We start from the raw sequence: 126,514 nt of genomic DNA, 5'->3' as shown, positions 1-126,514 counted from the left end.
ACACACACACACACATCATCTTCCATCCCTCCTTGACCCGTTCCTCCACCCTAGTCGTTTTACCAGTTACACAGTTCTCCACATTGTTTCTCTTCATATCTCATCTTCCCTGGTCAACAATGGACCAACCAGGCATTGCCCTGCCTATCAAAGATCCTATAGCGGAGCTCTGCTAAAGGATCTTTGCTGCCTATAGCCATTTGCGGCTGGCCCTTTGATTTGTCCTGGTCTTTTCTCATCTCCAGCTCTTTCCCCCCACCCGCTACTTTCAGTCTGAAGAAGGGTCTCGACCTGAAACGTCGCCTGTCCATTCCCTCTATAGATGCTGCCTGTCCTGCTGCATTACTCCAGCACTTTGCGTTTGCCCAACAAATAGGTTGTGTTCTGCTGAAGATCATACAAAGTACTGCCTTAATTGAAGAAATAAGCAACTGCAGATGCTTGTTTACACAAAAGAACACAAAGTGCTGGAGTAATTCAGTGGGTCAGGCAGTATTCTTGCCATAGGAGTACAGAGAAGGTTCACCAGACTGATTCCTGGGATGGCAGGACTTTCATATGAAGAAAGACTGGATAGACTTGGCTTGTACTCGCTAGAATTTAGAAGATTGAGGGGGGATCTTATAGAAACGTACAAAATTCTTAAGGGATTGGACAGGCTAGATGCAGGAAGATTGTTCCCGATGTTGGGGAAGTCCAGGACAAGGGGTCACAGTTTAAGGATAAGAGGGAAATCTTTTAGGACCAAGATGAGAAAAACATTTTTCACACAGAGAGTGGTGAATCTATGGGATTCTCTGCCACAGAAGGTAGTTGAGGCCAGTTCATTGGCTATATTTAAGGGGGAGTTAGATGTGGCCCTTGTGGCTAAAGGGATCAGGGGGTATGGAGAGAAGGCAGGTACAGGATACTGAGTTGGATGATCAGCAGGCTCAAAGGGCAGAATGCACCTATTTTCTATGTTTCTATGTATCTCTGGATAATATGAATAGGTGAATTTTGGGTTGGAACCCTTCTTCAGAGTTGCCCCTGGCCCATATTGCACATGTAATACTGTGTGAACAAATGTGGCAGCTGGGAAGACTGAAGTGGGAATTCTGCCTATCCCATGGAATTTTAGACCACACCAAAAAAAATCCAATGAATTTCAATAAATGTGCATTCATACATGGAAATACTATGGTTTCCTTCCAGGGCACCTGTCTAGGAAGTGACATGTTGGAATGAAATTAACCCCAAGATTCACTCCCTAGTGTCAGTAGAGGCTTTGCAAGGGCGCTAGTTATAAGTTAAAATGGAAAAATGAATAATTTACAGGTAATGAGAATCTGAAATAAAAACAAGCTACTGGAAGTATTCAGCAGATCAAGCAGCATTGGTAAAGAGAAAAGTAAGGTTCATTTTTCAGATAATTGGAATCCTCTTTTGTACATCTCAATAAGCGTCAGAAACAAGGAGCCTACAGATTCTGTCTGGGAACATAACTGCTTGATGAAGCGGAAAGGTGGAATCGAGTGTGGAGTTACTAGAGGCACGGCGGCGCAGCGGTAAAGTTGCTGCCTAAAGGGTCTGTCCCACTATACGAGGTAATTCAAGAGTTCTCCCGAGTTTCTCCTGATTCGAACTCGGAGAATTACGGTAATAACCGCTCGTAGGTACTCGGGGCTCTCGTGGACATTTTTCAACAAGTTCCATTTCAACATGTTGAAAAATCTTCACAAGTCTTCACGAGGTTACTGCGTTTCCCGAGTACCTGCTGTTAGCGTTACGAGCCGCTAAGAGACGTTCCGAGTGCCGACATACCCGCTATGTACATTTTACGAACTTACCACGAGTTCGATTTTTTTTTAAACTCGAGAGAGCTCTTGAATTACCTCGTACAGTGGGACAGGCTCTGTACAGGCTCGATCCCGACTACGGGTGCTGTCTGTACGGAGTTTGTATGTTCTCCACCGGGTCCTGCCTGGGTTTTCTCCCTCCAAAGATGTAAGTTATTTGGCTTGATATAAATGTTAAAATTGTCCCCAATGTAGGATAGTGTTAATGTGCGGTGATCGCTGGGCAGCGCGGACTCGATGGGCCGAAGGGCCTGGTTCCGCGCTGTATCTCTAAACTAAACTAGAGGGTAGGGTTTCCAGCTGGAGCAGTGTAGATGGCAGGGAGTGGACTTGGCAGACTGTGTCAGTTAGCATGAGAAGTATGAGCAGCCTCAGCCTTGTTTCCTGGATGTGAACCGTGTGGAAATGTTCCTGAAAGTAAACAATATTGTCAAGGACTCAGGGGAGGACATAAAATAAAGCAACAAGGCCAACATACAAAACAGAGGAGGGCAATATTACTGCTGCTCTTTGTTAGACCAGAGACAAATGAGACACAGTTTGAATGCTGTAATCTACACTCAAAGCTTTTAACCAGGATATTGTAAAAGTATCAATGGAACATTTTAATCCAGTGTCTTCAGAGATATTAACAATTTACAAGTTTAGCACGTTTAACCAAGGACCAAAGGGAGCAATTAATGAATAAATGCACAGGTCAGGTTTTGCCAAAAGGTGGAATTTCTAGTCTATTAAACATCAGGTGGTTATGGTGCAGACGGATAAATGAGAGAAGTTATGCAAAACTATTCACCACTCTGGGCTTAGCATTCAAGAGAGCTTGCAGAACAGCTAGCAATGTGGAATTGCACTTAAAAATGTGAAGCGGGTTTACTCAGGGTATAAAGTTTGAGGTGCAGGCACAGAACAAGACCATAGAAATGGGAACCGCAGCAGTTCTACTTTGCAACTGACAGAATACTACTGTTAAGCCAAGCAAGTTCCTTGTATACTAACTGTGAATGGCAGAACATGTTTTGAAATTTGAGCCCATTGAAATTACCAATTACAGAAAACTGGTATTCCAAGGTGACCCGAGTACATGCAATGAACACGGTCTCCTGAGCAGCTTTTCCTGTTATAGAGTCATAGAGTGATACAGTGTGGAAACAGGCCCTTTGGCCCAACTCGCCCACACTAGTCCCACTTGCCTGCGCATGGTCCATATCCCTCCAAACCTGTCCAATCCAAGTAACTGTCTAACTGTTTCCTAAATGATGGGATAGTCCCAGCCTCAACTACCTCCTCTGGCAGCTTGTTCCATACACCCACCACCCTTTGTGTGAAAACGTTACCCGTCAGATTCCTATTAAATCTTTCCCCCTTCACCTTGAACCTATGTCCTCTGGTCCTCGATTCCCCTACTCTGGGTAAAAGACTGTGCATCTACCTGATCTATTCCTCTCATGATTTTGTATACCTCTATAAGATCTCCTGTCATCCTCCTGCGCTCCATGGAATAGAGACCCAGCCTACTCAACCCCTCCCTATAGCTCACACCCTCTAGTCCTGGCAACATCCTTGTAAATCTTTTCTGAGCCCTTTCAAGCTTGACAATAACTTTCCGATAACATGGTGCCCAGAACTGAACACAATATTCTAAATGCGGTCTCAGCAACCTCTTATACAACTGCAACATGACCTCCCAACTTCTATACTCAATACTCTGACTGATGAAGGCCAAAGTGCCAAAAGTCTTTTTGACCACCTTATCTACCTGCGACTCAACCTTCAAGGAACCATGCACCTGTACTCCTTTATGCCTCTGCTCTACAACACTACCCAGAGGCGTACCATTTACTGTGTAGGTCCTGCCCTTGTTCAACGTCCCAAAATGCAACACCTCACACTTTTGTGTATTGAATTCCATCAACCATTCCTCTGCCCACCTGGCCAATCGATCCAGATCCTGCTGCAATCGTTCACAACCACCTTCACTATCTGCAAAACCACTAACTTTGGTATCACCAGCAAACTTGCTAATCTTACCCTGTATGTTCTCATCCAAATCATTGATGTAGATGACAAACAGTAATGGGCCCAGCACCGAACCCTGTGGCACACCACCAGTCACAGGCCTCCAGTCCAAGAAGCAACCTTCCACCAACACCCTCTGCTTGCTTCCATGGGGCCAATTTGCTATCCATTCAGCTGTCTCTCCTTGGATTCCATGCGATCTAGCCTTCCGGAGCAGCCTATCATGCGGAACGTTGTTGAACGCCTTACTGAAGTCCATGGACACAACATCTACAACTCTGCCCTCATCAACCTTTTTGGTTACGTCTTCAAAAAAATCAATCCGATTTGTAAGACACGACCTCCCACGACCTCCCACGTACAAAACCATGCTGACTATCCCTAATCAGCCCTTGCCCATCGAAATGCCTGTATAACCTATCCCTCAGAATACTCTCCAGTAACTTACCAACTACAGATGTTAAGCTCACCATCTTAAAGTTCCCAGCATTTTCCCTGCAGTCCTTCTTGAAAAAAGGCACAATATTTGCCACCTTCCAGTTTTCCGGCACCTCTCCTGTATTTGAGGACGACTCGTAAATTTCAACCAGGGCTCCCGCAATTTCCACTCTAGTTTCCCGCAATGTCCTTGGATATATCTATCTCACTCCGTTCTATCTCTTTTGGTGTAGGAAGGAACTACAGATGCTGATTTACACCAAAGATAGACACAAAGCGCTGGTATAACTCAGCGGGTCAGGAAGCATCTCTGGAGAAAAGAAATGGGTGACGGTTCCGGTCTGCTTGGGTCAAGTCTGGGTTCCAGCCCAGAGATATTACTTACGACATTCAACTGAACAGCTGCTGGATGAACAGTTCTTTAGTTTTGAGATACAGCACAGAAGCAGGCCCTTCGGCCCACCGGGTCCGTGCCAACCAGCAATCATCCCGTACACTAGTTCTATCCTACACACTAGGGAAACTTTACAGAAACCAATTAACCTACAAACCTGCACGTCTTTGGAATGAGGGAGGAGACTGGAGCACTCGGAGAATACCCTTGTGGTCACAGGGAGAATGTACAAATTCCGTACAGCACCCATAGTCAGGATCAAACTTGAGTCTCTGGCACTATAAAACAGCAATTCTACAGCTGCTCCACTTAGGTTCTGTAGTTATTATCGTACCAGATGAAATGCAATTTCAAATATTATCTCCACTAGAAGAATTTTTTTTTAATTGTCGATTTGCATAAAAAGAAATTCCTTATCTCCAAGACTGCTATTGTCAAAATTCTCGTATTATGTCATCACTGTGGTGGGATAATTACAGATTTAATGGCTTAATTGTTATTTTAAGGAAGTAAGAGGCTTGCAGCAGGAGGCAACACTAAAAAAACAATGAGTAACTTATCAAAAATAAATCAGAAAACACCCATTGATATACGGTGCCACTCAATTGAAAAATATTATCTTATTGTTGCAACCTGTTGATAGCTCAGTTCATTGTTGGTTACTCCCTATTTTGCATAACAGTTGATGATTCATCCCTGCAACTTGCCACCAGCTAAACGCATTAGACATTTAATTGATTCCCATGTTGAACAAGGAGGTGGAGTGTTTGATGAAACAATGTAGAAGGAGCTGCCCTGATACTTCCAGAATTTTTTGTAAAGCTGCATCTCCCCCTATAGTTAAGCAGCAATAGTTAGATCAGCCCAGAGGAGCAGCTGGTAGAGAGCAAAGATCCCATAGCGAGCAAGATAGACCACTCCTGCTAAATCCAATGGGCTGACGTGTAGTACGCAACGGAGCGGAACGTGGGCCATTTCTTCGGCCATTTCAGTAATCCCGACCCGACTTTGGTTATCCCTCTCGCAGTGAAATCAGCATTGCGGGGTAACAGTTTGTGTGTGTGTGATGTAGGGTTAGATTCATAATTCACAATTCTGTTCATACATAATTCTGTTAATTTTTGTTAAAGATTAATATGTTTATAAATTATGATTCTGTTAATTTTCTTTTTTAATGTCACAGTTTAAGGATAAGGGGGAAATCTTTTAGGACGGAGATGAGAAAATCATTTTTTACACAGAGAGTGGTGACTCTGTGGAATTCTCTGCCACAGAAGGTAGTTGAGGCCAGTTCATTGGCTATATTTAAGAGGGAGTTAGATTTGGCCCTTGTGGCTAAAGGGATCAGGGGGTATGGAGAGAAGGCAGGTACGGGATACCGATGATCAGCCATGATCATATTGAATGGCGGTGCAGGCTCGAAGGGCCGAATGGCCTACTCCTGCACCTATTATCTATATTTCTATGTTAATGTTTTTTTTTTTAAATTTATTTTTAAATGGCTCAAGTGCTGTGTTTGAGTTGATTTTTGTATTACACGCACTCTGTAATTCATCTAATCACACTGTTCACAACTGTAGTATTTGGTAAAATAATAGCAATATCAAGATTCCAGTTGCTCTACTCTTGGAATGTTCCTTAATATGTTTTTGTTTCATTGGAATTGCTTTTCAACAATAAAATGGGTCTGGTCTTCCCAATAGCCAGAGAGTGGAATGAGATCTGTCTGTAATGGTGGGGTTATCTAAATGAAGTAATTAACAAAATAACATTTTGTTTTGAGCAAGATATACAAATGATGTATAGCTTAAGGATGGTTTTATTCAGCAAGCATACAGCTGATTAGATTGTGTAGGAAAGAACACACATACACACAAATATGAATGTGATATAGATGTATCACACACACATATATATTCCAGATTATTATATCTAATGATAAACTGTGTTTCGGACTAGGCAAGGGATAACATTAAAACAATACACTGTGAACTTCCCCGCAACTTGACCCTGGTGTCCCATCCGTGCTGATCAGGGCCAGACTCGGATCTTTGGATAGGAGTGCGGAGACGGAAGCCGGTTACGGAAATGGTGCCGAAGATCACCCATGAGCCTACTACGTCTTTTTCGTCGAGTGGACTATCTTGCTCGCTACAGCATCTTTGGTAGAGAGACCCAAGATCGATCCTGATCACGGGTGCTAGCTGTGTGGAGTTCGCATGTTCTCCCTTTGATCACGTGGGTTTCCTTCACATGATCCAGTTTCCTCTCACATCCCAAAGACGTAGGTTAGTAGGTCAATTGGCCTCTGTAAATTGCCCCTAGTGTGTAGGGAGGGATACAAAAGTGGGCGCACATAGAACTCCTGTGCACGGGTGATCGATTTTCCGCTCGTGTGTCAGACGACGTTCTGCCGTCGCTTTGCCACAGCCAGCGCCACATCTGTGCCTCTGCAGAGATCGTCCGCAGTGCACGCCTCTCCAACGCAAGTCAGTAGGTGGGTCATTGTCTGTACCTCTCCACAGTTGCACTTGTCAGGGTTCGAGAGGCCCCACTTCTTCAGGTTGAGTCCGCAACGTCCCACTCCAGTGCGGAGGCGGTTTAGGGATTTCCAGGTAGTACAAGGCAGGTGGTGTCCTGGTGCCATCTGTTGTTTGGTTTTGGTGCCTGGTACGGTTAGCTCGAGTTCCATGAAGCTGTTCCGACTCTTCAGGCGTTTGTTGGCATGTTGGTGTTTGTGCAAGGGGTGACGTGGGTCTGTGTCCGCGTTGAAGCATTCTACTGCAGCTGCCCGATCGCATCTTCGAGATGGTCCGTCGCTGCCAGGGTGATCGATGGTCAGTGTGGACTCGGTGGGCCTTAAGGCTTGTTTCCATGCTGTATCTTTCAAGTAACCACTCTATTCCTTGGTGAGCTTTAAACTGCTGGCATGTGAGAGCCGGCAATGCAGGAAGTAATTAAATAGGAGTGGGGGGGGGAAATAAATTGCAGGATTGAGGGAAGCCATGGGGAACAGAGCTGAGGGGATTGTTCTGCTATGCGTCAGCATAGATTGAACAAAATGATTGATGTCTTTCTGTGAACTAACAATTTTGTGATTCACTGATTCGAGTTTTTCATAAAAGTGCTCGCATTGGAATTCTTTTACACAAATAAATAGGAAAGTCGTTTGTTCACAGGGTGCCATTCATTTCACGTTCACGACATTGTTTAAGCCATAGAGATAGTTTTGAAGTTTTCTCAAAGTCGTATCCAAACACCAAACCATTTTGTAGGCAACAAACTCCCCATAATGACAGGTTGATGATAATATGATGATCGATTCTAGAAATATTGTTTGGAAGGTAATCCAGCGCCGACCGACGGAAGAGTCTGGACCACGTGGGAGCGAGGACGCTGCTGCCGGGGGAAGAACAATGGAGGATCCGGCGTGGGTCGGTCCGCCGTGAGGGAGGGGGAGGGGGAACAGAGTGGGAGGGGGGGAAGAACAAAGGTGGACCTGGAGCAGGATACTTGGTGTGATCTTTATGTGGTGACTATTGCATACCTTGGGTAATGTATACAAGCAAAGAATTTCACTGTGGCTTGTCACATGTGTCAATGAAGCATTCATTCAGATGTGGCCTCATCATTGCCCTATATTTCTGACGCATAGCTTCAATACTTTTCTCTTGTACTTTGGAAAGTATTAAGGTGATGAGTCCCCAGCACCTGCTGGGATCTATCCCAGGGTTATTCCTTTCTCTGCAACATCGGAGGCTGAAGGGGGAAGTGATAGAAGTATATAAAGTTACGATAGGCAGAGATAGGGTAGATAGTCAGCACCTTTACCCCCAGTGTAGAAATGTCAAATACTAGAGAGCGTCGCTTCAATGTGAGAAGGGCAAAGTTTAAAGATGTGTGCGGCACACACTTTACTCAAGACTGATGGGTGCCTGAATGTTCTGCCAATGGTGGTGGTGGAGGCTGACATGATAGTGGCATTTAAGAGGCTTTTAGGTGGGAACATGGATATGTAAGGAATGGAGGGATATGAATCATATGCAACAGAAGAGATTAGTTTTGCTGGGCATCATGTTTTGTACAAACATTGTGGGCCAAAGGCTTGTTCCTGGGCTCTTCCGTTCTATTTTATTCATATGTTCTCTGTGGCGAGGCAAGAGAGGAGATTGTTAGTCCTTGATTTAGGACCATATGCTGTTAAGATTTATGAAAGGGAAACAGGGGTAATCCAGGAAATTATAGACTGGTGAGCCTCACATCAGTGGTAGGGAAGCTATTGTAATAGATTGTTGTTGATTGGATTTGCTTGCATTTGGAAGAGAATGGCTAATTTGAGATAGTTATTGTGGATTTTGTGTAGGGCATGCCATGAGTTACAAACGAGATTGGATTTTTTGAGGAGGTGACAACGGTGATTGATGAAGGTAGGGCAGTGAATCTATGTTTTCCTGAGCCAAGTAGATGTGCAATTGCTGATAGATCAGACAGAGTATGCTGTTGCTTAATCTCATGGCGGGAGCCAAGTGTGTTTAATTGTCAAATTCATCGAAAATGAAACAACAAAATTCTTACTCGCAGCAGCTTAACAAGCCAAACGCAATGTACACAGATAACATATAATAATTTCAAAATTCAATAAATTAATAATCCTAACACCAGTGCAAAACCAAAATCCAAAGTCCGCAATGCAGCCAAAACAATCTATAGAAGTTCATTGATGGTGTAAAACTTCTCATCTGTTCGTGTAGGCACGGTATTTATAGAATGTCTTACAGAATGTTATGAATCTTTCCGCCTTCTTTGCTTGTTTTTGCACTTCAGGGGATTCTTGTATTTTTATCCATTAGCTCTCTCTCGCTCTCTCTCTACATACATTTATATATACACACACATACACAAATTTGAATCAACATGCACGCGTGCGCACACACACACATATACAGTATACTGAGCTTTTCTTTTGCTTATTATATTGTGAATTGTTTGCAGAGTACTATGTTTACACACTATGTTGCGCTGTTGTAGGTAAGAATTTCATTGTTCTGTGCGGGACATATGATAATAAAACACTCATAATCATAATTTATTAGCCAAGTATGTTTTGCAATATACGAGGAATTTGATTTGCCATACAGTCATACCACAAAAGCAACAAGACACACAGCTACATAAAAATTGACATAAACATCCACCTCAGTGTCTCCTCCACATTCCCCACGGTGATGGAAGGCAATGCAGTCTTATCTTCTTTCCTCCTTTCCTCCCGCGGTCGGGGGAGTTGAACCACCCGCAGAGGGCGATCGAGCTCCCGCGTTGGGGGCGGTCTAAGCTCCAGCATCGGGGCGGTCGAAAACTCCTGCAGCTTGGTGTCTGAAGTTCCCGAAGTCGATCGCTAACCAGGGACCGGGAGCTCCGTGATGTTAAAGTCCGCAGCTCCCGCAGGTTGGAGCACCAAAGGCCTGGCAAACGGATCGCCTGCTCCGAGATGTTAAAGTCCCGCAGGCTCCAAGATTTTGGAGCTCTAGAAGTCCCAGACAAGAGGCTGCGAACTCCACGATGTTAGGCCGCAGTGCGGACAGAGATACGACATTGATATTGATAGTTACATTCTTAATGTTGAAGCCTTTTCTGTTCAGATTATCAGTGTCTTTGAGGAGGGAGAATGGTCTGGGCGACAATTTAACTTCTGTTTTTTTTTGGCCTAGAATTACTGTTGAAAAGGTGGCAAAGTGCACATCAGGATTTAACCAAGAAGCTATGAAACATTGATAGAAGTGAATAAACATAGTGATTCATTTTGGTTGTCTTAAATTGTTTGAAAGATAATAGCATATTCAACAGGTATCCCCCATATTTTTGAGGCACATAAGATTTAAATAGTATGTGAATAGTAATAATATCCCACTGCAGACACCAACCAGAGGGCACAGCCTCCGAATAAATGGGCGTACCTTTAGAAAGGAGATAAGGAGGAATTTCCTTAGGTGAATCTGTGGAATTCATTGCCACAGAAGGCTGTGGGCTAAGTAAGTCAAAGTTTAAAGCGGAGATTGACAAGTTATTGATTGGAAAGGGTGTCAAATGTTATGGGGAGTAGGCAAGAGAATGGGGTTGAGAAGGAAAGATCGGTAAAGAATTGTAAGATTAAACGAGAACTTACCAGTTTGAAGTTTGATCTTTATTTTATGAGGAGTAACGTTGAGGGATTACGTGAAGACCCCGTCCAGTACGCATGCGTGTCAATCTTCAAAGCAGCGGTGTGAAATCACAGAAAACAGTTGTTGAACTGAACATAGTAAGATAAGAGAACCATAATACCAGTTGAACTTTATGGTAGAGGGCTGGGAGCGGAGGGCACGTAATCCCTCAACGTTACTCCTCATAAAATAAAGATCAAACTTCAAACCGGTAAGTTCTCATTTAATCTTACTATTTTACTTCGGTGACGCGAGTGACTACGTGAAGATTTTAAAGCTCTGTGATTTCATGCCGTGGAACCGAGTCCAGGCGTCATACACTGCATCAGTAGGCCAATGATAAGTGAACATTAAGAATGCATTCAGACATGACATAGATATAGACATGTTGATGCTATTAATGAATAATAGTGGCAATAGTAACCTCCCTCAACCTGGAGGAAGTTTGAACCATACCTAACATTAGTTGGCAAATACCCCTGATCTGGCAATAGGTTTATTCTGAATATTTGGACAGATCAATAGTTTGACCATCCTGCAACCGCTAGGATGTGGTCCATCCCTGATGCTGAGGTATAGCGGTCCTGGTAGAGCGAGACTCAATGTCAATGTACACTCCTGTATATGCCAGACCCATATAACCTTCTGGAGAAGGTTCGTAGTGATTCCTTCTAACAAGATTTTATGTAACTAATAATATTGCTGTCAGTCTATAAGACTCTTGGGAACCTTGACATACTGGTGTAAATGCGTGATCACACGCAACCCATTGTCCATGGGATATGCAATTCTAGTTTGGTCTTGTGTCCCTGTCTAATCTGCTTGATTAATCATAAACAAAACATGTTATTATAGCCCGCAGATATGATCATCCTATCCAGTGTTGCAATGACTGGACCCATAGCGCTGTACTCAGTGCCATGGCGTAATCACTAGTACGTGAGGATGTTGCTGGTGCCCTTCGGTGAAGTGACATAGTACAATATTAACAACCCATATCTCTGCGTCCCTAAACCTGGGAGGTTTTAAGCTGACGATACCTTCATTCTCTGGATATCAGAGGGTGACCGGACAGAGTGGTTTATGTACTCATCAGCCAAATGATTAGGAGGTACTTAAGGCACAGTAATGGAATAGTAACTTAATGTTATAATCCCATAAAAGTGAATTTTAATGTGTCAGTCATCCGTGCCGAGTTAAACGTAAGGAAGCTGCTATTTGGTGCTATCCCTGCAATCTGTAGTGAGCACTCTTAACGCTTATGGTTTGATAACCCAAGCCGCAGAAATGATCTCTCAAAGTCTGTAAGTTTATGATTGATTATATCATGCAGAGGATGGTTTCAACATCACAACTGAACCAGCATCTTTTTATCCGGGATTAACCATGTAAGGTTTTATGTTCATTCTTCGCCTCAGCAGGAGCCATAGGTGTATAACCCAGGCAGGCACTATGAAACCCGGAAGCGGGAATCTTGCTGAATTTTGCAAACCCGTCTATTGAGGCCAAATGGAGGAAGACATAAAAGAACATTCCTTCCTAGTGTAGCGAGAATGCACCCTTCGCCACTGTATGCCTCGTTCACTGGTGATTGAAACTGGATGCAAGCAACTCAATAGATAGTGTTCTATCAACCCACATTGTCATTAAATACTTTGTGATCACACATTCATTCTGTGTTGTCATTGATTTTGCATAATAATACACCAGTGCTAAATGTGGTTTGGTAAAACTATCACCGGATACTTTGATTTGATTGTACCTTTGTGATTAACATATACCACCACCAAAGTGTATCATCTTGGACTTGTGCATGCCGTATATGCATATCCACACACCCTTTAATGCACAGAATGCACCTGGTGTCCATTGGCAGTTGATACCATGACTGAACACTTGATAACTCATGCTAATCCCATCTGCCTCTGTAACTAGAGATGGTATTAGTCAATTACCCATCTTTGGGCAATAGCATCAGTTTGGAAATGACTGAAGATTTACGGCTAAGAGGTTTTTGTGGAGCAAAGCTGTCCATCATTGTGACTTTGATTGTTTCAGCTAAAAATAGCAGGTCTAATTTGTTGTCTCAGTGCTGATCCCAGACCAATAAATGGATGATTGTATCCCAACAATCAATAGTTTCAGTTGGTATCAACTTAATTTAAATTTAACTGGATGGGTGAGAACCAATTCCTCAAATATAGCTATGTGGCTGATAAGGCTAATTTAGTAAAATACAGTATGTTCAATATCATCCAGATTGGCCATGCTACTTATTGTTAGCTCTGTGCAGCCGAAGCACTGATAGTAGTGATTTGGTAAATAATCTGGAAACTGGAGTTAGCCCATTGTAACGCTACTGAGTGAATCGTTGCCTCATCCAGTTAAATTTCAAATATCTTCAACCCTGTGAGCGGAAATGATTACATGGAAGTTATTCAGAAAAGTCTATACTGCACATGCGGGTTGAGGCTGTTGACAATGATCAGTCCACATCCCATTCTTGTGAGCCTTGTCTTGAAAGGCAACTCCAACCATACCTGTGTGCAGTATAAACTAATCTAGTGTTATCCCAAACCAGTGTAAATATTCAAGCCAGTTTAATATTACCAACTTGTATCCGTGACAGGAGACATCATCGATGAGGTTCCATACCTTTATCCGAATGGGAGGACTTATGCAACCCGACCAGGAGCTGCCTCAAACATGTGTGCATGATTTTACATCTGCTCCTGGAGGTAGAGGAGCTCGCGTACGAGGTTGGCGCATCTTCCAGGAAGGCCGTTCTGGGCTGTGGCCTAAAAAAGGCCTTTGTCCTGGTTGTACGGCCTTCAAGCTTTCACCAGCTTCAGTTCATCGTGGTTTGCTGGTGGGTGCATAGGGGTGCTGCCGTCGAAGATGTGAGGTCATGCGTGATGATGTGGCCTTCCTGAACTCGACGGCCACTCGTCGAGCTCCTGCTGCTGGTAGTGTTGGTACTGCACCCCCTGCACACGTGTGGTTTCTCAGCCAAACCCCTGTCTTCAGAGTCAGCCCAAAAGTGACTCCTAATGCACCCCTCTGTCGAGGGAGTTGTATCATGCAGCCCTCAATAAGGTGCTGCTATGGGCATCCCAGGACCCCCTGGTGACTAGGCTCCATATACCGGAGCATGTCACATTGGAGCTTCTGCTCCATGCGGGATATGCGATCACATATGCTTTCTTTCCCCCCCCCACGATCTGGGTATTCCCGCAGTAACTGCAGCCGGGATATCCCCGCGGTCCCTAAGGGATAGTCGCGATTTACAAAGTTGGGGAGGGTATCCTACTTCGGGGGGGGGGGGGGGGGGGGGATGAAGCTGCTAGTTTAACTGCCAGCGGCACAGCACTTACTGCCGTCCGCTCCTCGCATCCCGCAGTCTACGGAACGGGTTCTCAGGTCGGTCCCCATATTCCACGGTCTCTGGAGCGGCTGTCCCGGTACCAATATGAAGCCGTTGGCACCACCGCCAGTGGCTTGAAGGCGAATCCACCGCCGTCCGCTCCCCGCTTCCCGCGGTCTCCCGAGCGTGTTCTCCATCAATATGAAGCCGCTGGTTTTACTGCCAGCGGCTCAAAGGTGAATTTGCCGCCGCTCACTACACCGCATTGCGCGGATCCGAGCGCCTAGGTCCGTGGGCGGGATTCCCCGTGACCGGGGTTCCCTGAAGTCCGAGACTGGGGTTTCCCCTCCGTCCCGACTTAGCCCCGGACTTTTAGCAGGAGCTCTAAGTAAAGGCTTCTGCAAGAAGATTTCTTCTTCTTCTTCTTCTTCTTCTTCTTCTTCGGAGTTTTACGTCAGCCGGCATCCGCAATGTTGCATTGCTGCCACCTTCTGGCTTCATTCCACAGTACTCATGTCTTTACATTATATCCTTTTTATAAGGCCAGAGGCCCTCAAGAAATCAAACAACAACTTTATTCCTTTTCCTTTCCCTCCACACTCTAGAATGTGCCTTCCGCACCACTCGCCACATCTTCCCATCTCCCCCCATATCTGCCTTCCGCAAAGACCGCTCCCTCCATAACTCCCTTGTCAATTCTTCCCTCCCCTCTCGGTCCACCCCCTCCCCGGGCACTTTCCCTTGCAACCGCAAGAGATGCAACACTTGTCCCTTTACCTCCCCCTCGACTCCGTTCAAGGACCCAAGCAGTCGTTCCAGGTGCGACAGAGGTTTACCTGCATCTCTTCCAACCTCATCTATTGCGTCCGCTGCTCTAGATGTCAGCAGATCTATATCGGTGAGACCAAGCGGAGGTTGGGCGATCGTTTCGCCGAACACCTCCGCTCGGTCCGCAATAACCAAGCTGACCTCCCGGTGGCTCAGCACTTCAACTCCCCCTCCCACTCCGCCTCCGACCTCTCTGTCCTGGGTCTCCTCCATGGCCACAGCGAGCAGCACCGGAAATTGGAGGAACAGCACCTCATATTCCGTTTGGGGAGTCTGCACCCCCGGGGCATGAACATCGAGTTCTCCCAATTTTGTTAGTCCTTGCTGTCTCCTCCCCTTCCTCAGTTCCCCTGCTGTCTCCTCCCATCCCCCAGCCTTCGGGCTACTCCTCCTTTTCCCTTTCTTGTCCCCACCTACCCCCACCCCCGATCAGTCTGAAGAAGGGTTTCGGCCCGAAACGTTGCCTATTTCCTTCGCTCCATAGATGCTGCTGCACCCGCTGAGTTTCTCCAGCTTTTCTGTGTAACCTCTAGAATGTTCTTTACTGATATTTCTGTCAATCCAATTTTTCTCATTTCAATGATTATAAATCCTCTTTCTCTCTCATATCTCCTACATGCAACTAGGGCATGCTGAACTGTTTCTGGTTGATGGCATTCCTCACACAGCCCAGTAGGGTGTTTTCCCAATATTTTTAATGTGCTGTTCAGGTGAGTGTGCCCTATCCTCAATCTTGTTAATACTACCTGTTCCCTCCTGTCCCCTCTCCCCCCTCTCCCCCCCTCTTCTTGCTGTAATGCCCACTCTGTTTTGTAATGAATAGAGGTGTCTCCCCTTTGTCTCCTGTTCCCAGTATTATTGCCATTCCTGATTTATTTTCTTCCACACAATGTGTTTTCCTTCAGATTTGGATAGTTGTAAGTTTACCTCTGTTTCTTTTTTTACAGCCTCCTTTGATAATTTATCCACCTTTTCATTCCCTAGAACACCAATGTGTGCTGGGACCCACAACAAAGTCACGTCACTGCCCCTCCTTGTCACTTGGTTTAATAGTAGCAGGATTTCATAAACTAAGTCAGGCCGCCTATGGGATGCACCAGACCCAATACTCTGGATTACAGATAATGAGTCGCTACATGTTACTACTTTACATGGTTGCACCTGTTCCATCCACCCAACTGCCATCAAAATAGCGTACAGTTCCACTGTATATACTGTCAAACAGTTGCAAGAAGATTTTAAAACTTGAAAGTATTTTAAAAACCTTACCTCGGGTCTGTTGCTGGCAGGAGAATCACGTTCACCCTGCCAGTCGTCACGCAATGTGATAGACGATATGACACGCATGCGTACTGGACGGGATCTTCACGTAATCACTCACGTGACTCCGAAGTTAAATGGCAGAGTAGACTTATGAGCTGAATGACCTAATTCTGACTTAAGAACTCTTATGAACTATACCATCATATCTGTGGAATAAGAGTTCTGGTAATTAAATTAATTTCATTATGGAAGTCAATCTTTTAACTGTGAATTCAATAATTGATCAAACTGCTATTGTTGTTCCAAAGTGACCATTTTCTGATCGAGAAACAAGTATCTACTCATTGGGAGAAACAGATATATTGTCTATATTATGGATCACGACAAAGCATTTTTTAAAATCTCTTTCTGACCTTCATATAATGTCTCCAACACTGAAACTCAAATCAAGAAATGTGGTTACATTTTTAGTCTGAAGGAATAACAAAAGAGGTCAGTTTAGATTGTAAACAAGACAATATGATGTGGGCCTTGAGTCTGTTACTATTTAATCCAGAGATTGCACATTGTCTCAAATTTGCAGACTGAATGTAAGTAGAAAAGAAGGGGGATGGTGACTGAAAAAAATATGGACTTGGAAATTTAGACGTGATCCAAGATAAACGTTGTGTGCCAATTTTAGTTTTAATTTTAATGTTAGAGATACAGCATGGAAACAGGCCCTTCAGCCCGCTGAGGCCACGCCGAACATTGATCACCCGTTGACACTAGTTCTATGTCATCCCACGTTTACTTCCACCTCCTGTCCATGAATTTCCCTGAGGGGATCAATAAAGTATTTATTATTATTATTATTATTATTATTATTATTATTATTATTAGCGATTTTTTTTAAAGAGGCCAATTAACCTAAAGACACACAGGTCTTTGGCAAATGGGAGGAAACTGTAGCTACCTAAAGGAAGCCCACGTGATCACAGGAAGAACATGCAAACTCCACACATACAGCACCCAAGGTGAGGGTCGAGCTTGAGCCTTTGGTGCTGTGAGGTAGCAGCTCTAACAGTTGTGTGGTCACACATTGAAAGTAATGTTAGGTTTTAAAGAAGGATTGAAGGTATTTTGAGAACCAAATAGAGAATGGCTAGGATTAAGAAAAAAGTAGAAAATTAATAAGTTATAAAGATGTTGTGTGCTTTCAATAAAAAGTAAATCCTTCAGTTAAATACAGGTTCACCACCAATATTCTGACAACCAATGGTGCGGCACCTGCTTTATCATGAGAGCATATTTAAAATACCCCCCACCGTAGTCTTCCCCCGAAAATGTGGCGCTTAGGTTAGGTGGGGCGGCCAAACCTAACCTCATGCGTTCTTCCACGCCGATCAGCGTGTTGAATTTGCTCACTGCAGCCAGGGCTCTGGACCTCCAATCCCATAGATCTCAGCTCCGTTCCCATAGCCAACGTCCGAACTAGAGTCACGACATGGATTCCATCCCCTAAATAAGATCACCTTGCAACAACACCTCTGAATTGGAAACATCGAAAATTGCCTTTCCTAAAATCTTTTCTGAAGTTTAAAAATGATACCTCAAAAATGTGGCATTGATATTTTATTTGCAATTACCAGAGGAGAGGCCCCTTACTGCGCTTGGTTGTCAAGATATCGATTCTCCCACTTCTTGACTCGGTTAAAGGATGTTTCCCATTTGGAAGGCGTTACTCCCTCAATTGCGTTTTCAATCAAAGCCTTCAAGTGGATGCGCTTGTAGTCGTCTATTTTTGGAAAGGCCGTGACAGTGAAATGTTTCCTATTGTTGATTAAGGCCCATTTAACCGAAGACCATGCTGATTCTAAAGGACTGAGATGAGGATAAGGGGGTGGAAGGTACAGGAACTCGTGGCCATGGTGTCTCGCAATCCTGGGACAAAAAACCTTTGTCATTTGAGGATTGTCTGGAGATTGTGAAGGGGGGTCGAGCTTGGCCTCTGTGTTCCACGGAGGGGTCACGGACTGGTCTTCAGAGGAACTTTGAACCTGTGGCTTAGTTGCAGGAACCCAATATTTGGATCTCATCACCACTGTGCATTTTCCATAGGTTTTCCTGAGCACCTGACAGAATTCTTCAAAGATCCGCTCATTAGCATCTACAGGCTTTGGAGACATCCATAGCTGCTGTGACTGGAAGAAGACTCTGTATTGCCAGGGGACCCAGCCTCTTACTCCCCCAGCATGGATTAAAGTCAATTCTTCAAGAGGCGATTTGGTTTTGACCACGCTGGAGTTCACATCGCCTGTTATCAGGTTTTCAGAAATATGTGTTTCGCCCAAGTAAACCGTGTAAAATCCATCATTCTGAAAATTCCTCAGTGTCTTCAAGTATTGCAAGCATTGGAATTTCCCTGAGCTGCTGATTGCATTTGAGTACGCCTTGGAGTGTAGGAATAATTTAGTTAAGATTCTCATATTGTTCCATTCTTATGAAATTAGTCTTTGAGCGAAGGGCTGCCGTAACATATTAACAGATTGGGTTTCATTGGACATAACATGATTCAGGAGGGATCAGATGACAACATAATGCATGGGATGACCAGTGCATGACATCGCAATTGATGTGATGCACGTCGCGTGACATGGCAAAACAACATGAAAAGATCTGCTGCAGTGCCCAGCGGCTGTACGAGTCAACCTCTGGAGTTTCACCGTCCGAGGTTACAAGACCAACAATGTTATCAGAACTTGTGTGCAAAATAATGAAGAGGGAAACTAAGACAAGGAGGATAAATAAATAAATAATAAATCATATCTCATAGTAGTGTTTCAGTAGGTGAGTTGAGCTCTGCAAGATTGAATAGACTGGATGCTTTGCAGGCTGTTTTAATTGTATATAAACTCAACATGATTGAACTGTGTGTTACCGTGTGAAAGAGGGATTTAAAAGTGTGGAGTCCTATATATCGGCGAGACCAAGCGCTGACTGGGAGATCTTTTCGCTGAACACCCTTGCTTGGTCTGCCTTGGCCTTGTGATCTCCCGGTTGCCAAACACTAACTCCCCTTCCCATTCCCATTCCCATACTGACCTTTCCGTCCTTAGCCTCCCCCGCACTCTATGGGCCGAATGGCCTAATTCTGCACCTGTAACTTATGAACTTGTATGTTTCGGCAACGTTAACGCACGTTACATTATTTCAGAGGGCTTTGTGAAACTTTGATCCACAAATGTTATCCCCAAAGTCAATCCATCATAAGCGCATTTCACTACCCAGCTACGACTTGTTGCTTAATGACAGATAATATTCTCCTCCAGAACAACCAAGGAACATTACATTCCAAAGAGAATCCATCATTGCATCTCATCATCCTCATAGAAGATGGTGCTAGTTATTGGCCAGCATAAATTCTGGTATTGATTTTCCCTCGTGTTAGAGATGAAAGCAGAATGATACCAAAAGTTTTATTTAAGAAGTAGTTTATATTAATGCAATCCTATTTTTGTGCGGACGTTATTGACTTCAGACTTTTTTTTTTTACAGAATTGTAAAATGTACAGTTGATTAACTCTTTACAGTCTTGGTGGCAATATAAGCAACGATTTAATCAAATAAACATGATTTAAAAACAAATGTTTAACTTTTGACAGGCAAATCCATACAAAGGCAATTCATTAGAAAACATATTAAGAAAGAAAGCCACCTGCTTATTTAGAAATTGGAAATTCTGACGATCATCAGTCAACATCTAATATTTCAGGTGTCATTATCTTTTACACCAATTAACTGTATTGCAAAGAAATAAGAAGAGATGGGTAGAAAAAATAAGCGTGTACAAAAAAGAAATTATTAATCTTCTTAAAGAAAAGAGAAGAGCAAATAGTTGCAGCAATATTAAATGGTGACACTTAAAATATTGAAGACATTTAGAAGGTACATTTAGCCTTTTTTTTCAGGCTTAGATTTTCTATCGCTTATTACAAAATGTTTATGTGCACTTTGCAATAGAACTTAATCAAGAAAGCAAATGTGGAATGCAATCTGATATTTCTGCATTGATCTGGAAGATTGTAAATCTGTTTCCAGCTCTAGTATCTCTGACATAATGAACAGAGGCACCTGACCTGCAAAATAACCTGTGACAAATCTGTGGAATTCAATGCCACAGAAGGCTATAGAGGCCACGTCAATAGATACTTAACCCAAAGATTGATAGATTCTTGATTAGTACGTGTGTCGGGGACTATGGGGAGAAAGCAGGAGAATGGGGTTGAGAAGGAAAGATAGATCAGCCATGATTGAATGGCAGAATAGTCCCTGATCGGCCGTATGACCTAATTCTGCTCCTATAATTTATGAACTTAATGCCCAATAAGGTGCCACACCTGCCTGGACACAGGGCTCTGTCAACTACATGAGACATTCATGCAGAGGCAGGCAACTGCAAAACGTTAAAAGATATTTTAAATCTGGCACTTGGAACTTGCTGCGGGTAAATGAATGTAAATTGAAAATTAATCTGTTAAAAATGAAATGTGGGTCGCTCTCAGCTCCACCCTCCAAATTTTGATTCCAGACACTGAGCTACAGTGAAAAGCTTCTGTTGTGTGCCATCCAGTCAGCAGAAAGACAATACATGATTACAATCAAGCAATTGACATGGTAATTCTAAAGCAATCTCTGTATCTTTCCCTTTTTACATACTTTGCTCATTCCTTCTAATTTATTTTTCAAAGAGATTCGTTATCTGATAAGTGTCTTAAATCCATATTAGGAGCAACTTCCTGCTGTTATTTAAGCAGGATTTCTGTTAAGAGAATAGTGGGTAGTTTCTGTATTTATAATGGGGACACAGGGCATATACCTTGAAACTCCAGCTCATTGCTACCCATTAATTAATAATGATGTAAAAAACGTGGCTGGGTGAGAGTGCATAACTACATAACATCTGCTCCTTAAACCACGGGTTGTTCAACAACCAATTTTTCAATGGTATTTACTTCATACAAACATAAAACAAAAGAAACTATTTAGCAATCACGCAGTCAATTGGTTAAACAGTGACATTTACAAAGTCACGATAATGACCATTATGGACATTCCCATTGAATCCTTGGGACTCGGGTCCAAACCAGATTGATGAGACGTAAATTATTTGTCTGCGTTGAAGATAAGGATCTTGATAAGAATGAAGAGCTCAACGGAGCTTCATGCCGAAAAAAAACGATGTTTGGATTTTTTTTTTAAACTATTTCCACAAGACATTTGCTGAGGAACTGTTCTGTGATCAATGGTGGTTCTACAATTCTACCCCAAAGTGACCACCCTTCCTCTATATATATATCTCGTGTAGGTAAATGTTAGCTTAAAAAGCAGAACATGCTGCAAATAATCCGAATGCAAAGGCATAATTTACGGAACGAAACAAAGTTAACCATTCAGTGACCTTTCATCTTGTTGTAAGGCCTTTGGTCTAAAATGTTAATCCAACAATAAAATACTGCACGTTGGAAATCTGAATTAAAAATAGTAAATGCTGGGTATACTCAATGGGTGAAGCAGCAACTACAGAGAAACACATTTAACATTTTAGGATGATAATCTTTCAATAGTTCAATTGGTTAAATCTGTTTCTCTCTCCACATAGGCAGACAAACCTACTGAACATTTCCAGCATTTTTATTTCAGTTTTGCAACATTAGCAGTGATTTGTTAGGTATTCGTGAATGTCAATTTCCTACCGATCTTCAGGGGTTTATGACCAAGACTGATCTTGTTCACAGAATCATGGAATCATAAAAATCCTACAGCATGGCACAAGGCCATTCAGCCCGACACATCCATGCTATCTGGGAGGCACCCTTCCATTATAATACCATTGCCCAGCATTTAGTCCATAATCTCAAAATGCAGCTCTGTACTCAAATAATCAAATTGCTTTCATTTAAAATGTCAATTGCATGTGTCTAGGCTCAAAACCATACTTGTTCTTATCATGTGTAAAGCTGCTTACAGATATATTTAAATCTATGTCACACCCGACCCAAAATGTCATCTATCCATGTTCTCTGGAGACGTTGACTGACCCAGCGAGTTACTCCAGCACTTTTTGACTTTTATTGTAAACCAACATCTGCAGCTCCTTGTATTTCTCAATGTAAAAGTATTGATCAACAAGCAAACTGCTGGAGGAACTTAGCGGTTCAGGCAGCATTTGTGGAAAGAAATGGACAGATAAGGTTTTGTGTCCTGACCCTTCATCAAACTGATGAATTTCCTTTCACAGGTGCTGCCTAACCTGTTGAGTTCTTCCAATAGTTTGTTTATTGTTCAAGATTCCAGTACAAGGACTGATCTCTGGGTAGTGACTGAAAGAAGGATTATTTTCCCTGTCCTTAGTTGAGGAATCCCCACATCTAGTGAGCTATCCTCACCCTTGACCCAATAAACTTGTCAAATGCAAAATGATTCATAAGTTCTAGGGGCATAATTAGGCCATTCGGCCCATCAAGTCTACTGTGCCAAAATGATGTATTTTCATCAATGAGGTGGGAAATTTAGGACAACAAATTATTAATTGCTTTGCACTCGTCAAATATATCTTGAACCAGTTTTAAACCTCATGATAATAACGAGAATGGCTTTGGCTGGGATGCAATTGACAATACATATGGAAGGAAATTCTATTATGTGTACAGATTCACTCAGAATATTGGGCTTGCAATATAAATTATTTTGATGTTTTACTTAGAGACCCTTCATGATCTCTTTTTTTTGTATAAAATGATAGCTTCTGATTATTAGTCACCCTGCTGGCTAACTAAGTCTCCTGTGGACCATCTCCCACACTCTCCTTGCGTTCTGCTTGCCCACTGCCCGATGGAGCAGCATGTTCACTCAAGGGCAGATGTTCGTGCGGAGGTTGGTGGAGCTCAGGGGTGTCCGTGCTGTTTTGGCCCACATCTGGTGACTCAACATGGTTTGTACTTTCCACAGCTGCAGCTTCAGTGGGGACAGCCACATAGGTGACCAGATTGTTCTTGGATTCTTGCTTGGACCTTGGAAGAAGAGAAATAACGATTAGTCGCGACATTCACTCAATGTGACATGAAAGATGAAAGCAATATGGCTCAAGTCAAGTCAAGTTTATTTGTCACATACACATACGAGATGTGCAGTGAAATGAAAGTGGCAATGCTCGTGGACTTTTGTGCAAAAGACAAACAACAAAACAACCAAACAAATTATAAACACAATCATAACACACATAACACTCAGCCTCGAACAGTGGTTCCCTGCCATCATAAGTTTAAAAGTGGAGACTTTTACTGATGGGTGAATATTGTTCAACTCCTCAGAAAATGAAGCTGTTCGTATCTACGTGCAGGTAATCCTACATAACATTTGGACAGTAGTTGGGATGGTTCTGCTATTTGTAGAAGACATATTCGGAGGCATGGTGGCGCAGCGGTAGCGTTTCTGCCCTACAGCGCTCACAGCGCCAGAGACCCGGGTTCGATCATGGCTATGCGTGCTTGTCTGTATGGAGTTTGTACTTCTCCCCGTGACAGCGTGGGTTTTCTCTGAGAACTTCGGTTTCCTCCCACGCTCCAAATACCAACAGGTTTATAGGTAAATTGGCTTGGCATAAATGTAAACATTGCTCCTAATGTAGGATGGTATTAATGTGCAGGGGTCGTTGGTCGGTATGGACTCGATGGACCGAAGGGCCTGTTTCCGCACTGGATCTCTGAACTAAACTAAACTAATATCTGGGCAATTTCTATATAGGGGATGATCAGCCATGATCACAATGAATGGCGGTGCTGGCTCGAAGGGCCGAATGGCCTGCGCCTGCACCTATTTTCTATGTTTTCTAATTTCCCACATTGTCACGTCAATGTCTCCCAGATGTCTCCTTCTCTCCAGAGATGCTGCCTGTCCCACTGAGTTACTCCAGCTTTTTATGTCATCTTTGGTTTAAACCAGCATCTGCAATTCCTTCCTACACAAGTAGATGTCAGTGTTGTACCTTTAGTAGAACAACTTGGTTGGAGGCACGGCTGATTTTGGAGAGCAAGTATTCAGTATCTGCTCCTATGGCTTTGACTGCATTCACTGCTCTTAATCGTTTCCCTCGCCCATTATTGCAACTTAAGGCAGTTTTTGCCAGGGTAAGATCAACTAATTGACGACAGATGGTGATTATTTGTAGGGTTATTGCCAGAAAATCAAACGCTCAGGTGATGGTTAGAGCTGGCATTTCATGGAAAATGCCAACTCATGATTCTTTTCCTTTGTGCTGATAAAACAGACAACATAACATAAGCAAAACCCAAGCATTTCCTCAAGGACTAAATATAAAGCATTTGCAACAACACAGTAAACGTCATACTCACTGAAGTTCGGTATCTTTTTGCGCATTTTTCTTTGCATTTTTCTTTGCTTTCTTTGTAACCATCCAGATGATAACTCCAATGATCGACGCTATCACAACCGCCCCAATGATACCTCCGATGATGCCATCATTCTCAGAAGCTGAAGCAGAAAGGAAAGATCAATGAGTTAACTGTTTGATCCATTCAATGTATCTTTTGATAGAAGGAATTGCTTAACATGTTTTTACGTTTAGTTTCGAGATACAGAGTGGAAACAGGCCCTTCGGTCCACCAAGTCCGTGCCGACCAGCGATCCACACGGACTTACACCATCCTACACACACTAGAGACAATTCATAATTTTACCAAGCCAGTTAGCCTACAAACCTGCACGTCTTTTGAGTGTGGGAGGAAAGCGGAGCACTCTGAGAAAACCCTCGCAGGTCACGGGGAGAATGTACAAACTGCATACAGACAGCACCAGTAGTCAGGATTGAACCCATGTCTCTGGCGCTGTAAGGCAGCAACTCTACCACTGAGCCACCATGCCTCCCTTTTTTAGAGATTTATTTTTTAGAGATACAACTGTTCTAGAAACATGTTACCCTTAACATGATGTTTTCTGGCATTCCACTGCAATATCGGGAGTTCAATTTCACAGATTCAACGAACAAGAAAGCAAGACACAAATTGTGAATTTACAAAACTCCAGCATAATCATACTGTGTAATTTCAGCTCAAACCCACCAGTTCAAATTCAAAATATCTAAACGCTACTATCAGGCAGAGTAATTCCATTCAAATAACAGTAGATGTGCACAAGATAGGAACAAAGTGCTGGAGTAACTCAGCGGGTCAGATGGTTATCCCAAAATACCTCTAGTAAGCTTATCCGCAATGTGAAGCTTAAAACAGTGTTTATTTAGTGAATTAGTATTTATCACTAGTAACATCTATGCAAAATACTAATGCAAACAATAAACAGTTTTATAAAATGTAGAAAATTACAATCTTATGAGAAGAAATATAACATGAGATTTGTATCATGTGTATACTGCGGGGTATACCAATCTTGATTAATACCGGTGTCTAGGGGTTATGGTGAGAAAACAGGAGAATCGGGTTGAAAGGGAAAGATAAATCACCCATGATTGAATGGCGGAGTAGAGTTGATGGGACAAATGGCCTAATTATGCTCCTAGAACTTATGAACCTTTCTTCAATTGCACTAGAGGATAAAGGTCAGTGCATGAAAGCCTGAAAGAGAAAATCCAGATGTTGTAGGTTTAAAGTTGGGCCAGTAAAATTATGGACACTCAGAACATGTTGAATTTTTATATTGGAATTTTATAATTGATCAATGTTCAAGGAAAGTGTAACATGACATTTAGATTTTGAATAAGGCAAGGGGTTCCCATAAGCTTTTGAACATTCACTTTCCTGGCTCCAATACTCACTCCCATCCCGAAGTTGTCAAAGTCACTTCTGACCAGCATTATACTCTCTTCCATTTAAAGTTCTTCCTCTCTTCACTATACACTCCCCAGCTCAAAAACTCTCAGCAGTTCTAGCTCCCAGTCTTCATTCTGTCCACAATCCTACAAAGTGGGGGGCGACCATTGACTCCACAGTCAAAAAAGCACAACAGAGGATGTACTTCCTACGGCAGCTGAGGAAGCACAATCTGCCACAGGCAATGATGATCCAATTCTACACGGCCATCGTAGAGTCTGTCTTCACCTTCTCCGGCATGGTCTGGTTTGACTCAGCCGCCAAGCACGACACCTGGAGGCTGCAGCGTATCGTCCGATCAGCTGAGAAGGTTATTGCTGCAACCTTCCCTCCATTGATGAACCGTACACTGCAAGGGCCAGGAAGCGAGCGGGCAACATCATCTTTGACCCCTCTCACCCTGGCCACAAACTCTTTGAATCACTTCCCTCTGGAAGGCGACTGTCCGGACTGTCAAAACTGCCACAGCCAGACATAAAAACAATTTTTATCCACGAGTAGTTGCTCTACTCAACAGCCAAAAATCTGTAGCCTCCCTTTGATCTGGTATTTTGTTGGTTCACATGTTTGATCATTGGTGTTTTATCATTAATGTTTTATTATTATTAATGTTTAGTGTTTTCTGAGTCATTCGTAACTGTCACTATATGTCATGTGTTACTTGTGGGCGGAGCACCAAGGCAAGTTCCTTGTATGTGAATACTTGGCCAATAAACTTGCTTACTTACTTAAGTGATTTGCATCGTTAGGATGCCCAGCAGTTGAGCTCTCAGGAAATAGCAGAGAATTGTGGACGTAGCCCAGACCCTCACACAAACCAACCTCCTTTCCATTGACTCCATCCACACCTCACACTGCCTTGGCAAGGCCAACAGCATAATCAAGGACCAGTCGCACACTGGCCACTTCCCCTACTCCCCTCTTCCATCGGGCAAGAGGTATAGAAAACACACACCTCCAGATTCAGGGACAGTTTCTTCCTAGCTGTTTTCAGGCAACTGATCCATCCTACCAACAACTAGTGAGCAGACCTGAGCCAATATCTATCTACCTCATTGGAGACCTTTGGCCTATCTTTGCATCTCTTTACACAGATGCTGCCTGATTATTGAATGTTTCCAGCATTTTTTGGTTTTCTTTATCCCAAACTTAACAAGCTATCAATGGATACTTACACATTTTTGACAAGTCGACAATGCATGTTTCATCTCCCAGTACATTGAATGCGATGCACTTGTAAATACCATGTTCATTATCGGAAATATTTGAAATGGTCAACATTCCGGTCCTTGGATCTGAAATATTAAACAAAATAGATACCTACAGTAGAAACTGTTCACACACTGGTCAGGAAGAATCAGGAGACAAATAATAGATGGGAAAAGTTGAAAGTTGGGCTATTAAACATTACAACCTCCAAATCAGCTTTGAACTACATATTGGCATTGGTTTTATCCTTTTGCATTATTATTTGTTTACTTTTATGTGTGTGCTTGTATGAGTATGCATGTATTTGTGTGCCTGTGCGTGCATGCATGGATGTATACACATACTTTTTTCCCCACTGAACATTTTTTTGTTTATTCTATTAGCGCCATAGAGTGATACAGTGTGGAAACAGGCCCTTCGGCCCAACTTGCCCACACCAGCCAACAATGTCCCAGCTACACTAGTCCCACTTGCCTGCGCTTGGTCCATATCCCTCCAAACCTGTCCTATCCATGTACCTGTCTAACTGTTTCTTAAATGATGGGATAGTCCCAGCCTCAACTACCTCCTCTGGCAGCTTGTTCCATACACTCACCACCCTCATGTGAAAAAGTTACCCCTCAGATTCCTATTAAATCTTTTCCTCTTCACCTTGAACCTATGTCCTCTGGTCCTTGATTCCCCAACTCTGTGCAAGAGAATCAACCCCATCTATCCTCTCATGATTTTCTATACCCCTATAAGATCACCCGTCATCCTCCTGCGCTCCATGGAATAGAGTATTGTGTACAGTGTATTATGTTTACACGTTCTATCGTGCTGCTGCAAGTAATAATTTAATTGTTCTGTCTGGAACATAGGAGAATAAAACAGTTTTGACTCTTGTCTCTTTTGGTTCTTACCAAGATGACCAGAAATGTTTTGATGAACGTGGTCTACCAAGTTCTCCCAGCGATACCTGGGACTTGGGACGCCTTTATCGCAATGGCAGGTAAGGATTGCTGACCTGGCCTTTGACGGGTGTGCGACGATGCCACAGTTTGGCTTGGAGAGTGGAACTGCAATTAAAAAAATGTAATGACTTTATTAAAATCTCTGAAGATAGACACAAAATGCTGGAGTAACTCAGCGGGACAGGCAGCATCTCTGCTCTGGATTGAAGGAATGGGTGACTTTTTGGTTTGAGGCCCTTCTTCAGACTGAGAGTCTGGGGCGAGGTACAGTGAAAAGCTTTTGTTGCCTGCTATCCACTCGGCGGAAAGACATTACATGTTTACAATCGAGCCATCAACAGTGTACAGATACATGATAAGGGAATAAGAGGGATATAGTGTTGTGAACTGTGGAACTGGTAAAACAACATTGGACGACATCAACAACATATTATTCTTTTTTGTAGAACATATAAACCACAGACTGATGTCCCAATTAGCTGAACTCCCACAATATGGAGATACACATTATAAAGGTTGAGGACTTCATTTTTTTAATTATCATTTCATAACACTTTCTATATTTGTTCTTGCACCATTTTCACCTTGTATTATCACCCCTATGCCATTTAATCTCTCCTTGCTTCCGTTTCTCATAAACTGAAAACTTGTTTTATCTCAATTTTTTCCCCCCGGTTCATTTGAAGTAAAAGATAGGTTTGGGTTGGACTACGGCTGCATGAAATACATGAACTGACTGGAACTACTTGTACTTAAAACACCTCTGACAATCAGCCTCTGTACATACACAGAGCCAACAAGTTGTACAATAAGTTTCAAAGTTTGTTCAGGTGTGGTCATTCATTTTGGCTTGAATATAGTAGACATCTGGGAATGCTTACAGGCCAGCAAGGTCATCGATGATTCAAGTGGCTTGATTTGTGCAAGCTCAAAAGGTTCAATGCCTTGAAAGTGTTCTCAAAAATCAGGAAAAATGGCACTGAAATTATCGCGAGCTTGCTTTCGTATATAATTTACAAAACAATATTTATGCCACAAGGGACTCAAAGTGCAGGAGTAACTCAGCAAGTTAGGCAGCATAGACACAAAATGCTGGAGTAACTCAGAGGGACAGGCAGCATCTCTGGAGAGAAGAAATGGGTGACATTTTGGGTCAAAACCCTACTTCAAATTCTTCAGTCTGAAGCATGGTCTCAACCCAAAACGTCACCTATCCATGTTCTCCAGAGATGCTGCCTGACCTGCTGAGTGGCTCCAAACACTTTGTGTGTCTGTTTGTGTATGAACCAGCATCTGCAGTTCCTTGTTTCTAAAATTCATGCCATGACTAGTTTTGTTTGGGTCTTTTTACACTGGCAGTCAACCTTACTTTTCTTAATGGTATTGAATCAATCTTCAAAACAAAGTAATGACAGCGCTATATTGATGAAGGTCAACAATTGGTGACAAAGAAATAACATACTCAACATTATATAATGCTATAATAATATAATTGATATAAAAATAATTTTAAAAGTTCTTTCTTAAGGATACTTATTGGTGCATTGCAGACTTCAGCCATATTGACTGAGGGAATTGCAAGCTTTCTACATTATGCTTCTACAGGAACCCCACCCATATTACTCGCAAACAACATTTTTACTGGTAGTACAATATTTGTTCAATGACAAAACGCCATTCGGTTTCTTGTGCATTGGAATGATGCCAAAGTTAAAACAAGTAAATACTGTAGCTACAAAAACTCTAAGAGCTCACTAAGACTTAGAAACAGTGACTTCAACAAACTTGGGGAACACTTAACTCCAAAGTGCCAAGGAGAGAAAATGTTGCACATATGTTACACTCGAGGCAAACAGTATATTAGAGTCTGGCCAAGATGAAGAGGAATATTACATGCTGCACTAAATTAACAGATTGACTTCAAATTTCCCTCTGAAGACTCAGTTGATAAAAATAATTGGATATTTGAGCTAATAAATGCTAAGTACAGGCACCTTGCATTTCACATGTGCGAGATTCATGTGTTTTTGCTCTTCTTTAATACCAAAGCTTCATTTATGTGCTGGTATTTTTGGAATAGCTTACTCAAATTTACTTCTCAAATGTACAGGTTTGTAGGTTAATTGTCTTCAGTAAGATTGTAGATTGTCCCTAGTGTGTAGGATAGTGCTAGTGTGCAGGGATTGCTAGTCGGCGCAGACTCGGTAGACCGAAGGGCCTGTTTCCACGCTGTATCTCTAAACTAAACTAAACATGGTCGCATATATGTTTAATTTACACATTTTTGATCTACACGCTGCTTTTCAAACACATAACCCCCGTGTGAAACACAAGGTGCCTGTATAACCTCTGATCAATATTAAACTAGATACATTTGGTAGAGACATTGCATTAGCTTCAACAAGCGTGAAACTGCAAGGATTTTCAGACTAATCATCATTAGATCACACGACCTTTTCCCAGAGTCACGTGTTGTCTGACCCTTTGCTTTGTACCACCTTAAACTACAGCCCTAACCACTTTCATTTGTAGGAAAGAACTGCAGATGCTGGTTTAAATCGAAGGTAGATACAAAATGCTGGAGTAACTCAGCAGGACAGGCAGCATCTCTGGAGAGAAGGAATGGGTGACATTTCGGGTCGAGACCCTTCTTCAGACTCCACTTTCATGCTTCTACACATGCAGAGCCCATCTGAACGACAGCCTATAAACATGGTCTTAAAAGATGGACTAAACTTATAAGAAGGAAGTCTGTAATTCTGCAGTGCAGTGTGGTTGCCTTCGAATTTTACCTCAGAGATATGCATGGAGTCTGCATATCATTGGAATTAAGACCCGAGTGATGAAAGTCTTCTCCGTCTGAAGACTATGAGGCCCCTGTGTGAAATGAATTGGGAGATCCTCAACCCAATTCCATACCCACAGCACAAAATAGGCCCAAGTTAATGATGCTTAGCAACGTTGTGCAGAATGACAATGGGAGGACTGCCACGTGAGGTTCTTTATGGTTCAATGGAGCTTTATTTCTCACATATGCAACTGCACAGTGGAATCCTGTCGCATATATTACACCAGCGGGCGCCATCATTTTTGGCGCCATTATTCAAAGTCCAAAGTCCGATCCGCCCGCCCGCTCGATGTACTGGAGCAGTTCCCACAAAACAACGTCCCTCTCCTCTCCTCACCCGTACATCTTTGCGTCCTGGGCGCGCCTCCTGCAGCCGCCCGTGAAGGCGCTTGAGGCATTACCCAGGTTCACCCTCGTACCAGCCCACTCCTAGCGCCCGACATCTCCAGCTCCCTCCTGCTCACACTGTCCACCGAGCCTTCGGGCAGGTTACCCGTCCCACCGGCCGACGAGATTTGGGGTGGATACTGGGTATTCTGAGATTAGAGTTGGCTATTGTTTTTTGGTAGAGTGACTATATGCACGTTACACTCGAGCACTGTGCAAGGGTTCAAATGTTGGATGAACCGTGTGAAATGTGTTTCAAATCAGCATGAAGTGCACAAAATTATACATGGGGAGAAAAAGGTGTAAAGCAGTGGAGGTAAGTGATACACTACCGAAAACTGTGAGTGTTGCTGATCCGATGTTATTGCCTTTGAAGTCCGGTGGATTCTCAACTTCACAGATATAATTCCCAGAGTCGGTAGGTCGCAACTTCTCAATGGTAATTGATGCATTTCCTGGTTTATGTCCTGCCAATAATCTGCCTTTGAAGGCTGGATTTATAAACGTCAAGTTGCCCCCATAGAAGTAGATCTGTAAATAAAAACATGCAGTCATAATACACCGAGTCAGCCTTATATAACAGTATATGAGCATGTGTACGGGAGAGAGCAAACTGACTGGTTGCATTGTGGCCTGGTTTGGTAACTCGAACACACAGGAATGGAGGAGGCTACAGAGAGTGGTAGACAATGCCTGATCCATCACAGGTACTGACCACCCCACCATCGAAGGCTGGGAGAGTCCAGGACTAGTCATAGCCTCAGAATTAAAGGACGTTCCTTTAGGAAGGATGTGAGGAGGAATTTCTTTAGCCAGAAGGTGATGACTCTGTGGAATTCTTTGTCACAGATGGCTGTGGAGGCCAATGGATATTTTTAAGGCAAAGATAGATAGATTCTTGATTAGTACGGGTGTGATGGGTTATGGGGAGAAGGTGAGGAGGGAGAGATAGATCAGCCACGATTAAATGGCCAGGTAGAATTGATGGGCCGAATGGCCTAATTCCGCTCCCATCACATGACATGGCCTTATGATCTATAGGAGGAGCTTCCTCAAACAGGCAACCAATATCATCAAAGATCCACATCACCCTGCCCGCACTGTCATCTCACTACTACCCTTGGGGAGAAGATACAGGAGCCTGAAAAGCGTGACCACGTTCAAGAAGAGCTTCTTCCCGGCAACCATCAAGCTCTTGAACATTGCACAACACTAACCACTATCACAGAACTATGATCTTCTATGAACTTTCATTTTGGTTGTCTATGGTCTTCGGTTTTGCACGATTATAGTTACCTCATGTAACTGTTATTAAGGTATTATTGATTATTACATATTTATTTGTGTGTTGTTGGGCCTGTTCTGCTGCCGCATGTAAGAATCATATTGTTCCATTGCCGATTCATATGACAATTAAACACTTGAGGCCTCCAACAATGGGAACTGGACATCAATACTGTAGATTCATTCTTGTCCTTAGAGCGAATCAACAGATGTCAGTGCAGTTTTTGAGACTACGATCCATTCGGGAGAAAGAAACATTCAGAGAGACGGCACAGTGGCGCAGCGATAGAGGTACTGCCTTTCAGCGCCAGAGACCCGGGTTCGATCCTGACTACGGATGCCGTCTGTATGGAGTTTGCATGTTTCTCCGGGTGCTCCAGTTTCCTCCCACAATCCAAAGACGTGCAGGTTTCTAGGTTAATTGGCTTCAGTAAAAATTGTAAATTGTCGCTAATGTGTAGGATGGTGTTAGTGTACGGGGATCGCTGTTTGGCACAAACTCAGTGTGCCTACGGGCCTATTTCCATGCTGTATCTCTAAACTAAGCAGCTTCTGATAAAAATAGCCAATGCGCATAATTTGTGGTAAAATTAAAGAGTGCTCCTCTGGTCAGAAATATACAGTGCAGTTGGTGTCTACCTCATTACCATGGCAAATTAGTCAAATGTGTGAATTTGAAGAAATTAGCACCTTTATACCAAGTAAAGAAATTTGATAATTTATTTCATGAAGACTGCAACCCTTAAGCAGCTCTTAATTTAGCTTAGTTCAGTTTAGATACAACATGGAAATAGGCCCTTCAGCCCATCGAGTCCATGCCAACAATTGAAAACCCGTGCGTCTTCTATGTTATCCCACTTTATCATCCACTCTTTACGCACTAGGGGCAATGCACAAACCTGCACATTTTTGGGATGTGAAAGAAATGTGGAGCACTCGAATGAAGACTACGCGGTCACAGGGAGAACGTGCAAACTCCACACAGACAGCACCCGATGTCAGGATCGAACTTGGGTCTCTGGTGCTGAGACATCGACCCTACCAGCCGCGCCACAGACATCTGTTTATTCTTTAACAGTTGAAGAAACAGGAATCTGGTGAGTAGGTTCTGAAAGTTATGAATTTACGGTAGCGTTGTGTGTTAATTGCACACAACACACCCCAATGCATTCATCATTTGTAAATGTCATCAGGAGTGTTTGATAAAAGGGTTGTTGGTTACAGCTGTGCTGTGTAGATTTTTTTTGTTTGAACCAAATTAAATAAGGGCACTGTTTGCTTTGTCCTGTGAAAAGATACTATTGTTTGAATATTCTTTTCGTGCAAAGCACTTTGTATGACGACTCTCTCAGAAGGAGATAATGGGACCACTCTACATAAGTAAATGCATAGAGATTTGATCATTGCTACGAGGGGTAAAAGATTAACTATTATGAGGTGTGCTTTTAGAGGGATCTGAAAAGCTACGGGCTTAGGGGTTGGCCAAGCCTGCTATATGCTTTTGAAAAGCTGGCTTGCTTATCAACTGGCCCTTTTAATAGTGGCAGGTCTTGGCTGGCGCTTTGATGACTAACGGGTTGACTAATGGCTTCATTCTCTCTATCAATTCCTGAAAGCCACAAGCTTATGAAATTGAAATTGCTCTAATTAAGCCTCAACTGACATATCTTCAACTTACACGGCTGCTTATGCGTGAAATAGTAATGTCACACTCATTCCTCATCGACCATCTATTAAGAAATTAATCAATTTAAAATTAATCAGCACAGTCGTGCAGTCATAGAGTTGCTACCTTACAGCCACCTGCCTGCATTTGGTACATAGTTTTTTTTTTCTAGTTGACTTAAGGGCCTGTCCCACTTTCACGACCTAACTCACGACCTTTTTTACTCGTGGACATTTTTCATCAGGCTAGAAAAACGCCCCGACCTACTTGATGCCACGAGTACCTACGACTAGCATCACAATCTACCCACGACCTACCTACGACCTCGTGACGACCATGCTGCGAGTACGAGTTAAGGGCAAACTCGGGCAGAGGTCGTGAATTAGGTCGTGCAAGTGAAACAGGCCCTTAAAAGCCTGATTTATCTAGTAAGCTGCAGAATGGATTCTTGTCTGTGTTAGACTGGCTAACATTTCTTATTTCTAAAAGTGCAATTTGAAGCATTAATATCTATTTCTCTGTACACCCGTCTCAGATAATCCTTTCTGTTCTCAATGTGCTCTTTCCTGCACCCAAAGAACATTTAACTTGCTAAAAGTTACTAACACAAATGAGAGTGATTTTTTTTTAAGGTGAAAAATATTACAAATAATATAAAGGAATGATTATCTGGATGACATAGATCGAGTGAAGTTTGAATTGGTACTTTAGTTTAATTTGATTTAGAGATACAACGTGGAAACAGGCCCTTCACCCACCGAGTCCCCACCGGACAGTAACACACATTAACACTATCGTACACATACTAGAGACAATTTTACATTTATACCAAGCCAATTAACCTCCAAACCAGTACGCCTTTGGAGTGTGGGAGGAAACCGAAGAACTCAGAGAAAACCCGCACGGTCACGGGGAGAACGTACAAACTCCGTACAGACAGCAGCCCTAGTCCGGATCGAACCCAGGTCTCTGGTGCTGTAAGCACCGTAACGCAGTAACTCTACCGCTGTGCCGCCCTTTATTTTCATTAGCTTATGTTATTTTTCAAAGGCGACTTTATTCATTTGTGAATGGTTTTTTTAATGGAGAGATAAGTTTACTGATCTAAGAAGCATCATTCACAAACAGAGAATGTACAGCCACGGACACATGGTTCACTATAGAGAACGTGGAGAACTTGTCGCTTTACAACATTGCATGGTGCCGTATTCTGTCCGTCATATAGAGACAGAACTTACCTCTAAATGTTGGCTACACAATCCTCGTTTATCAAATATGTGTACCGTCTTGGGGCAGTGCATCACGCTGCTCTCATCCATTACATAACCAGTGGGACAGGGGCTCTGCTGGATTTGGGTAGAAATGTGCTCGTTGGATAACTTGCTGAAGAAAGGCTTATATTCCGTCATGCTCTACCATTGAAACTCCCACTTTACAGAGATTGAAATGTCTCAATGGATTGTTTTAGAATCAATGAATATATAATTAAGGACGAGCATAATCACGGACGAGTCACATCACAGCCACTCCCTCTTCTCCCCTCTCCTATCAGGCAAGAGGCACAGAAGTGTGAAACCCCACACCTCTAGATTCAGGGACAGTTTGTTCCCCCAATGTTATCAGGCAACTGGACCACCCTACCAACAACTAGTATAGAACTGAGTATAGAAGTTGGGATGTACTGTTAAAATTGTACAAGGCATTGGTGAGGCCAATTCTGGAGTATGGTGTACAATTTTGGTCGCCTAATTATAGGAAGGATGTCAACAAAATAGAGAGAGTACAGAGGAGATTTACTAGAATGTTGCCTGGGTTTCAGAAACTAAGTTACAGAGAAAGGTTGAACAAGTTAGGGCTTTATTCTTTGGAGCGCAGAAGGTTAAGGGGGGACTTGATAGAGGTTTTTTAAAATGATGAGAGGGATAGAGAGAGTTGACGTGGAAAAGCTTTTCCCACTGAGAGTAGGGAAGATTCAAACAAGGGGACATGACTTGAGAATTAAGGGACTGAAGTTTAGGGGTAACATGAGGGGGAGCTTCTTTACTCAGAGAGTGGTAGCTGTGTGGAATGAGCTTCCAGTGAAGGTGGTGGAGGCAGGTTCATTTTTATCATTTAAAAATAAATTGGATAGTTATATGGATGGGAAGGGAATGTTATGGTCTGAGCGCAGGTATATGGGACTAGGGGAGATTATATGTTCGGCACGGACTAGAAGGGTCGAGATGGCCTGTTTCCGTGCTGTAATTGTTATATGGTTATATTATATGGTTATAACTAGGGAGCAGTCCTGAGCTAATATCTACCTCATTGGAGACTCTCGGACTATCTTTGACTGGACTTTATCTTGCACTAGACGTTATTCACTTTACTCCCTTTGTCATGTATCTGTACACTGTGGATGGCTCAATTGTAATCATGTATTGTCTTTCCACTGACTGGTCAGCATGCAACAAAAGCTTTTCACTGTTCCTCAATACATGTGACAATAAATTAAATCTAACTCAACAATTAGCTGATTTTACTTCTGATCTCGCTTATTTGGCAATATTTTCTCTTTCTCGTCCATTCTCTTCTGGATGCGTTGAATAATTTGGAGCTAATTATAATCACATTAATAACATGCACCTCCAGTAAATGGCCAGTGAACACAAGCTGTGAATGAATAATTAACCTTCAACATCTCTGGCATTAGCGATCCACCGGGAGTTTGTTTTTAGTTTAGTTTATTGTCATGTAAACCAAGGTACTGAAAAGCTTTTAGCTGCGTGCTATCCAGTCAGTGGATGGACTATACATGATTTCAATCAAGACATCCATAGTGTACAAATACAGGAGAAAGGGAATAACGTGTAGTGCAAGATAAATTCCAGTCAAGTCCGATTAAGGACTAAAGCCTAATTAACCTACTATCAATACGTTCTCAGAATAAATAAATATTTATTTCATGAACCTAGAGGTGTCAAAAGCAGATGGAAGGAACTGAAGAAGGGTTTTGGCCCGAAACGTCACCTATTTCCTTCGCTCCATAGATGCTGCTGCACCCGCTGAGTTTCTCCAGCATTTTTGTCTACCAAGGAACTGCAGATGCTGGTTTACACCAAAGATACACACCAAATGCTGGAGTAACTCAGCCGGTCAGGCAGCATCTCTGGAGAAAAGAAACAGGTGAACCTTCTTCAAACTGCAGTTGCTGGAATCTTGAGCAAGCAACAAGCTGCTGAAGGATCTCAGCAGGGTGTCAGATGAGGAGATTAAGTAAGAGAGCAGGGCAGTGGCAGGGTGCAGCCGTGGGAAACTAATACTTTTCTTTATCAATATCGTTCAATAGACCTTGTAATCTGCAATTCGCATAATTCTTCCCTGAACTAATCTGTACTATGCAGAATGCTTTGAAGTGAAACAATGGCTCAAGTGTGAATAATTGATCTTAAGATAAACATATCTTCCAGATTTGATTATTTTCATGTTTTCTAAATAGCCCTTCCATCGGCTAGGGAGAGAAGTGTCCAACTCACTTGTATCTCATTGCTGACAGTGGACTTTGTCTATGGAACTGAAATTGCCTGAAATTGGAGGTTATTTTAGGAGACGATGTAGAAAGTGACGTGTTGTAGATGCGAAGAAGCAAAGAGAGAAAGGGAGAGAGTGAGACAAAGGAACAAAGAAGACGGGATACCAGTGGATACCAGTGGAGTAGACCAGTGGAGTGGAGTCTGAAGAAGGGGTTCGGCCCGAAACGTTGCCTATTTCCTTCGCTCCATAAATGCTGCTGCACACGCTGAGTTTCTCCAGCTTTTTTGTGTAACCTAGGATACCAGTGGAGTTGTTCAAAACTTAAACTTTAAGTGTTTTTCTTTCAAGAGTCAAGAGAGTTTCATTAACACATGTACCGGCAACATAACAATGAAATTCTTTGTTTCAGATACTGCTGAACTACTGAGCATTTCCAGCATTTACTCTTTTTATTTCTGATTTCCAGTGCCTGTGCTTTTTTTTTGATCAAGTGGATACATAGAACGTGTAGGGAGGAACTGCAGATGCTGCTTTAAATCGAAAATAAACACAAAATGCTGGAGTAACTCAGTGGGACGGGTATCTCCAGAGATGCTGCCTGTCCCGCTGTTACTCCAACATTTTGTGTCTATCTTGGATACATAGAACTATTGAAGATGAAATTGATGTGCAGAAATATGATTTGTACCTGTTTGAACCAAGTCTAAACGGTGTTCTGCTTTAAAGCTGTGTGGAAGTAAAGGGGTTTAGCCAATTGAACCTACAACACGAAATCTTAAAGCTAGTCCACAAGCCCAAAGTGTGTTTTTAACACGATAATGACCGATGATCCTCTAGTATCTTTGATGCTGACTTTGCAGAAAACTGGAAATCAACAATGAGGATTCGATGTTCCATTATAGAGAACCATGATCTAACCCCATGGGTCTCATTTAGGCTGTGTACAATGTGTTTGATTTAGTGCACGCTATCTAAATATTGATCAGATCAATACTAGGGCTGAAAATGTGTAAATAAATGTCAGGATGGCCGAGTGGTCTAAGGCGCCAGACTCAAGGAATAAAGTCCCTCTGCAGTCAAGCGGGTGTTCTGGTCTCCAACTGGAGGTGTGGGTTCGAATCACACTTCTGCCACACATCATTTTGAGGTACACTCACAATGCCAGAGTCGCGGGTACAATTCTAACTAATAAAATGTCATGAATGTAGGATTAGTGTGAATGGGATTAGCTCGGAACTCGGTGGGCAATAGGGGCTTTTTCTGTGCTGTATTTCTCTATTGGGACAGCACGATGGCGTAGTGGTAGAGTTACTGCCTTACAGTGACAGAGACCCAGGTTCGATCCTGACTATGGGTGCTTTGCTATATGTTCTCCCTGGGACCTGCGTGAATTTTCTCAGAGATCTTCGGTTTCCTCCTACACTCTAAAGAAATACAAGTATGTAGGTTAATTGGCTTGGTATAAATGTAAAAACTGTCCCCAGTGTATGTAGGGCAGTGTTAATGTGTGGGGATTGCTGGCCGGTGCGGATTCGGTGGGCCGAAGGGCCTGTTTCCGCGCCATATCTCTAAACTAAACTAAAAATTAAAACTACATTTTTGTTGCATGCAAACTCTAAGAAGTTTAAGCGTGATCCAATTTTAAAAGAAGATTTCAACAAGGTAAGTATGCAGAGGCTTTTTCACCTGGTAATGGAAGGGTAGAATAAGGGGGCACAATATGAAAACTGGGCCTTTATTAAAATATTTTGGGAAACACAGTCAAAATAATATTAAAGTAGCTTGCTAAAGCTGGGAAATGGGGCCTGTATGGAAGGAGGGTAGAACTGTGGAAAGTCCCTATGTAATTTTCCCTCCATTCTGTACAACCAGCTCTGTTCTCAAGCCAACTACCAAGTGTGAGGTGGATAGAAGATTCTAGTCCCACATACCGAGCACCAGTCTAATGAACTGGTGTGCTACAATGCACTACGATGATGATAACTATATTCTGCACTCTATATCTTTCCCATTGCCCTATGTATTGTGCTGGAGTTTCATAAGTTGATAAGTGATAGAACAGAATTAGGCCATTTGGCCCATCAATTCTACTCCACTACTCTATCTTTCCCTCTTAACCCCATTCTCCTGCCTTTCCCCCATAATTTCTGACACCTGTACTAATCAAGAATCTATCGATCTCTGCCTTAAAAAATATCCATTAACTTGGCCTCCACAGCCTTCCGTGGCAATGAATTCCACAGATTCACCACACTCTGTCCAAAGAAATTCAAGGAATGTTCTTTAATTCTGAGGCTAGGACCACTGTTCACAGACCCTCCCACTAGTGGAAACATCCTCTCCACATCCACTCCATCAGAGTTTGAACTGTTTGTATCTATGAAAGGCACATCTGTTTGGATAGTGTGCAAAACAACATTTTTCATTGCACCTCAGTTCATGTGACAATAATAAGCCTAAACCTTTTGAAGAATTATCATTCATGAGTCAACGTTTCTTCGCCTCTTGACATTCCCAACCCCACCAGACTACTTGCAATCATTCATTATCCCAATATCCCACTCTTAGGTCCATTGTCTCCCATCCAGACCCATTTACACTCTGTGTTCTTACTTACCCCTGATCAAAATATTGTATGTAAAACATTACTGTTTGGGAATATTCACATGGAAAAGTAGGACACAATAGTCATTACATGGGGCCATAGAACTGGAGTAGATCACTCACCCCTCTAGCCAAATCCATCAAGTAATATCTGAAGTGTGTTTACACTCTGTCTATTTTAAATCCACAAACTTCATCAAACTGCCAAAAACTAGCCGCTCTTAATTTCTTTAATATAATTTTATCGAGCAATTTTATGGAGAGAATTTCAGTCTTCCCAGATCCTACGTGCAAGGGAATATTTCTGTGCTTTTTCTCCTAAATGATGTAACTGATCTGTATACTGGAATGTAGCAGCTGTGGCTAAAACCACTGAGGTCTCCGACCTGTAGTCCTGACTACCCGTACCTTATCTGTGCGGCTGTTCCAAAAACAAGGCTAATCCAACACTAATATTTTATGAATACATGTTTCTTAGCATTTCAGAGCTGTTACCCTCCCCCATTGATCCTCCACTCCAACATGTTACTTCTGCCAAGACAACAGGCCTCTCTGGCCAAACTAAGACTCCAAAACCTTTACAGAACTTTGGACTTGAAGGGTACAAGATGGCGCCTGAAACGTGGTGACTCTTGTGTACTGTTTCAGTGTTGTCTACTATCTTACACTCTCAGTATGATTGTGTCTAATGTATAGTTGTATTGTCACTAAATTGTATGCAAAAAAATAATTTCACTGTAGCTAGGTACATGTGGCAACCATTCCTAGGAAGTTTTCTATCTCATCTTCTATAAAGTTATTGAATGTTTTTGCATTTCCCTATCTATCAGTTTGCCAGCATTACTGAGGTGGTGGTGGGAGTGGGACCTTTCTACCTTCCCCTCCTTTTCATCCTCGTGGATAGTTGCAATGTAGCAAATACATCCTTGGTCAATGGTGCTGACATGCACGTATAGTGGCCTGACCCTGGGCCTGGATCACCGAGGAGAATCGAGAGCAGAGCTCACCAGCTCCTGCGCTACTCTGCCTACACACATAGCAAGACCAAGATTGTCACCTCCCATATTCACATTTACCTGCGTATGTGATTTGGAGTGGCTTGGCACGAAAGACCATTGGACGTTCAGATTAGACGAGTCACTGTCTGAAGTTGTGTAGGTGCACAGCAAGGTCGCGCTCCCTCCTTCCGTCCCATTCACATGGCTGTCCTTCACTGTCACCTGAACCGCACGCACACATCCTGAGGACAAACAGGTTTAGTATAGCATTCATAGCAAAATGATTTGAGTATAGGAGCATGGAGGTTCTACTGCAGTTGTACAGGGTCTTGGTGAGACCACACCTGGAGTATTGCGTACAGTTTTGGTCTCCTAATCTGAGGAAATACATTATTGCCATAGAGGGAGTACAGAGAAGGTTCACCAGACTGATTCCTGGGGTGTCAGGACTTTCATGTGAAGAAAGACTGGATAGACTCGGCTTGTACTCGCTAGAATTTAGAACATTGGGGGGGATCTTATAGAAAATTACAAAATTCTTAAGGGGTTGGACAGGCTAGATGCAGGAAGATTGTTCCCGATGTTGGGGAAGTCCAGAACAAGGGATCACAGTTTAAGGATAAGGGGGAAATCTTTTAGGACCGAGATGAGGAAAACATTTTTCACACAGAGACTGGTGAATCTGTGGAATTCTCTGCCACAGAAGGTAGTTGAGGCCAGTTCATTGGCTATATTTAAGAGGGAGTTAGATGTGGCCCTTGTGGCTAAAGGGATCAGGGGGTATGGAGAGAAGGCAGGTACAGGATACTGAGTTGCATGATCAGCCATGATCATATTGAATGGCGGTGCAGGCTCGAAGGGCCGAATGGCCTACTCCTGCACCTATTTTCTATGTTTCTATGTTTCCCTTATGTTTTATTCCAATTAACACAATAGCATATCTACGGAGCAGCAAAGAGGGGCGCGGACAGTATCGCCAAGCCAGGCCAACCCTACATCATTGAACCAGTGCCATCACCAGGACAACGGGTCTTTAAGGTCAACATAAGACTCAATATCTTTAAGAACCTGATTCTTGAAAGGTACAAGATGGCACCAGAAACATGGTGACTCTTTGTGTATTGACTCAGAATAAACCAGCAATTTTACACTATAACTGGTGCGCTTGTGTACAATTGTGTTTATGTTTACTATGATGATTTTATTTAAAAATCAGAGGGTGACCAGGGAGAAGGTAAGGCCGCTCAAAGATTAAGGAGGGAATCTATTGTTGGAGGCGGAGGTTGCAGGTGAGGTACTGAACGAATATTTTGCATCTATATTCGCCAAGGAGAGGATGTGGAGGAGAGCAAGATCAGTGTGGAGAATAAATAATGATAGTCTGAAGTCTGAAGGTCTGACGAAGGGTTTCGGCCCGAAACGTTGCCTATTTCCTTCACTCCATAGATGCTGCTGCACCCGCTGAGTTTCTCCAGCATTTTTGTGTACCATAAAAAATGATAGGGCAGTTTGAGATTGAGAAGGAGGTGGTGCTGAGTCTCTTGAAGAACATTAAGGTGGATATGTCCCCAGGGAATGATAGGATCTATCCCAGGTTCTTGAGGGAGGCAAGAAAGGAGTTTACATGGGGCCTTGATGAAGATCTTTGTTTCTTGTCTAGCCACAGGCGAGGCCCATGAGGGCTGGAGAGCGGCCAATGTTCTTTCTTTGTTTAAGAAAGGAAGTAGGGAAAATCCAGGGAACTATACACCAGTGATCCTCTCGTCAGTGGTGGGGAAACTATTGGAGAGAATTCTTCAAGATAGGATTTACTCCCATTTGGAAGAGAATGCACTAATTAGGGATAGACAGCACGGCTTTGCACATGACAGGTCATGTCTCACTAGCTTGATTGAGTTTTTTTTGTGGTGATGACAAAGGAGATTGATGAATTGGTAGTTGGGTGGATGTGGTATACATGGATGTTAGTAAGGTGGGTGGTCATAGTTTTGTATTCCCAGGGTAGAGTATCACTCCCTCTGTAGCTGTAACACTATAGTCCGCACTCCTTTCCTTTCTCTTTTGACACTACCTGTTGTACTCATGTATCATTTTGGTTATAATCAGGTATGGTGACTGTACTGAATCTGTATCACTGTATCTCATACCTGACAATAATAAAACACTTCCAATAATAATAACACTCAACAAGGCCATAGATTTAATTGAGAGGGGAAGAATTAAAAAAAGATCTGAGGGGGGCAAGTTGTTCACACAAGAGGCTGGTGGATATATGGAACCAGCCGCCTGAGGAATGCATAGAGACAGATGCAATTATAAATGTTCAAGAGATTTTTGGACAGGTACATGGATAGAAACGTTTTAGAGGGATATGGGCCAAATGCAGACATTTGGGACGAGCTCAGATAGGCAACTTGGTTGACACAGGATGACCTTCTCCCCGCCCACCCCCGCCCCCGATCAGTCTGAAGAAGGGTTTCGGCCCGAAACGTTGCCTATTTCCTTCGCTCCATAGATGCTGCTGCACCCGCTGAGTTTCTCCAGCTTTTTTGTGTAACCTTATGACACAGGATGAGTTGGGCTGAAGGGCCTGTTTTCATGCTGTATAACGCTATAATGCCCCTGTCCCACTTAGGAAACCTAAACGGAAACCTCCGGAGACTTTGCGCCCGGCCCAAGGTTTCCGTGCGGTTCCCGGAGGTTTTTGTCAGTCTCCCTGCCTGCTTCCACCACCTGCAACCTCCGGCAACCACCTGCAACCTCTGGGAACCGCACGGAAACCTTGGGTGGGGCGCAAAGTATCCAGAGGTTTCCGTTCAGGTTTCCTAAGTGGGACAGGGGCATAAGGAAGCAATGCCCAGACTGGGCATCTCATCCATTTTCACCTCTCCTCCAGGACTGAGGAAGGATATAATTCCATTGGTTCTCACCTTCCACCCACCAACCACCATATTCAACAGATCACTCTTTGCAATGTCTATTACCTTCAAAGAGATGCACTACCAGACACATCTTCTCCTCTCTTCCCATTCCAGCAGTTCACAGGGACCATTTCCTTCATGACTCCCTGTTGCCCATTATACACTCCATTTATCCAATGCTGTTTAGCTTCTTATGATCTGTCCTTTGCTTCCCCTCAGCTTCCCCCATTCACAGAAACCATTCTTCAGATGATCAACATACTCCACAGGTTAGCAAGAAATGGATGAGGAAGACTAAAGGGTCATCTAGCAATCTGCTCGTAGAGCTAAAAACTGCTCAAAAATATCATTACCCTCCTCTCCTTTGTGGCCCCATCATGAACTCGCATCTTTCTCCCCTTCCCGCTCACCTTCCACCTATATTCCTTCCTCTGGCTTCACGATTCACACGTCTACCATCCTTATCTCACACCTTTTGTCTTTTCATCTCTAGCCAATGTCCAACCATTAGCTTATCAAGAGTGCCTCTCAATGATATCTACCTATGACTCACTAGGTTTTTTCCTGCCCTTCCTCTCTTCAAGCTTTCTTCCCCCACCCCCCCCCCCCCCCCCCTCCTCCCCACCGCAATCAGTGAGGAAAGGTCCCGACCCAGAACTTCACCGATCCATGTTCTCCAGAGTTGCTGCCTAACCCTTTGAGTTATTCCAGCACTCTGTGTTGTTTTTTTTTACCATAACTGTACTGATTGGCACAATTCAAGAATGATTCAATATCAATTTCTCAGGACAATTAAAGAAAGTTGGTCTAGGTAGCTGCACCCACATTCTGATAAGTTAATAGAAAAAGATAAAATCTCATCAAATCACTGGTTATTTCTCTCCATTATCTTCAAACCTGCAGTCATGGGGATTGGTCTTTCATTTCAATTTCTCAATAATTATTCAATTAGCTGGAACAAGCTAATTAATTCATGGGGAAACAAGTGGCAGTTATTTTTTCACAATTAATACTCTACTGTCCAATCTCTAGTTGGAGGTTTATATTAATGTCTTCGTACAACAACTCCTTCTGTGAGTTCCCTACATTGTAATCACCTCTGTTTGACCAGATCTCGAAAGAGATGGGCAGTAACTAGAAGACAGACTTTTCCATAAACAAAATGAAAGAACATAATGGTCCTATCCTCAATCTGGCCTGGAACTGGCTTTGGACACTGCTAATGCAGTCTTATGCGTTAAGCAAATTTGTTCATAGCCTCCCAAAAAAAAAGAGCAAAATAAACTAAATTTAAAATAGAGAGTAAGGTAATATCCCCTGTTCTCACTGTCACCTTTCGTTTTCCTGAGGAAAATTAATTTCATTTTGTCAATATATAGCAAATTATAAAAAATATAGATAATAAATAAAAGCATTTGGAGCAAACAGAAAAAAATATTAAAGTCGTCAAATTTATAACACAAATAGTTTTAAAAGAATTTTACAAATTAATAAGTCAACCTTCCACTGCAAATGGAATCCTAAAATTTGTGTCAAACTAAAAAATGTCCTTGCCCTTCATTGAATAATTTAAGGGAAGGCTAATTATGGAAGACATTAGCAAAGCTGAATGAAAGCATTTGGTAATATTTGCTATGGTATTAGGAGCACACATCAGCTTGCTCTATGTTCGACATTGATTCAAATTATACATCATCTCCAAAGTTGCTATCTAAACACCAGAATTGTGTTTGAGGTATCTCAGAGATGGTGTGGGAACAGCATGATCACTAAATTAAGAAAGCAAATAGGCGGTCTTCGCAAATAACTAGAACTGAGCTCGCTCTGTTAATGTGAACGGCCATTTTCTCTCTTTGTCCTTGTGTACGAGACTATATCAATGTAACTTGAAAGTTAACAAGAGGAATGGGACCCATGTCACCAATGCTAAAATAGTTTGAAGAAGTAGGCATTTGCCATTTCTGATGATTTAATTCTAGATTGTCATCTTAATTATTGATTATTGCTGGTTGGCTTGAGGACAAAGACGTAAATCTTACAAGATTAAGAAATACGAAAACTATACAGCCTGATATAGAGATTTAACTGCACTGATTGGGGGATGTGGCATTGCCACACTGCGATACTCACTACCAAAAGAAGTATCTTCCTACCTAATGAGAAAATCAAGCAGCCACAGATATAACTTGTCAAATGCAAGTATTCAGATTTTATCCTCTCCATAATCCAGGTCAAAACCAGAAATAAACCAATTGAGCGTACATACCCGAAAATGTGATTAGAGTCACCAACAACTGCAATTTGAGTGTTGACATCTTTGTGCTAATGCAACAATGAAATATGTGGATTTGAACGTCTCTGTTGCTCGAGTTCCCAATCGGTTCTGCAGACGTCTGAGCAAGGAAGGCAGGTGCAGTTATTTATCATTCCTCGATCTCCATGACAAATACACGTTTCATTTTCCGGGGTGTGGGTGCAGGTCTTTTCACTAACTGTAAACTTGTAGTCACGGCCGAGTCTTAGTTTCGATGAAACACTTGTTCCTTTTCCAATTTTATCTACTTTCATTAATATACCAGTTGAAACTGTTGTTATATCAGTGGGGCGGGAATTTAAACATAGGGAGGTTTTGCTGCAATTGGAAGATGCTTAAGGCCTCAATTGTAACACTATATAATACTACACTACTTAATTACATTAAAAAAGACGACTTACACTATATAATACTACACTATAGGATGCTACACAAAAAAACTACTAACACTGTATAATACCACACGATATAATACTGCACAGAAATTACTAACCCATGTAATACTGCACTATATAATATTACACAATTAAACTACTAACACTATATAATACAATACTATGTAAAAATCTCATCATGTCTAAAGAGTTGAAAAGGAGTAGGGACCTTGGATCACTTCTGCCACCCAGCCACAGATAGAAACATAGAAACATAGAAATTAGGTGCAGGAGTAGGCCCTTCGAGCCTGCACCGCCATTCAATATGATTATGGCTGATCATCCAACTCAGTATCCCGTACCTGCCTTCTCTCCATACCCCCTGATCCCCTTAGCCACAAGGGCCACATCTAACTCCCTCTTAAATATAGCCAATGAACTAGCCTCAACTATCCTCTGTGGCAGAGAGTTCCATAGCTTCACCCCTCTCTGTTTCAAAAAAGTTCTTCTCGTCGCGTTTTTAAAGGATTTCCCCCTTATCCTTAAGCTGTGACCCCTTGTCCTGGACTTCCCCAACATCGGGAACAATCTTCCTGCATCTAGCCTGTCCAACCCCTTAAGAATTTTGTAAGTTTCTATAAGATCCCCTCTCAATCTTCTAAATTCTAGAGAGTATAAACCAAGTCTATCCAGTCTTTCTTCATAAGACAGTCCTGACATCCCAGGAATCAGTCTGGTGAACCTTCTCTGCACTCCCTGTATGGCAATAATGTCCTTCCTCAGATTTGGAGACCAAAACTGTACGCAATACTCCAGGTGTGGTCTCACCAAAGACCCTGTACAACTGCAGTAGAACCTCCCTGCTCCTATACTCAAATCCTTTTGCAATGAAAGCTAACATACCATTCGCTTTCTTTACTGCCTGCTGCACCTGCATGCCTACCTTCAATGGCTGGTGTACCATGACACCCAGGTCTCGCTGCATCTTCCCCCTTTCCCAATCGGCCACCATTTAGATAATAGTCTGCTTTCCCGTTTTTGCCACCAAAATGGATAACCTCACATTTATCCACATTATACTGCATCTGCCAAACATTTGCCCACTCACCCAGCCTATCCAAGTCACCTTGCAGTCTCCTAGCATCCTCCTCACAGCTAACACTTCCCCCCAGCTTAGTGTCATCCGCAAACTTGGAGATATTGCCTTCAATTCCCTCATCCAGATCATTAATATATATTGTAAATAGCTGGGGTCCCAGCACTGAGCCTTACGGTACCCCACTAGTCACTGCCTGCCATTGTGAAAAGGACCCGTTTACTCCTACTCTTTGCTTCCTGTTTGCCAGCCAGTTCTCTATCCACATCAATACTGAACCCCCAATGCCGTGTGCTTTAAGTTTGTATACTAATCTCTTATGTGGGACCTTGTCAAAAGCCTTCTGGAAGTCCAGATACACCACATCCACTGGTTCTCGCCTATCCACGCTACTAGTTACATCCTCAAAAAATTCTATAAGATTTGTCAGACATGATTTACCTTTCGTAAATCCATGCTGACTTTGTCCAATGATTTCACCACTTTCCAAATGTGCTGCTATCCCATCTTTAATAACTGACTCTAGCAGTTTCCCCACTACCGATGTTAGACTAACTGGTCTGTAATTCCCCATTTTCTCTCTCCCTCCCTTCTTAAAAAGTGGGGTTACGTTTGCTACCCGCCAATCCTCAGGAACTACTCCAGAATCTAAAGAGTTTTGAAAGATTATTACTAATGCATCCACTATTTCTGGAGCTACTTCCTTAAGTACTCTGGGATGCAGCCTACCTGGCCCTGGGGATTTATCGGCCTTTAATCCATTCAAGTTACCCAACACCACTTCCCGGCTAACCTGGATTTCACTCAATTCCTCCACCTCCTTTGACCCCTGCTATTTCCGGCAAATTATTTATGTCTTCCTTAGTGAAGACGGAACCAAAGTAGTTATTCAATTGGTCCGCCATATCCTTGTTTCCCATGATCAACTCACCTGTTTCTGACTGCAAGGGACCTACATTTGTTTTAACTAATCTCTTTCTTTTCACATATCTATAAAAACTTTTGCAGTCAGTTTTTATGTTCCCTGACAGTTTTCTTTCATAATCTATTTTTCCTTTTCTAATTAAGCCCTTTGTCCTCCTCTGCTGGTCTCTGAATTTCTCCCAGTCCTTCGGTATGCTGCTTTTTCTGGCTAATTTGTACGCATCATCCTTCGCTTTGATACTATCCCTGATTTCCCTTGGATGTACTACCTTCCCTGATTTATTCTGTTGCCAAACTGGGATGAACAATTTTTGTAGTTCATCCATGCAGTCTTTAAATGTCTTCCATTGCATATCCACCGTCAACCCTTTTAGAATTAATTGCCAGTCAATCTTGGCCAATTCATATCTCATACCCTCAAAGTTACCTTTCTTTAAGTTCAGAACCATTGTTTCTGAATTAACAATGTCACTCTCCATCCTAATGAAGAACTCAACCATATTATGGTCACTCTTGCCCAAGGGGGCACGTACAACAAGATTGCTAACTAATCCTTCCTCATTACTCAATACCCAGTCTAAAATAGCCTGCTCTCTTGTTGGTTCCTCTACATGTTGATTTAGATAACTATCCCACATATATTCCAAGAAATCCTCTTCCTCAGCACCCCTGCCAATTTGATTCACCCAATCTATATGTAGATTGAAGTCACCCATTATAACTGTTTTGCCTTTGTCGCACACATTTCTAATTTCCTGTTTGATACCATCTCCAACTTCACTAGTACTGTTAGGTGGCCTGTACACAACACCCACCAGCGTTTTCTGCCCCTTAGTGTTTCGCAGCTCTACCCATACCGATTCCACATCCTCCAAACTAATGTCCTTCCTTTCCATTGCGTTAATCTCCTCTCTAATCAGTAACGCTACCCCACCTCCTTTTCCTTTCTCTCTATCCCTCCTGAATATTGAATATCCCTGGATGTTCAGCTCCCAGCCTTGGTCACCCTGGAGCCATATCTCCGTGATCCCAACTATATCATAGTCATTAATCTAAGATCTAAGATTAAATTAAGCACTTCCATTGCTGTACCACAGAGACTGACATTGAGTGCTGCTGGAAGGTCATCAACTCAGTGAAAGACGCTCTTTGGTCTGCCTGAGCATTGTTGACCACCCAGCGGAGCGAGATGTCCGTCGGGGAATGTTGCCGACTGGCCCGCTGCAGACTGCAGGAGTACGTGCTGAGGGACGCACTGAAGCTCGGTGCAGCCAACGCCAAGGCTCGGTGGGGGAGGACCACAGTCTAGGGTCCTTCCGCTGCTGGTCATTGGGGGGCAAGGTGCGATGGAGATGCCGCTCAAAATAAGGGAAGGGATTCCACGCCAGTGGGCCACGTGTGTGGCAAGGGTGGGGGATAAAATTGTGATTTGGGGTAATTGTATTGTATGTATGTGTAACCTCCAGGAATGTCGGCTGGAGTTTTGTCAGCATCATGTATTGCATATATTTATTTCTCAAATAAAGTCTATTTTGAAATTTAAAAAAAACCTGGTCTGCATTTCATGTTCTCCCAAAAGCAGATGGAACATGGTGCTATTGGTTAGATGGAACCAAGCATGTACGGTTCCACAACATAGGTCTAGTAGGAAAGAGTATTACCAGGTAAAGTTCTACACAGACATGGGTCAATTTGCAGTTTGTGGCGTAGTAATTTATTCCTGTTGGTATATAGAGCTGCTGGCATAATATGAATGAGGTGTGAGGTTTCTGGGATACGGTTTGCTGGAGTATTATTCCACAAAGTTGTGCTTCTAACAAAACATAAAACTGTTGAAGTAAGGATTCATTTCACTATGGTTCTGCAGGATTCTAGCACAACTGACGGATGGCTCTGCGTGGAGTATGATTCCACCATGGAGTGAGTGCCACAGTTGGGGTGTGATTCAAATGGACGTTATAATAAAAAATCTCATCTTCACCTTATTTCTGCCTTATTCATGGCCACAAATCTTTAATTCCTAAATGTAAAGAATGGGGAGAAGACCTTTATGTCTAACAGTCTTGCTGCCCAGCTGCTGCTGCTGGTCAAGTTTAGTTTAGTTTAGAGCTACAGCGCAGATACAGGCCCTTCGACCCACCGTGTCTGCACCGACCTGCTATCCCCGCACATTAACACAAGCCTACACACACTTGAGACAATTTACACTTATACCAAGTATACAAACCCAAGCCGATCAACCTACAAACCTGTACATCTTTGGCATGTGAGAGGAAACCGAAGATCTCGGAGAAAACCTGTGTGGTCAAGGGTCAAACATGCAAACGCCGTACAGACAGCACCTGTAGTCGGGATCAAACACGGGGTCTCCGGCACTGCAAGCGCTCTAAGGCAGCAACTCTACCGCTGCGCCACCGTGCTGCCCCTCTTAATTCTTGTGAAGAGGAAAGGTCATCAGCTGCAGAATGATGCGTTTTTATTTCATTTTTATTTACTCTATTGTCTGGATTTGTTTTACTTGGAAGTTTAGGTTTAGATTTATTCTTGTCACGTGTACTGAGGTACAGTGGAAAGCTTTGATTTGCATGCTATCCAATCAGAGTAGATAACTGCACATAAATAACCTCAAGTGTAATATATACATCTTAAAGTATAGTAGATAAAGCAAAGAGTAAGATACAGAGTGCAGAATATAATTCTCAGCATTGTAGCACTTCAGTTCCATCGACAAAGTCCAATGTCCTCAATCAGGTAGAATTGGCCAATTCCCTAGCTTATGGAAGGACTGTTCAGAAGCCTGATAACAGAGGGGAAGTGTTGCTGCTGAGTCCGATGGTGCGCGCTTTCAAGCTCCTGTACCTTCTGCCCGATGAGAACAGGGAGAAGAAGGAATGGTTGGGGTGGGTCAAGTCTTTGATTATATTGGCTGCTTTACTGAGGCAGCCTCAAGAGAAGGCAGAGGGATAATCTGACTGAGTTTGCTAAAATAATGGGGGGTATAGATAGGGTTGATAGTGAGACAAGTTTCCCATTAGCTGAGGTGTGTATAACCAGATGGCAAGAGTTTCAGACAAGTGGTAGGACCGGAGGGGACTGGAAGAATATTTTTTTCAATGAGAGAGTGGTACGAGTCTGGGAGAGTGGCAAAGGAAGGTGCTCGCACACTATTTAAGAGGTATCTAGATTGGCACTTGGAAAACCATGTTTGGAAGGCAACAGGCCAACTGCAGAAATTGGGATCAGTCAGTAACATCATGGGGTGGTTGGAATGAACACTTTGACCATAATACCTGTTCTTCCGCTGCAATAATACCATTCTGGAGGTTGTTCAGTTTTCATGAGATTTCTAAAGGAGTCGTAGAAACTTTGGAGGGAGTAAACAGATTCCAGTAATAGGTTTCGTTTAGAGATATAGAATGGTGACAGGCCCTTCAGCCCATCTAGTCCACGCCGACCAGCAATCCTCCACACACTAACACCATCCTACAAACACTAGGGACAATTTTACCAAGGCAATTAACCTACAAACCTGTACATCTTTGGAGTGTGGGAGGAAACTCTGGAGCACCCAGAGAAAACCCACGCAAGTCACAGTGGGGAACATGCAAATTACGTACAGTCAGCACCCGTAGTCAGGATGGAACCCAGGTTTCTGGCGCTGTGCTGCTCTACCAATCCTCTACCGCTGCGCCACTGTGCCGTCCATAAAAGATGGCGGCGCTGGCTTAACAGCTGCGGCCCACCTGCAGTCTGTCTGTTTTTTTTCTTTCGTTTTGTTCTTTGTCATGTTTTAGTTAATTTTGTTTTATTAAGTTGTGTATGTATGTGGGTGGGGTGGGAGAAACAATGCTTTGGTCTCTTCCTTCGGGGGATGCGACTTTTTCTTCGGTCGTATCCCCCGTCTCCGTCTGCGCCGAGGCCTAGTGGCGGAGCTGGCGGCAACGGAGCTGTAGCAGCGGCAGCAGCAGCGGAGACCTGACCTAGCACCGTGGCTGTGGCGGCGGCGGCGGCAGCAGCAGCGGAGACCTGACCCGGCACCGTGGCTGTGGCGAGGCAGCGACCACCCGCGGAGTTTGAACCGTCGCCTCGGCGCAGAGGGAGAACAAAGAGGGAAGAGCCAGAGACTTTAAGATTTTGCCTTCCACCACAGTGAGGAGGTGTTTGGTGAACTCACTGTGGTGGATGTTTGTGTTGATTGTGTGTTTTTGTCATTTTTTAAATTATATGTATGACTGCAGGGAAACAGAATTTCGTTCAGACCGAAAGGTCTGAATGACAATAAACGAATCTAATCTAATCTAATCTAATCTAAAGGCGAACAAAGTAAATATCAAGCATCTAAAGCTTAAGCTTTTGGGCGGTCACGGTGGCGCAGTGGTAGAGTTGTTGCCTTACAGCAAATGCAGCGCCAGACTGCGGGTTCTGTCTGTACGGAATTTGTACGTTCTCCCCGTGACCTGCGCGGGTTTTCTCCGAGATCTTCGGTTTCCTCCCACACTCCAGAGATGTACAGGTTTGTAGGTTGATTGGCTTGGGTGTAACAGGGTGGTGTTAATATGCGGGGATCGCCAGTCGGCACGGACCCGGTGGGCCAAAGGGCCTGTTTCCGCGCTGTATCTCTAGTTTACTCAAAATCTATCAACATGAAAAAATTCAACACTATCATAAATCTGCTCAATCCACTGGACAATTTAAGAACTATCTCAATGAATTTTGTTCTTTGTAGAGAGTGACTCAGACCTTGCATTTCACGTACAGGAGTCCTGCCTCAGGTTTATAATGAAACTGTGTCAGGCAGCGCTTGGGACCTTTTTAAATTAGGAGAACAAATATGAGTCATTCTCAAAGAAAAGAATTAAAACAACACCACTCCCTTTTACCCAGATTTACACCCTACAGTTAGATGAGTGTGAAGCCCATGAACAGTCCTCAGGGTGGAAAAGACGTACTGATAAATATTATGATTCACTCTGCATATATGTATTTTCACATATTCACTGCAATAATGTTCATAAGTGATAGGAGCAGAATTAGGCCATTCGGCCCATCAAGTCAATCATGGCTGATCTAAGTTTTCCTTCTCAACCGCATTCTCCTAACTTCTCCCCATAACCCCTGACACCTCACATAATCAGACATTATATATGCTTCTTAAAACCCAAACTACAACCACATATGTTGAGGAATACAAGAAAATCAACTTCCAGCCACAATTAAGCCCTTGGCATCCAATCATTAATGGCATCATGCTGAGGGGCTTGGCATTTGGGCCAAATATCCAGGGAGTCCTGTTCCCTTTACAATTTCTTTTCCCTTCAAGGATTTATCCAATTCCTTTTTGGAAGCTGATATTGAGTCTGCTTGTACCAGATCTTCAGGATAAGTGGCCGATTAGGAAAAGGGGAGATGCAACGAGACCTGGGTGTCATGGAACACCAGTCATTGAAAGGTGCAGCAGGCAGTGAAGAAAGCGAATGGTATGTTAGCATTCATAATAATAATAATAATATAATAATAATAATAAGTTTATTTATATAGCACATTTATAGTCAATTTTCATTGACCCCAAAGTGCTTTACATAATTTAAAAATCAGTTCCATACAAAGCATAAAGATGGGTTAACAAAATAATAAAATGCATAAACAGGACACAACATGTAACATAAACACCCACCACAGCATTCATCACTGTGGTGGAAGGCACAAAAAATTCATAGCAAAAGGATTTGAGTATAACAGCAGGGAGGTTCTACTGCAGTTGTACAGGGTTTTGGTGAGACCACACCTGGAGTATTACGTACAGTTTTGGTCTCCTGATCTGAGGAAGGACATCCTTGCCATAGAGGGAGTACAGAGAAGGTTCACCAGACTGATTCCTGGGATGTCAGGACTTTCATATGAAGAAAGACTGGATAGACTCGGCTTGTACTCGCTAGAATTTAGAAGATTGAGGGGGGATCTTATAGAAACTTACAAAATTCTTAAGGGGTTGGACAGGCTAGATGCAGGAAGATTGTTCCCGATGTTGGGGAAGTACAGAACAAGGGGTCACAGTTTAAGGATAAAGGGGAAATCTTTTAGGACTGAGATGAGAAAAACATTTTTTACGCAGAGAGTGGTGAATCTCTGTAATTCTTTGCCACAGAAGGTAGTTGAGGCCAGGTCATTGGCTATATTTAAGAGGGAGATGTGGCCCTTGTGGCTAGGGGGATCAGGAGGTATGGAGAGAAGGCAGGTACAGGATACTGAGTTGGCTGATCAGCCATGATCATATTGAATGGCGGTGCAGGCTCGAAGGGCCGAATGGCCTACTCCTGCACCTAATTTCTATGTTTCCATAAGCTATTCAGATCGTAGCATCTTCTGGCATTAAAGAAATTCCCTCCATCGTAAACTGCTCCTTTTGCAAATAGCAAATGTATAACCCCGGCTTATTAGTTATTTCGCTACTGGGAGCAGCTTATCTGCATCTAAACCTTCAGGCATTAACAAGCTTGAGTTTCCACCAGCTCCATCCTAATCAGCAGTCTGTATCCTCCCCAATTCCTCGACATTGTCCTTTATTATGACATTGGAAATTGCTCACTTAATCAACCCGCCGTCTGCTCCATGAGCTGGTATTTGTTAGTCATTTATCATCCCCCGCAGCCCGCACCCGTCCTTTGATTACTGTATCAGAACTCAGGGACAAAGTCTCAGGGTAAGGGGTCAAGCATTTGGGATTAATAGAAACATAGAAATAGGTGCAGGAGTAGGCCATTCGGCCCTTCGAGCCTTCAACGCCATTCAATATGATCATGGCTGATCATCCAACTCAGTATCCTGTACCTGCCATCTCTCCATACCCGCTGATCCATCTAGCCACAAGGGCCACATCTAACTCCCTCTAAAATATAGCCAATGAACTGGCCTCAACTACCTTCTGTGGCAGAGAATTCCACAGATTCACCACTCTCTGTGTGAAAAATATGTTTTTCTCATCTCAGTCCTAAAAGACTTCCCTCTTATCCTTAAACTGTGACCCCTTGTTCTGGACTTCCCCAACATCGGGAATAATCTTCCTGCATCTAGCCTGTCCAACCCCTTAAGAATTTTGTAAGTTTCTATAAGATCCCCCCTCAATCTTCTAAATTCTAGAGTGTACAAGCCGAGACTATCCAGTCTTTCTTCATATGAAAGTCCTGCCATCCCAGGAATCAGAACGAGAAATTCCTTTGCTCATAGGCTTGTAAATCTTTGCGATCCTCGATCCAAAAACTCTGAGGATTTCAGTTGTTCACTAAATGCAAAGACGAACAAACCCTTTGGACGTGAAGGAAATCAGGAGGTGTGGGAATAGGCACAAAGTGATTTTGAAGCATAGGAACAGTCATGGTTTTGCTGAATGGTGAAGCATGTTCAAAAAAGATTATTGGTTTCCTTGTGTCGGAAGGAACTGCAGAAGCTGGTTTAAACCGAAGATAGACAGAAAATGCTGGAGTAACTCAGCGGGCCAGGCAGCATCTCTGGAGAGAAGAAATTGGTAACTTTTCGGGTCAAGACCCTTCTTCAGACTGCAGATATCTCACATCTCTTTAATCACTTCTGTTCTCCGAGCCCCCACTCCTTCAACTTTACTATGGACATTCAGATGGCAGTCTGAAGAAGGGTCTCGACCTGAAACATCACCAATTACTTCTCTCCAGAGATGTTGCCCGTCCCGTTGAGTTACTCCAGCATTTTCTGTCTATTATTGATTTCCTTGATAGATTGTTGGTTCCGTTACTCTTAGTGGAGTAGACTCAATGAGCCGAACAGCCTAATTCTGCTCCTATCACTTATGACCTTACTAATGAACCTATAACTCCTTGATAATGCCGTTGTGGCGGCACCTGGTGGTGAGCCATCATAGTACGAACCCTCGGCTCTGGAGGGAGGTGTCAAGTGTTCGCGGTGACGGTAGGTGCAGGGCACGGGGCTCCCTCGGGAGTATATAAAGTTGGGCAACGCCTGTGCCCGGGGTAGGAGTAGGGAGCTGTACTGAAGAACGAATAAACATCAATTGCTTGCACAAACCTTGTGTCCCATTTTATTCCTGGATGGACATCTACGAGTCCTGCCACACCATCTTACTCCTCTTACCCTTTTAGATCTCCAGTTTAGATAGTCAGTGGGTTTGTAGGAGAGTGAACCCACTGACTCCCACGGCTATCTGGACTACACTTCTTCCCACCCTGCTTCCTGTAAGGACTTTATCCCCTATTTCCAATTCCTCCGTCTATGCCGCATCTGCACCCAGGATGAGGTGTTCCACACCAGGGCTTCAGAGATGTCCTCATTCTTTAGGGAACAGGGGTTCCCCTCTTTGACTATAGATGAGGCTCTCACTAGGGTCTCCTCTATATCCCGTAGCTCCGCTCTCACTCCCCATCCCCCCACTCGTAACAAGGGCAGTCCCCCTTGTCCTCACCTTCCACCTTACCAGCCGTCACATACAATAGATAATCCTCCGATATTTTCACCATCTCCAACGGGATCCCACCACTTGCCACATCTTCCCATCTCCTCCCCTGTCTGCTTCCCGCAGAGACCGCTCTGTAACTCCCTGGTCAGTTCGTCCCTTCCCACCCAAACCACCCCCTCGCCTGGCACTTTCCCTTGCAACCACAGGAAATGCTACACTTGTCGCTTTACCTCCCCCCTCAACTCCATTCAAGGACCCAAGCAGTCTTTCCAGGTGAGGCAGAGGTTCACCTGCACCTCCTGCAACCTCATCTGTTGCATCCGCTGTTCTAGGTGTCAACTGCTCAACATCGGTGAGACTAAGAGCAGACTTGACGATCGCTTCGCCCAACACCTCCACTCAGTTCGCATCAACCAACCTGATCTTCCGGTGGCTCAGCACTTCAACTCCCCCTCCGATTCCAAATCCGACCTTTCTGTCCTGGGCCTCCTCCATGGCCAGAGTGAGGACCACCGCAAATTGGAGGAGCGGCACCTCATATTTTGCTTGGGTAGTTTACACCCCAGCGGTATGAACATTGACTTCTCCAATTTCAGGTTGTCCTTGCTTTCTCCCTCCATCCCCTCCCCTTCCCAGCTCTACCACAGCCTACTGTCTCCGCCTCTTCCTTCCTTTCTTCTTCCCCCCCCCCCTCCCCCCCCCCCACATCAGTCTGAAGAAGGGTCTTGACCCAAAACATCACCTATTCCTTCGCTCCATAGATGCTGCCTCATCTGCTGAGTTTCTCCAGCATTTTTGCCTACCTTTGATTTTTACAGCATCTGCAGATCCTTCTTTAACTCTTAATCAGTTCTTTTAATATGTGTGCAATTCACAACAGAATACAAATTTGGCGTTAACTCCTGCTGTGAGCCTTTCCTGAGCAATATGAATGGACATCATGGGCCAGCTCTTATTTACCCTAGTGCATCCCTCTAGTCCTGTAGAGAAGACCATGCAATGACTGGGCATTGAGATATCATGGTGATTTCAAAGACGTGTTACAGAGCCACCTGGTGACAAAAAGAGAACGTGGTTTTGAGAATTCAGTCTGTAAATAAAACATTAGTCAAAAGACAGGTAAAATAAACACAGAAAGTGGGCAGAATCGAAAAAAGATGGTGAGGATGAACAAATATCCACAAAAAGAGGAACTTTTTTTTTGCTGCATTGTTCTAACATTAAACGTTAGATCAGTAGAGACACAGAGTCTCTTGCCCAGAGTAGGGGGGTCGAGAAACAGAGGACATAGGTTTAAGGTTAAGGGGGAAAGATTTAATAGGATCCTGGGGGTAACCTTTTCACACAAAGGGTGGTGGGTGTATGGAACAAGCTACCAGAGGAAGTTGTTGAAACAGGGACTATTGAAAGGTTTAAGAAACAATTGGACAGGTACATGGATAGGGCAGATTTCTCCAGGGCTAAATGCAGGCAGGTTGGATTAATGTAGATGGGGCATGTTGGTTGGTGTGGGCAAATTGGGCTGAAGGGCCTGTTTCCACGCTGTATGACTGTCAAGTCTTCTAATGTTTTTGCAGATTCCCCGCTTGAAAGGGATTTGATTTATCTACCCCGAAATGATGAACTGGATTCACTCAGACCAAACACTTCTTTTCCACCTTTTATTTTCTCTTCCTTTTATTTTGGCAGATTAGTTTTTAGCATTTTTAGTCTTTACCAGGTGAAAAACCTTTAGACACAAAGGTAAAAAATATACACATTACTGTAACCAAATATAAATAACAGAAAATTACATGTATCTAACATTCCAACTCATAGCAGCCATTTTGTTTTTTAAATAATTTTCACATTTCATTAAATGAAAAATACAGATAATGCCCACTACTGTTACTAATTTTTTAGCTTAATATCATGTGAATCTTTACTGTTTAACACATTTTATCATATTTTAAAAAATGCAATTATTTAAACTAACACCACACATAGCATATAAGCATTAGCTCACATTAGCCCTTAACCCCACAATGAAGCAGGGTGCACTTTACATAGACAACAAACACTATCATCACCCTGTCATCTTGGTTAACAAACACCACCAATATTTCAAACTTTCTCAATCAACACGTTAGTCAGACAAGTTTCTCAGATATTAAAGGGTTAAACAGAGTCTCTGGGGCTGCAGTCTTCGGCTCAGTTCATTTAGAGTTTAGTCCTTACCGGCTGCCAATCGGGTCTGTAGAAAATCAGTCCTGCTTGCCTTTTCTGGCTATCGCGACAGTCTTTTCGGACAGTCCTTTTGATTTACTGTTCAAGTTTTGCCGCCATTGGCTTCTGGTGCTGTGTGCCCTTTTGAAAGCCCCGGGCAGAACTCGGCAGGCTGGGGGTCCGCCCACTTTAATAACTGTCTCGTGATTTCAATGTAGCATTTCTCTGCACCTGTTCTTTCATTTCGGTTTGACTTGACAGTGACTATCTGCAACTCCATCCAGCATACCGTGAAGCTCCTCAACACTATCCAATTATTTAACTTGCAAAATGAATTTAAAGCTTATTACTATTACCAGAGCAAATATGAATAGTAGAATGTAAAAATAAACAATAATAAAAATCAGTGTCTAACCTTAAAACATGAAAGCAAAGCCTGGCGTGCGTTTCAATAGCTAGTTGCAGCTAGATTACTGGGCATTACTGTAACTGATCAGAGTGCCTTTTTGTTGAGGATGAATTGGCCTGAGCCTGGTTGTGGATTGTTCTTCCATATCTTGTGAGAGAAAATACATTAAATAATTCTACTGGCACGGAAAGAACAAAGAGGGACCTGGTGTGGGGGAGCTGCCGAGAACAAAGAGGAATCTTTGGGGACAACATTGAACAATTTGTAACTTTGGCGACTCTTTGCACACTTTGTGTCTGGTCTGCAAAAGTCAATCAATCAGTGCATTGTGACGGCACTGGCTTTGAAATGGCCACTAAGTTTGTCACACTCACCCACAGAGGTAAGGTCGTAAGTGATAGGAGTGGAATTAGGCCATTCGGCCCATCAAGTCTACTCTGCCATTGAATCGTGGCTGATCTATCTCTCCCTCCTCACCCCATTCTCCTGCCTTCTCCCCGTAACATCTGACACCTGAACTAATCAAGAATCTATCTATCTCCACCTTAAAAATATCCACTGATGGGCTGCACAGCAGGCAGCACAGTGTGGTGACAGATCGGAGTCAATATGTCTTGCATGTTCACCAGCATATGAACCAAAAACAGAGACATACTCTCACAAAGCACTGTACCTCATCCGGAAATAAGGGGACTTCACTATGGACGTGGCCATGGAGAGTTCTCAAAGCCTTCACTGGCATGAAAGAACAACGTTCTGCACACCAGCAGTAACATTATCCATTGAGTTAAAGAAACATACTTCACAAGTAGCAAACAAGATATGCAACTGAAATTTTACAATGCATTTATTAATATATAGCCACTGTAAGAAATATACTTAATATCAAACATTTCATAACATGGATTTAAATCTCTCCATTATTGTGTTAGAGTAGTGCATGTGAACAGCATTGAGTGAGCAAACTTGATTCCTTAAACATTTCTTCAGACTTTTCTGTACAAAACCATATATTTCCTTTAAAAAAAAGTCCTAAGAAACAAATCGTACAGTATTTACACATCAAGAGATAAGCAAAATACAAAATAGTTCCTGTGCATTAGTGAAATGACCACAAAGGACCTTTCGAAAAAATATGGCATAACATTGATCGAGGAACAACAAAATCGGTTAAACGTTTAAGAAGGAACTGCAGATGCTGAAAAATCGAAGGTACACAAAAATGCTGGAGAAACTTAATTGTTTAATTACTTACACATAATGGGCGGGTTGTGTGTTAGTGTAAGAATTGAGGGCTTAAACCGTTAACTAATAACCCCATCTTGTGCTTCTCTGACATCACTTTTCTACAAGGTGACTGTTGTAAATAATTCATCAAAACTCTCAGAAATATGACATATTCAGCATCTAATTAAAAAGGTAAGGCAGTAGATTTCACTTTCCAATAAATCAAAAATCAGGGGAGGCAGCGTAATCAAATAGGGGAATATATTCTCTCCCCTCCTTCCCACTGCATCCATTCATCAACTTTCTAAAAATTCAAACTCGTTAGAATAGATGTTGAAATGGGCCAACAGCAGGAAGCTCAGGTAGGTCAGATTAGCATGGCCAGATGCAGAGGAAAGGTCTATCTATTGTGCTCCAAGACAATCTCAATACAAAAACTCTCATTGTGCCAGTGATGTGTACGCAGAAATTCCCAAATTAACATCCAAAATGATTTGACATCTGGTGCCAACATGGAGACAATTTTGTGTCACTTAATCCTGACTTCAAATTCATTTCTATCCTAATTTCAAGACCCTCCTCTATGTCTACAAAGCCCTCAATGGGCTTGCCCCCTCCTACATAAAAAGTCTTCTCATCCACCACTCCACCTCCAGGTCCAGGTCCCACAGATCGGCCGACTTGGGGCTGCTGAATATCCCACAGTCTAGGCATAAGCTTAGGGGCGACCGTGCCTTTGCGGTTGCAGCTCCTAGACTGTGGAACAGCATCCCCCTTCCCATCAGAACTGCCCCCTCCATCGACTCCTTTAAGTCAAGACTAAAAACGTATCTATACTCCCAAGCCTTTCCTGACATCCACTGAGCGAGGGCTATATGTATATATGTATGTAGTTTGTTTGTTTATACTATTCTTATAACAAATGTAAAGCACTTTGGCCAACGAGAGTTGGTTTTTTAAATGTGCTATATAAATAAATGTGACTTGACTAAATGTGACTTGACTGAACACATACTTTTGGGAACAAATGACCTTTGATCTAATACATTCAGGTGGATTTTAGTTACCATCATTTGTCCTTTAGTTAAAGTGAAGATAAACTTTCGACGTTATACTTTAGGGATGCAGATTGGAAACAGGCTCAGCAACTGAGTCTGACTGACCAGTGATCACCCCGTACACTAGCATTTTCCTACACATTAGAGATAATTTTTTTTTTACCAAAGCCAGTTAACCTGCAAACGTGTATTTCTTTGGAGCATAGGAGGGACCCGTAGAACCCAGAGAAACCCCCACGCAGTCGCGGGGGGAACGTACAAACTCCGTACACACAGCAGCCGTAGTTAGGATCGAACATGGGTCACTTGCGCTGTAAGGCAGCAACTCTACCCCTGTGCCACCATGCCACCCTTGTTGCAGGAATAAGCATCATTTGGTACAAGTTAGGTCTTCACAATGCGGGACTAGTCTGAGACCCCACTCTGGCAACTTGGGGGGGGTGGGGGGGGGGAATGAGGGGGAACAAAATCGACATCAAAAGTGAATGTTCAAAATAGAATCTTAATGTTCACTTTGAATCGCAAACATGCAATGAATACAGTAGAAGTGGCAATTAGCATTGTTAATTCCAGTCATGAAGAGTATAAAAACACCAGAGTTTTACTACAAAGGCAAAGACATCACCAAGTCACATGCGATCCGTGATGCTTTCATTAAATGTTGGGATTCCCCCCTCTCTCTGGCATTGTTGCAAACTAGCTGAGTGGAATCAAAAGGTGTGCATTTAAAAGACCATTATGAAAGTGCAGCATACTTCTAAAAAAATCAAGGTTTCATTTTAAATCAAATGTACGTTTACTGGGTATGTGCAAAATTCTCTCTGTGCTGAAAGGGTCACAATGACAGGTGCGTTGATGTATTTGTACTAGTAAAGGCTGTAATGATAGATACCCTAGTGTTTAATTCCTTTGTATGCTTTCCTTTATCATTATGGTCTTCTTAACTAGTAATGTTTTCAAATATAATGACACGGTAAAAGGATTTTTTTTTAAAAGAAATAAACCATTTTATGTCAATCTTTCCTTGCATGTTTGTGAAATTGTTCTATCAATGACCATCATAAATAACTAATGTACTGTACACACGTACATTGAACAGACAAGAGGACACTCTAACACTTTCCACTTGTCTGGATGAGTGAAGCTTCAAAATCCCTCAAGGAACTCAACACGATCCTAACATTTACATTGCATTGACATTGAAAGGATCCTTGGAGATGCTATCCTGGGACTGTTAAAACTGTTCCTTCTTTTCACCAATGCATTCACCCTTGAAGTTATCAACTTTACACTGTTTCAGTAGCTCTTCATGAAACATTATATCTTTTATTGGACAACAGTCAATGTGTGATTAAAAAAAATAAATCAACCTTGCAATTCAGGCACAAGACATTCATGCGACATGATCATCACAACTATATCTTCACAATCCAAACTTAGTCAGTGTCAGGAATCTTTTGTCAGCCAACCTTATTTTGTTTTGTCCAGATCAAAGTGATTCCGTTTCTCAATGTCGTGATTATACCGTCGACACTGACCTATTGCATGGTCTAATGTAGGGTTGATAAACACAGCATCCTGTCAGGTCAACCCATAGCAGAAGCCTCCCTACTCCAAAATGTGTTCAGAGCCTCTGTAAAGCATTATCCTTACAATGGTGATTCCCCTGCTAAATAGGGTGCCGCCCGGATAAATCATGAGCATCACACAATATTTTAAATGCTGAAAGTTGTGCCAGATTGCTGGCTAAGCTTTGAAAGGTAATTTAATACTGCCTGTCCTCACCACTCGAACAGCCACGGAGATGTAGATTGTCAAACACTCACTGTGTAAAATATGTTTTTTCCCTTTGCATCTTTTAACCATCACCTTAAATCCACGTCCTCTAGATTCCCAACCACCCTCCACTTGAATCAGATTCCCTCGATTTACTCTATCTACACCTATCATGAACTTGTCCACCTCAGCTGAATATCCTTGCAATCTCTGCTTCATGGAGATCAACAACCTCTGCTCCTGTCCAATCTTAAAGTTAAAATCCATCACCCCAGAAAATATTCTCGTATTTTGTCTTCAAAATAATCTGGCCAAAATAATCTGAAGAAGGGTCTCAACCTGAAATGTCACCTAGTCATGTTCTCCGGAGATGCTGCCTGACCCGCTGAGTTACTCCAGCACTTTGTGGGCTTTTGTGTAGCCAAAATAATTGTTTGGAGTTGGCTGGGTGCGGTTCGGCGTGTAGAACTTGTGTGAATAACAATACAATTAGACAAGTAGAAGGAATCCAAAATGGGATTGCGTTGCGTTTGTGTGGAAAGCGGAGAAATGCAAAGACTGAGATGTTACAGTGGAATAACAGTGGAAGAAACTATTAAACCTGTCCATTTTACAACTGCTTTCAAAAATTGATTCTGAATTCAATACAAAAAAAGAAAATCAATGCAGGCCTGTCAGCAGCAGGCAAGCTAAGATTGTGTTCAACATTTCTCTGTCAAACTATGCACTAGTGCTGACCAACCTTCTGGATGCTCCCTGCATTTTATGTTTAATTCTCCCATTTCATTGACTATTCCATAGAAAATAACCCGCTACAAAAACATTCCCAGGTACTTTGCCACGATGCAACAAGGAAAATAAAGACCAGAAATTGTGCAAGTGAAACCCTTTTGGAAATTAAGGATGAACAGACCAGATCAGGACCAGGACTGGAAATAACAGGTAGGTGAATGCCAAAATAATCAAAACTCAAAGGGTTCCTATGTCATAGGTCTCTGCACAGAAACAGCTTTTACAGTGGGCTTGTTGCATTCAGCTGATGCTAAATATTAATTATCACACAATTAACTGCACACAGCAGGAAACCCATGGCTGGTGGCGATCCAAAACTAACGTGAGGGGGGAGGGGTAGAACAATGGAGGACCCGGCATGGGGGGGACTGTGGTGAGGGAGGTGAGGGGGAGAACACTGGACAATGGGGACTGGGCGTGGGGTGGGGGGGGAACTGGTGGGGGACAAGACGGGGAGCCAGCGTGCTTTGTAACTTTGTCAGGGCTGTATGTGGCTGCTATAGAAAATAGGTGCAGGAGTAGGCCATTCGGCCCTTTGAGCCTGCACCGCCATTCAATATGATCATGGCTGATTTTGTATACATAGTGTATGCAAGCAAAGAATACTCACTGTGCCTAGCCACATGTGACAATAAAGTATTCCTATTCCTTCCTATTCCAAAGAAACATAAGGAAAAGCTAATAATAAATAATCTCCTATGTTGTCTTTCCCTTCCCTTGTCTACCAGAGCTTCAGTTCGTCATTACCCTTGTTGATATCTAGTGATAGTTTGCCTCAAGCACTTTGTGGAGCAGAGATGGAAATGTCACTAAAGGCGGCCAGTTGACCAGCCCAAAGCTGACCTGTCCATTTAATCACACAGCAGTCTCTTTTCTAATGATGTTAGCTTCTGTCAAAAGGAAGAGCGCGGTCACTTTTAGGGCACTGAATGGTGGTTAATTCTGCTCGCTATTCTAATGTCATTAAGTGCAAGCTAAAGGAACACACGGAGCCTAGAAATTTGCTGCCCGTTAACGAGGAAATTCTGCTTTGCAGCTGTAACGCAATGTTCTACCATTTCAAAGAATTGCACCATCTAGTAAAAAGCCAGGTGTCGTTTAGTTGTAGATCGGATGGCATCCTTGGTTTCAAGTGTCACTGTCAAAAATTGAGATGTCGCTGGAGAAAAATGTGACATCGCTGGCCTCTTCCGCCAGTTCCAGTAAGGTCGGCAACATATCGGTCTCATCCACTTCCTCCTTTGAGAAAGGCAGGCCGTTGCAATCTCGACGTTCAACTTCACCTGAAAATATGAGCGAGGAACAAGAGGAAGGTTTACAGAGAGTATAAACAAATGAACGGTCATTGTCACACTATGCAACTGTTCTGAACAAACATATACAGTCAGTCTCTGAGAAACACAAGCGATCTCAGTCAACCCAGATACTTCTTCCCAATGTTGGATTGGAATGGAATAGTTTATTGTAACATGTGACGGGGCACAGTAAGATTCTTTGCTTGCAGCAGCATCTATGCAACAGGTCGTCAGAGCGGGCCAAAACCCTTCCCAGACGAAGTCTCCTCCTTTGTTTCGGCCCTCTGCCTATTGTTCGCCCCTGCTGCTGCATGGTGAGTTTCCCCACCGTTGTTCGTCCACCCCCCCACCTCCCAATGTTGGATTTCCCCGCATAGTTTATTGTCGACCGACGGGTCGACCCGCAGAGGCTCGCTTGCAAACCAAGCTATAAAATTGTGCAAAGCCAACAAAACAGATATTTATCTATAATCTCCATTATTAGTGTAAAGGAAACTAGACGTCGTCCATAGTCCTTTAACTAAGTCTTTATTCAAGCACTAATAACACACGCTCCAGTACTAACCACAACTGGTCTACACACGTACTGGAACCTAACAGGGAGGGAACATGCAGATACTACCGCAGTTATACTATAGAATGTGGGAGGGACAATATGCTAATGAGGTAGTTACATATATGGTTGCATGCATAACCATCTACAATTAGTTTAGTAATCTGATATAACATATCCCAAATCATCAAGAGCAGTTTACCTTGTTTGACCTGCAATTCTGCATAATCTTGTTCCTCTTGTACATCATTATCTTTTTGTCCATTTACCCTCTGCAAGAACAGGTTTAGTAATACTTAGCTGCAACTCATAATTTGTATATATCAATGTGACAAGGTATGAACATTATTCATCACACAATTTTGATTATAACAGAATTGGTTCCTGGTTCCTAAATCCACTAACACTTGTGGGCCCGTCCCACTTAGAAGATTTTTCAGGCGACTGCCAGTGACTGTCAAGTTGCCGGTAGTCGCCTGAGAAACCGGCAACTGGAACGGCGACTGTCACAGTGGCACACACACGTCCTTCACCGGCCCGTTATGCAGGCGGAGGACAGGGCAAATGTGGGGAGCACTGTCTGAGTGAAATTCACACGGTGCAAAGCCAAGGTGATACCGCAATGAACAGGAAGGTTGGCACTGTAATTGACGGCTAAAGCAAAATGTAGAGTAAGTCCTTTGAGGGGGGGGGGGGGGGGGAAGAGGGGGGGGAGAAGGGGGGAGAGGGGGAGAGAAGAAGTGGAGACAACTTTTAAGAAGCCAGAGATACATGGCTGTGAAGCTCAGCGGACATTAAACATTCCCGGTCGGTTATCCTTGGTTCTGAAAACTACTGCTTACATTTTCTTTCCCAATGAGCCAATGGAATTCACCGGTCAGCACCGGCTACAACCTACGAGAACCTTCAACCTCCTGGCGACCCACTAGGACCTCATGACGACCCACCTACGGCACGAGAATTCTCGCTACTCTCCATGGCGGCTTCATTCTAGTCGCTGCTAATTTTTCAACGTTGAAATTTTCTCAGCAACCATAATGAGGCCAGACTAGTTCCCAGAATGCGGGAACTCCTCTCCACCATGAATGCGACTCCCCTGTAACTACTCGCGAACATGTGGCGACTGCATAGTCTCCTGCAGATGCCAATTAGGGTTCATGTGATCGATATTTTTGACCAGATTTTAAAAAAAGAGAAATTAAGGCAAATTTACTATCTTCTAACCTAAAATTGCTAACATTGATAATACCGCAGCACTCCAATTGACATGCTCTGTTCAGAAAATAAACCTCCTCCCAACTATAATTTCGAAGTCCAAAGATATCTCTCCATCTCTTCAATCTGGGATTAACTATTTTCAAATGACACAATAAAAAGTGGCATTTGAGGTAAAGAGCAACAATCTGCTCTCTCTTGACTCTCTACAACCAGCTGGTTGACCACTGGTTATAATGATATCATTTTCCGTGAGCTGGGTACCTTGCTGTTGTCCAGTTCTACTTCAGGAAATGTTGTTACTAATCCTCCAACCGATGGGTTGTAGAGCTGGGGATAAAAAAGTAATCAGAAGTGTATCTGCTTAACCGAAGACACACTGCACTCTTACTAAAGTGGCTTAATGCCTCTCGTGATCTTATCCAACATGTAAAAGATCTTATAACTAGAGTGCTTTGCTCAGTTTGTGGGCCTTGAGCATGCTGCGGGCTTTCTGGAACTCAATGGTTCTCCTTAACTACTCAAGATCAGGTTTTTTAAGATGTCATTAAAGATGAACATAAAATGCCACTTATTTTCCCCAAGATATAGCAGGTCCAGGAACAGCTTCTTCCCGGCGGCTGTCACTCTACTCAACAACGTACCTCGGTGACTGCCAATCACCACCCCCCCCCCCCCGGACACTTATTATTATTTATTCAAATCATTTGCTATGTCGCTCTTCCAGGGAGATGCTAAATGCATTTCGTTGTCTCTGTACTGTACACTGACAATGACAATTAAAATTGAATCTGAATCTGAAGATTTCTGGGGACATACAATGTCACTATAAGTCTATGACTCTTGACAAGTACGTGGATAGGATAAGTTTGGAGGGATATCAAATGCAGGAAGGTGGAACCAGTGTAGATGGGACATATTGGTTGGTGTGGGCAAGTTGGGCCAAAGGGCCTGTTTCCACCCTGTATGACTCTATAATGACATGTGGAAATTGATTTTTAACTCAATTCATGGAACAGAAGCAAAGACAACTAATTAACTTCATCCCACGCTCTGCAAATTCTCTGACATAAAAAATGCTTTGTGCAACAAATTTGCAAATTTGCTGAAGTCTTAATATTTTAATGCGGCCTTGATGGTAAGACTTGGAAGTGAAGAAACAGCCCATTCTTAACAACACTCAATATGCAAGTCTCCCACTGGCCTGAAAAAAACAACAAATTCCTTTGACTTGATGACTAGGCAGAGAACTGCCAAATTATCAAGAACGATTGATTGATATTTTGATGCCAGGATGGTGCCACTGTTTGCATTCCCTTTCATGGTTCATTGGTTATTTGTTCTTCATCTTGCATATGCATGCATTATTTCTCCCCATCCGCCACTTTTCTAGTGGGGGAAACATACAAGTTCATAAGTCATTCGAGCGGAATTAGGCTATTCAGCCCATCGAGGCTACTCCACCATACAATCATGGCTGATCTATCTTTCAGCCATGATCACATGGAATGGCGGTGCTGGCTCGAAGGGCCGAATGGCCTACTCCTGCACCTATTGTCTATAACCCATTTCCTGCCTTCTCCCCATAACCTTTGACACTCTTATTAATCAAGATCCATTCAATCTCCCCTGTAAAAATACCCATTGGCTTGGCCTCCACAGCTGTCTGTGGTAATGAATTCCACAGATTCATCACCCTCCGACTAAAGAAATTCCTCATCATCACTTTTTAAAAAAAATTTTATTAAAGAGGAGAAACATCCCCTCTGCATCTAATGAAAGGCCTTCATGGGTAAACCAAACTCAGGCCAACATTTTGTTGACATGGAGAAATTATATGTGCGCCCATATTGTCTTGTGCTGTCCGTGTAGCGTTTGCACGCTCTCCCTGTGACCACGTGGGTTTTCCAAGCGAGTGTTCTGATCTCCACCCATGCACCGGAAACGTGCATGTTGGTGTGTGTAGTGGTAGCTGGAGAATGGGGAAGGAGTTGATGGCAGTGTTGGAAAATTGCTTGATGGGTGGTGTGGATTAGATGGGCCAAAGGGCCCAGTTCTGTGTAAAATGTCAGTGTAACTCAATGGCTATCAGGAAAGACACAGATCTACATATTTTATTGCTCTTAGAAAATTGTATTTCAACTCACATCTTTGAGTAAATCCAAATTAATGTCTAGTCGATTATCGCTGAGTGAGGAATGCATCTGAGCCAAACTGTTGTCAATCATATCCAAATGGTCAATTATTTCACCCCTGGAGAGAAAAGGAAGAACACATAGAATGAGATGATTAATTCAAAGTGACCAGTTTGAGCCCTTAATCAGTCTTTTCCCAAAATATCAAAAATAGATCAGCAACTCACTTTGATAAGGAGCAGTATTTTTAAAAGTCTTGCATATTCCCAGTCTCAACATTGTATTGTATTGTATTGTATTCAATTTATTGTCATTATCTCATAAGAGACAACAAAAAGGATTTTCCTTACAGTCAAGTAACATTAAAATAAATAATAATTATTAAAATAAAATAAAAAAATTTAAAGCACAAACACAGAAGTCCACGACACAACAAAACCCCACAGTGGCACCAAAGTTAAGGAAGGTCCCATAGTCCAGCCAGCCTCCCCGCCGATCTTCCCAGATGTTCACCCGTCGTCGTAATCACAGTAATGCTTCAAAATGGGTGATGACTTGGTATCACTTTGTCAGTTAAGCTGCAATGGGTAGCACAGTGGTGTAGTAGTACAGCTGCTGCCTTAAATAGTCAGAGACCAGGTTCAACCCTGACTACTGGCGCTGCCGGTACAGAGTTTGAACATTCTCCATGTGACCATGTGGGTTTTCTCCGGGCGCTCCGGTTTCCCTCTACATTCCAAAGACGTGCAGGTCTGTAGGCTAATTGGCTTCTGTAAATTGTCCCTAGTGTGGAGGATAGAACCAGTGTACGGGTGATCATTAATCGGCATGGACTAGGTGGGCCGAAGGGCCCTGTTTCCACACTGTATCTTGAGCTAAACTGCAAGGTATGTGTCCTCTTCATTTTGTTTCTTGCATTTTATTCCCGAAATATTATTCCACGACATTTGTTGGGACATGGGGGAGAGATGAGTTGGAAGAAGGATTGTACCATTGAACAGAACATTGCCCAAATGAAAAGTGCAAACTAGATGGGAAGCCCCATGCATCAGTGTGTGTGGGCTTGATGCAAGATAAACATGACCCAGCATCAAATTGGGAATAAAAAATCCTTAGCTATAAGTTATCAACAGGTGCTCTTCCCTCTTCCTTATGGTGATGAATTCATTGTAACCAACTCCTGAAGGCACTGTGCATATTTCATACCCCTTTCCCATCATCTGATAAAAATATATGTCCGTGCACCATAATCTTGTGCAGCATGGACCACTGCTGTTAACAATTTTTATTCATCAGATAATTTTATCTCTGGCTATCATGAAGGACATGGAACAACCGATTCAACAATATTCATTCATTACCATCCACAAAACTTTCCACTACAGGTGCCAACACCTGGCGACTCTTGTGTATGGTCTCAGTGGGCTATTTCTACACACTTGGTACTTAATCTGGAATTATGCTATGTCTCGTGATAATTTACTGAATTATATGCCAAAAAAAGCATTTCACTGTACTTCGAGAGTAGACAAAAAAACGCTGGAGAAACTCAGCAGGTGAGGAAGCATCTATGGAGAGAAAGAATTGGCGACATTTCGGGTCGAGACCCTTCTTCAGACTGAATCTCACTGTAGTTCGGTACATATGATAATAAAGAACCACTGAACCATCCCATTCCCAGCAGGAGGCATTTTGTCCCGTGGAGTGTGTGCTCTTCAGTCAGTTAAATAAAATTAGATGGTTCAAATTGACCCATGAGCTAAGACTCCTCCTTCACCCATGCACAATCTCAGAGTGGTGAAGGGAGAGAATAAACAAGCGTTAATTCTTAAGTTTACTTTTCAAACATCATTTTTTTGATGCAGGAAAAATGTTCCTGATGTTGGGAGGAGTCCAGAACCAGGGGGTGACAGTTTAAGAATAAGGGGTAGGCCATTCAGGACTGAGATGAGGAAACACTTTTTCAACCAGAGAGTTGTGAATCTGTGGAATTTTCTGCCACAGTAGGCAGTGGAGCCCAATTCAATGGATGTATTCAAGAGAGAGTTAGATATAGCTCTTAGGGCTAATGGAATCAAGGTATATAGGGAAAATGCAGGAACGGGGGAGGTACTGATTCTGGATGATCAGCCGTGATCATATTGAGCGGCGGTGCTGGATCACAGGGCCGAATGGCCTACTCCTGCACCTAGTTTCCATGTTTCTATCTTTCTATCTTTCTAAGCAGAATCTCACCGGTCAGAATTCTCTTCTGTGGTCATTTGACAGTTTTCACCCAGAAGTGTGTGGTACAGGTCATGTGATGTGAATTGTGAAGCCACTGTGCTGGACGTGTCAACCAGGTTGTCCATGTCTGTGCTGAACAGCTCTTCAGCAGTTCTCCGCTTTCCAATCTCAAAACTGTAGACAGTAAAATAGACAGGTAGAAATAAAGCATGCAACATCTCCAGCAATCAATGCTATACAAGTGTTAACTTCTTTACACCATCAGAAATAATAGGCATTAGTTATGAAGTGATGTAGCAACTCCTCTTCTTAGAACAGAAGTTAGACCACCCAGAGTCACTGTTCCATTCTTAGAGGTGTTGATACATTTGTGAAAAAGTGACAATTATTTGCACTGTTCTAAGTAATTAGAGAGTACGTATACAACATAGAAACATAGAAATTAGGTGCAGGAGTAGAGGCCATTCAGCCCTTCGAGCCTGCACCGCCATTCAATATGATCATGGCTGATCATCCAACTCAGTATCCCGTACCTGCCTTCTCTCCATACCCCCTGATCCCCTTAGCCACAAGGGCCACATCTAACTCCCTCTTAAATATAGCCAATGAACTGGTCTCAACTACCCTCTGTGGCAGAGAGTTCCAGAGATTCACCACTCTCTGTGTGAAAAAAGTTCTTCTCATCTCGGTTTTAAAGGATTTCCCCCTTATCCTTAAGCTGTGACCCCTTGTCCTGGACTTCCCTAACATCGGGAACAATCTTCCTGCATCTAGCCTGTCCAACCCCTTAAGAATTTTGTAAGTTTCTATAAGATTACAAGAAGTGTCAATTTTCAAAACCTCTCACCATTTTACAATAATTGTTTGGACATATCAAATGTTAGGTGTTAATAAATTTGTGAAAAAGTTAAAGTTATGTGCACCATTCTGAGTAGAGGGCATATATATATATACAACACTACTGAAAGAAGTGTCAGTTTTCAAAACTTCTCACCATTTTACAACAACTGTTTGTATTTGTATTAAAGTTACATTTAGCCAAGAAGGCAAAATCATCACAGCAGCCAGAGTTTGACAGATGAAAGGGATGGGAGAGGACATTTATTTTAAGCTGGATAACAAATGTATGGGAGTCTGCTGCTTGTACAACACTCCAGCCCACCACAGTGGCGCAGTGGTAGAGTTGCTGCCTATCAGCGAATGCAGCACCGGAGACTACAGGTGCTGCAGTTCGATCCCGACTATGGGTGCTGTCTGTACGGAGTTTGTACTTTCTCCCCGTGACCTGCGTGGGTTTTCTCAGAGATCTTCGGTTTCCTCCCACACTCCAAAGACGTGCAGGTTTGTAGGTTAATTGGCTTGGTAAATGTAAAAATTGTCCCTAGTGGGTGCAGGATAGTGTTAATGTGCGGGGATCATTGGTCGGCGCGGACCCGGTGGGCCGAAGGGCCTGTTTCCACACTGTATCTCTAAACTAAACTAGACATGAAGCATTATCAAAGTAATTGAGACGTTGTGTGAATGATGTAACTTCTTTACTGTAGGCTTATGGTATCAGGGAAGCCTTAACCACTGGAGTCACAGAAGATGGTGGGGAGATAAGGGCTATCATCCAGATGGTGGATGCCAGTTTTATAGGAACTGGATAAAATCAGCTCAGAGAAAACAAATGATCAAGTCTCTACGTGTAGGAAGAAACTGGAGATGCTTTTTAATACCGACGACGATAGACAAAAAATGCTGAAGTAACTCAGCGGGTCAGGCAGCATCTCTGGAGAGAAAGAATAGGCGACGTTTCGGGACGGAACCCTTCTTCAAACTGAAAGATAGAGAAAGCAAGAAACAAAACAGGGACCTCAGGAAGAGCAGGGTCCATAATGGCCCATTGTTGGGTGGGGAAGATGTGCAGTGAGTGAGGCTGCTGCAGAGCTCCTGTCAGAGAGAAGTGGAAAGGTTATTTTTAGATCAAGTCACTAATTTGCTGCCATACATGGTCTAGGTATGTTGCAAAACTTACCTTCAGCGGCGCTGCAGTTCTGTCGCTGGCCGTGTGCGCGACTTTGGCGCCTTTGAGAGGGGGCGGGTTTAAAACGTGATTTTCTCTAGGCTGTTGAAATCGATGTTGTTCAGCCTACTTAGTTGCTGACGAATAATCGCTGCGAAATTCGTTCGCTGCAGGTATTTTTAAACTAAATTGGGTTATTTAATTGTTATAGTAGATTAAAAATCATCCTCTAAAGCCGCGACCCCGACAACGGAACGGATCTCATGTAGGGGACAAGGCAAGGTAGGTTGTTTATTTTTACATTAAAAAGGGCTTCTTAAGATCCCTTTATACAAAATTTTATGTTGCGAGTAGCTGACTTGGGGGCCCATTCAATCCCGCAGTATCTTTCTGGGCATATGGGCTTCAAATCCACCGCAATGGCAGTGTTCCAAACCATCGCGTTCCACAGAATCCCACTCGCAAGCTGATTTAAATGGCCATTAATTTACAGAATCCCTTCCATTTGGCCTATAAATTAATTTCAATGAGATTTAAAAATCATGTTTTATTGTGAATTATTGTGTGAATGTTATTTGGACACAGGCTATTTAAAAATGGTAATCTTTCCTTAAGAAATGGATAGATGTTTAGATCTAGTAATTGAATTTTGGAATTAGCTACAATTGAGTAACTAACTAACTATATGCTTTAATTTCAGGTCATCCAAGTAAGATTGTTTAATATTTGTTTCAGAAAGCTTCAATCTATAATAACTGAAAATTTCTTTCAGTTCTCTTAATTTTTAATAAAGTTATGGCCATTTCACTGTCCTTGATCACAGCTTTTGTGCTAAGTCAATGGAAAATCAATAGGGAACAAGATGCTGATTTCCGAGTATGAAAATGGCCATCACTTTTTTAATACTGAAGATATGAAAGTGAATTAGGTGCCAAATTAAACTTATGCTTTATCTGATGGGATAAATTGCAGACTTGATTTTTAAAATCTCAAAATTTTGTAACATTGCTACATGGTATGTGTGATATTATATCATGATATTGAACACATTGCACGAGAACAGTTTTTTGAAGATCTGTTTATCTGAAGAGTCTGTCCTAAATGACTGCCATCAGGGTGAGGCTGCTCTTCAATAATTTAAAAAAATCTAACAGCTAAGCTTTAAAACAGAGTGGGTTTCTGACACAGATTCCTACCTGTGCTGTTCTTCGGAACAGTGTTCGGAACTCCCAATCAAATGAGTGATTTCCGAGATGATAACGCCTCCGGGATAAACGCTGCTTTTCTCACAGGTTTCACATTTCTAAACATGTTAATCAAGGAAAGTGCATTAAACTCTTTATTCCATACAGGTCCTGCCATGAGCTCATCTTGCTTATCCTAAACCATAAATCCACAGCAGTAAGATTCAAGCTTGCTCAACGGAAAAAGAAAAACATAGGAATGACCAAACCGACACTATGTTCTGGAGTAACAGAGCAGGTCGGGCAGCATCTGTGGCGAATATAAATTGGTGATGTTTTGAGGCACGATCAGGGTCGAGACCCGAAACATTATCTATCCATGTTCTTCATAGATGCTGCCAGACTCGCCGAGTTAATACAGCACTTTGCGCCATTCTTTTGTAAACCAGCATCTGCTTGTTCTTGTTTCTACTCTAATTACCAACGTCTAATTCCCTGATGAGAAATCTCCCATCCTTTAGGAAATGTGAAGCAAAATCCTTCAGTGATACATTCGATTTCTAACTCACTTTGCTAGTCGACAATGTCACTCATCTCTTCACCCCCATTTCAACAGAGCATTTTCCACCTTCCTCCCAATTCTCCTCCCCCATCTCCCCTCAACTTCTACGGCACTCATCATTCCTTCTCCCTGGTTTTGGGCAAATGAGGCAGGTACGTTGTGGGAAGAAAAAGTTCAAACTAGGAGAAAATCTTTTTCAAGAAGAGTTTAGACACTGGGACCAAAAAACCCTGTAATCCACTCAACCTCTTGCAGAGAGCAGAGAGCAGAGAGCAGAGAGCAGAGAGCAGAGAGCAGAGAGCAGAGAGCAGAGAGCAGCCTATGAAACAAGCTGAAAAGGATTATGTCCTACCTGCCAACTAAATGCTAGAGTATTTAGAAACATAGAAAATAGGTGCAGGAGTAGGCCATTCGGCCCTTCGAGCCTGCACCGCCATTCAATATGATCATGGCTGATCAAAATTTCACTTTACTTTAGAGATACAGCTCGGAAACAGGCCATTCATCCTACTGAGTCTGTACCAACCAGCAATCACGCCGCATATAGCACTATCCGACACACTAGGAACAATTTACAATAGTTGCCAAAGCCAACTGCAAACCTGTACGTCTTTGGAGTGTGGGTATAAACCAGTGCACCCGGAGAAAACCTGTCCACATTTGGCCTATATCCCTCAAAACCTTTCCTATCTATAGAAAATGGTGGAAATCTAGAAAGGGAAATCATCACTTCACAGATTTACTCATCTTCACTCTTTCTCGCCCCATCTTTTTAATCTCCATTTCTCAACAAACAAAGTGAACTTTAACCTACCGGAATGCCATGCACAGCTGTGCCAGCCTGACTAGAATCCATCGTGATAGGTCGACTGTACTTGGCATAGGAATGAGGTAATCCTGAAGTACCAATCATCAGAGGCCTGGAGGAATGTGCAACAAATTACTAGAGATACAAGATAATATTTTGTATGAATTAAATGACAAAAATAGGAATCCAGCACATTAACACATGGAGCAGCTGGGCTTGTACACTCTGGAGTTCAGAAGGATGAGACGGCATCTTATTAAAACATATAAGATTATTAAGGGTTTGGACATGCTAGAGGCAGGAAACATGTTCCCGATGTTAGGGGAGTCCAGAACCAGGGGCCACAGTTTAAGAATAAGGGGTAAGCCATTTAGAACGGAGACGAGGAAACACTTTTTCACACAGAGAGTTGTGAGTCTGTGGAATTCTCTGCCTCGGAGGGCGGTGGAGGCAGGTTCTCTGGATGCTTTCAAGAGAGAGCTCGATAGGGTTCTTAAAGATAGCGGAGTCAGGGGATATGGGGAGAAGGCAGGAACGGGGTACTGATTAGGGATGGCGGTGCTGGCTCGAAGGGCCGAATGGCCTACTCCTGCACCTGTTGTGTCTACTCACATTTTTCTCTTGATTCCAGCCATACTGTTTGACTGCACCATACTAGCAATGAAGTGGATGATCTGCAGAAAAGGATATGTTGAGGATGCGAATTACAAGTTACAGAGTCACAAAGCACAAGATGTCCGTGCCAGATGTTTAACAGGTTCCCATTAAGTCAGTCTCTTGCATGTTGCCCAGAGCTCTGCAAATACTCACTCCCCCATGAATGATTTTGCTGCCACCTTTTCAAGTAGTTCAGTCCACTGTGGATCACAGAAAACTTCCTAGTTTCCCCCAGGAATTTTGCCAAATATTCCAAATCTGTGGCATCGAGTTAAACAGCAGTAATCTTATTTTTAACCCACATCATCCAGAATTTTGAATGCTGCCCTGAAATCTGCTTTGGCTTCCCTGCGTCGAATACTACCCCCAGCTTCTCCAGCAACATGGTAAATGAAACAAAATGTGGCTAAATGTGAAGTCATTGCCTTTGATAAAAATAAATAAAAAAGCAGAGTACTTTGAAATGGTCTAAAAACATAATGGGTTCGTATTCAGAGACCCGACAAAGCCTGTAATGTCATTAATCCGACACCCGCTGAGTTATTCTCCTCGGTACCCTGCAGCTCTGCTCTTGCTCCCCCTCCCCCTTGTCGCAACAGGGACAGAGTCCCCCAAGTCCTTACCTTTCACCCCATCTGATGTCGCATACAACACATAATCTCCCGACATTTTCGCCACCTCCAACGGGATCCCACCACTAATCACATCTTCCCGTCTCCACCCCCTTTCCGTCTTCCACAGAGACTGTTCCCTCCGCAACTCCCTAGTCAACTCATCCCATCCAACAAAATCACCCCCTCCCCAGGTACCATCCCCTGTAGCCGCTTGAGATGCAACATCTGTCCCTATACCTCCTCCCTCGACTGTCTAGGGACCCCGACTGTCCTTTCAGGTCAGGCAGAGGTTCACTTGCACCTCCTCCAACCTCATCTACTGTATCTGTTGTTCAAGATGTGGACTCTTATACCTGTACATCGGCGACACCAAACACAGATGGGACGATCCTTTCACGTAACATCTTCTCAGCTCGTGTGAACCAACCTGATCTCCCGGTTGCTAAACACTTTAATTCCCCTTCCCATTCCCACACTGACCTTTCTGTCCTAGGACTCCTCCTTTGTCAGAGTGGGGCTAAATGTAATTTGGAGGAAGAGCATCTCATATTTCGCTTGGGCAGCTTGCAACCCAGTGGTATGACTTTTGATTTCTCTAACTTCAAATAACCCCTGCATTCCCTTTCTCTTAATCCCTCCCCCACCCAAGTTGCACCAGCTTCTCGTTCTCACCTAGCAAACGGCTAACAATGGCCTTTTTCCTTTATCATCGTTACTTTTTTGCACATCTTTCATTCATTTGTTCTATATCTCTCTACATCACCGTCTATATCTATCGTTTCCTTTTCCCCTGACTCTAGTCCGAATATGTGACTCGATCTGAAACATCACCCATCCCTTCTCTCCAGAGATGCTGCCTGCCCCGCTGACTTACTCCAACATTTTGTATCTATCTTCCAGTAACTCGACTTCTCTTTCACCCCTGCTCCACCACTGAAGCCACTTATGTTCTGGGACATGATTTCACACAGGACCTTTTCTGACCCTCAATCAGCTCTGCGTGATCAAATATTAAAGCACTGAAATCTTGTTAAAGTATTTTGTAAAACATGCATATTTGCAGATTGAGTTGACCACCTGTAAAACTTTGCCCGAATATAAAAGTACAACTGAATATTGGAATAAGGAACAAACTTTGCTGCATTACTATGTTCAATGACGCACCTTGCGGATAACTTTGTGCTGTTGTAATTGCTTCTGTTTCAGGGTTGATAGCTCCTTCCACAAAGCCTCATTTTCCCTGTGGAAACACACAAGTCTGTATTGCAAGCCTCATTTGACTATCCACATGAGCTTTCCATGAATATTTAAAGCCCCATGCAAAGACTAAAGTGTAATATATTCTAAGTTGCAGATTTCTATGTGCTCTTGCCACCCTGAAATCCAAAATATCAAACCATTGGCAATACCTAGCGTACTGATTATTTCAGCACCCATGTAAGAGGAGTCAACACCTACCCAGTTTTCTGCTTAACTGTTGCTTTATATTTGTATCACCTGCAATCACCAAATATGTTGCTTGGACTCAAGGGCCTGAGCTGTAGGGAAAGGGTGGGTGAGCTAGGACTTTATTCCTTACATTGGAGGAAGCTGAGGGATGATCTAATAGTGTTGTATTAATCATGAGAGGAATAGATAGGATGAATGCAAGGAGTCTTTTCTCCAGAGACAGAGAATCAAGAACCAGAGGACATAGATTTAAGGTGAGAGGGAAAAGATTTAATAGGAACCACAGAATAATTTATTTCACTCGGAGGGTGGTGGGTAGATGGAATGAGCTGCCAGAGGAGGTTGTTAAAGCAGGCACTATAATAAAGAGAGTTAAAAGATACTTTGACATGTACATGGATACAAAATGTTTGGATGAATATGGGCCAAGCACAGGCAAATGGATTAAGCTTAGATGGGGCATCTTGGTCAGCACGGACAAGTTGGGCCGAAGGGCCTGTTTCTGTGCTGTATGACTCTAGGACTCCAATTACAACTTCCTTTTGCTCGTTTTCTCTGGCTGAAGTGAAGAATGATACCAGGTGCAGGTCTTGCCTTGGATGGACCCCAGGGGTCGGAGTGGTTTGGAAAGGCAAAGGAGAAAGTCCTATCTCCCCTCTCTTGCCGCCACAGTCTGGTCTCCACGCCTTGCTCCATTTTAGGACAATCTCAGGGATTCCCAGGAAATGTTGTCAATCCTGCAACTCGAGCAGTTAGCAATGCCTTGTGCTGGCAAAGACAGAAGCTGCCCTCTACAATGCTGGAAGTCCCATACAGTTTAGTGAAGATGGCGATGGCGGGACTGTCATATGAGGAAAGATTGAAAAGACTAGGCTTGTATTCACTGAAGTTTAGAAAGATGAGGGGGATCTTATAGAAACATAGAAAATTATAAAAGGACTAGACAAGCTAGATGCAGGAAAAATGTTCCCAATGTTGGGCGAGTCCAGAACCAGGGGCCACAGTCTTAGAATAAAGGGGTTGCCATTTAAGACAGAGGTGAGAAAAAACGTTTTCACCCAGAGAGTTGTGAATTTGTGGAATTCCCTGCCACAGAGGGCAGTGGAGGCCAAGTCACTGGATGGGTTTAAGAGAGAGTTAGATAGAGGTCTAGGGGCTAGTGGAATCAAGGGATATGGGGAGAAGGCAGGCACGGGTTATTGATTGGGGACGATCAGCCATGATCACAATGAATGGCGAGTGCTGGCTCGAAGGGCTGAATGGCCTCCTCCTGCACCTATTTTCTATGTTTCCAAGAGCCTAAAGGGCAGCATAGTGATGCAGCTGTTAAAGCCAGAGCGGGTTCAATCCTGACCTCAGGTGCTGTCTTTGGGATGTGGGAATGAAGTACCTCAACCACTGTTATCGAAATACCCATAAATATTCATTATACCTTTCATAATTCTTGTATCCCTAGTACAAAGGGAAAACAGAAAGGGCTGTTTTGCTTAATCTGGGAAACCCTATTTTCAGACAATTTAGTTTCTTAAAAATTGAAACACACTTTATAGCTGGCATGATCAAAATTAAAACAAAATGTAAACCTTTTAAATGCCAGAATCATGCCGTCAGCCAAGTCATGTTTCTCCTTCATCTGTCGAACCTCTGACAAGATGTTCAACACCTCTTGCTCTTTCAGTTTACGGCCATCAACTCGGCTCACAGAAACCTTAAATATAAATGAAAAAAGTTGCACGTTAGGAAACAGCTTCTACGGGTTTTAGCTGTGGGGCCAGCCAGGTAATATCCCAAACAAAGTGCAAGCCTGTGACGAGTGGCGTGCCACAGGGATCGGCCCCTCGGAAAAACTTCTTCACTCGGAGGGTGGCCCGTACCTGGAGTGGACCAGAAACTGGAGAAGCAGAAACAATTCAGATTCTTTTTAAAGAACATATGGACAGATATATGGGCCAGGAAGGTTTTAGATGGCTGCAGGCCAAATACAGGCAAATGGGAAGAGCCCATTCCTATGGTGTACAGCTCTATGACTCTGTGATAGCACCTATTTTTTCACAGTGTGAACTATGGAAATGTATTCTCCAAAACACATTCACGTGTTATAGGAGGAGAAAATAGGCCATTCGGCCCATCGAGTCTAACCTGCCATTCAATCATGGCTGATCTCTGCCTCTTAATCCCATTTTCCTGCCTTCTCCCCATAACGCATGACACCTGTTCTAATCAAGAATTTGTCTATCTCTGCCTTAAAAATATCCACTGACTTGGCCTCCACAGCCCTCTGTGGCAATGAGTTCCACAGATTAACTACACTCCGACTAAAGAAGTTCTTCCTCATCTCCTTTTTAAAAAGAGCACCCATTCATTCTGAGGCTATGACCTCTGGTCCTAGACTCTCCCACCAGTGGAAACATCCTTTCCACATCCACTCTATCTAAGCCAGGAGTCAGCAACCTTGTTCTGTATAGGGGCCGGGGCACACATCTGTGAGCGGATGGCTGGCCACATCTATCACGTGTACACATGGATCCCACCCCCACCCTGACCTGGATGGCAGGCATCAAATCACGTGTTCACAGAAGGTGGATGATAGAAAAATTCATTCCTATAGATATCGGGGACTGTACCTTTAATTAATGCTTTAAAGATGTTAGCATGTAGTTAAAACAAGCTTTTGCAGTGATCCGGCAGAATGGATCACAAATCGGCCTTGCAGTAGCTGAGAGAACATAGATAAGAACTGTTCTCATCCTTATGACATTCCATGATAATGCTATCATCCTGTATATGTGTTTCCAAACAATAAGGTCTTATTGGTGCTGTGGCAGGTGCTCTCCTCCCTATAAACTCCCTGCCTCCCTAACCGTCATTCATGTAATGGAAAATTACTAACCATGTGCTTATGGCTGTTGTATTAGTATAAAGATGTGTGAATTCTCTGTATTGCCAGTCAGAAATAGCGCCGGCATTTGGTGTGGACACTCTGCGCACATCGTTGCTCGGGTCTATCACCATGGTGAAGTAAAGCTATTGCAGAGATTTTCTGACTCTTTGATTTATTTGAGCATAAACATTCAGGTTATATCTTTAATACTGTTGGTGGTGTAGTTGGGAAAAATATTTCTAACAGTGGACAAATATGCTGGAGAAACTCAGCGGGTGAGGCAGCCTCATGCAATCCTTGCATGTCTCACCCGCTGAGTTTCTCCAGCATTTTTGTCTACCTTCGATTTTTCCAGCATCTGCAGTTGTTTCTTAAACGTGTTCACAGAAGGCGGCTTTGCGCAGGATTCAGTACAGCTAGAGCTGGGACACTGCTCGGGGGTGCCTGGCCGCTGTTCTGGGCGCTCGGCTGCTGGTTGTGGTGCCCAGCCACTGCTTGTGGTGCCCGGCAGGCCGGATGATTACGGGGAATAAAATCTGCCTGCGGACCGGATGATTTCAGGTTACGGGCCGCATTCGGCCCGCGGGCCATAGGATGCCGACCCCTGATCTGTGCCTTTCATTAATCTGTAAGTTTCAATGAGGTCCCCTCTCAACCTTCTAAACTCCAGCGAGTAGAGGTACAAACATTTTATACCCTTGCACACATTTTGTTATCCCATTATAAATAATGACATAAAACTGAAGTACGACACAAAATGCTGGATTAACTCAGCGGCACTGGCAGCATCTCTGGATAGGTAGACCGACAGACAGATAGGCTGAAGAAGGGTCTCGACCCAAAGGTCACCCATGCTGCTGGCCTCGCTGAGTTACTCCAGCTTTGTGTCTATCTTCAGTTTAAAGCAGCATCTGCAGTTCCTTCTTACACGTCTCTGGATAGGTGACTGAAGAAGCCTGAACCAAAACATCACCTATCTATTTTCACTTGAGTTGCAGCCTGACCAGCTGTGTTACTCCAGCATTTTATATCTAGCTATGGTGTAAACCAGCATCTGCAGTTCCATTTTATTATTACATTAAAACTGAAGTAATGACAATATACATGACTTTAAATTGGCACAAAATTATAGCTGCCTGCCCTGGTTGAATTGAACTTTTTATCCTTGAGCAGTCAACCTGATTGATCACATAGATTTGCTATGGGTTGCTACAAACTCTTTGCTGTTTCACAATTTACCCTGATTTGCTCTTTTCTAATTTGTTTAAACATTCTTTATTTGGAGTCTACAGTGCAAGACACACAATATATCAATGGGACATACTGTGGTGGTGATGCAAGCCACTAGGTAATGCTGTGCATGGTTTCCACACTAGGCTAGTGTCAGACAGGCCACAACCACAACCACAGAAGCAATCCCCACACTTTGCACAGATATTGATTTCAAGAGTTTGTAAATGTCTGTGACATGAGGTATTTGAAAACAATTTAAATTACATCAATAACCAAAAACATACATCATTTCTTGATTAGTAAGGGTGTCAGGGAAAAGGCAGGAGAATGGGGTAGAGATGGCAAGGTAGATCAGCCATGATTAAATGGCGGAGTAGACCTGATGGGCTGAATGGCATAATTCTGCACCTATGACTTATGAACTTAGAAGTTACTGAAAACATTAAAACAACATGTACAGGCCTGGGATCCCCATTGAAATCTATAGGCTGGAGAGAGAAAATATCTTAGTGCCGGTAGTCTCAGGAATTACCAGCCTGTAAACTTCACTTTACAGGAGCAGAGTAGGTAAGTTTGCTACTTGTAATATTAAAAATAGCAATAAGAAATCAATTGAAATTAACTAACAGAATGGTGCATGGATGTACTGTTACATTAAAATTAAAAATTAAATCAGCCAGAAATGTTCTTAAGACTGCCGCCGGCATTCTGTGAAATCATTCAAAACCAGGATCCTACTGATGCTGGAAATTCAAAATCAAAACAGAAAACATTGGGAATATGTGCAGGCCAGACAGCATCTTGTGGAACGTGAAACAGAATGAACAAATAGCACAGTAGCTGCTGCCTCGTATTGCCAGAAAAATAGGCTCAACCCTGACCGTGGATGCTGTCTGTGTGGAGTTTGAACATTCTCCCTGCGACCACGTGGGTTTCCTCTGGGTGCTCTGGCTTCGTCCCACGTTGCAAAGACGTGCATGTTTGTAGGTTAATTGACTTTGGTAAATTGCCCCTGGTGTGAAGGGTGTGGGTGCGCAAGCAGGTTAACATGGAACTAGCATGAACGAATGATCGATGGTCGTCATGGACTCAGTGGGCCGAAGGGCCTGTTTCCATGCTGTATCGTTCAATCAATCAAAATTAGGTGGGCGAACCTTTCGCCAGAGGTGGAAAACCTGGAAACAATGCAAGTTTTTAAGTTGCAGAGATAGTGGGGAAGGGTAGAGGGAATAACGAGGGAAGGTTGAAGATGGGACGAAAACCAGGAGAGAGTGAATAACACATGTAGTGTTGTTAGGTGGTGCAAGGCTAGCTGGGGATTTACGCAAGGACATCTGGCAGAGTTGTAAATAGGGAGAAGATTAATGTAATCTGACTTTTCCCAGAGAGGGAAGAAAATGCTGAGTGTTGTAAACATGATACAAGCACGTCGGCACTGTGCTCCAGCGGTAGAGTTGCTGCCTTGCAGTGCCTGAAACCTGGGTTCGATCCTGACCATGGGTGTAGTCTGTATGGAGTTTGCACGTTCTCCCCATGACCGCGTGGGTTTTCCTCCGGCTGCACCGGTTTCCTCCCACACTCCAAATGCCTACAGGTTTGTATGTTAATTGGCTTCAGTAAAATTATAAATGATCCCTAGTGTGTGGAGGATAGTGTTAGTATGCGGAGATCGTCGGTTGGCATGGAGTCAGTGGGCCAAAAGCCTTGTTTCCGTGCTGTACCTCTAAACTAAACTAAAAAAGGCTTGACTGGTTGATGATCTCAAATGATGAAAATCAATGTTGAGGTCAGAAATAACACACCTATAATGTGATTTGACGGTCAAATGATTTATGTGATAATGAGTGTTTTACAGTATTGTAACACTACATGGTACAAGCTTTTGTCGGCGACTACAAAATCAAAATGGCTCCAACAATCACAAATCTGCTCAAAGATTGTAGGTCAACCACTTCAGAAATTGTATGAATCATCCTACCATAAAAAACATACTGAGGATAGCCAACAATATTTCTTCTGACCCCAACCACTGTCTGAACAGTGAATACAATTTGTTATCACCAAACCGGAGATATAGGGTTCCAAAATGGAATAAAGTCGGACTGAAGCACTCTTTTATGCAACATTCAATCCTCGAATTAAATACGGGGCTTAATCCCAGATCAAATGCACGCTGATGGGCCTCAAATGTTGTCTTCCGTTATTGTAATGTTGTGTTGAATGTATGTATTTTTGGGTCTGGTCTTGATGTCTTAATGCATGACTTTTCAAGTCTCTTTTATGTGATGCTGTAAATGGAGCTGCTGCGAAGCAAAACAAATTTCAGACTTTGTTCTGACAATAGAGTAATATTGTAGCGAATGGTATGTTAGCTGTCATTGCAAAAGGATTTGAGTATAGGAGCAGAGAGGTTCTACTGCCGTTGTACAGGGTCTTGGTGAGACCACAGGACTGTCTTATGAAGAAAGACTGGATAGACTTGGTTTATACTCTCTAGAATTTAGAAGATTGAGAGGGGATCTTATAGAAACTTACAAAATTCTTAAGGGGTTGGACAGGCTAGATGTAGGAAGATTGTTCCCGATGTTGGGGAAGTCCAGAACAACGGGTCACAACTTAAGGATAAGGGGGAAATCCTTTAAAACCGAGATGAGGAGGACTTTTTTCACACAGAGAGTGGTGAATCTCTGGAATTCTCTGCCACAGAGGGTAGTTGAGGCCAGTTCATTGGCTATAGTTAAGAGGGAGTTAGATGTGGCCCTTGTGGCTAAGGGGAGCAGGGGGTATGGAGAGAAGGCAGGTACGGGATACCGAGTTGGATGATCAGCCATGATCATATTGAATGGCCGTGCAGGCTCGAAGGGCCGAATGGCCTACTCCTGCACCTAATTTCTATGTTTCTATGTTTCTAATATCGTATTGTATCGTATGAGGAAAAGTTTATTGCAACCACACCCACCTGTGAGTTACACTCACCTTCCTTTTAATGTTGTCCAGTAACTGAGGCTCTCCTTGTCTGAAATGTGGATGTTGAAACTCAATTGCATCATCCAAATCTCGAGGCAGGCCCACACCAATGTGAACCACTTTGTGGAAGCCATCTGTTGAATAAGAATGAAATAGATTTTTATTTTAAATGCCGATGATAAAATCTTTGTTTTTAAATAGGCCATGGATCTTCCCACATCACCTAGTTCAGAGAGAAAGGACAGTGAGATCAGTTTAACGTGGCATCACATTCGGCACGAACATTGTGAGCGAAAGTTACAGTTAAGCCCCCGTCCCACTTAGGAAACCAGAACGGAAACCTCTGGAGACTTTGCGCCCCACCCTAGGTTTCCGTGCGGTTTCCGGAGGTTGCAGGTGGTTGCCGGAGGTTGCAGGTAGTGGAAGCAGGTAGGGAGACTGACAAAAACCTCCGGGAACCGCACAGAAACCTTGGGTGGGGCACAAAGTCTCCAGAGGTTTCCGTTCAGGTTTCCTAAGTGGGACAGGGGCATAACTCAGCAGGACAGGCAGCATCTCTGGAGAGAAGGAAGGGGTGATGTTTCGGGTCGAGACCCTCGAAGGGCTTCGACCAGAAACGTCACCCATTCCTTCCCTCCAGAGATGCTGCCTGTCCTGTAGAGTTACTCCAGCATTTTGTGCCTATCCTTGATTTAAACCAGCATCTGCAGTTCCTTCATACACATGTTGTGAACCACAGGGCCTGTTCTTCCGCTGTACTGTTCTATGTTCGACAAAACAAGCTTGATTAGAACATTCAGATAAACTACCTTGGCCTTACTGTTCATGTCTTGCCTATTCCCAATGTTCCCAGATCTCCCTTTCTTCTCAGCTGCTCAGAAGGTTATAAGGAATAGGAGTAGATTTGGGTCATTTGATCCATCAAGCCTCCTCCACTGATCTATCTCTCCCTCCTCACCCCATTCACCTGCCGTCTCCCCATAACCTCTGACACCTGCTCTCACATAACCTAATGCCTCTGCACAGCTCTAGTGTTTCAGCCACATTCTCTCTCTCTCTCTCTCTCTCTATGTTGCAGCTTGTATACAAGTAGATGAGATGCCACACCATGCCTATTCCTCTTTCAGCTCCAGATAATCTCCCGAAACTGCCAAGGCCCCAGCACATTATTCCCATCCTTCTGCTCTCACCTTCATTCCCACCTGGTTATTTTCTAGCTGTCTCTCATGCTCAGTCTTAACAACTGATAACATTATTCCAATCCAGGGCGACCATCAGGCCATTATTTTTTTTCCTTTCCTCGGTATGAAGTGCAAAGGCTGAAGGCAGCTCTAGATATGCAAGGTATTCCCCTCTCCAAATGCAACCCTTTGATCGTGTGAGTGTGATTGCCTAACATGGGCTCCTTCACCACATTGATCCATTGCAGCTGTCTGAACGACCAGACATGTCCATTGGCCTTCCCGTAAGTGCAGCAGGAGCAAACAGCACCGTTGACCACTTGGAAGAAAGCCATTGGAATCAATCTCCAGTAAATCTCATCATAATCTTCCATTCAAAATCAATGGGATCAAACAGAAACCTTCAGGATTTGGAAAGTTGCATTTCAGTTTCCATTCAAAATCATTAGCCCTCATTACAGCTCGTTGCCAAACCAACACGATATAGTGGACTTACACATGTTGAGTTGTCTGACGAAGCTTGCCATGTTATTGTGCTTGAAGTACATGGGGAGGATCTCCTTTGCAAAGTTCCTTTCATTGGACACTTGAAAACAGGTGCCATTCTGCAACAATAAAGTATGTTAATTGTCAGATGGCAAAGTAGCGCAACGCTCGAGCTGCTGCCTTACAACGCCAGAGACCCGGGTTCGATCCTGTCTACAGGTGCTGTCTGTACAGAGTTTGTGCATTCTCCCTGTGATCTGCATGGGTTTTCTCCCAGGTTTGTAGACTAATTGGCTTGGTAAAATTGTAAATGATCCCTAGTCTGTGTAGGATGCTGATAGTGTGCAGGGTTCACTGGTCGGCACGGTCTCGGTGGGCCGAAGGGCCTGGTTCCATGCTGTTTCTCTAAACTAAACTAACAAGATCAATTGCAACTCGCTGGTAGAGACATGTGCAAATTAAATGGAGGGGCTTATGGTTTCTACGGTGCACCCATAACGCAAAAACATAGACACGGCATGTACATGGTGCAGATTCACAGCAAGCCTCTTTCATAAAGTGTCTCCATTTATTTTCTGGGTAAGACAGTGAAATTAGTGTGTGCAACCACAACTGCCATACCACATGTTTACAAGTAATATTTAAAGATTCTTGGCTTATTAAGGGTCAGTAATATCTCATCCATAAAGCTACATATCCCAGACATAGAGTACCTCTACCAAGGAAATTTGTACTTTGTACCACTGGACTCAAGGCCAAATCTGGCCGCAAGGCTGTAGGTCAGATAGGCCTGAATCTCCTGACTTTCTTGTGCAAGTTAAAATAGGCTGACCTATTCACTTCAATAGCTGGCAGTCAATTCACAGTGACAATTCCAGCTCAAGATCAAGATCCACGCCGAAAATAAATCCTTAACTCAAATCAACATCATTGTTTATCTGCAATTTCCCACAACATCACTGGATGGCAGTACTTTCAAAATCAATAGGATTAATAGCCAGACTGCAAAATATCCCAAGTAACTTGCAACCCACTAATGTTTTGCAGGGAGTCTTTCACCTGTAAAGCGCTCTCCACCCCACAGTACCACCCCCTTGAACAGTCCTTTGATTTTTATCACCCATTTGAGAACTGTGTTCCCTCCTCTCCTCCCTCCTCCCCTTTCCCCAATCCTCCCTGTCCCTTTCCATATTGCCCTGTGCTCTGCCATGTTTCTTCTCTCAATTAATCTCTTCATTGCCACCATAACCGACCAACTGAATGAGGCCAATTATCTTCCCGTTCTTTATCTCTGCTCAAAATGAAATTGATATTTCGTGTTTGCTCCTCAAAGCTCCAAGGAATCAATTAGAGTTAATTCGACCTTTGGAACCAGTCACTTAAGGCTTGTTGGAGCAATGCTTATCTCTATGATATAACCACATGAATCCATAATATTCACAATATTATTGCTCTTCACAATAATTCCTTATGAATATACACAGAATTCTGTAGATCAAAACCCAAGCATTAACTTTCTGATTTAATGCTGCTCTTTGCATTCTTGCTAGTCACAGCTACAAATATTTTTTTCTCCAAAGGAGTAAAATATGATAATTACTTACAATCTGGTCCAAGTCACCTCATAAATTCGATCCTCTCAACAAAGCTTCAGCAAGCCCCAATCTCCAACACCATAACGCCAAATCAACAAGTCCCTTTAGACCTGGCCTTCAGAAGGAGTGAGGGTGGCGCAATTTCCACTCTAAAAATGTTGACCTGCTGAGTTACTCCAATATTTTGTGTCTATCTTTAGGCATTATTCAATGTCACATGAAGCACAAACCAATGTTCAGTGTATAAAAGAGCATTACTATTGATATAGTACATTGTTGTTAACTGTTCTCACGGTAAAGTAATCAGTATGTTGGAATCTACACTGGTAAAAATGTCAGTAAGTTTCTTACCAGATTTGTGCAATAAAGCCATTTTGTTTTACTCAAAACATTAAACATTTGCAAGTAATGGAAAGAATCTGGATTAGTTAGTACCTCTCATGCCCCAAGTACAACCCAAAACACTGCACAGTTGTAAATACTTTCTCAATGTTGTCACTGCAGCTCAGAAGGCAGTGGATATTTGTAATCCAGGTCACAGGCGGTTTGCAATGTTCCATGTGACTAAACAGGCCAATTTAAGATCTGCATGTTCTATGGCAGTGGTTGCAAGCACGCGTGTCCGGTTCAGGTCATTCAGAAGCCCCGCCCTTTTCCCGTGGTCTGGTCTCTTTGATGGAGCCAGATTGTGTCATAGATTTTAATGTTCTGCCAGAGACAGGGGCGCCACTTGTTCCAATCATTTACCAGTTTCCCGTTGTACTGAATCAATTCCATTACCTTCACATCTCTCCAGAAAGCAACATGAAGCTCTCATTCCCCTTGAACATTTTGCACAGCCTGTCCTTGAGACTGGCCACATTCCAACTTGCTCAGACAGCCTAACCAGTGCAATCATTTTTGTCTGGCAAAGGCTGCCACAAATGGCAGATCCACACATTGAGGAACCTCTGCATTGGTGTCCCTACCTGCTCGCTTTATACCGAGTATGCAGTGTAATTAAAATTAAGCAGCCCTGGTGGAAAAGGGTTAATCCTTACTCTTTGTAGGAAGGAACTGCAGATGTGGGTTAACTTCAAAGATAGACTGTGTGAAACACTGTGTGGAGGAAGGGGACTGCAGGTGCTTTTACACCAAAGATAGACACAAAATGCTGGAGTAACTCAGCTGGTCAGTCAGGCAGCATCTCTGTAGAGAAGGATCTGGTGACCTTACCCTGTGTGTATGTGTTATGTCACCCACGTTTCCATGGCACAGGAGAATGCTGAGTGAGCAAACTTTCCCCACCAGTGTATTGATCTTGACGGTGAGCCTAGTGTTACTCCATGTTCATTACTCCCTCTGCTGAAGTGGGCAGCTGCTTTTCCCAAGAGAACATGATTTTATTTCACCCATTAAAAGATCGGTGATCACTGTAAACCCCGGCAGCTGAAATTTTGAACTGCAATAACATTAATAAGTTGCGATGCCTATTTTTCAGAAATGCTGATAGTTTGCCATCTATCCCAGCAAATGATGTTTGTTGTACTTTACTCAAACATCATAGGATCTCATTTCACATGCCACCTTTAATTTATTACCATGAAGCATAATCATTATTTATACTATTGTTCTGCCAAGTAAACCTTGAACTACAGATTAGGGACTTCAGGCTTTTGTTTTGCACTAATATTGCTTTTATTATTTATTGAACTTTTTGTTGTTTGTTTTATTATATTATCTATTCAATACTGTATCTACAGACCTGTTATGTTGCTGCAAGTAAGAATTTCATTGTTCCTATTCAGTATCTACGACAATTAAACACTCTTACCAAACATCTAAGATCATAACATCATAAGACATAGGTGCAGAATTAGGCCATTTGGCACATCAAGTCTGCTCCACTATTTGATTATGGCTAATCTATTTTTCCCTCGTAATCCTATCCTCCTGCTTCTCCCCGTAACCTTTGATGCCCTTGTTAATCAAGAACCTATCAATCTCCGCTAATGACGACCTCCACTACCGTCTGCGGCAATGAATTCCACAGACCCACACTGGCTATAGAAATTCATCCTCATTTCCATTCTGAAGGTACGTCCTTTTATTCCTAGGCTGTGTCCTCTGGACCGTGACACTCCCACGACTGGAAATATCGTCTCCAAAATCCACTTTATCTAGGCCTTTCAGTATTCAGTAGGTTTCAATGAGATTTCCCCTCATGCTTCTAAACTCCAGTGAGTACAGGCCCAGAGCCATCAAAAAGTGAATTAACACAATATTTGTGTGTTAGTAGGAATAACATCTAATTGTCCAGAAAATCTGCTAGTCCAACACCAAAATACAAGTTGTTCAGGATCATCCGAGCTTTGCTGCACTTTTAACTGATCCCCTTAAGTAAGATTAATAAATGAATCTTGTCAAACACGATGTCCTAGTACAAACATTTTATTAACAATGATGCTGACCATCTTATCAATCTTCATCAGCAGTCACAGAACATCAGTGGGTGAAAGTTCCCTGATAAGGATCTTTCGGACTTTGGTTTTCAAGTTGCAGTCTGACGGGCAAAATTATTTCCCATCCAATCGTGTATGAAATAAATGTTCAGACCCGTCACTATTGAGTACACAAACACAACAGCCAATATACACAATAGTAGTAGGCCCCCTTCGGTCATGACTGACCATGGGAGATGCAGTCTGGTCGGATGCAAGCCTGGGCGAGGTCATATGGAGGACAGGCTGCTGCCCATGCAGCATGTCCCCCCTCTCCACGTCGCCGATCGATCTAGGTAGTCAATTCTCACGTGAATAAAGTCCTAGCCTGCTCAACCTCTCTCTCTGTAGACCAGACTCACAAGTCCCTCAAGTGATTCACAACTCTAACTCTCAACGTTTTTGTAAAATAAAATGTTTCTTCAGTATCTAGATATCAATATCTAGAGAATGACGTTTCTATAGACAGAAGGTAGTCAGATGGACTGATTCACGGGGAGGGGGGCATTTAGTAAATCAACACATTAAAAAATAAGAAAGAGTGAAAATACCAATCTTTAGTTTGTAAACAAGCCATGGCAACTTGCTAAATTTAAACCAAGAAAACATTTGAGGGGAGTGTGGAATATATTTTAGTCTGGAAGTCTTGATAGAGGGCTATCCACCCCAACCCCAAACTTTCCAATCAAGTCACTAATAGTGAGTGTGCATTGTCTCCTTCCACCAGAATTCATGACAACTGAAACCTTGCATTTTCTCATTTTTAACCAATTCCCATTAGATATTCATGAACCTGTATACAGTATATCTACACCCATATTATTTGCCTATTAAAGGTCTTATTGCAACTCTGCTTTGCTCCTGCTGCCATTTAACTGCTTGATGTTCCGTCCAAGCACTGCACATATCAAGGCATAAAGTGAAGGAGTTTGTGTAAGAAGGAACTGCAGATGCTGGAATATCAAAGGTAGACAAAAATGCTGGAGAAACTCAGCAGGTGAGGCAGCATCTATGGAGCGAAGTAAATAGGCAACGTTTCGGGCTGAAGCCCCTCTTCAGTGAAGGAGTATCTCAGCGGGTCAGGCAGCATCTTTGGAGAACATGGATAGGTGCTGTTTGGGCGTAGGACCCTTCATGTTCCAGAAATGCTGCACTTTTTTTGTAAACCACCATCTGCAGTTCCTTGTTTGTATATTTTACTGCATCTATCAGTCTATGAAGGTCTGATGAATGCAAGCATTAAGACCGATGAAGGCAAATATGCCAAGCGCCTTCTACACCACCCAGTGCAATTGTTTTTATTTCAGATTTCCACCGCCTGCAATGTTTTTGCCTTTAAATTATACCATACTTTACCTAGTACAACTTATGTGACTCAGACTCACCCAAGCAGTTAATTCCTACTTGCAATTACAATGGCTAATAAATTCCAGAGCTGCCAGCCACATCTTGCCCCAGGCACAAATACTGGGCTGTTCCTAGGGACACGCTTGGAGATGGACATCAAGTGCTGGTGGAAGACTGTGAACTCATAGAGAGATGCTCTTTCTGTCCGAGACTTGTTGGTCTCCCAGCACAGCGAGATGTCTCTCAATCTCTGTGGGTCTTGGGTCCACAGACGACCAGTCTAGGGTCCTTGTGGACATTGAGGAGTAGAGTCCAATGGGTACATACCCTCAAACGAGGGAAGGGCTATCACCTCAGGAACCCATGAGTGGCGAGGGTGTTTAGTTTAAAGATAGGTGCTAACGCTGCTGAGCATGATACTATTGAATGTATAGACACTGAGAATGTACGAAGAGCTTTTACAGTTTTTCATTTATATATATATTATTCCTGAAGTCTGGAATGAGCCAGTCATTAATATTTCTTGACGGGCATCTTGCTGTGCTGGAAGACCAACGAAACACAAGAAACTGCTGGCAGTTCTGAGATTTATTAGCCACTGTCATTGCAAGTAGGAGTCAACTACTTTGGTGGATCTGAGTCACGTCACTTAGACTGGGTAAAAGGTGGCAGATCGAAAGACAAAAACGTTGCAGACGTTGGAAATCTGAAATAATAACACTGGCAGACAGGGTGAGGGCAGCAGCGTTTGGCATGCCAGCCTTCATCAATCTTCATACTCGCCATCATCTGACCTTCATCGCTCAGAGCATTGAGATCAGAGAATTGCTAATACCACGACACTATTGAATGGATAGACACTGTGTGGTTTTTGCACTGTTTTTGTGCAAAATGTTATTCGCAATGAAGTAATTTCCGAAATAATGAAAAATAAATTCCTGTGCACCAATAAATAAAACACACACTCCTGCATCTGCCATTCGAGGTGGTGGGGGTGGTAGAGAGGCTTTCCCCACCACCCCGCACTCCCCCTCCTCCATATTCGGTCGGTGGGGGCGCTGCAAGCCAGCAGCCCTGCCAGCAGTGTGTTAGTTTTTTCTACACTTTTTGTCTTTTTTAGTGCGACTTAATGTATGTTTTTAATGTTTCTGTGTGTCTTGTGTGGGGGGTGGTGTGGGGGGGTAAGGGGGAAACCACTTTGGTTGCCTCCTCCACAGAGAGGCGACTTTTTCCATGTCGCCTCCACCGCGGCCTAATATCGAGGATCGGTGTGGCCTTTCCCGGAGACGTGCCCGGGGCTTCAGCTGCGGGCGCAGCGCAGACTCTCGTCGTGGAGCGGGCGAGCCCTCGCCGGGGGTTGCCGGAGGGGAGCGCTCCATTTGTTTGCCCGCGGCAGCCTGAAGCCGCGGTCTGCGGAGCTCCAACTGGCCCTGCGTCTGCAGCCTGGGATCCCTCGTTGGGGACCCGGGAGAAGAGCTCCAACCGCCAGCCCGCGGCCAACTTCTACCGCGGGCGCTGCGTGGACTTACCATCCTGAGCGGGATCCCTCGCCGGGGATCCCTGGAGAGGAGCTCCGACCGCCGGCCCTGCGGTCTGCGGTGCTTCTGGCTGCGGCGCGGCAGGGACTTTAAATCTTTAACCGCCGGCCTGCGGCCCACACCATCTTGAAGCCGTAGTCTACGGTGGGGAGGCACCAATTCAGGACTTGCCTGGACTTACCTTGTCTGCACATTTGGACACCCGCAGCAGCGACTGCGGAGGGTTGAGGTCCCAACCACGGGGGGAAATGGAGGAGGACTGGCCAAATTTTGAGCCTTCCATCACAGTGATGAATGCTGTGGTGGATGTTTGTGTTAAATTATTAATGCATATTGTGTGCTCTTGTTTATTGTACTGCTGCTGGCAAATTCATTTCACTTGTACTTTGTTGCAAGTGACCAATAAAACTTGACTTGACTTTCCCTTGCTTTCTCCTACACCTCCCTTCTCCAAACCTCTCTCTCCATTCCCTTTCCCCCTCCCTTCCTCTTCTCCCCAGCTCACTCCCCTCCACACAACGCCTTGACACAAGCAGCCAATCAGCGCCCGCAGACCGGGAACAAATGAAGACATAAAAATACCAACCGGCGAATCAGCGCGGAGCAGCAACGACACAGCAACCAATCAGCGTGGAGCAGCAACCAATCAGTGCAGAGCAGCAACGACCCAGCAACCAATCAGTGCAAAGCAGCAACGACCCAGCAACCAATCAGTGCAGAGCAGCAACGACCCAGCAACCAATTAGTGCGAGGGGGCGTGGCGCTGGGTGTCGCCCACGTGGGCCAGGGACCTTCACCCCCGCCGGTCCGCATGCTGGTGCCTGTCTGACACCTTCACAGTGGACAAGGCATGACACACAATGCAGGAATAATCCTCCCAGCGCAGTTTACCGCTGTAACTCACTGCTGCACAAGTCTGCAGCGTGCACTGCATTCACATTCTTTCTTTACGCCACACGGCGAGAATTGCATTGCAATGTTTTATTTTAAGTGCGACACAGGTTTGGGAGCTGCCCAAAGGCCTGGACTGTGCAACGGGTGTCCACCCCCTGAGAACAACATTGAGCAAACAGCCACATCCAAATATGACCAACTTTCAGACTTTATAGTTGCAATATTGGTTCGCGTTCTCAAGAGATGGTGGGAATAATAAAATCCCGATGCCATATCGGGTAATACATATTAGGGGGAAAAAACATTTGGGGAAAGAACGATAAAACTACCTATTACAACCAATAAAAATTGAATGTATTTTCTATGTCGCATTCTCCCACCAACAGGAATAAATATCTGAAATTTCTACTTTAAGAGGCAAGTTTTAGGGTTTGACTTTTTTTGCCCCCGTTATGAATATGTATATTATGAATATGTATATATCGAGCGCTACAAATGTGAATGCAAGGTAACAAATCTAAAGCAGAAATTACAGAAGCATAACTAATACATCCAAAACCTCATCTGTCAACATTGGCATTTAACTGCATTCCAACACGATAACATGTTTACATTAAAATGTTTTGATCCTCAAGGTACACCGTTTTCCGTGCTTGGTCTCTAATAAACTAAATCAGACGTAATACATAGTTGATTTTTTTAAGTGTATCTGGTTTACAAGGAGTCTACACTGTCAACCTTATTACTTACTTGACTCCAGGAGATTAGATCATCCGTCCCTGGATCTTCCACCAAGGTCCACAACTTGTTCAAGAATGCAGGCACGCTGCAATTTTGTCTCATTTCCCCCCGCCCCTCCTCCAGAAGCAATTGTAAGTTCAGAATTGTAAGTTCAGAACTCACTTCTTCTGCCACTTTTTTTTAATAACACAATAAATACGTTGCTTTCTACGCAGGCACGGGTAGGTTGGATTGCTGCACCCATACACTTCCAAATGGGTGAACTCCCGTTTATTTATAATTACGTTTGATACGAAGTACATGCTCCACGTGTGGGTGGAGCTTCTCGCACAGCGACCGACCATCGTGTTATGAAAAGGCACAGACAGAGCAAGGAGTGGTGGCCGCAAGAGAGCCTTCTAACCAACTGGACAAGGAGCCGCCAGCTCCCATATAGACCGACAGCTGAATTATCCAATGGATCGACTTGGGTCTTGCTGACTGCTTCTTACTTTCTCTAGGCTGGGTGGAATCACGCTTGCGCATATAGCAGAGCTCTTGCATAATCGCAAGTGGGTAATGAATAATTTTCTATTCTAATAGCAATACATAATAGTTATTGCAACTACAGCCATTAAAACTGGCAAAGAAACAGCAACGAGAATCTGAAGAAGGGTTTCGGCCCGAAAGGTTGCCTATTTCCTTCGCTCCATAGATGCCGAGTTTCTCCAGCATTTTTGTGTACCTACGAGAATCTATCACATTAGTAAAATACTGGATCTACTCAATAGATTAGGCAACATTTTATGGAAAATGCATCAAGAACGACCATGTGTGAGAAGGAACTGCAGATGCTGGTTTAAACCAAAGATCCTCTAGTATCTTTGATTTAAACCGAAGATAGACACCAAAAGCTGGAGTAAGTCAGCATCCCTGGAGAGAAGGAATGGGTGACGTTTCGGGTCGAGACCCTTCTTCAGAACAGGTTAATGGTATTTCATTCTGAGCGTTTTATTCTAAGTGATGGCAATTGAACCACAGACGATTGCCCTGAAGGGTAAAGGCCGAGGGTTGAAGAGCGAAGACTTTGTCATCCATGTTGGGCTCAAAATCTGTTAGTATTGATAGATAATTGTGGTAAATCGGAGAGCGTCACCGGTAGATAGATTGGTAAAGGAGGATTTCGATACCTTGTCCTCCGCCAATCCGTATTGGGAAGTTATGTTACAGTTGTACAACACGTTGTTTAGGCTCACATTTGGAATATTGTATTCAGTTTTGATCACCTGCTCTAGGAAGGATGTCAGTAAAATGGATAGAATGCAGAGATTTACGAAGTTGTTGTGAGGAAAGGAGGGGAAAGGAAGAGGTTGGACAGGGTAGAATTTATTCCTTGCAGCAGAGGCCGAGGGATGATCTTATAAAGGTGCATAAAATCTTAAGGGGATTTGACTGGGTAAAAGCAGTCTTTTCCCCAGGATAAGGGAATCAAAAGCCAGAGGTTCAAAGAAGGGTAACTTTATCCACTCAGAGGGTAGTGGGTATAGAGAATGAGCTGCCAGGGGAGGTAATTTTGTAAGAGGCACTAAAACATTTAAAATACTTTCAGACAGGTAGGTGGAAAGGGAGGGATTAGAAGGATTTGCTAAACTAGCATAGGCAGGGTATCTTGGATAGCATGGCTAGGATGGGCCAAAGGACCCATATCTGTGCTGCAGGACTCCAGGACATAGGGAGCACCTCAAGGCTGCGTGCTCAGCCCCCTGCTGTATTCACTCTATACTCATGACTGCCCAGGACAAGGGGTCACAGTTTAAGGATAAGGGGGAAATCCTTTAGGGCTGAGATGAGAAGAACATTTTTCACACAGAGAGTGGTGAATCTGTGGAATTCTCTGCCACAGAGGGTAGTTGAGGCCAGTTCATTGGCTATATTTAAGAGGGAGTTAGATGTGGCCCTTGTGGCTAAAGGTATCAGGGGGTATGGAGAGAAGGCAGGTATGGGATATTGAGTTGGATGATCAGCCATGATCATATTGAATGGCGGTGCAGGCTCAAAGGGCCGAATGGCCTACTCCTGCACCTGTTGTCTATGTCTATGTAGCCGGTCATAGTGCAAACTCCATCATCAAGTTCGCTGACGACACCACTGTTTTGGGACGTATCACTGATGAGGATGAGTCAGAGCATAGAAGAGAGATTGAGCGACTGTCCATATGGTGCCAGCGCAATAACCTGGCCCTCAACACCAGCAAAACCAAGGAACTGATTGTGGACTTTGGAAAGAGTAGGATGGGGACCCACAGTCCCGTTTATATCAACGGTCAAGAGCTTCAAATTCCTGGGCGTGCACATCTCTGAAGATCTTTCCTGGTCCGAGAACACAGATGCAACCATCAAGAAAGCTCATCAGCGCCTCTACTTCCTGAGAAGATTACGGAGAGTCTGTTTGTCAAGGAGGACTCTCTCCAACTTCTACAGGTATACAGTAGAGAGCATGCTGACCGGTTGCATTGTGGCTTGGTTCGGCAACTTGAGCACGCTGGAGAGGAAGAGACTACAAAAAGTAGTAAACACTGCCCAGTCCATCATCGGCTCTGACCTTCCTTCCATCGAGGGGATTTATCGCAGTCGCTGCCTCAAAAAGGCTGGCAGTGACCATCCTGGCCACACACTCCTCTCCCTGCAACCTTCAGGTAGAAGGTACAGGAGCCTGAAGACTGCAACGACCAGGTTCAGGAATAGCTACTTCCCCACAGCCATCAGGCTATTAAACCTGGCTCGGCCAAAACTCTGAACATTAATAATCCATTATCTGTTATTTGCACTTTATCAGTTTATTTATTCATGTGTTTTATAGTCAATGCCTATTATGTTCTGTTGTGCTGAAGCAAAGCAAGAATTTCTTTGTCCTATCAGGGACACATGACAATAAACTCACTTGAACAGTAATAGGCTTGATCGGAACTCTGCTCCAATCTCTGGCCTACATCATTGGTTCATGGAAAAGGAGTTGGAAGATAGACTTTGACTACTCAAATGCCAGGACATAATCGTGATTATGATCCCAGGATGGGAGGTTAAGAGATGGCGTTCTAATATTAGCCAAGAACAAGATAAACAAAGGGTCTCGAACCAAAACATCACCCATTCCTTCTATCCTGAGATGCTGCCTATCCCGCTGAGCATTTTGTGTCTATTTTTGGTTTAAACCAACATCTGGTTCCTTCCTACACATTAGCCAAGAACATGTCCATTATTGCAATAAGGAAGGATATGGGAAAAGGGATTCTTTAATGAGGACCCTCAATAAGATCAGAAGTTGGAGCGAGAAACAAAAAAATGGGAGAAAAACTTAGCTGGATGTATATTGAAGGCCTCCAAACAAAGGTAAAAGCATCATGGAGCAGATTTCAACAGCCCCCCCCCCCCCCCAAAAAATGAATTGGGATTGTTTTGGTGTCAAAGACTTGGGTGAGGCAGAACATTTGACACGTGTTTTCACAAGTCCGTTGTAGCCAATTCTACCTGAGAAGTGCAATACTACTTCAATGTAGCTTGGCAGGTGGAGGGAATGGGCCAGAACTCAAGTTTTATGTTAAGGAGAACAAGAATGGTCTGCAAAATTCCCTAGTAATTTAAAAAAAAAAAAATGTTTTAAACGAACATATTCTTCGATGAAATTGCCAGGATATTTCATCCAAGTCCCCTTTTTGCATAAACATCTAAATTTATTGAAAGGGGGAGAAATGCAATGGCTAAAATAGCTAATCCCTCACCCTTTCAAATCAGTTGTCAAATTTATGGCACCTTGACTAAAAGTAAAAGGACATACCAAATGGCAATATTCTGAAATTGGAGCTGTGAAGATGGTTAAGTTTAAGTATACCAAGTTCTCATTCAACGCTTGTATATGGTTGCAATTTAGAATTGATCGATCCAATAAGTTAGGAGCGACTCAGAACAGGCAGCATCTCTGGAGAGAAGGAATGGGTGACGTTTCAGGTCGAGACCCTTCTTCAGACTGAAGAAGGGTCTCGACCCGAAACGTCACCCATTCCTTCTCTCCAGAGATGCTGCCTATCCCGTTGAGTTACTCCAGCATTTTGTGTGTACCTTCGATTTAAACCAGCATCTGTAGTTCTTTCCTACACAATCTAACATGTTGTAAGATCGCTGAATAAAATCAGCTTTAAGTTATACATCAATTGTTAATCTTGCTCAAAACAAAATTTAGTTTGTTAAACACTTTATTTAAATAATCCCACTATTAGTCAGATCTCATTCCATTCTCTGGCTATTGGGAAGACCAAACCCATTTTATTTGGTGCAAAACAATTCCATAGACACAAAAAACATTTTAAGCAACACTCCAAAAGTAGAGCAACTGGAATATTCATATTGCTATTATTTTAACAAATATCCCCCAACTCTTTTTTTTTTCTCAGCTGCAGGTGATCATTTTGATATTCCTGCTTAGTCTTCCTTATTTTACTTCGAGCATACAAAATACTGTCATTTAGGAAGGAGCTCCAGAAAATCCTGCACCCAATCCCCTCTGTATTGAAGAGGTTTGAACATTGAAGGGTGCATACAAGCAGATGTGAACAATGGGATTAGATGAATTACAGAGTGCAAGTTTAATACAAAAAACAACTCAAACATAGGACATGAGCCATGTTAATTTCCCATTTATTGATCAGTGCCAGTAGGATATAAAAGCCATAACAAATTTTACATCCCAAGAAAATAACTAAAAATTAAATAATACTCAATAACTAATTTCCATTATTAGGTATATTTGGTCCAATCTTGAATCTGCAGCTAACAAAGGCATTGTCAAATAATAATACACAAATTGTTTAGTGTTAGTTGGGTTGGTTAACATCTCAATTTCTATCCCCCCCCCCCCCCCCCCCCCCCCCCCCCCCCCACCCCCCCACCCCCCCCCCCCCCCCCCCCCCCCCCCCCCCCCCCCCCCCCCCCCCCCCCCCCCCCCCCCCCCCCCCCCCCCCCCCACCGCGGGTACAACTGCACACATGGAGCAAGTGCATCCAGAAAGGAATTGTTACACTGATTGGGTGGAAGACCCAGACTGCAACAATCACACAAAGCAAATAGCAGGCCCAATGTAGTTTCAAAAGCAGTTGGCACCAGAAGTCCCATATCAGAATTAACAAGACATTCTTCAGCCGTAATGTACTAGTTTCATTAGTTGAAGGATCATTGAGAAAAGTGTGGAACCTGAAATGCCATTTAAAAATACAAGTTTGTCTTCAAAACCAAGTGTCCAAGATGAGAACTTTGTAATTATGAAGCTTTAAGGAGGTTCAGTTAATGATATGAACCAACCACAAAACTAATTGTACATTAATGCCTATTAAAGTTTAACCGAACGTTAGCCATGTTCCAACTTATAACCATATAATATAACCATATAACAATTATAGCACGGAAACAGGCCATCTCGGCCCTTCTAGTCCGTGCCGAACACTTATTCTCCCCTAGTCCCATCTACCTGCCACTCAGACCATAACCCTCCATTCCTTTCCCGTCCATATAACTATCCAATTTATTTTTAAATGATAAAATCGAACCTGCCTCCACCACCTCCACTGGAAGCTCATTCCACACAGCTACCACTCTCTGAGTAAAGAAGTTCCCCATCATGTTACCCCTAAACTTTTGTCCAAAAATTCTCAAGTCATGTCCTCTTGTTTGAATCTTCCCTACTCTGTGGGAAAAGCTTATCGACGTCAACTCTGTCTATCCCTCTCATCATTTTAAAGACCTCTATCAAGTCCCCCCTTAACCTTCTGCGCTCCAATGAATAAAGACCTATTTCATTTCAGACTTGAAATGAAAAATGACAACCATGAAAACTGTGCAAAATATTTAAAAACATGCAAGTATAATTACACCACTGGAAATGTCCAGCAAGTCCTTGGCTCCATTCCATCTTTATCACAAAAAAAGTTTGATTTACACAAATTAAACCTGTAGATTTTAGACTAAAAACTTGCATAAGGACACCATGAACAAGGCAAAAATGGTTAAACTAAACTGATCAAAGTTAAATAGTCAAGATTTTGTAATCTAATTGCATGACTCGATGCATTAATTTAATCTTCCTGCATATTAAAGACTATGATGATTAGGGCAGCTTTTATAGTCAAAGGACATTCTGCATAGCAGGAGTAGTGACAAACACAGAAGGGACCAGAACAGATTCCTAAACACCAGCAAACCCTACTAATGAGCTTGCATCTTCATTGCTTTATGATATAAACAACAAAGGATTGTGGAAGTTAGTTAGGATTTTATCCAAGTTCATCCAAATACAACCCCAGATTTATAGTTTAATGCAACATAAGCGTGCAAATTATGACCAAAATAATTTCAAATCCCTTGCACTAGTCAACTGGATAATTATACATTTAGTGCAAGAAATGCGTGTGGACATTTGCTCAATTCACTAGCTATCCATTCTTACCAACACAATTTCACTACAAATTAATCCAAATTTAATATTAGTGTGAACTGTAACAACTTAAACTACAGTTGTGTCAAATCAATACCAGAGCTGATTGCAGCACTTAGATTTCTAATTCTGTTCTTTGAGCGAAAAATAAGAGGTTAGAGCTAGTTTTAAATGAAGCCCAAAGAAACAGCATTGACAACATTTTTCAAACTTCCAATCGATGGGGCAGCTGCAATATTTATAGCACAAAATAAAACTTGGTGTATTTAACACAACAACAGAAACAAATAATCAAGTTTCAGAAAAATCTTAATTAGTTTGTTGGTCATGTTAGCTTTTATTGTTTTTTTCAAATGAAGGGATGCAAGATCAGCTGTTCTGACAAGTTTTTAAAGTGACCTGGAAAACTTAGTAACATGTGATTTCTGGCATCAAATACAGTCTCAAAGGCAAAGACTTAAACTATCACAAATAATGAGACCAAACTTGGATTTTAGCATATGTCAAAATACAATACAAATGGTTATTACTCAGCAAAACACAAAGTGATAGGTCAGGCAGCATCTGTGGAAGGAATGCAGACAACTATTTGGGCCAGGTCCTTCGTCACACTGATTTCTTAAGGATCCTGCCAAGCTCCTCCAGCACTTTGTGCTTTACTCAAGATTCCAGCATCTGCAGTTCCTTGTATCTCCACTAATGGTTATGGGACTAGCGATTCCGGGTTTGAAACAAATCCAGAGAGTGCCATCTTGGAATTAACAGTATTATGCCAGCTTTTAGGTTAAGTATTAACAGATTTTTTGTTGTGACAAGTTGTTCTATTAATGAATGGCATTGTAATAGCCACATGCATCAAGTGTACAAGAAAGTGTACATGAAGTGTATACCAGTTATGCCTTAAATGCTCAGGCTTTTTAAATGTTGCTTCCTAAAGAAGTGTAAAACTCAAAGCCTCCACATTCCTCAACCCCAAATAAAACTGTACAGGCTTACAGCAGGATCCTTTATTATAAATGCAAGTTAAACTTTACATAAAAATGAACTACAGGAAAAGCTTGTAATTTTTCTAAGATATACCAAGATAAAAGCCAAAATGTTCAAAACTTCATGTCTCGACTGCAGTGAAAAACTCCAGATTGCCAAATTAGAAATTATATCAGTGGTTAACATTAGAACATGCCAATAAGAACAGATGTTACAAACTTGGAAAGGTTTTCTACAATTCAAGGCACCCAACAGCTGTTCCTATAAACATTTTTGCTAAATTTGAAACTTATATACACAAACATTATTAACATTTATACATTTTCCACAGCACATCTAAACAAGCTACATTAGAACTGATTGTATAACATTCAGTTTTAGATTTTATATTCATTAAATAGGTAGAAATGTTAGAAGCATTGCTGGCAAACATTACTCATTCTTAAATGTTAATCTCAAGAGCAGGTTACCAAACAGATCTTATAGATTGGACTGAACAGCATTATCTTGGAATAACGCCTTGACGTCTAAGCCAAATTTTCATCCCTCAATGCCAGCAATGTACTTTCAACATTTCACCTCCACAAGTAGAATTAGGTGCAAGTTCAGCCCCAGAGACATGGCAAGGACCTAGTGCAATTTAAAAAGTTGAAGGGGCGAGGACTTCCACCTGCTAGATAGCAATCATATAATCACATCACTGATTATTTGGTGAATCAAAACCAAATCTAGAGTGTTTGGTATCCAGCGTAGCTTTTTCTCCTTCCAATCACATAGGCAATCACAACAATCACAATTAAGACAGCTAAAGCTGCTCCAACAATAATAGGAATAAGAATGCTGTCATCATCCAGAGAACATTCTTCAGCTGCGGATTAAAGGAAAACATGAATCACCAGATACCATAAGAAAATAGTTAAATGCACATTAACATTTCATTTACTACAAGGGATGCAAATTACTTTAAAACTGGTAGTAGCAGGCTACACAATTGATTGACACTTTGCTCAATCCGTTGGCTAACATTTACAAAACTGATATTCCACCTCTGTAGAAAGTAGGTTAACTGGCTATTATAAATTGCGCTGAGTCCAAGGACAGGACAATTGGGGAACTGGTGGGCATGAGAATAACAAGGAGGAAATAAGTGGAGGATAAATAGGCCTGATAGAAATCTTCCAGTTAGTATGGTCACAATAGACTGACTGGCCTTATGTTACAAACAACATGGGAAAATATAGTGTAGTAAAGAACTACAGATGCTAGTTTAAATCAAAGGTAGACAAAATGCTGGAGTAACTCAGTAGGATAGGCAGCATTTCTGGAGAGAAGGAATGGGTGACGTTTCGGGGTCCAGCCTGAAGAAGGGTCCGAAACATCAATCACTCCTTCTCTTAAGAGATGCTGCCTGTCCCGTTGAGGTACTCCAACATTTTGTCTCCCTGAGAAGATATAGTGCCTCTTTGTAAAAGTTTGCACTTAAATCAAGAATGCAAATATCAACTGTAATCTTTCTGGTGCTCCCAAGTTCTCAGTTTAGTTTAGTTTATTGTCACATGTACAATGAAAAGCTTTTTTTTGCATGCTAACCAGTCAACAGAAAGATTACACATGATTACAATCAATCCATTTACAGTGTATAGGTACGTAAGGGAATAACGTTTAGTGCAAGGTAAAGCCAGCAAAGTCCGAGGAACATCAGAGGTAGATAGTAGTTCAGCACTGCTCTGTGGTAAGATGATTTAATGGCCTGATAACAGCTGGGAAGAAACTGTCCCTGAATCTGGTGGTGTGCATTTTCACACTTCTATACCTTTTGCCTGGTGGGAGTGGAGAGAAGAGGGAGTGGCTAGAGTGCAACGCGTCCTTGATTATGCCTGCTGGCCTTGCCGAGGTAGCATGAGGTATAAATGGAATCAATAGAAGGGAGGTTCTACACTGATTCTCAAATTGGCTGGTAAAGGGGATCCCAAAAGAACAATAGTATAAATGCCAAATGTGGCAAGTAACAAAACTCAAAAATACAAATATTACCATGTTAATCCAAGGAAAAGGCATATAAATTGGCCAGAGGAAGCAGCAAACCGGAGGACTGGGAGAAATTAAGAACTCAGAGGAGGGCAAAGAGGTTAATTAAGAGGGGGGGGAAAGCACGAAAGAAAGCTTGCGGGAATATAAAAACAGACTCTAAAAGCTTCTTTAGATATGTAAAAAGGAAAAGATTAGTTAAGACAAATGTAGGTACCTTACAATCAGAGACAGGTAAATATATAATGGGAAACACGTACCTCTCGAGAAGGTTCCAGACTTCAGCTCAAATGGTTGGATCCACACATTAAATGTATTAATAACCATTTGGTCAGTCACCCTCAGCCTCTGCTCTTTGTGGCACATGTATGAACTTCCGATAGATGTTTGCCAGTACTTCAGGCTGCTATTGTTGAATTGAAGTGGGATTGCTGGAAATAAAAAACACTTAATCAATTCAAAGAATAAAAACTATACCTGATTAAAACAAAAAAAACTAAAAATTTGAACACATCCAGGGGGTTGTTCGAGCACTGTGCATTAAGAAGTTTCAAGCAATGCTTGTAATTAAAACAGTCTAGGACTAACCTCTACATAATATTAAACTTGGTGAAATTACCCGAGATCAGATAGCAGTTGTGAAAAACAAGTCAACATTTGGGGGTCAATCAACTTTCATTTGGAAGAACACCAGTTTATCTGTCGTCCTTCCCATCAAGGACTAAATATCTCTGAATGGCCACCTTGCCATGCTTACCTTCAACTACTGTAATCGACAATACTTACTTGAACCATTCACAACCAGGCTTATATTAGCTTTCACCTCCTTTAAGAAGAACTTTGATTGCTCCTGCAACAAAATTTACACAAGTATGCAAAAAGTCTCAGTAAACGATAATCAAAATAATTATTTACAAGACACCATATGAAACTAGAAAATTAGTTTTAATCTGAATTTACCCCAGTACAACTGAGCTAATTGTGGAAACGAATGTATCAAATGGCACTCGCCGGGAAAACAACCGACCGTCCGCCATTAAACCGCCCCCACCACCCCACCCCACCACACACACACACGCGCAGCAAAGGCGTGGGGGCCAGGGAAAGCGGGGGAGCGCTGTCTGAAATTCACACCCGTGATGAACAGGAAGGTAAAAGATGGCTGACACAGTTACGGTAAGTCCTTTAGAGAGCACGGAGGGAGGAGGGAGAGAGGGGAGGAGGGGAGGAGGGGAGGAGGGGAGGAGGGGAGGAGGGGAGGAGGGGGAGGAGGGGAGGAGGGGAGGAGGGGAGGAGGGGAGGAGGGGAGGAGGGGAGGAGGGGAGGAGGGAGAGACACTTTTAAGAAGCCAGACAACATAATAAAGTTTGGCTGGGCATTTAACATTACCGGTCGGTATTCATTGGTTCTGAAAACTCCAATGAGCCAATTAAAATGCCTGGTCAGCGAAGGAGATTGCCTACAGCGCCTTTGACTGCCTATAACTACATAGTGACCCCACTCCACTGCACTATGAGTTCAAAAGAACCGTGCCGGCCAACTTTTACTCTTGGAAAATTTTTCAACATGCCTAGAAATTTTCCTCGACCAAACTGAGGCCACGAGTATGCGGGAACTTCCCTCGAACATGAAGGAGAGGTCCAGTGACCTCCTAGGACCACGTGTCAACCATGCAGCGATTTTGAGTCGAGGGCAAACTCTTCTAAACTCGCAGATTAGGTCGCCGCAGTGGGACAGCCCCTTTACCCGACCCTTGTCTTTTCCCTAAAACTACTCGACTGCAATAAACAATAGGCTCAAATTTACAAGTGGAATTGTAAAACATTGACCTCTCCCCTTCCCAGAGCACGTTTACTGGGAATTACCAGGACATTTTTATTTTGCAACACTATGAAGTCTTGCTACTTCCTGAACATAGGTTAAAACTTGCCCAAGGGAAGTTTGATACCTTCCAGGCCACAACATCTCAAGACACCATACATTGTTTTCTCCTTAATGAAATTGAATACTTACCACGATGAAGTGAAATATAATAGTTGTTTTCATATCTTCTAGCACAAGAGTTGCATCTTGATCCCCACAGTATCCACTTGCAGTAGAATTGGAATCAATATTAATCAGTCGTGTCTAAAATAATTTAGGATGAAAATGGAGGCAGAAGTTATTTTTTTGTAATGCACAAAACAAAACAGTGGCAAACAATGCAAGAAAAAAAAATACCTGGTTATCCTCCACGTAGGTAAGATTCAGCTGTAGTCCCATGTTGGCAAGGAGACAAGTCTCACTGCCATTTTTGAGTGTATAGTTGCCCACTGATGGTATTGGTGGTGGTGGCGGTTTAGTCGGGGTCATGGTTGAGGCTGTCCAAGTGGTGAGTGGACTCATGGTGGTGGACATGTCTGCCTTACAGATTGATTCTGGAAAGAAAAAAGATTTTAATGATTTGAAAACAAATCTAGGCAATTCAGTCAATAGTTCACCACATGGCTCTTCTTATTGGTCCACTTGGGTTCAAAAAACAAAACTTGATCCCAGGTTAACTAAACCCGACCCAAGTCGTGCAATTTTTCTCAACATCTGACCATGTACCATTAGTACAGATGGATAGCACAAGTTCAAAAATGAAATCCAACACAAATCAAGAACCCAAGCATTCCATCCTGGCCGGGGGCAGCAAAGCAGGTTTATTTCAATAAAACGTTGACACAAACCAAGCATTAGGTGAGTCACATCATGTGTTGATCACCGTGCTCTACAGCAGCCCTTCAATCCTTACCATCCAATTACCTTTTACTGAAAATATCTAAGTTTACGATTTTAAAATAGATTATCTAGAAAGGGGTGCAAATAGACTTATAGGCAATCAAATTGACATGTACAAGCCCTGTGACAGGAAATGAACATTACTGGAATGATTTAACCATGAGATGATATTTGCTGGAATGAACATATTTCAGGTGTTCAGGCTGGAACCAGGTGAGCAGGGAGAGCAAGTTCAGGGCAGAACAGCTATTCTCCTCTCTGGATGGTGCTCAATAACTTCAGACTACAGGAATGGTTTTGTTTGAATTGGGCAGGGAGGGGGTAAGAGTAGAAATGGTAGACGGGCAACTAGTTAAGATTCACATTAAAGGTCAACTCAAACATACTCGTACCCCAACACAAATTCTCGAGCTATAATAAACATTAAATTCAGAACTCAAATCTGAAGTTTGACTTAATGGAGCATTTCTCACCATTTTTGCTAATTGTTCCATTCTCCACTAAGGCTTGTAAGCCAACATCATAAAAAACCATGATTACTTCTTTGCTTGCAATAGCTTTGGCACTTCTACATGTGTAAACTGTGTTCAGTGGTGCAGCCTCCATTAAGGAATCCACAGCTACTTGCTTTACACCTAAAATAGATCAGAGAAATTACTGAAATTGAGGTAATGGAGTGCACTGGACATTAACTTAGTGTGTAAACAGGAGCATGCCATGTACAGTATCTAAGCATTCATGCAGTGCAAAGTCTACCTTGCATTAATCACAGCAACTAAACGTTTAAGCATTTTCAGAAGACCAGGAACTTGTAACAAAAAAAAACGTTACCACTTATGGAACCTTTTCATATAGGGAAGTGCTCAGATAGACAATGATTCGCACGCAACATTCTATTCACCCACAGCAACGTGTCAATTCAGACCTTCTTTCACTTAAAGGCTTAGGTTAGGTCAGATTTATTGCAATGTGCGGCAAGGAACCAGTAAAATGAAAAGCTTGCTTGCAGCGGCATCACGGGCACAGACTCAAACCACAAAAACATTATAGATGAATTAAACAAAAATGCTGCATGACAGTAAAGCAAAGAACAAAACATACTTCATTACTGCTCCAATTAAATATTAGGGATTAAAACAATCATTATGTCAGGAATAATTCCACATGTAGGAAATAGTAATAAACTTCAAGTAAAATGTAGCCAAATCTTCACATTTCATTGCAGCTACCAAAATATGACAAAATAGCTATATTTTTAATCAGATTATTTAAACACAAAATCTCAAACCCGCTCTTTGCTACCCAGTGAATAGATAGGCAAATTTGGAAACTAATTCACAATGAATGGTAAAAATCCCTTAGAAACATAGAAAATAGGTGCAGGAGGAGGCCATTCGGTCCTTCTAGCCAGCACCACCATTCATTGTGATTATGGCTGATCATCCCCAATCAATAACCCGTGCCTGCCCTCTCCCCATATCCCTTAATACCCAATGCATCACCGGTTCCTCACTCCCCTCCATCGAGTCTGTCCAGAGCAAGCAATGTCTGCGAAGAGCGCACAGGATCGTCAAGGACTGCTCTCACCCCAACCACAGACTGTTGACCATGACCAACAGGTTCAGGAACAGCTTCTTCCCTGCGGTTGTTACCCTACTTAACTCTACACCTTGGTGATTGCCAGTCATTTCCCCCCCCCCCCCCCCCCCCCCGAAAATTGCACTACTGCGTGTGTGTGTGTGTGTGTGTGTGTGTGTGTGTGTGTGTGTGTGTGTGTGTGTGTGTGTGCGCGTGCGCTAACGGCATTTCGTTGTCTCTATACTTGTACATTGCACAATGACAATAAAGTTTGAATCTGAATCTGACTTAGTGGCTAGAGGGAGTAATCTCTTGAACGACATAAAAGTTACCACAAGTAGAAAGCGTGCAGATTGGGAATTTATTAAACAAATGGTATTTACCTATTTATCAGAGGGGAAAAATCAGCAAATAAATGATCAAAATTTTCAACTATACAAGAGTAACAAATATGGGCCTCAGCCATATAAATTAAAATGGGGAATAAAGAAATAGTTGAGGAATTGTTTTTTATTTCTGTCATGAAACAAACCAGGAAAACCAATTATTGAATGACTAAAGTACAGTAACAAAATCCTCCAAACCAGAAATTACAGGGACCTGACACCATTGCATCTCTGGGACCTACAGAGGAGCCACACAGATCAGATTAGTGCAAAAGGCAATAACTTTGATGTATAGTGCAAGATATACAACTTCAGACACGAATAGCAAGCCCCCAATGGATCCTATAAGTCCTAGAGCATTAAACACATTTTGCACTACTTTTTCAACAGACCATCTATCTCAGACTGTCAAACTGTTTGAACAAAGTGGTTCTGCCACAGATTGCCAATTACAAATATGTTTCCCTGGTCAGCTGCTCAAGAGTACATACTGTTTAATACAAGGTAACAATAAAAATCATACTTGTGTTTTTTGCTCCAGGAAATAGATTTGTATCACTGGTGTTGTACGTGAAGGTCAACACATCTCCTCTGAATATTCCAGCAGAGTGGGAGAAATTTAGGCTCAAGGAATGACCAGGTCCAAAGTTCATTTTCAACAAAGGAGCTGATTTATTATCGCCACATACACTTCCATTTGACGACAATGAATTAGGCAGTGTAAAGGTTGTATTTTCCTAAATGAAGTACACACACACAAAAAGAAAATCTGAATAAGGTTGGGCACAATGATGGTACAACAGCTATGCCACAACAGCTCAACTGGACAAGCAGTGAACCAGATAAAACACACTCAGTTCAAGGACACACTGCAACAAACTCTACAATGTTGGATTAAAAAGGTTTGCCAGCAAAATTGTCAAAAAAAGTTTATATTTAACTTGTAATAATGACCAGATGGATCATCGATTTTTAGCTCAACCACTACCCATCCTGAACAGTGTTCAGGAGACCTTTATAAGGCAAAGGTAAATCTTCACTTCTTAAGATTTCAAATAAAGGCAAATAGCTGGAGTTGAATGTAAAACAATTATCTAATCGAATATCAGGATATGGTTGTGGTCAAATACCCCACAACTTCCTTTGACACATTAACGGCAATATATACACAACACATTCAGACTGGAACTGTCAGAGAACTACTATTAAATTAATTGGTATGGAAATAAGTCAATTTAAATGTGATGGGGGAAAGTGTTTAGGAGTAGCAAATAGTGGTCACTCCATTTCCTCCACCCAAGAAACTGGACATCTATTCAGCTACGTTCATCATTGGGGATACTTTAAAATAGCATGAATTCAAATTAATTAAAGCATAGAGCATCATCAGTTCTCATCCATTCTAATGCCATCCTCCCGCACTGCAAAGGAATGATTGATCCCTAAATGTAAATGCGAGATGGTGTACACTTGCGTGAGTTTGGCAATGTAGTCTCCATTTGACACAATGGAAAAAATACAAACAACATATTTTTGCAGAGATAACCAAGATTGTGACAATTTGCAGTTTTTATAGACAGGATTCAAATGATTCTAGTTTTTTTTTCACCTTTAAATAGGGAAAGTTTGATTATTTAACCCTAAAGCAAAAACTTGTTTCATTGGAGATTCACAGAAGTCTGAATGGTCTTTTTAGACAAAATAATTCAATTGCTACATTTCCAGAAAATAATTGGCACCCAAGCACCATTCGCTGCATTTCACAAACTACTATTTATTTTTAAAGATGACAAATGACTTGACAGCAAGGAATTTTGTTCCGCTGATGATTACACTAACTACATGATATCAACAATGTGTCCTCTCAGTTCTTCCATTAGTTAAAAAAACTATTGAAGTCTGTTTTTTTTTTGTCTGGTAGCTATTACAAATTGAGCTTAACTTAAGATAGACACAAAGTGCTGGTGCAACTCAGCGAGTCGGGGAGCATCTCAGGAGAAAGGGAACAGGTGATGTTTTGGATCGGAACCCTTCTTCAGACCTCAGCTTAACTGTGTTGCTATCAAACCTCTAAGGGTGCTGGTTTTCAAATGGGAGTTCAATTCCCAAATAAACCTTCCCTCCAACTCATTCCAAAATAAAGCATTAGAAATAATTATAGCAGCCATAATTGAGCCATGAACAAACAAACAATTCTCCAATCTTACTGTTTGTTACAAGAAAATAGAAATTTACATAACTTACCATTGTTCCATTTCCCTCATAAACAACAGTGAAGTTGACGGATAAAATTGCATATATGCAGGTTTTGTTATTGTTGTCGTGGACTTTAATCTCCACTGCTTCAGTCAGGGAAAATCCTGAAAAAAAGCGGTCACTTAGTTACCATGGAACAACAATCCAATAGGCAAATCTACAAACTTAATTTGTGCAACAAGGTTATTGTGTTCTCAAGAAACATTGCAGTGGGCCAAAGAAAACTAATCGGAAAGCATTGGCAATAGTCAGGCTTGGATACCCGTGTCAAGCATGTGCACCTATAATGGGGATGACACCATCTCACCTGCACTACATTCTGTTCTGGATCAACTTGACAATAGGAACACCTGACAGTTTGCTCATTATTGAATGCCACTCGGCCTTCGACTCCATAATATTGAATAAGGTCACCCCTACACTTCTGAACCGTGGCCTTCATCTGAACCTGGTTTCTGTATTTATTGACAGGCAAACCTCAATTGGTTAGAATTGGTCCAGCATTTCCACCACCTGATCCTCAACACTGGGTTGTCTGCTCAGACCCTTGCTCTACTCACTGTACATCCACGAGTGTACAGAAAAGTGCAAAGTCAATTCAATTTTTAAGTTTGCTAATAATACCACTGTTGTCAGCCAGATCAGCAACAACGAGATGAATGAGGGAAAAGAAGAGATCAAAATCCCAGTGAAATTGTGGTCAGGACAACCTAGTCCTAAATGTAAAAAAAGTCAAAATAATTGGTTATTGACCCAAGGAAGAGAGGGAGTGAACACAACAACCCAGTCCTCCGAGCTGCTGTATAGATTGTCAACAATTTCAAGATCCTCGACATCCACATCACCAGCAAACTAACCTGGTCCCTTCACACTGATCAAGAAAACACATCAACATAATTTACTTCTTTGAGCATTCGAGAAGATTCACCATGCGCATGAGCATTCTCTGGAACTTCAACAGATAGGTTATGTAAACTATTCTGACAGGATGGTATGTCAACTGCTCTGCTCCTGACCACTTAAACCCGAAGGGGAGATGAATGAAGCAGTTCACATGCACGTCACTTCCTTCAACCCAGTCTATCCTCACAGTGGGCTGCATCAGAAATGCAGGGAGTATCCTCAGTGATACTTGCCATCCTTGCCATTCCCTTTTCCACCTTCTTGGAGAAGATTCAAGAGCTTGAAAGCTCAGACATCCAAAGTTACGAGGAGCTTCTTCCTGACTGCTATTAGACTCCTGAACTAATCACTTCTTTCACACCCTCTTCCCAAATGGTGCCGCCAGGTATTCTTTCCTCGACCTAATTTGGTTATTCCATTATTGTATTTTAATATGTATTTGCGCCATTTCAGATGGGACTACAATCTTGCACTCTTGTTTTGGGCTTGTCATTTATTTATCATTGATCGTTTACTGTGCTTCATTTGAACAAGGAATTTCATTGCACTCTGATGCGTATGACAATAGACAAATCTGAATTTGGCTACGTGCCTAAATCAGTGAATACAAACCCAACTACTCCAAATGGCCGTGCTCAATGTATGAAATGAGATGTCAATAGATTGGCATATCCATAATGGAAATAATCAGCCTATTTGAGCAAGTTTCATTCAGCGTTCATTTAAAAAGTTCCAGGATCGATGATTGCCCATCTATCTTGTATAAATACACCGATCGACTTCATAGCTCAAAACAAAGAATGTAAAGGATGATCTTGTATTTCACAGTGGAATGCTGTTCTTCCACACCTGGGAAAAAAACAAGTACTTTTGTTGCCTGGCTGCAGCAAGATCAAAGTTGAAATGGTCAGTCATTGTTACAACATTCACTCAAAAGATTCTAAATTAAACTAAAAATCTGTGCTGTTTGGTGGACCGTGCGGAATGGGAGGACCCGTTGCTCCTCCCGTGCAGCAGGTGGCGCTGCACAGGACAAAGAGAGATGTTTTGTATATAATTACCTCTGTCTGTACACAGTGTGAGTGTGCAGTCGGATCGTGTGGTTGCAGCCATTTTGAGTTGTCTTGCTGCCAGCATTGAGTTAATGTAATAAAGACTTCTGTTGTACCTTGAAGACTCTCAGGTTTTATACAGACATAGAACAAGAACACGAAAGAATACGGAGACTTCGGATTGCGTCCAAAGAGCCTATTTGTCGATATAATTTTTGAGTTGTGTAGTGTACTCAAACTAACATGTCTCGGCAATTTGATTGTTTTGATCTCGAGCGTGAAAGGTGGTCGTCGTGTTTAATTCGCGCTGAGTTTTATTTTGAAAGTACGGCAGTTACGACTGACCCCCGGACGACAGCCCATTCCCATGAAAGGCAATAGTACTGTCGCCGTTTCCTGTAATGGTATGACACAGATGTTGCTGCTGATCGTCGTTGGCAAAGAAGGTACATCCCCTGAGCTCCATCGGCTGGATTCATGCTTTCAAGCTTGACATGAATGCCTTGATCTACGATAGATCAACTATGGCATTGTCATCTACCCTGGATTGCAACATGGTCAGCAAGTGCGAGAACAACCTGCAGAAGGTTCTTGACCAGTTTCCAGTCGCTTTCGCACATGTACTTGGACATTGCACAAAGATGAAGGCACGGCTCATACTCAAAGACGATGCCATCCCCAAGTTCTTCAAACCAAGACCAGTTCCGTTCAGTCAGATGGACGCCTAAGACAAGGAACTCTGCCGTCTTGAAGAAATGGGAATTATCACCCATGTGAACCATTCAGAATGGGCTTCAAGTAGAACTGGACGACGAGACAAAAAACCTGCTCGTGATCAGCACGCACAAGGGACTGTTCAGATTCAACCGATTGTCGTTTGGTCCGGCACCGGCCATCTTCCAGAAACTGGTAGACAATCTGGTTGCCGGGATTCCGTACATAGCCGCCTACCTGGATGACATAATTGTCACCGGCCGGACAGAGGAAGAACACCTGCAAAACCTAAAACAGGTCCTCACGGCACTGAACAACAGCATGAAGTTCCGCATGGATAAGTGCGCATTCTTCCGACAACAGGTCACATATCTCGGACATGTGATCCTGGCAAGTGGTCCGAAGCCATCGGAAGAAAGAGTGGACGCCATTGTGAAATTGCCGACGCCCGAAAATGTGAAGCAGCTTGAAAGCTTCATTTACAAGGTGAACTACTATGGCAAGTTCATACCGGCACTTTCGACTTAGTGCGCACCATTGAACAACCTGCAAAAACAAGACGTTGAATGGCACAGGTCCAAAGAGTGTGACCATGCATTCATCAGGTTGAAGGGGATGCTCGCCCAGAAGACGCGTTTGGTCCACCATGACCCATCAAAGCCGATCTCGCTGGCCACTGATGCATTACCGATGCGATGGTCTTGGAGCTGTAATCTCACAAACGGCGCCAAACGGCAAGGAAGAACCAATCACGTTCGCATCCAAAACAGCGACGACCACCAAGAAAAACTACAGTCAAGTGGAGAAATAAGCACTGGCGATCGTGTTTGGTGTCCGGAAGTTCCACCAATATTTGAGTGGGCGACATTTCCTGCTTATCACCGACCACTGCTGACTACTTCTAGTCCAGAGAAAAGTTTACCCGTCATGACGTAGCAGCGTCTACAACATTGGGCCCTGATCATGATGGGATATGACTACCACATCATTTTCCGACAGTCTGCCAAGCATGTCAATGCCGATGCACTGACTCATCTACCGATTGGACCCGACCTGACGTTCGATAAAGAGGAGGTAAATATGAAAATTGAGATGGACATGAACTTGCTCAACATGCGGGTCATCGCCGATTTCCCCGTCTCCGCAAGGACGGTCGCCAACTACACGAGCACACCCCATTTTGTCGAAAGTACGACATTTTGTCACTGGGGGGGGGGGGGGGGGGGGGGGGGGGGGGGGGGGGGGGCAAACAGTCCCAAGCTGGACAAGGAATTCCGCTCATTCCAGAAAGCGCAAACGGAAATCTCCTCAAAGGATGGCATTCTGCTCCGCCATTGTCGATGTCTCCAACAATTTTATTCTTATTATCAACAGGAGGACCAACTTTGGTCCTCCTGTTGATAAACAGCAATAAAAGTTTCCAAAGGTGATGGAAAGACCGGAGGAAAGACTAAGTCTAGGGGGGCGCCGGAGGAGGGAGATGGCAGCCCTGCCGGCAATCTGTTCGTTTTTTTCATCCTTTTTGTTATTTTCAGCATTTGTTTAAAGTTTGTTTTAATGTTCTTCTGTTTGTTTTATATGGGGGGAGGGGGAAACTTTTTTTTTCAGGTTCTTACCTTCCCAGAGATGTGATCAAGTTTCGGATGTGATCAAGTGATCTGCGGCCTACCATCGTTGGAGCTGGAAGCCGCCTCGGACTGTCGTGAGCCCCACTGCAGGACGTGGACTTACCATCGGAGCGGATCCCTTGCCTGGGATCGCTCCCACCGCGGCCTGCGGACTTACCAACAAGGGCTCGCAGTCTCGGAAGAGGCTAGTCGGGAGCTCCAACGCCGCAGAAGTTTCGTCCACAACCCGCCGCGAGGTTCGATCGCCCGGCGCGGGGGAGCTGACATCCCCCCGATGCAGGAGCTGAACAGCTCGTTCAGCCGCCGTCTATGGGACTCAAGACCGTCCTGTCAACGGGGGACTCGAGGCCCCCGACCGAGGATGAACAAGGGAAGGACTTGGAACTTTATTTTCGCCTTCCATCACAGTGAGGAATGTGTAGGAGTCACTGTGATGGATGTTTATGTTAAAACGTGTTTATTTGAGTCTGTTGCTTTCTTAAATTGTACGACTGACCTGGCCAGTGAATTTCACTACACCAGAGCTCGAAATTAGCGGTTGCCCGGGTGCCATTGACCACCCAAAGTGCCGCCAGACAACCTAAATGCCGAGTAATTTTGCCCGGCTTGGCACGCAGATACTGGTTTATACCGATAGACACAAAAAACTGGAGTAACTCAGCAGGTCAGGCTGCATCTTTGGAGAATAGGAACGTGTCGTCGTCGGCTTTATTGCAGGGCAAAGATACTAGGTGCATGGTGACGAAGGGTCGGAGCGAATGATGGGCCCCGAACAGCAGCAACAGCGGCCGCTACAGCGGCTCCTTCGCCTCCTCCTCCCGCACCCCACCCGGCGGAAGGAAGCCTCCCTCTCTCTCCCTCTTGTATATGATAGCAGCTGCTGCTTGCAAATCCGCCAACGGCGCTTTCAAAACAACCCCTCACATGCCGAGGCTGGGAGGAGAGAGGGGGAGAGGGAGGCCTCCTTCTGCAGTCTGAAGCAGCTGCACCAAAGATCCTATAGCTATAGGATCTTTGAGCTGCACCGCCCGGCCCCACACCTTCCTGTCGGCTGGCGATGAGATCCCAATCACCACCCCCTTTGGCGGCGTTGGACAGGGACGGCCAAGGCAGTGGGGCGATGTTGTCCGAGGAGCGCTGACCTTCCTTCCTCCCCACCTCGTCCCCATTCTCTCTCTCTCTCTCTCGTATGCCCCCCTCCATCCCTCTGATCCTGGGACCCCTCCTCTCCATCCCGCACTGACCCCCATTCCCTCCTCACTGACATTCCCTGTGCTCCCCTCCCCATCTAACCCCCCCCCCCCCCCCAATCTATTCATCACCCTACCCACCTCGCATTGATTCTCCTCCTGCCCCCCCCCCCCCCCATCCATCCTACCCTGGTCCCCCAATTCATCCAGTACTGACCCCCCTTCCCAAAAGTTAAGTGAGAGCCCTGTACACCAATTGGTGTATGTGACAATAAATGAACTTATGAACTAGGTGCTGAGAGCTCTCTTATACCTGCATTAAGGAGGCAATTAAACACACCCGAGTTGCTGTGTGTATACATTACGAACGATAATTGTTTTGATCTGAATTTCATATTTATTTTTGCATATTTACTTTTGCATCTTTGAGGTAAGAAAATACTGCTTTCAAAACTATTAAGCTGTGTGCGGGACGCAAGAGTCTTTAGTGGGGGGTTGAATAAACTGCAGGTTTTACATTGTAAGAGGAAATCCCTCCCTGACAACAGGCTTACGATGTAGAGGAAATCCCATTCTGTCATCCGTTCCCGTTTTTCCCGTCATCACGTTGCTGATCTATTGAATCGCTGGATTTGAAAGTCAGGGGCTCAAATTCAAGGCCTTTAAAATCATGGATTGAAAGTTCACATAGAAACATAGAAAATAGGTGCAGGAGTAGGTCATTCGACCCTTCACTGCCATTCAATATGATCATGGCTGATCATCCAACCCAGTATCCTGTACCTGCCTTCTCTCCATACCCCGATCCCTTTAGCCACAAGGGCCACATCTAACTCCGTCTTAAATATAGCCGACATCACGCTAAAACAAAAGGTATATAGGACGTTTATTTAACATCTAATCTAGTTTTTGGTGTAATTTAATTTTAATCTGATGATGGCGAAATAAGTTAATTAGGCCCCGATATCGGCAACATGATAATTATCCGTATTGTGTACTTGTTTATCCGTGATCACTATTTTCATGCTAAATATCTGATTAAAAACTTTCACAGTACATACAGATCGGATTGAGGCCGCCGCGATGTTAAACATGGCGACAGCCATGATCGATCTAGAAAAAGAGTATACAAAACCAAGAAGGTTGCCATTGTTCACATTCATGTTGAATGCCTAGGTCATCAAAAGTTGTTTAACATCCTGAGAAATACTTTACCCATCACTTTAGTTCTGCATATTGATGATATTTTCACCATCTGTGCAACATTATATAATTTACTGCCTCCATTGGTGTGTAACTAAGATGTTGTTGCACTTGCAGATCATTTTGATCAGAAGTTCAACTTTATGTTCAACCAGATTTGATGTGAACTGAAATCCAGAACTTGCCGAGTTTGCAACATGTACATTTCAACTCAGAGCTTTACATCTCTTACATCGTACTTATTTTGCAAAACAGTTTTGTTATCACCATGTACAGTGCCCTCCATAATGTTTGGGACAAAGACGCATCATTGATTTATTTGTCTCTGTACTCCACAATTTGAGATTTGTAATAGGAAAAAAAAATCATATGTGGTTAAAGTGCACATTGTCAGATTTTATTAAAGGCCATCTTGAGCAAACAAAATACTGGAGCAACGCAGTGGATCTGGGAGCATCAGTGGAGGGAATAGATATGAGTTGTATCAGGTCGAGACCCTTCTTCAGTAAGGGATTAATGCTGGATTAGTGCAAATATATGAATTACGGTTGGCTGTTTGTTCTGTATGAACATGGCTCTGAATAAAACAATTGATGCAAGGTCATTACACCAAAGCAAAATCATTCAAACATGCAATCCCCTTTTACACTCAATCCCTATTGAGTCACAGATCACATGCCAAATCCAACCTAAGAATGCCAGTGGCAAAGCTTAGCACAATGACAATGCCAAACAGCATATCCAGATTCCAACAGCAAAGGGAATTCAAGTCCCCCGTAAATATGGGACTCATTTCAGCAATGAATGCTGGTGCCTTCAACTAGCACAATTAGTGCAAAACTAAAATCTAGCACATTACACTTCTGCCCCCTTGCTAAATGTTGGTAGTTATATGCCCGCAATTGAATAAACAAGATGCCTTATTAAGAATTACAAGCCAAGTTAGTGAAAATGTTACCTATAACAGCCTTGAAATGCAACATTCATCCAGATTAAATAATTAACCCCATTTATCTGGTGATCCCAAAAGGTAGAACTCCCAGCCAAGGTTACAGTACACTTCTCCAGCAAGCCAGATACACGACTAAGCAGCATAAATATTCTATTCCAGAATCCTAGTTTCTCACCACACCCAAGACTAGATCAATGCAGGTGGAAGCCATATTGATACAAACCAAATCTCAGTATTTGTGACCCAGGAAACATGATGGATTCCAAAACAATTACATGTTTACTGCAGCACAAGCTGATAATCTAGACAAAAGCTGAATCAAGTAGCCATGCCAGAAATAGAACAAAGCCATAAACAACTGAAACAGCATCTCCAGTAAACATCACCCAGTAAAATTCACACAATTTAACAGACATTCCCAATACAAAATCAATATCTGTAAGAATCAAATGCCGCACTTCAATCTAAGACATTCTTCCAAATTCCACAACACTGCAAAATATGGTGCCACTTCCAAAGTCTTGTTCCTTCCTTCTGTAGGTATGGACTAACATTTTTCAAAAATGTTACATTAACTCCTATTTTTTTAAAATGTGAATAAAGTTAACTTCAAATGTCAGTTGGCCAAATATAAATTTCATAAGAGAAACAGCCAAGAATTCTACTCTATGCCAAAATAAACTAGCACTGTCACGTCATCTTCTTTATCAAAAACTAGAAAATGTACATCGTCTGCTTGTTAATGGATTTTAAGGATAGGAGCAGTCTCAGGTAAAATTGGGTAAGTTGAATCTATTTTCGTTTATTTCAAATTATATTAAAGTCGCGGTATAAATACTTCCACAAAACAAAATGCAAGAGAAAAGGCAACACAAGGAGATACACAATTGGACCCGAAACGTCACCCACTCCTTCTCTCCAGAGATGCTGCCTGTCCCGATGAGTTACTCAGTATTTTGTGTTTATCCTCAGTGGATATCGTGTTTCGTTTCCCCCAACTCTTGGAGCTTACCACTTCTCTTAATGTGATGCAATGATACTTCGCCCCGATTAGAACGATTTAACACTAAAAACACAGAATGCAGAAAGCAGAAAGAGTGAAGCTGAAGCCCAGATAGACAGACGATGCCAGCGCTGAAAATGCCAGCCAGTAGCCGGATCTATCTATGGCCAGCAAACGGGAGATACGTACATCTCTGGACTTCTGAGCGCACAGAGCGGCCGCCGGCTGCAAAAGGACGGCGTGGAGTGGAAACATACACACGAATGGAGAAAACCTTAAGCGAGAGAGTAACTGCCAGGCCTGCAGCACCGGGGGAGTGGAGCCAGCGAACGACGACGATGCCGCCGCCGCCGGGCTGTCCCCACTCAGCCGGGCCGTCACACACTGACTCGGCCATCACTACCCCACCAAGGACAGGCTCACCTGTAAACAGGAGGAGGGCGGCGACGTGGAGCACGGGAGGTCGATGCATGGTTGATGGAGAAGACGACGGCGACGGCAGTGGTCCGGCACAACGAAGGTCTTCCCTCCTTAACACTGTGAACCGCTCAACGCCGCCTGGACACGGCGAAGGTCTGGTCGCCTCGAGCAGAAGCCGGCACGAAGAGCCCAGCCAGCGACGCCTCAACCGCAAGCTGCGCAGCGACCGCAAACTCCACACAGCGATGGTGTCACCGCCTCAAACCCCCACCCCCGTGAACCCGTCAGCGTCACCTCAAACACTGAAGCCCCTCAGTGTCACCTCGAGCCCGTCAACCGCCGCTGCCGCCGCCGCTCACGTGACTGGTGCGCCCCCCACTCGCCGGGACAGCCAATCACCCGCTGACGCTACCCTGACCAATCGGCAGTCGGTTGCTGCCCTCCTCTGACCTATCAGCGCACAGGCCCAGCCGGTGGGTCAATCAAACCAATCGGGACGCGCCGGTCCCCGACATTGTCCAAACACGTCTCGCGGTGCCCGGACTAGCGCAGTCACGCGCAAAGATACCAGAGCAACTTTGGTCACGCGCTCCCGGGCAAAGATCTCGGGGAGGCGCGCATTTGCAGCACCGATGCAAAGCAGCAACCCTGCAGAGATAAATAAACGCACACACACGCACACAACATGCTGGAGTAACTCAGTGGGACGGACCCCATTCCTCATCTCCAGAGACGCAGCCCGTCCCGCTGAATTACTCCAGCATTTTGTCTATCTTCGTTGTAAACCAGCATCTGCAGTTCTTTCCAACGCAAGCAGCAACGCTGCGGTTTGGTGTCGATCTTCGACGTAAATCAGCGTCTCCACTTGCTTCCTACACACTTTTTTTGTCTACGATTTAAGTTCTAACTAACCTTCATCAACATAACTAGATGACTAGGAAAGAACTACAGATTTACAGCGAAGACACACACAAAACGTTGGCGCAGCTTGATTGTTAAAGCGGATACTCCCGCTTTTTGCGTCTGTAACCAAATGAGTGATTGATGCCAGATTTTGTCCCCGCGCTGTTGTTATTACCTGCTGTGTTGGCAATGACAACATGATCACGAGTTAGAATGTGGAGTTGATTCATGGTTGCATGTGATGTTGCTTATTAACGCATCCTGCACTTAGTGATAATGCAGCAGCAGTTATAAATACAAAACTAGTTTTAACTAATCTGAACACGTAGACATTTTGCGATATTTTGTTCTTTTACGTGAAGGATGCTCGAGCACAAATTGTTGTGACATGTTTCCAGCCCCACCACTACCAATGACGGGGGGGGGGGGGGGGGGGGGGGGGGGGGGGGAACAAACCTCTGGAGTGTACCATTCTCGATCAGTTATACTATGCTGAATTCTTGGGGAGGGCAATGGACCTTGTAGAAATGTAGAACACATTCACGTCATCGAGCATTTAATGTAGGTGGTGATGTCGAAGCAAAGTTCAGCAAAGAATCTCAATTGGAGTCAATAGTAAGTGGTTGAAAAGTATTTTGAGTTTTTCTTTTAAAAATAAACGTTATTCAAAATATATATAAAACTAGACGGTGGGGGGGGGGGGTGGAGGGGAAAAGAGGGGAAGAAAAAGGGGGGAGAAAAGGACAGGGGGGAGAGAGGAGAGTGGGGGGAAGAGGAGTGGGGGGGGAGAGGAGAGGGGGGGGGAGAGAGAGGGGGGGGAGAGGAGAGGGGAGGGGGGAGGGAGAGGGGGGGGGAGTGAGGGGGGGTGGGAGAGGGGGGAGAGGAGAGGTGGGGAGAGGGGGAGGGTGGGGGGGGTGTGAGAGAGAGGGGGGGGGAGAGGTGGGGAGAGAGAGGGGGGGGGGAGGAGGGGGGGGGGAGGAGAGAGGGGGGGGAGGAGGAGGAGGGGGGAGAGAGGAGGGGGGGGGGGGGAGAGGGGGGGGGGAGGGGAGGGGGGGGGGGGGGAGGGAGGAGGGGGGGGGGGGGGGGGAGGGGGGGGGGGGGAGAGGAGGGGGGGGGAGAGGGAGGAGGGGGGGGGGGGAGAGGGAGGGGGGGGGGGAGAGCCTTTTACTTCAGCCCAAACCACCATTTGCAGGCAGTGCTTTTTTACCTCTAACCATATTTTAATTTTTACACCAAATTAAGGGTACTCACAGTGCTGAAGACATTTGTTCAGTGTCATTCAGAGCTGTGATTGAGGCACACCACTTGCAGAGACTGCTGGAGACCCACCACTTCCTGGTTTTATAGTCCCTCCCCCTCCCTCCAGCAGGGGCAGTAGAGAGAATGGGGAATTTTGTAAAAACATTAATATCTCTGTCAATTATCATCGACGGGAAAAATCCTCGGCACACATGCGGCGGAGGGGGGCTCTGAGCGAGGTGGCCAAAAATGACGGCCGTAGGTGGTGGCATTCTCTCGGAAATCACAGCACAGATGGCCAAAACCGGTCAAGAACAGACTTTTAGTAATATACTAGACCAAGTGCCCCTGCTCCCCCAATGGTGTGATTCCCCCAACCCAATATTCCATCAACGAATCAAAAGGCAGGAAGGGATCCGTACTGCAGGCGGACGGATTTGAGTTTTATATATTAACTAGACCAAGTGCAGACCCGTTGGGTCTGCTCCCCCAATGGTGTGATTCCCCAACCCAATATTCCACCATGCACCCATCTCCTACAATGGAACTGAAGCCGTTCTCAAAAGTAAGATTCCAGCACTGCCCTGCCTCTTTAAAAAAAAATCCATTGTCACCTCCCCTGCCTGCTGCAGCAGTGAAGAGTTCAGTGTTCCTATCTTGCAACTTTGTTTCGAAGTGTGTTGGAAGCTGATAGGAAGGAGCAGCCGTCAACGAATCAAAAGGCAGGAAGGGATCCGTACTGCAAGCAGACTGATTTGACTTTTATATATTAATAGATAGATAGATAGAAACATAGAAATTAGGTGCAGGAGTAGGCCATTCGGCCCTTCGAGCCTGCACCGCCATTCAATATGATCATGGCTGATCATATAGATATAGATAAAAGCTGTTTACTTAGCAACAGTCCACACGTTCTGCGTTGCTGGTTTTATGCATGGTGCTTTTAACCCACATCTCTTGGATATAGTACTGTTATGACATGCCCTGGGGTTGCTACCCCCCTTCAATTGTTTGAAGGGTTCCCCCCATTGGATCTAGCCCCTCAGTACTCAATACCTTCTGTTATCCTTCCACACAGAGCCTTCATGTTAGCTGCACAAAGCTTCAGTGCATCTGTCAGCATGTACTCCTGCAGTCTTAAACATGCCAGTTGGCACCATTCCATTAAATACATTTCACTGTGCTGGAAGACCAGTGAGTTACAGGCAGACCAAAGATCATCTTTCCCTGAACGGATGATCTTCCAGCAGCACTCATGACCACCTCCGCCTGTACCCCTAGGAATAGCCCATGGATCAGAGGCCTCTGTTGCATAACTGCTTGGCATGAATCATGACAAGGCCACTTGTGTCCTTTGCCTGACCCTTTGATTGAATCCAGTGTGTATTTGAGCACACTTCGAATCACCACACTCTGGGAAGAATGTAATTGTGCTGGACAGAATTCAGAGGAAATTCATCAGGATGTTGCCTGGATTTCGAGGACTTTAATTACAAAGGTGGCTCACCCTCAGATATACAAAAATGTAAGATGTGCAGATAGGGATAACAAAAACACGGCCTAGGGTTAAGATAAGAG

The 126,514-nt window shown here is 43.2% G+C and overlaps 4 protein-coding genes and 1 non-coding gene across 7 annotated transcripts; 1 reads left to right on the top strand and 4 right to left on the bottom strand.

Moving 5' to 3' along the window:
• Window positions 1–17,944: 17,944 nt before the first annotated feature.
• Window positions 17,945–18,871, bottom strand: LOC129701930 (uncharacterized protein C21orf140 homolog). The gene has a single exon (XM_055643381.1). The coding sequence runs from the start codon at window positions 18,807–18,809 to the stop codon at window positions 17,985–17,987; it is 825 nt and encodes a 274-aa protein (XP_055499356.1). The 5' UTR covers window positions 18,810–18,871; the 3' UTR covers window positions 17,945–17,984.
• Window positions 18,872–19,785: 914 nt separating this feature from the next.
• LOC129702412 (V-set and immunoglobulin domain-containing protein 1-like) lies at window positions 19,786–64,701 on the bottom strand. The gene is made up of 7 exons (XM_055644191.1): window positions 64,485–64,701; window positions 41,766–41,929; window positions 31,955–32,153; window positions 28,337–28,492; window positions 27,401–27,520; window positions 24,735–24,873; window positions 19,786–23,393 (listed from the first exon to the last, which is right to left on the bottom strand). Exons 1-7 carry the CDS (start codon window positions 64,699–64,701, stop codon window positions 23,156–23,158), a joined length of 1,233 nt encoding a protein of 410 aa, XP_055500166.1. The 3' UTR covers window positions 19,786–23,155.
• On the top strand, window positions 39,105–39,218 carry trnal-caa (transfer RNA leucine (anticodon CAA)). Its single transcript has 2 exons — window positions 39,105–39,142; window positions 39,173–39,218. It is a non-coding gene; the product is annotated as a tRNA-Leu (tRNA).
• LOC129702068 (heat shock factor protein 1-like) lies at window positions 61,203–97,685 on the bottom strand. Of its 2 annotated transcripts, XM_055643605.1 has the most exons (13): window positions 97,282–97,684; window positions 88,688–88,796; window positions 87,020–87,144; window positions 81,513–81,637; window positions 79,645–79,720; window positions 77,822–77,883; window positions 77,216–77,321; window positions 75,852–75,958; window positions 72,660–72,824; window positions 70,437–70,542; window positions 68,554–68,619; window positions 67,277–67,346; window positions 61,203–66,509 (listed from the first exon to the last, which is right to left on the bottom strand). In XM_055643605.1, exons 1-13 carry the CDS (start codon window positions 97,372–97,374, stop codon window positions 66,355–66,357), a joined length of 1,365 nt encoding a protein of 454 aa, XP_055499580.1. In that variant the 5' UTR covers window positions 97,375–97,684; the 3' UTR covers window positions 61,203–66,354. The 2 variants fall into 2 exon arrangements, with proteins under 2 accessions (XP_055499580.1, XP_055499581.1); XM_055643606.1 differs by lacking the exon at window positions 68,554–68,619 and having other exon boundaries at window positions 97,282–97,685.
• A 7,042-nt stretch (window positions 97,686–104,727) lies between these two features.
• Window positions 104,728–123,133, bottom strand: lamp2 (lysosomal-associated membrane protein 2). 2 transcript variants are annotated; one of them, XM_055643610.1, is made up of 9 exons: window positions 122,798–123,133; window positions 113,718–113,833; window positions 111,997–112,210; window positions 109,983–110,144; window positions 108,967–109,163; window positions 108,760–108,873; window positions 107,533–107,596; window positions 107,007–107,177; window positions 104,728–105,586 (listed from the first exon to the last, which is right to left on the bottom strand). In XM_055643610.1, exons 1-9 carry the CDS (start codon window positions 122,844–122,846, stop codon window positions 105,447–105,449), a joined length of 1,227 nt encoding a protein of 408 aa, XP_055499585.1. In that variant the 5' UTR covers window positions 122,847–123,133; the 3' UTR covers window positions 104,728–105,446. The 2 variants fall into 2 exon arrangements, with proteins under 2 accessions (XP_055499585.1, XP_055499584.1); XM_055643609.1 differs by having other exon boundaries at window positions 107,533–107,601; window positions 108,762–108,873.
• Window positions 123,134–126,514: the final 3,381 nt, after the last annotated feature.

Source organism: Leucoraja erinacea, chromosome 12, assembly GCF_028641065.1.
Source record: "Leucoraja erinacea ecotype New England chromosome 12, Leri_hhj_1, whole genome shotgun sequence".
Taxonomy (NCBI): domain Eukaryota; kingdom Metazoa; phylum Chordata; class Chondrichthyes; order Rajiformes; family Rajidae; genus Leucoraja; species Leucoraja erinaceus.
This window is presented reverse-complemented; position numbering and strand designations above follow the sequence as displayed.

What these genes read in the sequence shown, in the direction of transcription:
- LOC129701930 (XM_055643381.1), bottom strand. Translation starts at nt 18,809, where the DNA reads ATGAGAATCTTAACTAAATTATTCCTACACTCCAAGGCGTACTCAAAT.
- LOC129702412 (XM_055644191.1), bottom strand. Translation starts at nt 64,701, where the DNA reads ATGGATTTTAACTTTAAGATTGGACAGGAGCAGAGGTTGTTGATCTCC. An exon ending in GAAAAAACATATTTTACACA is followed by an intron (nt 41,930 to 64,484) that starts GTGAGTGTTTGA and finishes GTTTGTCCTCAG; the next exon opens with GATGTGTGCGTGCGGTTCAG. An exon ending in AAACATTTCTGGTCATCTTG is followed by an intron (nt 27,521 to 28,336) that starts GTAAGAACCAAA and finishes TTAATATTTCAG; the next exon opens with ATCCAAGGACCGGAATGTTG.
- LOC129702068 (XM_055643605.1), bottom strand. Translation starts at nt 97,374, where the DNA reads ATGAGACAAAATTGCAGCGTGCCTGCATTCTTGAACAAGTTGTGGACC. An exon ending in CGTCAGACAACTCAACATGT is followed by an intron (nt 87,145 to 88,687) that starts GTAAGTCCACTA and finishes CTTATTCAACAG; the next exon opens with ATGGCTTCCACAAAGTGGTT. An exon ending in ACAGAAGAGAATTCTGACCG is followed by an intron (nt 70,543 to 72,659) that starts GTGAGATTCTGC and finishes TTTTCTCTCCAG; the next exon opens with GGGTGAAATAATTGACCATT.
- lamp2 (XM_055643609.1), bottom strand. Translation starts at nt 122,846, where the DNA reads ATGCATCGACCTCCCGTGCTCCACGTCGCCGCCCTCCTCCTGTTTACA. An exon ending in CCTACGTGGAGGATAACCAG is followed by an intron (nt 108,874 to 108,966) that starts GTATTTTTTTTT and finishes AAATTATTTTAG; the next exon opens with ACACGACTGATTAATATTGA. An exon ending in TATTATATTTCACTTCATCG is followed by an intron (nt 107,602 to 108,761) that starts TGGTAAGTATTC and finishes TGTAAATTTTGT; the next exon opens with TGCAGGAGCAATCAAAGTTC.